A 143,231-nucleotide genomic window follows, 5' to 3' on the forward strand; every position below is an offset into this window, starting at 1 on the left:
TGCTCACCGCTCACTGTGTTATATGTGCAGGGGAAGTCGTCGTCAATGTCCGGGTGCCTCAACTGCTTCTCCACCCCGCTTGGGAAAGAGAGGAGACTCAAAGGGCCCAGGTCACCGAAAAGCCTCCCCCGAGCCAGTAATGTCATATCGACAGCAGAGGGCTCGTCGCGGCGCTCCAGTGTCAACAGCGACTGCAGGGCCAAAGCTCAGACGGACTCTCTCCAAGCCCCAGTTTCAGAAGGGAGTCAAAAAGAGACGGCAAGTCCGAATCAACAACCACAACCAGACACTAAAAACAATGAACGCGAGCCAGTTCCTCCTCTTAAACCTCCCAGAGACCCAGCAGTTGTCGTCCTCGCCGACTGCTCCAAGTCCCCCGTGCAGGAGTCACTTGTCGGCTCCTCGTTCACTTTCAACTCCATCTTCTCAAACACGATCTTCAGCGATTCTGCGACCACCAGCGACCTGGACGCGTGTGACCATCACCAGACGTCCCTCTGTCCACCTCCGGTGCAAAGTGGTCCAGCACAGACGCCGCTCGATGTCGATAATGCTGAGCTGGATGAGAAGGGCAAGTCACTCACACCTGCATGAAGGCAGCGACCACACCACTGAATATTGTTTATTTGCCTAATTTTCCCTCGTCTTCCACGGTGTTTGATAGTATGTCGTCCAAAAAAGTCATACTATACTATGTCGTCTGAAATTTGACAAAAAGTCATAGTATAATATGTTGTCCGAAATTTGACAAAAAAGTCATAGTATAGTATGTCGTCTGAGATTTGACAAAAAAGGGGGGAAAAATTGCCAAAATTTGACAAAAAAGTCATACTATGGTATGTCGTCCAAAATTTTACAAAAAAGTCATAGTATAGTATGTCGTCCAAAATTTCCCAAAAAAGGCATAGTCCTCCAAAATTGTACAAAAAGTCATACTATGGTATGGAAGGGTTCTGTGTACTCGAAGTTCCTGGTATTTTGTGGTGAAATCATTGCTGGAAATGAGCCTTAAAACACAGCAGGAGGTTGGTTGCAATGCCCCAATTTACCACCTGACGGCACACCCTTCAAGTCTCTGTGAATATACTGCGTTCCATTATCCAAGTGTCTATATCCTTATCCTTGTGTTGAATATTCAAACGTTTAATACTGTTTGTTCAGATTTCTGTCACATTGCTGTGACAGTGGTAACTGCTGGTTTCTTAAGATATCTGTGCTGTTGTTGTTTTCTCGTTAAAAAGGGACAAACTTGACAATATGAAGAATTCCAATAACGTCCACATAACTCAAGGTTCCACATATTTGTTCTGGTTGTCAGGTAAAATTTTGTGTAATTATAAAATAAATGACAAACTTTGTATGGGTATATAATATCTATTCACCAGATTTTGCACAGGTGCTGCATGATAAACTGAAATAAGGGATATTCTGTTTTTGTTTACCTTTACTTTATCACACTGACATTCCTGACTCATGTATAATTGTGTTTTTCTTTTCATGTCTGCTGTTTTTATTTATTCCCATCCGTCTGCCAGACAGAGCATTAATGTTAACTTATTATAAGTTGCTGTTTTTGTGTCCCTTAGATTTGAATTCAACCCCCAGGACAAAATGTGTAAAACTAGCAATAAATAGATATGGAATAGGATATGTTGATAAATGTTTGTTTTCCCCTGGAACATTTCACTATTGATTATTTTGTTGTTTGTAATTTTTTTTTTTTTTTTATGTTTAAATTATTTTAAACATTTTTATCCTGTTGTTTCACTCTAAAACTTGTTTTAAGTCATTCTTTATATATTAAATGTTAATTACTTAAATTTTGTCTCACCTTTATTGTGGTAGGTCATCTGTTCAAAAGCAATGCTTTTAATTTTTAAAGGGTAAAAAAAGGGGGAGTTAAAGAGGGATAATTCCTATGTTCTTGCGAGTACAATTTTGTATTTATTTTATTAATTTTATTGTTTGTCTTTTCACCAGCTGATGTTTGGAGTGAATGAAGTTTTAAATAAAGCATTCTGAGCAATCAGTAAAGGAGCCACACCGTTATTCAGCCATGAGATATAGTAAGAGCTTCCCTGTTTAGTTTAAAATAACCATATATATAATGTAAAGGAGCTTTGTTTGTGCTCCTTTTGAACATGGAATAACCAATGTGTTTGATAATGTGCTGGACAAACACTCGTCACGCCCACCTGTTCCTATGGGATGTAAGCAAAATCACGCAAGTAAATGCGGACGTGCTGCATTTTTGGTGGAGAAACATGGATGTCGTTAAAGGTATGTTGTCGAAATTTTGAAAAAAAAAAGTAATAGTTTAGTATGTCTTCCAAATTTTGTGAAAAAAGAGGTACTGTAGTGTGGCTTTTTTGTCAAATTTTGGACGACACAGTTTAGAATGACGTACTACATAGTATAGTGTGACGTTTTTGTCAAGTTTTGGACCAAAAAAACGTTTTTCAAAAAAATTGTCAGATTTTGGACGACATAGTATAGTATGTCGTTTTTGTCAAATTTTGGACCAAATTTTTTTCTCAAAAAATGGCCACATTTTGGAGACATAGTATAGTATGACGTACTACATAGTGTAGTATGATGTTTTTGTCAAGTTTTGGACCAAAAAAACGTTTTTCAAAAAAATTGTCATATTTTGGACGACATAGTATAGTATGTCGTTTTTGTCAAATTTTGGACCAATTTTTTTTTCTCCAAAAATGGCCACATTTTGAAGACATACTATAGTATGACGTACTCCATGGTATAGTATGATGTTTTTGTCAAGTTTTGGACCAAAAAAACGTTTTTCAAAAAAATTGTCAGATTTTGGACAACATAGTATAGTATGTCGTTTTTGTCAAATTTTGGACCAATTTTTTTTTCTCCAAAAATGGCCACATTTTGAAGACATAGTATAGTATGACGTTTTTGTCAAGTTTTGGACCAAAAAAACGTTTTTCAAAATAAATTGTCAGATTTTGAACAACATAGTATAGTATGTCTTTTTTGTCAAATTTTGGACCAACTTTTTTTTTCTCCAAAAATGGCCACATTTTGAAGACATAGTATAGTATGACGTACTACATAGTATAGTATGGCGTTTTTGTCAAGTTTTGGACCAAAAAAACGTTTTTCAAAAAAATTGTCAGATTTTGGACGACATAGTATATATAGTATGTCGTTTTTGTCAAATTTTGGACCAATTTTTTTTTCTCCAAAAATGGCCACATTTTGGAGACATAGTATAGTATGACGTACTACATAGTATAGTATGACGTTTTAGTCAAGTTTTGGACCAAAAAAACGTTTTTCAAAAAAATTGTCAGATTTTGGACGACATAGTATAGTATGTCGTTTTTGTCAAATTTTGGACCAATTCATTTTTTTCTCCAAAAATGGCCACATTTTGAAGACATAGTAAAGTATGACGTACTACATAGTTTAGTATGATGTTTTTGTCAAATTTTGGACCACATTTTTTTCTCCAAAAATGGCCACATTTTGGAGACATAGTATAGTATGACATACTACATAGTATAGTATGACGTTTTTGTCAAGTTTTGGACCAAAAAAAGTTTTTCAAAAAAATTGTCAGATTTTGGACGACATAGTATAGTATGTCGTTTTTGTCAAATTTTGGACCCAATTTTTTTCTCAAAAAATGGCCACATTTTTGGAGACAGTATAGTATGACGTACTACATAGTATAGTATGACTTTTTTGTCAAGTTTTGGACCAAAAAAACGTTTTTCAAAAAAATTGTCAGATTTTGGACGACATAGTATAGTATGTCGTTTTTGTCAAATTTTGGACCAATTTTTTTTTCTCCAAAAATGGCCACATTTTGGAGACATAGTATAGTATGACGTACTACATAGTATAGTATGACTTTTTTGTCAAGTTTTGGACCAAAAAAACGTTTTGCAAAAAAATTGTCAGATTTTGGACAACATAGTATAGTATGTCGTTTTGGTGAAATTTTGGACCAAATGTTTTTTTTCTCCAAAAATGGCCACATTTTGAAGACATACTATAGTATGACGTCCTACATAGTATAGTATGACGTTTTTGTCAAGTTTTGGACCAAAAAAACGTTTTTCAAAAAAACTTGTAAGATTTTGGACGACATAGTATAGTATGTCGTTTTTGTCAAATTTTGGACCAAATGTTTTTTATCCAAAAATGGCCACATTTTGGAGACATAGTATAGTATGACGTACTGCATAGTATAGTATGACGTTTTTGTCAAGTTTTGGACCAAAAAAACGTTTTTCAAAAAAATTGTCAGATTTTGGACGACATAGTATCGTATGTCGTTTTTGTCAAATTTTGGACCACATGTTTTTCTCCAAAAATGGCCATATTTTGGAGACATAGTATAGTATGACGTACTACATAGTATAGTATGACTTTTTTGTCAATTTTTGGACCAAAAAAAGTTTTTCAAAAAAATTGTCATATTTTGGACGACATAGTATAGTATGTCGTTTTTGTCAAATTTTGGACCAATTTTTTTTTCTCCAAAAATGGCCACATTTTCAAGACATAGTATAGTATGACGTACTACATAGTATAGTATGACGTTTTTGTCAAGTTTTGGACCAAAAAAACGTTTTTCAAAAAAATTGTCAGATTTTGGACGACATAGTATATGTCGTTTTGGTCAAATTTTGGACCAAAATATTTTTTTCTCCAAAAATGGCCACATTTTGGAGACATAGTATATTATGACGTACTACATAGTATAGTATGGCGTTTTTGTCAAGTTTTGGACCAAAAAAACGTTTTTCAAAAAAATTGTCAGATTTTGGACGACATAGTATATAGTATGTCGTTTTTGTCAAATTTTGGACCACATGTTTTTCTCCAAAAATGGCCACATTTTGGAGACATAGTATAGTATGACGTACTACATAGTATAGTATGACGTTTTTGTCAAGTTTTGGACCAAAAAAACGTTTTTCAAAAAAATTGTCAGATTTTGGACGACATAGTATGGTATGTCGTTTTTGTCAAATTTTGGACCAATTTTTTTTCTCCAAAAATGGCCACATTTTGAAGACATAGTATAGTATGACGTACTACATAGTATAGTATGGCGTTTTTGTCAAGTTTTGGACCAAAAAAACGTTTTTCAAAAAAATTGTCAGATTTTGGACGACATAGTATAGTATGTCGTTTTTGTCAAATTTTGGACCAAATTTTTTTCTCCAAAAATGGCCACATTTTGGAGACATAGTATAGTATGACGTACTGCATAGTATAGTATGACGTTTTTGTCAAGTTTTGGACCAAAAAAACGTTTTTCAAAAAAATTGTCAGATTTTGGACAACATAGTATAGTATGTCGTTTTTGTCAAATTTTGGACCAATTTTTTTCTCCAAAAATGGCCACATTTTGGAGACATAGTATAGTATGACGTACTGCATAGTATAGTATGACTTTTTTGTCAAGTTTTGGACCAAAAAAACGTTTTTCAAAAAAATTGTCAGATTTTGGACGACATAGTATAGTATGTCGTTTTTGTCAAATTTTGGACCAATTTTTTTTTCTCCAAAAATGGCCACATTTTGAGGACATAGTATAGTATGACGTACTACATAGTATAGTATGACGTTTTTGTCAAGTTTTGGACCAAAAAAACGTTTTTCAAAAAAATTGTCAGATTTTGGACGACATAGTATAGTATGTCGTTTTTGTCAAATTTTGGACCAATTTTTTTTTCTCCAAAAAATGGCCACATTTTGAAGACATAGTATAGTATGACGTACTACATAGTATAGTATGACGTTTTTGTCAAGTTTTGGACCAAAAAAACGTTTTTCAAAAAAATTGTCAGATTTTGGACGACATAGTATATTATGTCGTTTTTGTCAAATTTTGGACCACATGTTTTTCTCCAAAAATGGCCATATTTTGGAGACATAGTATAGTATGACGTACTACATAGTATAGTATGACGTTTTTGTCAAGTTTTGGACCAAAAAAACGTTTTTCAAAAAAATTGTCAGATTTTGGACGACATAGTATAGTATGTCGTTTTTGTCAAATTTTGGACCAATTTTTTTTTCTCCAAAAAATGGCCACATTTTGAAGACATAGTATAGTATGACGTACTACATAGTATAGTATGACGTTTTTGTCAAGTTTTGGACCAAAAAAACGTTTTTCAAAAAAATTGTCAGATTTTGGACGACATAGTATAGTATGTTGTTTTTGTCAAATTTTGGACCAATTTTTTTTTCTCCAAAAATGGCCACATTTTGAAGACATAGTATAGTATGACGTACTACATAGTATAGTATGACGTTTTTGTCAAGTTTTGGACCAAAAAAACGTTTTTCAAAAAAATTGTCAGATTTTGGACGACATAGTATAGTATGTCGTTTTTGTCAAATTTTGGACCAATTTTTTTTTCTCCAAAAATGGCCACATTTTGAAGACATAGTATAGTATGACGTACTACATAGTATAGTATGACGTTTTTGTCAAGTTTTGGACCAAAAAAACGTTTTTCAAAAAAATTGTCAGATTTTGGACGACATAGTATGGTATGTCGTTTTTGTCAAATTTTGGACCAATTCTTTTTTCTCCAAAAATGGCCACATTTTGAAGACATAGTATAGTATGACGTACTACATAGTATAGTATGACTTTTTTGTCAAGTTTTGGACCAAAAAAACGTTTTTCAAAAAAACTGTCAGATTTTGGACGACATAGTATAGTATGTCGTTTTTGTCAAATTTTGGACCAATTTTTTTTTCTCCAAAAATGGCCACATTTTGAAGACATAGTATAGTATGACGTACTACATAGTATAGTATGACGTTTTTGTCAAGTTTTGGACCAAAAAAACGTTTTTCAAAAAAATTGTCAGATTTTGGACGACATAGTATAGTATGTCGTTTTTGTCAAATTTTGGACCAATTCTTTTTTTTCTCCAAAAATGGCCACATTTTGAAGACATAGTATAGTATGACGTACTACATAGTATAGTATGACTTTTTTGTCAAGTTTTGGACCAAAAAAACGTTTTTCAAAAAAATTGTCAGATTTTGGACGACATAGTATAGTATGTCGTTTTTGTCAAATTTTGGACCAATTTGTTTTTCTCCAAAAATGGCCACATTTTGAAGTCATAGTATAGTATGACGTACTACATAGTATAGTATGACGTTTTTGTCAAGTTTTGGACCAAAAAAACGTTTTTCAAAAAAATTGTCAGATTTTGGACGACATAGTATAGTATGTCGTTTTTGTCAAATTTTGGACCACATGTTTTTCTCCAAAAATGGCCATATTTTGGAGACATAGTATAGTATGACGTACTACATAGTATAGTATGACGTTTTTGTCAAGTTTTGGACCAAAAAAACGTTTTTCAAAAAAATTGTCAGATTTTGGACGACATAGTATGGTATGTCGTTTTTGTAAAATTTTGGACCAATTCTTTTTTCTCCAAAAATGGCCACATTTTGAAGACATAGTATAGTATGACGTACTACATAGTATAGTATGACTTTTTTGTCAAGTTTTGGACCAAAAAAACGTTTTTCAAAAAAATTGTCAGATTTTGGACGACATAGTATAGTATGTCGTTTTTGTCAAATTTTGGACCACATTTTTTTTTCTCCAAAAATGGCCACATTTTGAAGATATAGTATAGTATGACGTACTACATAGTATAGTATGACGTTTTTGTCAAGTTTTGGACCAAAAAAACGTTTTTCAAAAAAATTGTCAGATTTTGGACGACATAGTATAGTATGTCGTTTTTGTCAAATTTTGGACCAATTTTTTTTTCTCCAAAAATGGCCATATTTTGAAGACATAGTATAGTATGACGTACTACATAGTATAGTATGGCGTTTTTGTCAAGTTTTGGACCAAAAAAACGTTTTTCAAAAAAATTGTCAGATTTTGGACGACATAGTATGGTATGTCGTTTTTGTCAAATTTTGGACCAATTTTTTTTCTCCAAAAATGGCCACATTTTGAAGTCATAGTATAGTATGACGTACTACATAGTATAGTATGACGTTTTTGTCAAGTTTTGGACCAAAAAAACGTTTTTCAAAAAAATTGTCAGATTTTGGACGACATAGTATAGTATGTTGTTTTTGTCAAATTTTGGACCAATTTTTTTTTCTCCAAAAATGGCCACATTTTGAAGACATAGTATAGTATGACGTACTACATAGTATAGTATGACGTTTTTGTCAAGTTTTGGACCAAAAAAAACGTTTTTCAAAAAAATTGTCAGATTTTGGACGACATAGTATAGTATGTCGTTTTTGTCAAATTTTGGACCATTTTTTTTTTCTCCAAAAATGGCCACATTTTGAAGACATAGTATAGTATGACGTACTACATAGTATAGTATGACTTTTTTGTCAAGTTTTGGACCAAAAAAACGTTTTTCAAAAAAAATTTCAGATTTTGGACGACATAGTATAGTATGTCGTTTTTGTCAAATTTTGGACCACGTTTTTCTCAAAAAATGGCCATATTTTGGAGACATAGTATAGTATGACTTACTACATAGTATAGTATGACGTTTTTGTCAATTTTTGGACCAAAAAAAGTTTTTCAAAAAAATTGTCAGATTTTGGACGACATAGTATAGTATGTCGTTTTTGTCAAATTTTGGACCAAGTTTTTTTTTCTCCAAAAATGGCCACATTTTGAAGACATAGTATAGTATGATGTACTACATAGTATAGTATGACTTTTTTGTCAAGTTTTGGACCAATTTTTTTTTCTCCAAAAATGGCCACATTTTGAAGACATAGTATAGTATGACGTACTACATAGTATAGTATGTCGTTTTTGTCAAATTTTGGACCAATTTTTTTTTCTCCAAAAATGGCCACATTTTGAAGACATAGTATAGTATGACGTACTACATAGTATAGTATGGCGTTTTTGTCAAGTTTTGGACCAAAAAAACGTTTTTCAAAAAAATTGTCAGATTTTGGACGACATAGTATAGTATGTCGTTTTTGTCAAATTTTGGACCAAATTTTTTTCTCCAAAAATGGCCACATTTTGGAGACATAGTATAGTATGACGTACTGCATAGTATAGTATGACGTTTTTGTCAAGTTTTGGACCAAAAAAACGTTTTTCAAAAAAATTGTCAGATTTTGGACAACATAGTATAGTATGTCGTTTTTGTCAAATTTTGGACCAAATTTTTTTCTCCAAAAATGGCCACATTTTGGAGACATAGTATAGTATGACGTACTGCATAGTATAGTATGACTTTTTTGTCAAGTTTTGGACCAAAAAAACGTTTTTCAAAAAAATTGTCAGATTTTGGACGACATAGTATAGTATGTCGTTTTTGTCAAATTTTGGACCAATTTTTTTTTCTCCAAAAATGGCCACATTTTGAGGACATAGTATAGTATGACGTACTACATAGTATAGTATGACGTTTTTGTCAAGTTTTGGACCAAAAAAACGTTTTTCAAAAAAATTGTCAGATTTTGGACGACATAGTATAGTATGTCGTTTTTGTCAAATTTTGGACCAATTTTTTTTTCTCCAAAAAATGGCCACATTTTGAAGACATAGTATAGTATGACGTACTACATAGTATAGTATGACGTTTTTGTCAAGTTTTGGACCAAAAAAACGTTTTTCAAAAAAATTGTCAGATTTTGGACGACATAGTATATTATGTCGTTTTTGTCAAATTTTGGACCACATGTTTTTCTCCAAAAATGGCCATATTTTGGAGACATAGTATAGTATGACGTACTACATAGTATAGTATGACGTTTTTGTCAAGTTTTGGACCAAAAAAACGTTTTTCAAAAAAATTGTCAGATTTTGGACGACATAGTATAGTATGTCGTTTTTGTCAAATTTTGGACCAATTTTTTTTTCTCCAAAAAATGGCCACATTTTGAAGACATAGTATAGTATGACGTACTACATAGTATAGTATGACGTTTTTGTCAAGTTTTGGACCAAAAAAACGTTTTTCAAAAAAATTGTCAGATTTTGGACGACATAGTATAGTATGTTGTTTTTGTCAAATTTTGGACCAATTTTTTTTTCTCCAAAAATGGCCACATTTTGAAGACATAGTATAGTATGACGTACTACATAGTATAGTATGACGTTTTTGTCAAGTTTTGGACCAAAAAAACGTTTTTCAAAAAAATTGTCAGATTTTGGACGACATAGTATAGTATGTCGTTTTTGTCAAATTTTGGACCAATTTTTTTTTCTCCAAAAATGGCCACATTTTGAAGACATAGTATAGTATGACGTACTACATAGTATAGTATGACGTTTTTGTCAAGTTTTGGACCAAAAAAACGTTTTTCAAAAAAATTGTCAGATTTTGGACGACATAGTATGGTATGTCGTTTTTGTCAAATTTTGGACCAATTCTTTTTTCTCCAAAAATGGCCACATTTTGAAGACATAGTATAGTATGACGTACTACATAGTATAGTATGACTTTTTTGTCAAGTTTTGGACCAAAAAAACGTTTTTCAAAAAAACTGTCAGATTTTGGACGACATAGTATAGTATGTCGTTTTTGTCAAATTTTGGACCAATTTTTTTTTCTCCAAAAATGGCCACATTTTGAAGACATAGTATAGTATGACGTACTACATAGTATAGTATGACGTTTTTGTCAAGTTTTGGACCAAAAAAACGTTTTTCAAAAAATTGTCAGATTTTGGACGACATAGTATAGTATGTCGTTTTTGTCAAATTTTGGACCAATTCTTTTTTTTCTCCAAAAATGGCCACATTTTGAAGACATAGTATAGTATGACGTACTACATAGTATAGTATGACTTTTTTGTCAAGTTTTGGACCAAAAAAACGTTTTTCAAAAAAATTGTCAGATTTTGGACGACATAGTATAGTATGTCGTTTTTGTCAAATTTTGGACCAATTTGTTTTTCTCCAAAAATGGCCACATTTTGAAGTCATAGTATAGTATGACGTACTACATAGTATAGTATGACGTTTTTGTCAAGTTTTGGACCAAAAAAACGTTTTTCAAAAAAATTGTCAGATTTTGGACGACATAGTATAGTATGTCGTTTTTGTCAAATTTTGGACCACATGTTTTTCTCCAAAAATGGCCATATTTTGGAGACATAGTATAGTATGACGTACTACATAGTATAGTATGACGTTTTTGTCAAGTTTTGGACCAAAAAAACGTTTTTCAAAAAAATTGTCAGATTTTGGACGACATAGTATGGTATGTCGTTTTTGTAAAATTTTGGACCAATTCTTTTTTCTCCAAAAATGGCCACATTTTGAAGACATAGTATAGTATGACGTACTACATAGTATAGTATGACTTTTTTGTCAAGTTTTGGACCAAAAAAACGTTTTTCAAAAAAATTGTCAGATTTTGGACGACATAGTATAGTATGTCGTTTTTGTCAAATTTTGGACCACATTTTTTTTTCTCCAAAAATGGCCACATTTTGAAGATATAGTATAGTATGACGTACTACATAGTATAGTATGACGTTTTTGTCAAGTTTTGGACCAAAAAAACGTTTTTCAAAAAAATTGTCAGATTTTGGACGACATAGTATAGTATGTCGTTTTTGTCAAATTTTGGACCAATTTTTTTTTCTCCAAAAATGGCCATATTTTGAAGACATAGTATAGTATGACGTACTACATAGTATAGTATGGCGTTTTTGTCAAGTTTTGGACCAAAAAAACGTTTTTCAAAAAAATTGTCAGATTTTGGACGACATAGTATGGTATGTCGTTTTTGTCAAATTTTGGACCAATTTTTTTTCTCCAAAAATGGCCACATTTTGAAGTCATAGTATAGTATGACGTACTACATAGTATAGTATGACGTTTTTGTCAAGTTTTGGACCAAAAAAACGTTTTTCAAAAAAATTGTCAGATTTTGGACGACATAGTATAGTATGTTGTTTTTGTCAAATTTTGGACCAATTTTTTTTTCTCCAAAAATGGCCACATTTTGAAGACATAGTATAGTATGACGTACTACATAGTATAGTATGACGTTTTTGTCAAGTTTTGGACCAAAAAAACGTTTTTCAAAAAAATTGTCAGATTTTGGACGACATAGTATAGTATGTCGTTTTTGTCAAATTTTGGACCATTTTTTTTTCTCCAAAAATGGCCACATTTTGAAGACATAGTATAGTATGACGTACTACATAGTATAGTATGACTTTTTTGTCAAGTTTTGGACCAAAAAAACGTTTTTCAAAAAAATTTCAGATTTTGGACGACATAGTATAGTATGTCGTTTTTGTCAAATTTTGGACCACGTTTTTCTCAAAAAATGGCCATATTTTGGAGACATAGTATAGTATGACTTACTACATAGTATAGTATGACGTTTTTGTCAATTTTTGGACCAAAAAAAGTTTTTCAAAAAAATTGTCAGATTTTGGACGACATAGTATAGTATGTCGTTTTTGTCAAATTTTGGACCAAGTTTTTTTTTCTCCAAAAATGGCCACATTTTGAAGACATAGTATAGTATGATGTACTACATAGTATAGTATGGCGTTGTTGTCAAGTTTTGGACCAAAAAAACGTTTTTCAAAAAAATTGTCATATTTTGGACGACATAGTATAGTATGTCGTTTTTGTCAAATTTTGGACCAATTTTTTTTTCTCCAAAAGTGGCCACATTTTGAAGACATACTATAGTATGACGTCCTACATAGTATAGTATGACGTTTTTGTCAAGTTTTGGACCAAATAAACGTTTTTCAAAAAAATTGTCAGATTTTGGACGACATAGTATGGTATGTCGTTTTTGTCAAATTTTGGACCAATTTTTTTTCTCCAAAAATGGCCACATTTTGAAGTCATAGTATAGTATGACGTACTACATAGTATAGTATGACGTTTTTGTCAAGTTTTGGACCAAAAAAACGTTTTTCAAAAAAATTGTCAGATTTTGGACGACATAGTATAGTATGTTGTTTTTGTCAAATTTTGGACCAATTTTTTTTTCTCCAAAAATGGCCACATTTTGAAGACATAGTATAGTATGACGTACTACATAGTATAGTATGACGTTTTTGTCAAGTTTTGGACCAAAAAAACGTTTTTCAAAAAAATTGTCAGATTTTGGACGACATAGTATAGTATGTCGTTTTTGTCAAATTTTGGACCAATTTTTTTTTCTCCAAAAATGGCCACATTTTGAAGACATAGTATAGTATGACGTACTACATAGTATAGTATGACTTTTTTGTCAAGTTTTGGACCAAAAAAACGTTTTTCAAAAAAAATTTCAGATTTTGGACGACATAGTATAGTATGTCGTTTTTGTCAAATTTTGGACCACGTTTTTCTCAAAAAATGGCCATATTTTGGAGACATAGTATAGTATGACTTACTACATAGTATAGTATGACGTTTTTGTCAATTTTTGGACCAAAAAAAGTTTTTCAAAAAAATTGTCAGATTTTGGACGACATAGTATAGTATGTCGTTTTTGTCAAATTTTGGACCAAGTTTTTTTTTCTCCAAAAATGGCCACATTTTGAAGACATAGTATAGTATGATGTACTACATAGTATAGTATGGCGTTGTTGTCAAGTTTTGGACCAAAAAAACGTTTTTCAAAAAAATTGTCATATTTTGGACGACATAGTATAGTATGTCGTTTTTGTCAAATTTTGGACCAATTTTTTTTTCTCCAAAAGTGGCCACATTTTGAAGACATACTATAGTATGACGTCCTACATAGTATAGTATGACGTTTTTGTCAAGTTTTGGACCAAATAAACGTTTTTCAAAAAAATTGTCAGATTTTGGACGACATAGTATAGTATGTCGTTTTTGTCAAATTTTGGACCACATATTTTTCTCCAAAAATGGCCACATTTTGGAGACATAGTATAGTATGTCGTTTTTGTCAAGTTTTGGACCAAAAAAACGTTTTTCAAAAAAATTGTCATATTTTGGACGACATAGTATAGTATGTCGTTTTTGTCAAATTTTGGACCACATGTTTTTCTCCAAAAATGGCCATATTTTGGAGACATAGTATAGTATGACGTACTACATAGTATAGTATGACGTTTTTGTCAAGTTTTGGACCAAAAAACGTTTTTCAAAAAAATTGTCAGATTTTGGACGACATAGTATAGTATGTCGTTTTTGTCAAATTTTGGACCAATTTTTTTTTCTCCAAAAATGGCCACATTTTGAAGACATACTATAGAATGACGTCCTACATAGTATAGTATGACGTTTTTGTCAAGTTTTGGACCAAAAAAACGTTTTTCAAAAAAAATTTCAGATTTTGGACGACATAGTATAGTATGTCGTTTTTGTCAAATTTTGGACCTAATTTTTTTCTCCAAAAATGGCCACATTTTGGAGACATAGTATAGTATGACGTACTACATAGTATAGTATGACTTTTTTGTCAAGTTTTGGACCAAAAAAACGTTTTTCAAAAAAATTGTCAGATTTTGGACGACATAGTATAGTATGTCGTTTTTGTCAAATTTTGGACCAATTTTTTTCTCCAAAAATGGCCACATTTGAAGAAATAGTATAGTATGACGTACTACATAGTATAGTATGACGTTTTTGTCAAGTTTTGGACCAAAAAAACGTTTTTCAAAAAAATTTGTCATATTTTGGACGACATAGTATAGTATGTCGTTTTTGTCAAATTTTGGACCAATTTTTTTTTCTCCAAAAATGGCCACATTTGGAAGACATAGTATAGTATGACGTACTACATAGTATAGTATGACTTTTTTGTCAAGTTTTGGACCAAAAAAACGTTTTTCAAAAAAATTGTCAGATTTTGGACGACATAGTATAGTATGTCGTTTTTGTCAAATTTTGGACCAATTTTTTTTTCTCCAAAAATGGCCACATTTTGAAGACATACTATAGAATGACGTCCTACATAGTATAGTATGACGTTTTTGTCAAGTTTTGGACCAAAAAAACGTTTTTCAAAAAAAATTTCAGATTTTGGACGACATAGTATAGTATGTCGTTTTTGTCAAATTTTGGACCTAATTTTTTTCTCCAAAAATGGCCACATTTTGGAGACATAGTATAGTATGACGTACTACATAGTATAGTATGACTTTTTTGTCAAGTTTTGGACCAAAAAAACGTTTTTCAAAAAAATTGTCAGATTTTGGACGACATAGTATAGTATGTCGTTTTTGTCAAATTTTGGACCAATTTTTTTTCTCCAAAAATGGCCACATTTTGAAGAAATAGTATAGTATGACGTACTACATAGTATAGTATGACGTTTTTGTCAAGTTTTGGACCAAAAAAACGTTTTTCAAAAAAATTGTCATATTTTGGACGACATAGTATAGTATGTCGTTTTTGTCAAATTTTGGACCAATTTTTTTTTCTCCAAAAATGGCCACATTTGGAAGACATAGTATAGTATGACGTACTACATAGTATAGTATGACTTTTTTGTCAAGTTTTGGACCAAAAAAACGTTTTTCAAAAAAATTGTCAGATTTTGGACGACATAGTATAGTATGTCGTTTTTGTCAAATTTTGGACCAATTTTTTTTTCTCCAAAAATGGCCACATTTTGAAGACATAGTATAGTATGACGTACTACATAGTATAGTATGACGTTTTTGTCAAGTTTTGGACCAAAAAAACGTTTTTCAAAAAAATTGTCAGATTTTGGACGACATAGTATAGTATGTCGTTTTTGTCAAATTTTGGACCAATTTTTTTTTTCTCCAAAAATGGCCACATTTTGAAGACATAGTATAGTATGACGTACTACATAGTATAGTATGACGTTTTTGTCAAGTTTTGGACCAAAAAAACGTTTTTCAAAAAAATTGTCAGATTTTGGACGACATAGTATAGTATGTCGTTTTTGTCAAATTTTGGACCACATGTTTTTCTCCAAAAATGGCCACATTTTGGAGACATAGTATAGTATGACGTACTACATAGTATAGTATGACGTTTTTGTCAAGTTTTGGACCAAAAAAACGTTTTTCAAAAAAAATGTCATATTTTGGACGACATAGTATAGTATGTCGTTTTTGTCAAATTTTGGACCAATTTTTTTTTCTCCAAAAATGGCCACATTTTGAAGACATAGTATAGTATGACGTACTACATAGTATAGTATGGCGTTTTTGTCAAGTTTTGGACCAAAAAAACGTTTTTCAAAAAATTGTCAGATTTTGGACAACATAGTATAGTATGTCGTTTTTGTCAAATTTTGGACCAATTTTTTTTTCTCCAAAAATGGCCACATTTTGAAGACATACTATAGTATGACGTCCTACATAGTATAGTATGACGTTTTTGTCAAGTTTTGGACCAAAAAAACGTTTTTCAAAAAAAATTTCAGATTTTGGACGACATAGTATAGTATGTCGTTTTTTATCAAATTTTGGACCAAATTTTTTTCTCCAAAAATGGCCACATTTTGGAGACATAGTATAGTATGACGTACTACATAGTATAGTATGACTTTTTTGTCAAGTTTTGGACCAAAAAAACGTTTTTCAAAAAAATTGTCAGATTTTGGACGACATAGTATAGTATGTCGTTTTTGTCAAATTTTGGACCAATTTTTTTTTCTCCAAAAGTGGCCACATTTTGAAGACATACTATAGTATGACGTCCTACATAGTATAGTATGACGTTTTTGTCAAGTTTTGGACCAAAAAAACGTTTTTCAAAAAAATTGTCAGATTTTGGACGACATAGTATAGTATGTCGTTTTTGTCAAATTTTGGACCACATGTTTTTCTCCAAAAATGGCCATATTTTGGAGACATAGTATAGTATGACGTACTACATAGTATAGTATGACGTTTTTGTCAAGTTTTGGACCAAAAAAACGTTTTTCAAAAAAAATGTCATATTTTGGACGACATAGTATAGTATGTCGTTTTTGTCAAATTTTGGACCAATTTTTTTTTCTCCAAAAATGGCCACATTTTGAAGACATAGTATAGTATGACGTACTACATAGTATAGTATGGCGTTTTTGTCAAGTTTTGGACCAAAAAAACGTTTTTCAAAAAAATTGTCAGATTTTGGACGACATAGTATAGTATGTCGTTTTTGTCAAATTTTGGACCTAATTTTTTTCTCCAAAAATGGCCACATTTTGGAGACATAGTATAGTATGACGTACTACATAGTATAGTATGACTTTTTTGTCAAGTTTTGGACCAAAAAAACGTTTTTCAAAAAAATTGTCAGATTTTGGACGACATAGTATAGTATGTCGTTTTTGTCAAATTTTGGACCAATTCTTTTTTTTCTCCAAAAATGGCCACATTTTGAAGAAATAGTATAGTATGACGTACTACATAGTATAGTATGACGTTTTTGTCAAGTTTTGGACCAAAAAAACGTTTTTCAAAAAAATTGTCAGATTTTGGACGACATAGTATAGTATGTCGTTTTTGTCAAATTTTGGACCTAATTTTTTTCTCCAAAAATGGCCACATTTTGGAGACATAGTATAGTATGACGTACTACATAGTATAGTATGACTTTTTTGTCAAGTTTTGGACCAAAAAAACGTTTTTCAAAAAAATTGTCAGATTTTGGACGACATAGTATAGTATGTCGTTTTTGTCAAATTTTGGACCAATTTTTTTTCTCCAAAAATGGCCACATTTTGAAGAAATAGTATAGTATGACGTACTACATAGTATAGTATGACGTTTTTGTCAAGTTTTGGACCAAAAAAACGTTTTTCAAAAAAATTGTCAGATTTTGGACGACATAGTATAGTATGTCGTTTTTGTCAAATTTTGGACCAATTTTTTTTTCTCCAAAAATGGCCACATTTTGAAGACATAGTATAGTATGACGTACTACATAGTATAGTATGACGTTTTTGTCAAGTTTTGGACCAAAAAAACGTTTTTCAAAAAAATTGTCAGATTTTGGACGACATAGTATAGTATGTCGTTTTTGTCAAATTTTGGACCAATTCTTTTTTTTCTCCAAAAATGGCCACATTTTGAAGACATAGTATAGTATGACGTACTACATAGTATAGTATGACGTTTTTGTCAAGTTTTGGACCAAAAAAACGTTTTTCAAAAAAATTGTCAGATTTTGGACGACATAGTATAGTATGTCGTTTTTGTCAAATTTTGGACCACATGTTTTTCTCCAAAAATGGCCACATTTTGAAGACATAGTATAGTATGACGTACTACATAGTATAGTATGACTTTTTTGTCAAGTTTTGGACCAAAAAAACGTTTTTCAAAAAAATTGTCAGATTTTGGACGACATAGTATAGTATGTCGTTTTTGTCAAATTTTGGACCAATTTTTTTTCTCCAAAAATGGCCACATTTTGAAGAAATAGTATAGTATGACGTACTACATAGTATAGTATGACGTTTTTGTCAAGTTTTGGACCAAAAAAACGTTTTTCAAAAAAATTGTCATATTTTGGACGACATAGTATAGTATGTCGTTTTTGTCAAATTTTGGACCAATTTTTTTTTCTCCAAAAATGGCCACATTTGGAAGACATAGTATAGTATGAAGTACTACATAGTATAGTATGACTTTTTTGTCAAGTTTTGGACCAAAAAAACGTTTTTCAAAAAAATTGTCAGATTTTGGACGACATAGTATAGTATGTCGTTTTTGTCAAATTTTGGACCAATTTTTTTTTCTCCAAAAATGGCCACATTTTGAAGACATACTATAGAATGACGTCCTACATAGTATAGTATGACGTTTTTGTCAAGTTTTGGACCAAAAAAACGTTTTTCAAAAAAAATTTCAGATTTTGGACGACATAGTATAGTATGTCGTTTTTGTCAAATTTTGGACCTAATTTTTTTCTCCAAAAATGGCCACATTTTGGAGACATAGTATAGTATGACGTACTACATAGTATAGTATGACTTTTTTGTCAAGTTTTGGACCAAAAAAACGTTTTTCAAAAAATTTGTCAGATTTTGGACGACATAGTATAGTATGTCGTTTTTGTCAAATTTTGGACCAATTTTTTTTTTCTCCAAAAATGGCCACATTTTGAAGACATAGTATAGTATGACGTACTACATAGTATAGTATGACGTTTTTGTCAAGTTTTGGACCAAAAAAACGTTTTTCAAAAAAAATGTCATATTTTGGACGACAAAGTATAGTATGTCGTTTTTGTCAAATTTTGGACCAATTTTTTTTTCTCCAAAAATGGCCACATTTTGAAGACATAGTATAGTATGACGTACTACATAGTATAGTATGGCGTTTTTGTCAAGTTTTGGACCAAAAAAACGTTTTTCAAAAAAATTGTCAGATTTTGGACGACATAGTATAGTATGTCGTTTTTGTCAAATTTTGGACCAATTTTTTTTTCTCCAAAAATGGCCACATTTTGAAGACATACTATAGTATGACGTCCTACATAGTATAGTATGACGTTTTTGTCAAGTTTTGGACCAAAAAAACGTTTTTCAAAAAAAATTTCAGATTTTGGACGACATAGTATAGTATGTCGTTTTTTATCAAATTTTGGACCAAAGTTTTTTTCTCCAAAAATGGCCACATTTTGGAGACATAGTATAGTATGACGTACTACATAGTATAGTATGACTTTTTTGTCAAGTTTTGGACCAAAAAAACGTTTTTCAAAAAAATTGTCAGATTTTGGACGACATAGTATAGTATGTCGTTTTTGTCAAATTTTGGACCAAATTTTTTTTTCTCCAAAAATGGCCACATTTTGAAGACATAGTATAGTATGACGTACTACATAATATAGTATGGCGTTTTTGTCAAGTTTTGGACCAAAAAAACGTTTTTAAAAAAAAATGTCATATTTTGGACGACATAGTATAGTATGTCGTTTTTGTCAAATTTTGGACCAAATTTTTTTTTCTCCAAAAATGGCCACATTTTGAAGACATAGTATAGTATGACGTACTACATAATATAGTATGGCGTTTTTGTCAAGTTTTGGACCAAAAAAACGTTTTTCAAAAAAATTGTCAGATTTTGGACGACATAGTATAATATGTCGTTTTTGTCAAATTTTGGACCAAATGGTTTTTTTCTCCAAAAATGGCCACATTTTGGAGACATAGTATAGTATGACGTACTACATAGTATAGTATGACTTTTTTGTCAAGTTTTGGACCAAAAAAACGTTTTTCAAAAAAATTGTCAGATTTTGGACGACATAGTATATGGTATGTCGTTTTTGTCAAATTTTGGACCAATTTTTTTTTCTCCAAAAATGGCCACATTTTGAAAACATACTATAGTATGACGTCCTAAATAGTATATTATGACGTTTTTGTCAAGTTTTGGACCAAAAAAACGTTTTTCAAAAAAGATTTCAGATTTTGGACGACATAGTATGGTATGTCGTTTTTGTCAAATTTTGGACCAAATTTTTTTCTCCAAAAATGGCCACATTTTGGAGACATAGTATAGTATGACGGACTACATAGTATAGTATGACTTTTTTGTCAAGTTTTGGACCAAAAAAACGTTTTTCAAAAAAATTGTCAGATTTTGGACGACATAGTATAGTATGTCGTTTTTGTCAAATTTTGGACCAATTTTTTTTCTCCAAAAATGGCCACATTTTGAAGACATAGTATAGTATGACGTACTACATAGTATAGTATGACTTTTTTGTCAAGTTTTGGACCAAAAAAACGTTTTTCAAAAAAATTGTCAGATTTTGGACGACATAGTATATAGTATGTCGTTTTTGTCAAATTTTGGACCAATTTTTTTTTCTCCAAAAATGGCCACATTTTGAAGACATAGTATAGTATGACGTACTACATAGTATAGTATGACGTTTTTGTCAAGTTTTGGACCAAAAAAACGTTTTTCAAAAAAATTGTCAGATTTTGGACGACATAGTATAGTATGTCGTTTTTGTCAAATTTTGGACCAATTCTTTTTTTTCTCCAAAAATGGCCACATTTTGAAGACATAGTATAGTATGACGTACTACATAGTATAGTATGACGTTTTTGTCAAGTTTTGGACCAAAAAAACGTTTTTCAAAAAAATTGTCAGATTTTGGACGACATAGTATAGTATGTCGTTTTTGTCAAATTTTGGACCACATGTTTTTCTCCAAAAATGGCCACATTTTGGAGACATAGTATAGTATGACGTACTACATAGTATAGTATGACGTACTACATAGTATAGTATGACTTTTTTGTCAAGTTTTGGACCAAAAAAACGTTTTTCAAAAAAATTGTCAGATTTTGGACGACATAGTATAGTATGTCGTTTTTGTCAAATTTTGGACCAATTTTTTTTTCTCCAAAAATGGCCACATTTTGAAGACATAGTATAGTATGACGTACTACATAGTATAGTATGACTTTTTTGTCAAGTTTTGGACCAAAAAAACGTTTTTCAAAAAAATTGTCAGATTTTGGACGACATAGTATATAGTATGTCGTTTTTGTCAAATTTTGGACCAATTTTTTTTTCTCCAAAAATGGCCACATTTTGAAGACATAGTATAGTATGACGTACTACATAGTATAGTATGACGTTTTTGTCAAGTTTTGGACCAAAAAAACGTTTTTCAAAAAAATTGTCAGATTTTGGACGACATAGTATAGTATGTCGTTTTTGTCAAATTTTGGACCAATTCTTTTTTTTCTCCAAAAATGGCCACATTTTGAAGACATAGTATAGTATGACGTACTACATAGTATAGTATGACGTTTTTGTCAAGTTTTGGACCAAAAAAACGTTTTTCAAAAAAATTGTCAGATTTTGGACGACATAGTATAGTATGTCGTTTTTGTCAAATTTTGGACCACATGTTTTTCTCCAAAAATGGCCACATTTTGGAGACATAGTATAGTATGACGTACTACATAGTATAGTATGACGTTTTTGTCAAGTTTTGGACCAAAAAAACGTTTTTCAAAAAAAATGTCATATTTTGGACGACATAGTATAGTATGGCGTTTTTTGTCAAATTTTGGACCAATTTTTTTTTCTCCAAAAATGGCCACATTTTGAAGACATAGTATAGTATGACGTACTACATAGTATAGTATGACTTTTTTGTCAAGTTTTGGACCAAAAAAACGTTTTTCAAAAAAATTGTCAGATTTTGGACGACATAGTATAGTATGTCGTTTTTGTCAAATTTTGGACCAATTTTTTTTTCTCCAAAAATGGCCACATTTTGAAGACATAGTATAGTAGGACGTACCACATAGTATAGTATGACGTTTTTGTCAAGTTTTGGACCAAAAAAACGTTTTTCAAAAAAATTGTCAGATTTTGGACGACATAGTATAGTATGTCGTTTTTGTCAAATTTTGGACCACATGTTTTTCTCCAAAAATGGCCACATTTTGGAGACATAGTATAGTATGACGTTTTTGTCAAGTTTTGGACCAAAAAAACGTTTTTCAAAAAAATTGTCATATTTTGGACGACATAGTATAGTATGTCGTTTTTGTCAAATTTTGGACCAATTTTTTTTTCTCCAAAAATGGCCACATTTTGAAGACATAGTATAGTATGACGTACTACATAGTATAGTATGACTTTTTTGTCAAGTTTTGGACCAAAAAAACGTTTTTCAAAAAAATTGTCATATTTTGGACGACATAGTATAGTATGTCGTTTTTGTCAAATTTTGGACCAATTTTTTTTCTCCAAAAATGGCCACATTTTGAAGACATAGTAAAGTATGACGTACTACATAGTATAGTATGACGTTTTTGTCAAGTTTTGGACCAAAAAAACGTTTTTCAAAAAAATTGTCAGATTTTGGACGACATAGTATAGTATGTCGTTTTTGTCAAATTTTGGACCACACGTTTTTCTCCAAAAATGGCCACATTTTGGAGACATAGTATAGAATGACGTACTCCATAGTATAGTATGACGTTTTTGTCAAGTTTTGGACCAAAAAAACGTTTTTCAAAAAAAATGTCATATTTTGGACGACATAGTATAGTATGTCGTTTTTGTCAAATTTTGGACCAAATTTTTTTTTCTCCAAAAATGGCCACATTTTGAAGACATAGTATAGTATGACGTACTACATAATATAGTATGGCGTTTTTGTCAAGTTTTGGACCAAAAAAACGTTTTTCAAAAAAATTGTCAGATTTTGGACGACATAGTATAATATGTCGTTTTTGTCAAATTTTGGACCAAATGGTTTTTTTCTCCAAAAATGGCCACATTTTGGAGACATAGTATAGTATGACGTACTACATAGTATAGTATGACTTTTTTGTCAAGTTTTGGACCAAAAAAACGTTTTTCAAAAAAATTGTCAGATTTTGGACGACATAGTATATGGTATGTCGTTTTTGTCAAATTTTGGACCAATTTTTTTTTCTCCAAAAATGGCCACATTTTGAAAACATACTATAGTATGACGTCCTAAATAGTATATTATGACGTTTTTGTCAAGTTTTGGACCAAAAAAACGTTTTTCAAAAAAGATTTCAGATTTTGGACGACATAGTATGGTATGTCGTTTTTGTCAAATTTTGGACCAAATTTTTTTCTCCAAAAATGGCCACATTTTGGAGACATAGTATAGTATGACGGACTACATAGTATAGTATGACTTTTTTGTCAAGTTTTGGACCAAAAAAACGTTTTTCAAAAAAATTGTCAGATTTTGGACGACATAGTATAGTATGTCGTTTTTGTCAAATTTTGGACCAATTTTTTTTTCTCCAAAAATGGCCACATTTTGAAGACATAGTATAGTATGACGTACTACATAGTATAGTATGACTTTTTTGTCAAGTTTTGGACCAAAAAAACGTTTTTCAAAAAAATTGTCAGATTTTGGACGACATAGTATATAGTATGTCGTTTTTGTCAAATTTTGGACCAATTTTTTTTTCTCCAAAAATGGCCACATTTTGAAGACATAGTATAGTATGACGTACTACATAGTATAGTATGACGTTTTTGTCAAGTTTTGGACCAAAAAAACGTTTTTCAAAAAAATTGTCAGATTTTGGACGACATAGTATAGTATGTCGTTTTTGTCAAATTTTGGACCAATTCTTTTTTTTCTCCAAAAATGGCCACATTTTGAAGACATAGTATAGTATGACGTACTACATAGTATAGTATGACGTTTTTGTCAAGTTTTGGACCAAAAAAACGTTTTTCAAAAAAATTGTCAGATTTTGGACGACATAGTATAGTATGTCGTTTTTGTCAAATTTTGGACCACATGTTTTTCTCCAAAAATGGCCACATTTTGGAGACATAGTATAGTATGACGTACTACATAGTATAGTATGACGTACTACATAGTATAGTATGACTTTTTTGTCAAGTTTTGGACCAAAAAAACGTTTTTCAAAAAAATTGTCAGATTTTGGACGACATAGTATAGTATGTCGTTTTTGTCAAATTTTGGACCAATTTTTTTTTCTCCAAAAATGGCCACATTTTGAAGACATAGTATAGTATGACGTACTACATAGTATAGTATGACTTTTTTGTCAAGTTTTGGACCAAAAAAACGTTTTTCAAAAAAATTGTCAGATTTTGGACGACATAGTATATAGTATGTCGTTTTTGTCAAATTTTGGACCAATTTTTTTTTCTCCAAAAATGGCCACATTTTGAAGACATAGTATAGTATGACGTACTACATAGTATAGTATGACGTTTTTGTCAAGTTTTGGACCAAAAAAACGTTTTTCAAAAAAATTGTCAGATTTTGGACGACATAGTATAGTATGTCGTTTTTGTCAAATTTTGGACCAATTCTTTTTTTTCTCCAAAAATGGCCACATTTTGAAGACATAGTATAGTATGACGTACTACATAGTATAGTATGACGTTTTTGTCAAGTTTTGGACCAAAAAAACGTTTTTCAAAAAAATTGTCAGATTTTGGACGACATAGTATAGTATGTCGTTTTTGTCAAATTTTGGACCACATGTTTTTCTCCAAAAATGGCCACATTTTGGAGACATAGTATAGTATGACGTACTACATAGTATAGTATGACGTTTTTGTCAAGTTTTGGACCAAAAAAACGTTTTTCAAAAAAAATGTCATATTTTGGACGACATAGTATAGTATGGCGTTTTTTGTCAAATTTTGGACCAATTTTTTTTTCTCCAAAAATGGCCACATTTTGAAGACATAGTATAGTATGACGTACTACATAGTATAGTATGACTTTTTTGTCAAGTTTTGGACCAAAAAAACGTTTTTCAAAAAAATTGTCAGATTTTGGACGACATAGTATAGTATGTCGTTTTTGTCAAATTTTGGACCAATTTTTTTTTCTCCAAAAATGGCCACATTTTGAAGACATAGTATAGTAGGACGTACCACATAGTATAGTATGACGTTTTTGTCAAGTTTTGGACCAAAAAAACGTTTTTCAAAAAAATTGTCAGATTTTGGACGACATAGTATAGTATGTCGTTTTTGTCAAATTTTGGACCACATGTTTTTCTCCAAAAATGGCCACATTTTGGAGACATAGTATAGTATGACGTTTTTGTCAAGTTTTGGACCAAAAAAACGTTTTTCAAAAAAATTGTCATATTTTGGACGACATAGTATAGTATGTCGTTTTTGTCAAATTTTGGACCAATTTTTTTTTCTCCAAAAATGGCCACATTTTGAAGACATAGTATAGTATGACGTACTACATAGTATAGTATGACTTTTTTGTCAAGTTTTGGACCAAAAAAACGTTTTTCAAAAAAATTGTCATATTTTGGACGACATAGTATAGTATGTCGTTTTTGTCAAATTTTGGACCAATTTTTTTTCTCCAAAAATGGCCACATTTTGAAGACATAGTAAAGTATGACGTACTACATAGTATAGTATGACGTTTTTGTCAAGTTTTGGACCAAAAAAACGTTTTTCAAAAAAATTGTCAGATTTTGGACGACATAGTATAGTATGTCGTTTTTGTCAAATTTTGGACCACACGTTTTTCTCCAAAAATGGCCACATTTTGGAGACATAGTATAGAATGACGTACTCCATAGTATAGTATGACGTTTTTGTCAAGTTTTGGACCAAAAAAACGTTTTTCAAAAAAAATGTCATATTTTGGACGACATAGTATAGTATGTCGTTTTTGTCAAATTTTGGACCAAATTTTTTTTTCTCCAAAAATGGCCACATTTTGAAGACATAGTATAGTATGACGTACTACATAATATAGTATGGCGTTTTTGTCAAGTTTTGGACCAAAAAAACGTTTTTCAAAAAAATTGTCAGATTTTGGACGACATAGTATAATATGTCGTTTTTGTCAAATTTTGGACCAAATGTTTTTTTTCTCCAAAAATGGCCACATTTTGGAGACATAGTATAGTATGACGTACTACATAGTATAGTATGACTTTTTTGTCAAGTTTTGGACCAAAAAAACGTTTTTCAAAAAAATTGTCAGATTTTGGACGACATAGTATATGGTATGTCGTTTTTGTCAAATTTTGGACCAATTTTTTTTTCTCCAAAAATGGCCACATTTTGAAAACATACTATAGTATGACGTCCTAAATAGTATATTATGACGTTTTTGTCAAGTTTTGGACCAAAAAAACGTTTTTCAAAAAGATTTCAGATTTTGGACGACATAGTATAGTATGTCGTTTTTGTCAAATTTTGGACCAAATTTTTTTCTCCAAAAATGGCCACATTTTGGAGACATAGTATAGTATGACGTACTACATAGTATAGTATGACTTTTTTGTCAAGTTTTGGACCAAAAAAACGTTTTTCAAAAAAATTGTCAGATTTTGGACGACATAGTATAGTATGTCGTTTTTGTCAAATTTTGGACCAATTTTTTTTTCTCCAAAAATGGCCACATTTTGAAGACATAGTATAGTATGACGTACTACATAGTATAGTATGACGTTTTTGTCAAGTTTTGGACCAAAAAAACGTTTTTCAAAAAAATTGTCAGATTTTGGACGACATAGTATAGTATGTCGTTTTTGTCAAATTTTGGACCACATGTTTTTCTCCAAAAATGGCCACATTTTGGAGACATAGTATAGTATGACGTTTTTGTCAAGTTTTGGACCAAAAAAACGTTTTTCAAAAAAATTGTCATATTTTGGACGACATAGTATAGTATGTCGTTTTTGTCAAATTTTGGACCAATTTTTTTTTCTCCAAAAATGGCCACATTTTGAAGACATAGTATAGTATGACGTACTACATAGTATAGTATGACTTTTTTGTCAAGTTTTGGACCAAAAAAACGTTTTTCAAAAAAATTGTCATATTTTGGACGACATAGTATAGTATGTCGTTTTTGTCAAATTTTGGACCAATTTTTTTTTCTCCAAAAATGGCCACATTTTGAAGACATAGTATAGTATGACGTACTACATAGTATAGTATGACTTTTTTGTCAAGTTTTGGACCAAAAAAACGTTTTTCAAAAAAATTGTCAGATTTTGGACGACATAGTATAGTATGTCGTTTTTGTCAAATTTTGGACCAATTTTTTTTCTCCAAAAGTGGCCACATTTTGAAGACATAGTAAAGTATGACGTACTACATAGTATAGTATGACGTTTTTGTCAAGTTTTGGACCAAAAAAACGTTTTTCAAAAAAATTGTCAGATTTTGGACGACATAGTATAGTATGTCGTTTTTGTCAAATTTTGGACCACATGTTTTTCTCCAAAAATGGCCACATTTTGGAGACATAGTATAGTATGACGTCCTACATAGTATAGTATGACGTTTTTGTCAAGTTTTGGACCAAAAAAACGTTTTTCAAAAAAATTGTCAGATTTTGGACGACATAGTATAGTATGTCGTTTTTGTCAAATTTTGGACCACACGTTTTTCTCCAAAAATGGCCACATTTTGGAGACATAGTATAGAATGACGTACTCCATAGTATAGTATGACGTTTTTGTCAAGTTTTGGACCAAAAAAACGTTTTTAAAAAAAAATGTCATATTTTGGACGACATAGTATAGTATGTCGTTTTTGTCAAATTTTGGACCAAATTTTTTTTTCTCCAAAAATGGCCACATTTTGAAGACATAGTATAGTATGACGTACTACATAATATAGTATGGCGTTTTTGTCAAGTTTTGGACCAAAAAAACGTTTTTCAAAAAAATTGTCAGATTTTGGACGACATAGTATAATATGTCGTTTTTGTCAAATTTTGGACCAAATGGTTTTTTTCTCCAAAAATGGCCACATTTTGGAGACATAGTATAGTATGACGTACTACATAGTATAGTATGACTTTTTTGTCAAGTTTTGGACCAAAAAAACGTTTTTCAAAAAAATTGTCAGATTTTGGACGACATAGTATATGGTATGTCGTTTTTGTCAAATTTTGGACCAATTTTTTTTTCTCCAAAAATGGCCACATTTTGAAAACATACTATAGTATGACGTCCTAAATAGTATATTATGACGTTTTTGTCAAGTTTTGGACCAAAAAAACGTTTTTCAAAAAAGATTTCAGATTTTGGACGACATAGTATGGTATGTCGTTTTTGTCAAATTTTGGACCAAATTTTTTTCTCCAAAAATGGCCACATTTTGGAGACATAGTATAGTATGACGTACTACATAGTATAGTATGACTTTTTTGTCAAGTTTTGGACCAAAAAAACGTTTTTCAAAAAAATTGTCAGATTTTGGACGACATAGTATAGTATGTCGTTTTTGTCAAATTTTGGACCAATTTTTTTTTCTCCAAAAATGGCCACATTTTGAAGACATAGTATAGTATGACGTACTACATAGTATAGTATGACGTTTTTGTCAAGTTTTGGACCAAAAAAACGTTTTTCAAAAAAATTGTCAGATTTTGGACGACATAGTATAGTATGTCGTTTTTGTCAAATTTTGGACCACATGTTTTTCTCCAAAAATGGCCACATTTTGGAGACATAGTATAGTATGACGTTTTTGACAAGTTTTGGACCAAAAAAACGTTTTTCAAAAAAATTGTCATATTTTGGACGACATAGTATAGTATGTCGTTTTTGTCAAATTTTGGACCAATTTTTTTTTCTCCAAAAATGGCCACATTTTGAAGACATAGTATAGTATGACGTACTACATAGTATAGTATGACTTTTTTGTCAAGTTTTGGACCAAAAAAACGTTTTTCAAAAAAATTGTCATATTTTGGACGACATAGTATAGTATGTCGTTTTTGTCAAATTTTGGACCAATTTTTTTTTCTCCAAAAATGGCCACATTTTGAAGACATAGTATAGTATGACGTACTACATAGTATAGTATGACTTTTTTGTCAAGTTTTGGACCAAAAAAACGTTTTTCAAAAAAATTGTCAGATTTTGGACGACATAGTATAGTATGTCGTTTTTGTCAAATTTTGGACCAATTTTTTTTCTCCAAAAATGGCCACATTTTGAAGACATAGTAAAGTATGACGTACTACATAGTATAGTATGACGTTTTTGTCAAGTTTTGGACCAAAAAAACGTTTTTCAAAAAAATTGTCAGATTTTGGACGACATAGTATAGTATGTCGTTTTTGTCAAATTTTGGACCACATGTTTTTCTCCAAAAATGGCCACATTTTGGAGACATAGTATAGTATGACGTCCTACATAGTATAGTATGACGTTTTTGTCAAGTTTTGGACCAAAAAAACGTTTTTCAAAAAAATTGTCAGATTTTGGACGACATAGTATAGTATGTCGTTTTTGTCAAATTTTGGACCACACGTTTTTCTCCAAAAATGGCCACATTTTGGAGACATAGTATAGAATGACGTACTCCATAGTATAGTATGACGTTTTTGTCAAGTTTTGGACCAAAAAAACGTTTTTCAAAAAAAATGTCATATTTTGGACGACATAGTATAGTATGTCGTTTTTGTCAAATTTTGGACCAAATTTTTTTTTCTCCAAAAATGGCCACATTTTGAAGACATAGTATAGTATGACGTACTACATAATATAGTATGGCGTTTTTGTCAAGTTTTGGACCAAAAAAACGTTTTTCAAAAAAATTGTCAGATTTTGGACGACATAGTATAATATGTCGTTTTTGTCAAATTTTGGACCAAATGTTTTTTTTCTCCAAAAATGGCCACATTTTGGAGACATAGTATAGTATGACGTACTACATAGTATAGTATGACTTTTTTGTCAAGTTTTGGACCAAAAAAACGTTTTTCAAAAAAATTGTCAGATTTTGGACGACATAGTATGGTATGTCGTTTTTGTCAAATTTTGGACCAATTTTTTTTTCTCCAAAAATGGCCACATTTTGAAAACATACTATAGTATGACGTCCTAAATAGTATATTATGACGTTTTTGTCAAGTTTTGGACCAAAAAAACGTTTTTCAAAAAAGATTTCAGATTTTGGACGACATAGTATAGTATGTCGTTTTTGTCAAATTTTGGACCAAATTTTTTTCTCCAAAAATGGCCACATTTTGGAGACATAGTATAGTATGACGTACTACATAGTATAGTATGACTTTTTTGTCAAGTTTTGGACCAAAAAAACGTTTTTCAAAAAAATTGTCAGATTTTGGACGACATAGTATAGTATGTCGTTTTTGTCAAATTTTGGACCAATTTTTTTTTTCTCCAAAAATGGCCACATTTTGAAGACATACTATAGTATGACGTCCTACATAGTATAGTATGACGTTTTTGTCAAGTTTTGGACCAAAAAAACGTTTTTCAAAAAAATTGTTAGATTTTGGACGACATAGTATAGTATGTCGTTTTTGTCAAATTTCGGACCAAAATATTTTTTTCTCCAAAAATGGCCACATTTTGAAGCGATGTATAGTATGACGTACTACATAGTATAGTATGACGTTTTTGTCAAGTTTTGGACCAAAAAAACGTTTTTCAAAAAAATTGTCAGATTTTGGACGACATAGTATAGTATGTCGTTTTTGTCAAATTTTGGACCAATTTTTTTTTCTCCAAAAATGGCCACATTTTGAAGACATACTATAGTATGACGTCCTACATAGTATAGTATGATGTTTTTGTCAAGTTTTGGACCAAAAAAACGTTTTTCAAAAAAATTGTCAGATTTTGGACGACATAGTAAAAGTATGTCGTTTTTGTCAAATTTTGGACCAATTTTTTTTCTCCAAAAATGGCCACATTTTGGAGACATAGTATAGTATGACGTACTACATGGTATAGTATGACTTTTTTGTCAAGTTTTGGACCAAAAAAACGTTTTTCAAAAAAATTGTCAGATTTTGGACGACATAGTATAGTATGTCGTTTTTGTCAAATTTTGGACCACATGTTTTTCTCCAAAAATGGCCACATTTTGGAGACATAGTATAGTATGACGTACTACATAGTATAGTATGACGTTTTTGTCAAGTTTTGGACCAAAAAAACGTTTTTCAAAAAAATTGTCATATTTTGGACGACGTAGTATAGTATGTCGTTTTTGTCAAATTTTGGACCAAATGTTTTTTTTCTCCAAAAATGGCCACATTTTGAAGACATAGTATAGTATGACGTACTACATAGTATAGTATGGCGTTGTTGTCAAGTTTTGGACCAAAAAAACGTTTTTCAAAAAAATTGTCAGATTTTGGACGACATAGTATAGTATGTCGTTTTTGTCAAATTTTAGACCAATTTTTTTTCTCCAAAAATGGCCACATTTTGAAGACATAGTATAGTATGACGTACTACATAGTATAGTATGACTTTTTTGTCAAGTTTTGGACCAAAAAAACGTTTTTCAAAAAAATTGTCAGATTTTGGACGACATAGTATAGTATGTCGTTTTTGTCAAATTTTGGACCAATTTTTTTTTCTCCAAAAATGGCCACATTTTGAAGCGATGTATAGTATGACGTACTACATAGTATAGTATGACGTTTTTGTCAAGTTTTGGACCAAAAAAACGTTTTTCAAAAAAATTGTCAGATTTTGGACGACATAGTATAGTATGTCGTTTTTGTCAAATTTTGGACCAATTTTTTTTTCTCCAAAAATGGCCACATTTTGAAGCGATGTATAGTATGACGTACTACATAGTATAGTATGACGTTTTTGTCAAGTTTTGGACCAAAAAAACGTTTTTCAAAAAAATTGTCAGATTTTGGACGACATAGTATAGTATGTCGTTTTTGTCAAATTTTGGACCACATGTTTTTCTCCAAAAATGGCCACATTTTGGAGACATAGTATAGTATGACGTACTACATAGTATAGTATGACGTTTTTGTCAAGTTTTGGACCAAAAAAACGTTTTTCAAAAAAATTGTCATATTTTGGACGACGTAGTATAGTATGTCGTTTTTGTCAAATTTTGGACCAAATGTTTTTTTTCTCCAAAAATGGCCACATTTTGAAGACATAGTATAGTATGACGTACTACATAGTATAGTATGGCGTTGTTGTCAAGTTTTGGACCAAAAAAACGTTTTTCAAAAAAATTGTCAGATTTTGGACGATGTAGTATAGTATGTCGTTTTTGTCAAATTTTGGACCAATTTTTTTTCTCCAAAAATGGCCACATTTTGAAGACATAGTATAGTATGACGTACTACATAGTATAGTATGACTTTTTTGTCAAGTTTTGGACCAAAAAAACGTTTTTCAAAAAAATTGTCATATTTTGGACGACATCGTATAGTATGTCGTTTTTGTCAAATTTTGGACCAATTTTTTTTTCTCCAAAAATGGCCCCATTTTGAAAACCTAGTATAGTTTGACGTACTACATAGTATAGTATGACTTTTTTGTCAAGTTTTGGACCAAAAAAACGTTTTTCAAAAAAATTTTCAGATTTTGGACGACATAGTATAGTATGTCGTTTTTGTCAAATTTTGGACCAATTTTTTTTTCTCCAAAAATGGCCACATTTTGAAGCGATGTATAGTATGACGTACTACATAGTATAGCATGACGTTTTTGTCAAGTTTTGGACCAAAAAAACGTTTTTCAAAAAAATTGTCAGATTTTGGACGACATAGTATAGTATGTCGTTTTTGTCAAATTTTGGACCAATTTTTTTTTCTCCAAAAATGGCCACATTTTGAAGCGATGTATAGTATGACGTACTACATAGTATAGTATGACGTTTTTGTCAAGTTTTGGACCAAAAAAACGTTTTTCAAAAAAATTGTCAGATTTTGGACGACATAGTATAGTATGTCGTTTTTGTCAAATTTTGGACCAATTTTTTTTTCTCCAAAAATGGCCACATTTTGAAGACATACTATAGTATGACGTCCTACATAGTATAGTATGATGTTTTTGTCAAGTTTTGGACCAAAAAAACGTTTTTCAAAAAAATTGTCAGATTTTGGACGACATAGTAAAGTATGTCGTTTTTGTCAAATTTTGGACCAATTTTTTTTCTCCAAAAATGGCCACATTTTGGAGACATAGTATAGTATGACGTACTACATGGTATAGTATGACTTTTTTGTCAAGTTTTGGACCAAAAAAACGTTTTTCAAAAAAATTGACAGATTTTGGACGACATAGTATAGTATGTCGTTTTTGTCAAATTTTGGACCACATGTTTTTCTCCAAAAATGGCCACATTTTGGAGACATAGTATAGTATGACGTACTACATAGTATAGTATGACGTTTTTGTCAAGTTTTGGACCAAAAAAACGTTTTTCAAAAAAATTGTCATATTTTGGACGACGTAGTATAGTATGTCGTTTTTGTCAAATTTTGGACCAAATGTTTTTTTTCTCCAAAAATGGCCACATTTTGAAGACATAGTATAGTATGACGTACTACATAGTATAGTATGGCGTTGTTGTCAAGTTTTGGACCAAAAAAACGTTTTTCAAAAAAATTGTCAGATTTTGGACGATGTAGTATAGTATGTCGTTTTTGTCAAATTTTAGACCAATTTTTTTTCTCCAAAAATGGCCACATTTTGAAGACATAGTATAGTATGACGTACTACATAGTATAGTATGACTTTTTTGTCAAGTTTTGGACCAAAAAAACGTTTTTCAAAAAAATTGTCATATTTTGGACGACATCGTATAGTATGTCGTTTTTGTCAAATTTTGGACCAATTTTTTTTTCTCCAAAAATGGCCCCATTTTGAAAACCTAGTATAGTTTGACGTACTACATAGTATAGTATGACGTTTTTGTCAAGTTTTGGACCAAAAAAAGTTTTTCAAAAAAATTGTCAGATTTTGGACGACATAGTATAGTATGTCGTTTTTGTAAAATTTTTGACCAATTTTTTTTTCTCCAAAAATGGCCACATTTTGAAGACATAGTATAGTATGACGTACTACATAGTATAGTATGACGTTTTTGTCAAGTTTTGGACCAAGAAATCGTTTTTCTAAAAAATTGTCAGATTTTGGACAACATAGTATATAGTATGTCGTTTTTGTCAAATTTTGGACCAATTTTTTTTTCTCCAAAAATGGCCACATTTTGAAGACATAGTATAGTATGACGTACTACATAGTATAGTATGACGTTTTTGTCAAGTTTTGGACCAAAAAAACGTTTTTCAAAAAAATTGTCAGATTTTGGACGACATAGTATAGTATGTCGTTTTTGTCAAATTTTGGACCAAATTTTTTTCTCCAAAAATGGCCACATTTTGAAGACCTAGTATAGTATGACGTACTACATAGTATAGTTTGACGTTTTTGTCAAGTTTTGGACCAAAAAAACGTTTTTCAAAAAAATTGTCAGATTTTGGACGACATAGTATAGTATGTCGTTTTTGTCAAATTTTGGACCACAGTTTTTTTCTCCAAAAATGGCCACATTTTGGAGACATAGTATAGTATGACGTACTACATAGTATAGTATGACGTTTTTGTCAAGTTTTGGACCAAAAAAACGTTTTTCAAGAAAATTGTCAGATTTTGGACGACATAGTATAGTATGTCGTTTTTGTCAAATTTTGGACCAAATGTTTTTTATCCAAAAATGGCCACATTTTGGAGACATAGTATAGTATGACGTACTGCATAGTATAGTATGACGCTTTTGTCAAGTTTTGGACCAAAAAAACGTTTTTCAAAAAAATTGTCATATTTTGGACGACATCGTATAGTATGTCCATCCATCCATCCATTATCTACCGCTTTTTCCTCCACCAGAGGGTCGCGGGGGGTGCTGTGCCCATCTCAGCAGACATTGGGCGATAGGTGGGGTACGCCCTGGACAGTTCGCCAGTCCAGTATAGTATGTCGTTTTGGCAAATTTTGGACCAAACTTTTTTTCTCCAAAAATGGCCACATTTTGGAGACATAGTATAGTATGATGTACTACATAGTATCGTAAGACGTTTTTGTCAAGTTTTGGACCAAAAAAACGTTTTTCAAATAAATTGTTAGATTTTGGACGACATAGTATAAAATTTTGTACCAATTTTTTTTTGCAAAAAATTGTCACATTTTGGAGACATAGTATAGTATGACACACTACATAGTATAGTATGACGTTTTTGTCAAGTTTTGGACCAAAAAAATGCTTTTTCAAAAAAACAGTCCCATTTTGCACAACATAGTATAGTGTGACGTGTTTGTCAAGTTTTGGACCAAAAGTTATTCATCAAAAAATGTTTGACAACATAGTATCATATGTAGTTTTTCTGTCAAATTATGGACTTTGAATTGACACTTTTACATGCGTCTCTTTTACTTTTGTGCTCAATGGCAAAATTGCTCTTTGGCCGCATGAGTATTTTTTCTTGCAGTACCACGACTGGCCACCATGAAACGTGTCGTCAAGGCACTCGCACCGCCCCCCTTGTTACTATTGGATGTAGGAAAAGTCACGTGAGTAAATGCGGAAGTGCGGCATTTTCGGTGGAGAAACAAAACATTCGGTGGCGTCGTCGCTGAATTTTACTCAGTCTCTCTCCGGTGTTCCACGGTGGGCCTGTACAAACTGTACCGTATTTACGCTCGACACTGCTGCAACCGAGGGGTCGGAAAGATGCTGTGCGCCGCCGCCGCAGAGAGGAACAAGGAGCCCCTCCTGGCGGTTCTCCTGGAGAACGTGAACACCGGGAGGTTCCTGCAGGCGCTGGAGATCTCCTCCGGTACCGGGCAGCACGTCACACACTTCGCTCAGGCCCTGCGGAACATAACGTGGCAGCCGTCAGAGTATGACCAACAGTCTGTAGCCAGGTACACACCATATTTATCTAATGTCTGCGTAATAAACTTGACATCATGTACTCAAATGTCACATACAACAGTAGTAGTAGTAACATAAACAGTAGCTTATATTATACTTATTGAATTTAGGGCTATAACTATATCATGATTATTTTCATAAATGTTTATATGAAGCAAAGAGACCAGACAATATTCACTGAAAAATCAGGAAACTTGAATAAAAATCAGACTCAAAACAATTCATTGATGATCAAAATTGTTGATTTATTCAGTAATGAATTAATATAATTAATAATCGGTTAATCGAGTCTTCTTGGTGCGTAACACTGAGTTATTCCATACCTTGTTGTTTGTTTACCATCTGCTCCCACAAGTGACTTGGACTTTGCCCCTTCAGGTATCACAACGTCTGCTTTTACAAGTGATCGACATACTGAGGTTACGATGTCATAAGGAACATTTGATGTGAACGGGAAAGTTACAGCGCGTACAGAGTCATTCGTGTAGAGTTACGGCACAATGAGCGACCAACGGGACATTTAATTATTGATTTTCTTGACCCCAGTGACTCAAAACACTTGCTATGGACGTGGACACAGAACACAACAACAGTGTCCTTTTGTTCCCGTTCTCAGTATAGAAGCGTACAGAGCTCACCACAAGCTGAACAATGTGAAACCCGCCATGCACCTGGATGCTTCTCTGCCCCATCAGTCGTGGGGAGGGATCCAGCCAGAGAGCCTCGACCTGGTCGTCAACATCAACATGATCCACATTTCTCCCATGGCTTGTACAGAGGTAGGAGTTATTTTATTGACATGCTCGTATATCCTGTATATTAATTGTATATAAAAATTACATTTTAATATGTCTCCTTACTACTTTTCTTTTTATCTTTAAACAACACAAAATCATTTGGATGAGTCACTGACTAGTAAATGGCATAAATAGAGCGGTTTTTCATTCCCACTCCCGCACTTGAACTTGTGTCCTTGCACTACGTGGGTTTAAGTACTGAAAATATTGTGTAACTTGATGATAGTCAGTGACTCAATCTGTCAGAATCGGTGCCCAGAAAGTGCAAGAATAATTTTTTCAGTGAGGTCAGTAAAGATTTGGATTTGTGCTTCCGATCTCTTACATATTACCGTCAAATCCTGTCTGAAAACACATATATTTAAACTCCCTTTCTCACAAAATTTGACAGAAAAGTCATACTATAGTATGTCGTCCAAATTTTGACAAAGAAGTCATACTATAGTATGTCGCCCAAAATTTGACTAAAAGGTCATACTATAGTGTCGTCCAATATTTGGCTAAAAAGTCATAGGTTAGTATGTCGTCCAAAATTTAACAAAAAAAAAAGTCATAGTAGTGTATGTCTTCCAAAATTTGACAAGAAAGTCATACTAGTATGTTAGTAGTAGTATGGGAACTGGCTAATTTATGTCATTCAGATATTACATATTATTTTCACCGACTTTGGTAAATACTCACATTTGGTCAGTTTGATGACACTTAAATCCAAATTTTGAATTTCTAACAGGGTTTATTCAAAGGGGCCGGAGCAGTGTTGAAGCCGCAAGGTCTTCTGTTGACATATGGGGTGAGTGAAGAGAATTTTTTTTTTCGATTCCTAAAGATGCACTCGCTGCATCTGGTGATCGAGTAAACAGGGTTGTGTCACTGTGGTTTCAGCCGTACGCAGTGAACGGTCAGATCAGCCCACAGAGCAATGTTGATTTTGACTACAGTCTACGGCGGAGGTAAAAAAAAAAAATAGATCATATCACACACAATAAAAAAAGAAAGAAATATCACCTACGTGATAACTGCTGGTGATAATTAGAAGTTCTATTTTTAAATATTTCAGGAATCCAGAGTGGGGGCTCAGGGACATCTCCCTGCTGAACTCTCTAGCACAGAGAAGCGGTTTGTTCCTGGAGAAAATGGTAATTAAACAGCGAGTTTGTTCCTTGCAAAATAAAACACACAAAAACAATTATTATTATTATTATTTTACTAATATATGTGTTCTCTCACAAGGTGGACATGCCGGCAAACAACAAGTGTCTTCTGTTCAGGAAGGAGAGTTTGGTGTGAAAAGCGCTGCGTGGTTGTCCCCGGATGATCGAAGCGCCTTAACTTTACGCCTGAAGCTCGGATACTTTTCCAGAACTGTGATTCGGTCACGTTCCTCCTACATTTTAATACACAACACATGCGATGATATTAGTTGACGTGAAGTATTCTGTGAACAGTGATAATCTATATATTGCACATATGAATAAAACAAGTAAAGAGTCACGTGGTTGTGTACGGTACTGTATTTAACAACAGCCACCTGTTAAATACTGTCATTTATTTTTGCAGAGAATGTCGGTAAAGCTAATTTAGCAGAAGTGCTTTGTAAGAAAATGAGCTGGACATTAAATCTTAACAAGGGAATCTATATAAAACACGTTATATCAATGAAACACGCTAAATAACAGGAAAAATACAGAAAACATCATAATATTAGTGCTGGGCACGTTAGCGGCGTCGACGTTAGCGCGTGACACGCGTTTCCATCACGACTGACCAGAAAAAGACGCGCGTGGCGTCATGTTTACGTGACTCCGGATTGTTAAAATGAGTCTCTAAAGTAGCGCTAAACTTTAAAAACAGAGCCGCTCCAGTTCGACTGTAGGCACGCTAACGGCGCTAAAGGAGCTAGCGCAGCTAACAGGACTCTGGTGCGTCTTTTTCCAGTCGTCATGGAAACGCTTCATGCGTTGACACCTTTAGCGCGCTAACTTGCCTAGCACTAAATAATATCTATATTTAGACTAATTTTAAAAGAGCATTATTATAAATCTGGACACATCTGGAATGTAGTACAACATGTGCTGCGATGAACAACATACAACACGGATTGTATAGTTCATAAAACGATCTCTTGCTAGGACTAAATGTGAAGCTGACCACAGACGGCACTACAACGTCGCACAGGACTTCTTGCCCAGAACCTCCCGTAGCCTCTTGAGTCTCCGCTCGGTTATCGTTCGTACGTAGCTGTCCGACTGGACGACGGCGATGCCGTCCTGCACCACGCCCATCACCAGCAGAGGGTTCTCCTCCGTGGTGATGTTGGGGCAGGGACAGCTCCAGTCTATCTTGGCGATGGTCACCTCGAGGTGTTTGGTGTTGAAGAAGGTCAGGCCCATCTTTTCATCTCTGAGGACCTCCTCCAGGCTAAAGCGAGCTAACCCAGAGTCCAAGTCCTCCACCAGCTCCGTCAGTCGCCCGACGATGGCAAAGTCGCTGCGGCACAAGCTTGGCACCATTTTCCCCTTCACTCGACAGGTCTTACAGGGTTTCCTTTTGGGCGCCGGGCAGTTTGCTTCACACTCCTTCTTGGTGCGGAAGCTGTTGGCGTTCCCATGGCAGCCACCGTAGGCAAAGGCTTGGCACTCTTTCATGATGGAGTTCCAGGCCCAACGAGCCTCCCAAGATTTGCAGGGTCCCTGAACAGCCGGCAGGAAGCAGACGCCCGTGCCCTCTCTCTGACAGGAGGCTTTGCACTCCTCGTACGTCTCAAATCGGTTGCGACTGTCGTCACATCCTCCGTTGCTGAACGGCACGCAAGAGCCCAGCTTGGTGTCGTAAAACCAATCCACGTGGCGCTCTCCACTGCACGCCCTCAGGTCGACCTCAGCCAGGCAATCTGCCGGCGAGAACGGTCTTCCCATGGGCATCTCGGGATCCTCAAAGAAGTCATCGTCGGCCCGGCGGACGACGGACAGCGGGTAGTCTGCGCGGAGAACGCCCGCCGGGTTCCGTGCGATGCAGGTGTAGATGCCCGTGTCCCACACCTGGGCGTTGTAGATGACCAGCTGCCCGATGTTTGTGATGACCACGTTGCCGTACATCTGGTCGGGCCTCATGACCAGCCTCTCTCGCCGCTCGCTTTGCTTCTCCCACGTCACGTCCGGTTTGGGGAATCCGACGACGTCGCAGTGGACGCTGACCGTGCCGCCGACGTAGACGGACTGATGGTGGGGGTTGGAGTACAGAGCCGGGGGCAGAGGCTCCTCCTGAGACATTGTCGGCGTGGGATTCGCCGTAGTGTCCTGAGGCAGCGGACTGGTGTCCGGCCCGGCGAGGTAGAACCGGCACGGGACCATGGTCAAGGAGACCCCGCGGACGCAGGCCTCTGCGTCCATGTAGCAGCGGTTGAAGTAGGTGAGGCCGTCCGAGGCACAGGTGAAGTTGGGCTCCTTCTCACAGCGGTCCTGACACTTGCAGATGGGCTGCCCGTCCCAGATGTCGCAGGTCGCTCCCTGCTGGCTGCAGATGAAGCCCTCGCATGTGGCCGTGGAGGCGGGGGCGCCGTCGCCGCCTTTGCCTCCGCCCGGCTGCGCGTACGAGCCATCGGAGAAGCGTGCGGCCACGCAGCTGTTGAGGCCGCAGACGTTGGTGCAGCATTTCTCAAAGTCTGCACAGTCCTGCAAAAGAAGAACAACACAATTATAATCAAAGATAATGAAAATATGGACAGAAAATGAGTTCTAAATGGTAAACATCACCTCATCGACGTTGCATTCTCTCTCGCAGGTGCTTTGTGCGTCAACCCAGAGGTTAGAGTTCAGCTTGTTGGGGCAAAGTCCTTCGTGTTCAACACTTGCGCACAAAGAGAAGTCGCAAAGCAGGAGCGTCAACAAATACGCACATATCCGACTCAGTCCGGGTGTTTTTGAGTTGGGGGCGTGACTACAGTGTGTTCCTTTAAGACGCGTATCCTTCAAGAGCTGACGAGAAATCTTATACATTGTTGCCCGTTTGCATTATTCTCCCAAAAGGTAATTCCATTCCTCATGCAGGTCCTCCAATAAAGGCATCCGTGTGGTGCGTAAAAGTCGAGCAGGAAAGGAGAGAAGGATTCACACAGCAGCAGCAGCGTGTTTCCCTACAAAATATATCCCGAGAATAAGTTTTTAAAAAGAAATGTGGCTTTATGAAATGATCAAAACAAAACTCGCGCAACAATAGACAAACTCTCATTCAGGTCGATCCCCTCAAACAGCGAAATAAGCGAACGGAACAGCACAATGAGAGCGCGCAGAGGGACGCAGCATCAGCCTTTCAGAGTGTGAATGGAGGTGGAGAGGGCAGCCCCTCTCTGACCGCCGCCCTCCTCCTCCTCCTCCTCCTCCTCCATCGTCGTCCGGAGTCTGAAACTTTTATGAAGCAGAACCGTGCGCCAAGCAACTGGACAAACATTGTAAAAAAAAAAAAAAAACATCAAAGAAAGCGCGGGCTCGTGGTGTGAGAGGGAAAAGCTGTCCCAACAACCGTGCCAAACATTCCGGTGAGAAATCCAACGTAAAACGCGTCCAGACACATTTTATAGAGGTGTCATTCATAAACAAGGTAATGGAGCCGTTTTCTCCCCGAGACCCTGGTTAAACTCGGGACACGTCCGGCTCATTTTGCGCACACAACACATAATAGTGGATTCTGTGCGTAAAGCAAAGAGCGCTTTGTGGGTCAACTTTACAGCACGAGGCGCATCAGGGGTCTCGCAAAACATGTTGTTTACGCGCCGCCGCCGCCGCCGCTGCTGCTGCGTCTAGACGGACCGCCGGTTTAACCACAGACGCGCATTCACACGCAGCTCAGAGATGCCACGGTCAGGTGGGAAGACGTAAAGCGGCGCATTTTCAATAGTGTGCGACTCGCATCTTTGTCCCGGCGCCGCTCAGAGGCGACGAGAAGCTGCTCCCCCCCCCCCCCAACCGCATCTTTTCATGCCGCGTGACCCCCACCCGCAACCTTTCAGTGACTTTTGACCGCGCCGCATTCATGATTCATGATGTGCTGGTTTATCCCAAAAACGAGAGAGAATCCAATTCATCTGCACACACACACACACACCCAACCCCCACATCGACCCCCAAAAATGGACAAAGGGGACAAAAAATATTCCCACAATTATCACATGTCGTTTTTACCCTTTATTTTTTTCATGGATGGCTGTTTTCAATGAAGTCATTATTAATCCCCACATCCAAACTGTTGCAGCAACAATCTTTTACCACATAATACATACAGTAAATAGTGCTTTTAAATGTCCTCTCCTCACCATACACCACATACAACAGGCACCGGGGTCAGAAAACATGCACCACTTTTCATTGGCCTTGTCGCTTTCTTGCACAGCCAAAGACACTGGGAATGTTGAAGTGGAAAATACATCACATGTCAATCAGAGGTGGGAAGAAGACGGAGGATTTTGCGTTCGAATAAAAAATATATTTTATGTACGATTTAAATATTTCCAAAAATATCAAGTTAGTTCTTGTTTTTAAAAAACATATGGTCCTTACATTGTGTTGAGGACGCGCGGTCACTCCCCACCTCTGATTCTCACAGTCCCACACAGTATTTAACCACAGAAAGGTAGTAGATGAATATCGTTTTTTTTACATTCATAAATACGTAGCATATGCATGAAATATCCCCCCCCCACACAAAAAGCAATCAAATTAAGAATAGTCCTCCCACAAAAATGATGCCCTGGTTCAAACTGAGCATGCTGCGGATACGGTTACAACATTTAAGGCAATGATACGATGATGATTTGCGGGGGGTATAAATTGTTCATGGCAGTCAACAGACGTCAAACAAGGCAACTTGGCTCGACTTTTCTGGACCGATTCAGAGTCGGTGACGCTGCACTGAGAATGTTTTCAGTGGATTAAAGTCTGAATTTTCGTTAGGTCTATTAATTGTGCACCTGGGACACGAGCCCTTCGCGCTCACGGCATTAGAAAACAGACATCTGAGTTTTTAAATAAGCAACTCGGCACCTTGATATAGTATGAAGGGTTTGTTTTCTATGGCGTGGATAAGACACCAAAACTTGTACATCAAAAGCTCAAGAAACACAAGGACAAAAACAAGTGCCGCGGAGCTCCGCCCCCCCGACAACAAACACCAAACACAAGAGTAAAAGAACAGCACATAGAGTATATTTACAAAGTTCAAGTCAACCTTAAATACCAATAAACGCTCGCTCAAATGAGTCCATCCACTCACTTGTAGTGTCGCCAGTCGAGTGACAGTCACTTAAATTCACATCTGTAGGCCACAGCCAGGGGAATCTTGTTCTACGTGATCACAGTGACTCTCTGGAGTAAAGAGTACAAGTAAGCAGACACCCAATACACGGCACCAGCAAGCACAGAGAGAACAGAAAACATCATCCCAGTCAGTTTCCCAGAGACCAGTCACAGCTGCCGTATATCTGTTTCTGATGAAGGACAGTTCGCAAGCTCTCCGTGCTCTTCTCCGGTCTTCTGGCCGCGCAGATTAACACCTTAAACTTTGATCCTATGGAAGGCAGCCGTCGTTTCACCTTCATCACTATGAAATCTTACAGTTTCCCTTTGAGGAGGAGGAGGACGACGAGTTCTTTGGAGGACTGTGCGGCGGCCTGAACGACTTGGAGCGCTTCAGACTGTTGGCCTTGCTCCCGCCGCTGCCTCCGCCCGAGGCCGCGCTGTTGGCCACAGAATAGGAGCGTCCGTGCATCATGACCGCGTTCATGCCGTTGGCCATCGAGAAAGACTTGAGGTGGGACTTGATGGCCACAGGGAGAGGCAGCTTGTCAATGAGGTGCACGGGCGTGCAGGACACGATCGAGCGGCAGCACAGGTCCTGGAGGCTGAAGACTGAAAGACAAAAAAAGGGGGGAAAAAATCAAAATCTGCAGACATCATTTCAGTATGTTAGGCTAGCTAGCTACCATTCAAAAGTTTGGGGTCACTTAGAAATGTCCTTATTTTTGAAGGAAAAGCACCTTTTTTTTCAATGAATATAACATTAAATGAATCAGAAATACACTCTATACATTGTTAATGTGGTAAACGACTATTCTAGCTGCAAACGTCTGGTTTTTAATGGAATATGTACATAGGTGTATAGAGGCCCATTTCCAGCAACCATCTCTCCAGTGTTCTAATGGTACATTGTGTTTGCTAATCGTGTTAGAAGTAGTGCTGTCAAGCGTTAACGTGTTAGCGTTAACACACAACGCATTTCCATGACAACTGACCTGGAAAAGACGCACATCGTGACGTCATGTTTACGCGACTCCCGATTGTTAAAATGAGTCTCTAAACTAAGTAGCGATAAACTTTAAAAACAGAGGCACACATACGCAGTACACAGGTACGCTGGTTATTTGTAGCGCTGCTCTTTTCAGAGCGCTCCAGTTTGAAATGTAGGCGCTAAAAGGAGCTAATGCAGCTAACTGGTAAAAGGTGCCTGGACTACGGTGTCACAGCACGTAAACATGACATGTCATGTGTCTATTTCTGGTCAGTCGTCATGGAAACGTGTCACGTCGTAACCTTTTGCACAGCACTAGTTAGAAGGCTATTGGATGATTAGAAAATCCCTTGAAAACACTAAAAACAGTTTTAAAAACTTGACTATATTTTCTATTAATTTTGCAACTCTTTTGATGAATAAAAGTGCAACTTTTAATGGAAAACACAATAAAATTGTATAGGTGACCCCAAACTTGTATATAAATATATTATTGGACCATGTGCAAAGTGCAGACCTGGGAGTACCTTGGAAATATAACTAAACAATACAAACTTAAATAAATAAAAAAACAGATACATTTCTTTATAATCAGCATGTCTTTCCAGAAACAATCACCAGTTATTCAGTGCAACTTGCAAATACTAGAAAACTGCTGACTTGATTGCGACTGCACAAAACCGTTATAAGATGAATTTCTCCATTCCAAGATTACACTGACCCTCTGTCACATGCTGCCCATTACCTAATGAGGACATGGAGTTTAATTAACCGACTGTATGTGTGTTGACACAGTTGGTCATGTAATTAGCGACTTCATTTTTGTTGTTACGTACACACACACACACACAGTGCAGACCAACAACAGACCAGATAACAATGCATCAACAAAGACCACACCTCATTTTAGGACCAAACACAAGCACTGCCTTAGACTAAATAAACAATGTGTGGGCAAAAAAAAAAAAGATTCATCAGCTCACCTCGGTTGGGTCTCCAAAACTTCTCCATCCCATGCCTCATCAGCACAATGCGGGAAAGCTCCGTGAAGGACTCGATGACGTTGAAGTTGCAGAGCGGGCTGACCTCGAAGAAAGTCATGCTGTTCTTCTCCGCGTAGGCTCTCGCCTGCTCTGTCGGCACCTGCCGCTTGAACGCCAGGTGAAGTCTGTTTCCCACCAGAATCCTGGGAACTCCTGGGGCATGCTGGTGGAAATGAACAATACTGTTGTTACGGCCAAATTCATTTTAATGTAAGTTAAAGCCAATAGAAATAATCAGTCATGGTGGCAACTCTGAGTTAAGCGTTTTTAAACGTGACATAAACCACCAAATGATAGAAAGGCAACAGTAACTCAAATAACCACCAATTTATTAGGTACACGTTATCCCAGCTGGCCTGTGTTTATTTTGAACACTTTTCCCAAACAGGCTCTCCTACAACTGCAACTGTTTAGAGTAACAACAACCGAGCTAGAAACAAGACAATGGCCTTTTCACTGGGCTGGAATAACACAGACACAGGATATGCCCACATTTACATGCGTTTCCTGCACTTATGTTGGTAAAAAAAATAGACTCGGGGGGGGGGGGGGGGGATTACCTCATCAATTTCCCGAATCCATCGGTCAATGCCGTCAAACGACCAACCGTTAGTGATGTCGTACACGAGCAGGATGCCCTGTGGACGAATACATAGATGTGTTATTTCCAGAAGTACGCGCAGAGAGAGCAAAAGCCTCGATGGCAAGTCCTCACCTGTGCCCCACGGGAGTATGACCTGAAGATGGTGCAGAATCGACCTTGTCCTGATGTGTCCCTGTTTAACACACAAACACGTATGAAGACCAATAAGTACATACTTGCTGATAACTTACACTGATACAAGTATATTTATTACAATGACAAATATGTATATGACATATATATATATATATATATATACATAATGTCGTATAACATATTATAATTCAAAAAGTGTAAGTGTTATGTTTAATGAAGAACAATATGTTTAACAAACACATGTACACAATGGGTTTCGTTTACAGCAACTGTCAATAATAAACACTTACCATAACTCTAATTTCACTCTTCTCCCATCCAGCAAAATCGTAGTGGTCTTGTAATCAATCCCTAAAGATCACACACAAAATGCAAAGTTAAGGAGCCCTTATTATACTTATTATAATTTACCCATAGCAAAAGCATCGACTTACCACTGCTGTAAGCATATGGAGACTCCACTGATCCGTCTTGTAGACTTTCCAAGATTTCGCCCTTTCCGACATCGCTGTCACCAACCAAAAGAAATTTCAGGAGATAATCGTAACTCTTCACGGGACTACTCTGTGTTCCCATCACCCCACGCATTTGGATCCGATCCACCGAGAGCTACTCAAGCTCGCCTGGCGTCCTCTGTTCGGGATAACGGGTGAAGGACGAACTAGAGGCTCCGCAGATTTGAAATAGAGAACGCTCCGCGACTGTCGTTTGACGTTAGCTTATCGGCTAGCGCTACTGGAGCGCTATTCACGATTGAAATGAACCAGTTCTATGATGTCGTAGTTTCCGATGAGGCATCGATCCTCTTCAAACTCCATTGGTCTGTGGTCAAACAACTTCCCAGTGTGTGCGTGTGAGCGCTGGCCACCCGAGTCCAGACACCGTCTATGTAGCATTAACGTTTACATCAATAATCAAAACAACCTCAGCTATGGCTTGTTAGCTAGCCAGCTAACACACACGAGTATAAGGCATTTCCTGAGCAAACGTAAGGTGCCAAGGTAAAACAAGTTGGGTTTCTCTATATGAAAAAACACGTCTGTACAATTTCCAAAGAGTATATTGAGCTTTTACATGCGTATGTAAAGAAATAAACCCAGAGAGATGCTTAGCTAGCGAGAACAACGTCGTAGCCAAGTGGACTGTGGTGGTACTTCCCGGTACTGACGTCATAACTACGTAGTATCCGGGTTACGCTTTTTTTCGTTATATAAAAAAAGCAAAACAAACAATTTTATTATTTTATTCCGAGGAAATAAAAGCAACCAACATATAGCCTGCCGCTAATTCAATTATTTTATTTGATTGAAGAATTGTATTGTTTTGGAACACGATAAAGGGACGGGTTTTTTTTTCACCATGTCCCTTACGGGGCTCCGTAATAAAGCGCAAGAAAATTAATGAATTATGTTAAATTAATTAATTATATTTATATTATATATATATATATAAATTATTATTAATAATAATGTATTGTACTATACTGTATTTTGTATTTTTTATCTAGAAAAAATTAAAAAAAAGTTTCATGAGAAAGTGAAGGAATATTGCTTAATATTTAAGTGTTAATAAGAATGAAAACACACTAAAGCACAACGTAAATACGCCATACATTTACAGCTGAAAAGTGGAAAGTACTGGTTAGTGATAAGAAGAGACTTCAGAGACACCCTGATCACCTTTAACATTAAAAAAATAAAAAGTTATCTTTTTGTTTGCCAACATCACATCACAGTGTTCCTAATAAAACTGACAAATGAGTGTGTGTGTGTGTGTGTGGTGTATGACAGACAGACACAAAAAGAGAAGCATATATCTTTATATTAAGGTTGTTTATTGCTTGTGTCCTCTCATTGGTTGTCACTGATTGGCATTTGCAGCAGCTGTGAGCCTTGATTGCAGAGCACAAAAGCCAGATCACAGGAACACCACGTTCAGTGTGAAGCAGCTGCCACGGAAAGAAGATGGGGTCGATGCACGCTGGGCTTCTGTTGCTGCTGTTTTGCTCCGCGTATAGCTACCGGTTCCGAAGTCAAGCTGTTAGAGCCCTGAGAGATCCCGAAGAAGAGTGGAGGAAACTGGACACGGCGATAGACGACGGACTGCGCTCAGAACCCGGCATGAGGAGTAGTTCGTCCAATAAACCCCCGAGCGTCACCCCGGCGTCTTTTCCTATGTATAAACGTGTGCCGAAGTTCAAGTATCCAAAAGAGGCGTTTAAGCCAGAAAAGGGTGTCCGAGCGCTCCCTGATTTTGCAAAAGAGCTTTTGCTTGTTCCTTCCTCCAGCGACTTCAACAACTGGCAACCGGTACCAACAGAAACGCCAATGGGAAAGTCGATCAGACCTCTTCTGGTAGAGATGTTGTGTCATATTGACAGAATATACGTAAGGATTAGGAACGAGGTCTTTAAGACGATAAGTAGTGCTGACGACGTCAAATTCGGTAAATGCTCTTCTAACGCTAATACTACAGTCTATACCTACTTCCTGTACCGTCTGACAGACAACTGTGGCTTTGTTTTGGAGGTTGGTGAAGCTTTCTTGATTTTGACCGTTTTTTAAATGGAATTATCTTGTGATTTTCAAACTACCTTGGTATGTTCCAGAGTAAACCAGATACGCTGATCGTCAAGAACGTGCTCCAATATAAGCCGTCCGGTACCGTTATACGGGAAATTCCTTTTACCATCCCCCTGCAGTGCAATTACCACAGGTATTTTTGTTTTTAACTTCTCATTGAAACCGTGCAAGTAATCGTGTTAACGTTGGCTGAATATTCAATTGTCTGCAGGGTGTTTCTCTCCTACAAAGTTGGCTTCCATCCCAAACTACAAGGAGGCACGGTTTACAGAGCGCTCCAAACGAAACAAAGTGCAACTCTTGTTCCTGTTGATTGTAAGTTATCTTTCTGTTTTGTGGGGGGAGAAAAAGGCTTTTTAGCAAAATGCATTTTCTGAGTTCTGTTGGTATGAAGAAACTATCCTAAACATCCAAAAGCAACCTGACTTCTTTGGCTATATTTGAGCTGAACATGAAGCTACGTTTGGAGGCGTACAATATTACACGTTGTCCTTGGAAATGGTGGGCTATTGTTGGGTATATGCTATGCACCCCTTAACTTCTCCTCTTCCTTCAGCATCAGGGAATGTCCTCACAGGCACCAGAACCTACACTCTGGGTCAGCCGATGTACTTTATGGTGAAGCTGCCAGACCAGACCACGAAGTCTGGAAACCGAAGGCTGTACATCAACAAGTGCTTCATGACTCCGACCCAGAACCCCAGCTCCAGCACTCGACATGTAGTCATCAGCAACCAGGGGTAAGACTTTCTCGACAGTGTTGAAGGTGCATTATGTAATGAATCTAAAGCAACTGGCCATAAAATCCTCCTAATATGTCACAGAGACTCAGGAAAAATTTTCATATAACAAACTGAACTCGCCAACAACAAAAGTACAGCCAAAATATTTGCATTAAAAAAATATTTTGCAGACTGCAAATCATGTTTTGGCATGAGGCGGCACCTACCGCCGTCTACAAATCATTGCAGTCGGTAGAGTCTCAGCTGCCGCGCAACCACGGGTTGCCAGTTACGTCAGAAAACGAAACCTAAAAGACCTCGGTATTTTTGAATTTGGATGTAGTAACTGTTTTTGGCCACATTCTTACATATGGTGCCTTTAACAAGTGTTCTCTGCCATTACAGGTGTATGGTTGACGGCAAGGAGACGGCGCAGTCCAAGTTCCTCACCAGTTCCTCAAAGCTGGTCCAGATATTCAAAGTGGCCTCGTTTGTTTTTTCGGACATGGTTTCCACTTCCTCATCTTCCACAAAGGTGTGTTTTTGGCGATGTGCTAGGAAACGAGCGGACGCTCTGCAACACTGAGTTTTTTTGTTTTTTTTGTAATCCTTCAGAAACTCTACATGCACTGCGAGGTCTCGGTGGGGAAACTCACGGCGACTTCCACGTCCAAGGCGTGTAATTATGACATGGCAAGCAAAGGGTAAGTTCATGAGAAGTTAAAACATTTGGGTGGATGCAGTTTTTATATCTGGATTAACAGAGAAAAATCCATTTGTAAATGCTTTGTGGTATATCCAAGTATTTTTTACCAGCTAATGATTTTTAGGTGGAAGGAGCTCTATGACCACGCCTCGGTGTGCAGCTGTTGTGACACCTCTTGCCCCTCGGCACAGCACAAGGGTAAGTAGCGGTAGCTTTTGGCACATGTTGAGTAGACCATCTAATATTGAGAAACTGTTCTTTTTGACCTCAGCCTCCAGGAAAACCATCTCCAGTCCCTCATGGCGGGTCGACTTGAGCAAGGTTGAATCTGTGGCCGTTGAGCCTGACCAATCGGACTTCTACGCATTGGCGGATCCTGACGTTGCGGGGGACAGTGAATTCGTAAACTACTGGGAGCATGACGACTAGAATGGACATTTTTTGTTGTTTTTTAAATAAAGTGGCATGGTATTGTACTTGTCTTAAGTGGTTATTTCTTGCTCTTATGGTTAAGGAGTACTGACCTTTTCCTTGCATGGATAATGCACACTAACATACTCTTGTATCAGCATGTGTGCATTTCTAACCATTTCCTGGAAATGCTTGACTGCATTTCTGTAAGTGCAGCCGTCCACCACAAGGGGATGGAAGAGATTCACTGGCTTTGCTTGTGTGAACTCATCAGGGAGGCGAATAATCTTCCTCACGAGCGGGTTTCCAATTAAAACGTGTTGCAGGAGCTTTTTCTCCAGACTTCCCTCCATAAAGACCAGCAAGTCTCTCACTCCACGAGCCACATGGTCTGGTTTCCACAGCGACGGGTCTCTGGTGAGAAGCAGATGCATCAGAGCAATTTTGAAGTGAAACGACTCCAGCGCACCGCTTCCTGACAGTGCCGTCTGTCTCTTGTGAAGAAAACATGCGATTTCCAGAGTCTGCATGTGGCAGGGGTTTGGAGGCAGGCGTTTAGAGAGGCTTTCCAAGAGTTGGTCTTCATACGCTGTGAGGGAGAGCGTCCAGGAAGTGTCCGAGTTGTTTTGGGAGTAAGGTGTGACGTAGAAATGAGAGTGGGTGTTGAATTTAACAGCGGGGTTCATGGTGAAGGAAATCTTCTTCCCCGATCTGAATCGAACGAGCAGAGCGCCCGGAGCATCGACGTAGCGAATGCCGAGTTCAAAGTCGTACTTGTGTGAGATTTGCGCCCACGATTCTTTGACTGTGCTCTGAAACCACCTGGTAACCTGAGACTTTGACAGAAAGGGAGTGTTCTTCGAGCAAAGACGGCCGCCGCGCACTTCGGTCGTCTTCGTCTGCGCTTTCTCGTTCTCGCACCGCAGCAGGCAAACCATGTCCTCGTCTTTGTGCGAGGACTGGCACTGGCAGCCATTTTGGACGATCCGGTTCTCCACCAGCTTTATTTGACCACAGACTTGCAAATCTGGCAGCAGGTCACTCGCTCGGTCATCCCAAAGCACGCACCGGTAACCGTACGGCTCGGGCGGGGTGAAAGGAACGATGATATCGCGCGTACCGATCATCCGATAGCCCTCGATTATCATGCCTCCATTTCCATCGCAGATTATCCTCATGGCGTCCACCAGGTCATTCACGAACCCTTCCAGAAATTCCTTCTCCCTCGGCTTGTTTTCTCGAACACACTTGGCGTGAAACCTCTGCAGAGTGTCGCTGTCGGGCAGAGGCGTCTCGCTGGCGACGCAGGTCGCTGGGAACGTCCTCGCGTCGCGCCGCTCACCCGGGGGAATTCTCTTCAGGTACTTCGCGAAGAAGCGGATCAAGGAAATGACGGAGAGCGCATTCCACGCGTACCAGACGTAATCCTCTTCCCAGTCAGCCAAGGAGCTCGACTTTTCCACTTCAGGCTTTTTGAGGTCGATTGAGTCATGAAAAGTGATATCCATCAAATTTTGTGAGGTCTTTGGAGCGACCTCTGGTTCACATCTGGACTTCTGCAGCCGACTTGGATCAGAATCTGATAATGTCTGATCAGCATAGTCGTCCTCTGAGTACCGCATGGCGACAGTCTCATCATCTGAGACCGTATTCTGAAGCCCTTTGTGGTCGCCACTTGTAGTTTTCCCACCGACAGGTGACGTTTCCTGGTCCAGTATCACTTCCTCCTTCAGCAGCCTCTCTTCGTGCTTTTTGATGAGGTGAATCCACTCCTCCTCCTCCACCCCGGGGTCATCCCTCGGACATAAGAGGAGGCCCAAAGCCACGACAAACACTCGCAGTAGAGCGTCCTGCATCGTTCAGCTCTCGTCTGTGAACAAAACATCAAATGGAAGTCAGAGAACGGGCAGGAAATCACACGATGCAACGCCAGACACGAATGAACAATTTTTTTGAAGGCGTGGAACTATTTCATTAAATTCTGCGATGATAACAGTTTGCATGAAACGCAACAAAAAATAACAAGAACGGCAGAAATTAGATGATTACCTCGATATTGCAGCGTTCCGGTAATAAGCGTATAGGTGAAAAAGGAGGAAGCGAGTGAGTGACTGTGCACTGACACACACACACACACACACACACACACACACACACACACACACACACACACACACACACACACACACACACACACACACACACACTCTCTTCCTATTTCAACTGTAGGTTGTGTTGTGTGACTTATTTCCTGCACATGCTGCCTTCCCCATGCACTGGGGGACTGTTTTCAGTTGTGCTAACATCATTGCACAAGGGTTTTCTAATCATCCAATAGCCTTCTAACACTATTAGCAAACACAATGTACCATTAGAACACTGGAAATAGGCCTCTATACACCTATGTACATACACTACTGTTCAAAAGTTTGGGGTCACTTAGAAATGTCCTTATTTTTTGAAGGAAAAGCACCTTTTTCTAATGAATATAACATTAAATGAATCAGAAATACACTCTATACATTGTTAATGTGGTAAACGACTATTCTAGCGTCTGGTTTTTAATGGAATATGTACATAGGTGTATAGAGTCATCCTTATTTCTAATCTCGTCAGTGTCTTGACTATATTTTCTATTCATTTTGCAGCTCTTTTGATGAATAAATGTGTGACTTTTAATGGAAAACACAACAAAAATTGTATAGGTGACCCGGAACTTTTGAGTGTATTCCGTTAAAAACCAGACGTTTGCAGCTAGAATAGTCATTAACCTTTTTAACGGTAGTGTACAGGGCCGTTTCTAGCTGTTTGGGGGCCCTATGCGAGAAACTATTTGGGGGGCCCCTATTTTTTTCAAACTCTAGGTAGATATTCCTAACTTTTTCTGATTACCCGACAAACACTTACATGCTTTGCAAATATATGCATAATGAATGCATCCAATACATGCAAATAAAGACGGGTACTTTTAATTCTCCAAAATATAATAAAATATGAGTCTGAACTTGCAGTTTGGGTGGCCCCCTGGTGGCTGTGGGGCCCTATGCAGCTGCATAGTCCGCATATAGCAAGAAACGGCTCTGGTAGTGTATAAACTTCCTGTAGATCTATCTTCATATTCAGGCCAGGCCCTCGACCACACACTATTGTTAAAATAAAAACTATTTGTAGAAAAACGGCCTGTGCATATGAATAGGGGAGAAAATAAAGCCCCTGCCTTTTATTGTTGGATTTCTAACTGGTTTGTCCGGCTTTGCTTCATTCGTCGTTGCGGCGATTGTTCAAAGTGATGTGAAATAAACAAGGTGAAGAAAGTTTTGCATGTCACTCCGCCTGGACTTACTTTGATTCTGATTAATGGAGTGGAAACAGATTGACCCTCTTCAGCTCTCTGACGGCAACCAAATTTCACAGCCAAAGCCGCAAGAGATATTTGAATGTCCAGAGGCGGCTCTTTGCATGTCGGGAATTGTTATGGTAACAGCAAAGCAGCTGGTGTCCTGCGTTAATATACCAGCGAACAATACGTTTAAGTCTGAAAAATGCTTTTGAAAGGACACAGAAACATGTTTTTTTGTGTAACAATGTAACAGGTTTTCTTCCAAGTAAAAGTGAGGGATGAATTCGGAGTCTTTTTGTTCCACGACAGGTGCCTGTAAAGGGCGGGGCCTGATGACAGGGGGCGTGGTTTGGCTTTGAACATCACCACAGAGAGTCTGAGGGACACAGAGAGAGAGAGAGAGACACGGTCAGAGTTATAATGAGCGATGACGACGGACTGTGATGTTTGCCATGACATGAAATTTTCCTTTTGTTTCGTTCATCCATCCTGACAGAAGCAGGTGAGTGTATATACAGATTAATACAGAATACAGAATACAGAATAATAGTTAGAAGAGTTCATAAGTGAGTGTAATCTGTTTGTTTGAGTAGGGACAGTGATTGACATCAACTTGTAAATATGTCAGATAACATTCCTGTACTTCCTAGTTGGGTTTGACCTAAGAAAACTACAATTAAATACAGAAAATGTAACAAAACAAACAAAAAGATGATTAAAAAAACAGCCGGTCTGCAGCAATGTTGGCCTTTTAAATGGTTAATAAGTGGTTTAAAGGCTGTGCTGTCACATGCCATTAATAGCTATTTATAGATTGCTGAGCTGTGAAAAATCTTTCTCATTATTTGAATTTATTTAATCATAAATTAACACTCTTTATTGATGAGTTAATAGCATGTATCATCACAAATGACGACTTGTAATGTACACTACTGTTCAAAAGTTTGGGGTCACTTAGAAATGTCCTTATTTTTGAAGGAAAATCACTTTTTTTCAATGAATATAACATAAATAAATGAATCAGAAATACACTCTATACATTGTTAATGTGGTAAACGACTATTCTAGCTGCAAACGTCTGGTTTTTAAAGGAATATGTACATAGGTGTATAGAGGCCCATTTCCAGTGTTCTAATGGTACATTGTGTTTGCTAATCGCGTTAGAAGGCTATTGGATGATTAGAAAACCCTTGTGAAATGATGTTAGCACAGCTGAAAACAGTTTTTCTGTCTCTTTTGATGGTTAAAAGTGTGATCTTTTAATGGAAAACACCAAAATATTGTATTGGTGACCGCAAACATCAGCCTTTTTTGGTTTCTTTTACAGATTTAATTCCAGCAATAGCAAAGACCTGCCTCACTTCCCAAGATGGATAAGTTCCGTATGATGTTCCAGTTCCTCCAATCCAACCAGGAGTCCTTCATGAACGGGATCTGTGGCATCATGGCACTGGCCAGTGCACAAATGTACTCCGTCTTTGAGTTCAACTGCCCCTGCATGCCGGAGTACAACTACTCCTACGGCATAGGGTTGCTGGCTATCCCGCCTTTGTGGTTCTTCCTGTTAGGTTTTGTGCTGAACAACAATGTGTCAGTGCTTGCCGAGGAATGGAAAAGACCGACGGGCGACAGGAGGAAGGATTCCTCGATCCTCCGCTACATGTTCTGCTCAGTCACGCAGAGATCCTTGATAGCACCTGCAGTTTGGGTGTCCGTCACCCTCATGGACGGGAAGAGTTTCGTCTGTGCCTACAGCATCGACTTGGACATAGACATGTTTGGGAATTACAGTCTTCTTCGGGGCTTGTCAGAGGCGGAGAGGATGAGAGTGCTGGCAAAGATTCCCTGCAAAGAACTGTTTGAGCATCATGAATTACGAGTCGCAGCATCGAGATACATCAAGTGCATATCACAGGTAGCCAGGGTGGATTTTCTTTGTGTCACGTGGATCAGAGTTGAAAGTGAAACACGTTGAGTGAAAGAATCTGGAGTTAAAAAACTACTTGTTCCTAATAATATGATCATGTTAAAATCTGCAGGTTTTCTGGCCTGACTTTATTTTAATATTATATTAACCATAATAATAATTATAATGATTTAAAGCAAACTAAAATCCAATCATAGCAATGAGACCAAAATATCTATTTCATGGTTAATATTCAATGGAATTATTTTTTTTAATCGTTATAAAATTACTTCATGTTGTAATTATTTTTCTTGGACAATAATATATAAAATCCCTGAGTTGTGACAGCAAAATTTTAAATAAACCATTAAATTGGTAATTTTCACCTTTAATGACGTCATTATACTTACAAGCTTACCATTTATTTGCAAATCCGTGGTTTAAAACCGGAGCTAACGTGTGCCATCGGTATTCATGAAATCGTCTCGCGCACGTCAATAGCGCACTCCCATCATGCATTTCGTTGTTGATGGACAAGCAAGTTGAGAACGTGTGCGGCTCGTTCACGTAGCAGAGAGGCATTATGTACGGTGGCCCTGAAGTGCAAATCACAACGACAAAAGAGAAATGACGTTAGCAAAAGAGAAATGACATTAGCAAAAGAGAAACGACATAGCAAAAGAGAAACGACATTAGTGAAAAAGAAACATTAGCAAAAGAGAAACTACAACAACAAAAGAGAAACAACATTAACATAAGAGAAATGACATTAGCAAAAGAGAAACGACGTTAGCAATAGTGAAACGACGTTAGCAAAAGTGAAACAACGTTAGCAAAAGTGAAACAATGTTAGCAAAAGAGAGACGACATTAGCAAAAAAGAAACAACATTAGCAAAAGGGAAACAACGTTAGCAAAAGTGAAACAATGTTAGCCAAAGAGAAACAACATAGCAAAAGAGAAACGACATTAGCGAAAAAGAAACAACATTAGCAAAAGAGAAACTACAACAACAAAAGAGAAACGACATTAGCAAAAGAGAAACGACGTTAGCAAAAGTGAAACAACGTTAGCAAAAGTGAAACAATGTTAGCAAAAGAGAAACAACGTTAGCAAAAGAGAAACGACGTTAGTAAAAGAGAAACAACAACACCAAAAAACGACATTAGCAAAAGAGAAACAACAACAACAAAAGAGAAACGACATTAACAAAATAATTCTTATCCATTTCCTACTGAGATACTAACACATACATATCTATCTTCCACAGGCATGTGGATGGATATTTTTGCTCATGATGACCTTCGTGGCCTTCCTGATCCGAGCCATACGCCCGTGCTTTACGCAGGCCGCTTTCCTCAAGACCAAGTACTGGTCCCACTACATCGACATCGAGCGCAAGATGTTCGACGAGACGTGCAAGGAGCACGCCAAGAGCTTTGCCAAGATCTGCATCCAGCAGTACTTTGAGGGCATGAGCGGCGAGATGCACAGCTTCCACCGCCACCGCAACAGCGCCGGCGACAGCGACGAGGACGAGGACGACGACAAGAAGAAGAGCGACGAGGAGAAGCTCCTGGGCATCAGGGCCCAGGACGACATGAATAAAGTGTTGTGGAACTGGCACACCTGTAAGCCCGCGCTGGCTCTGAGAAAGGACCAAGCGGATATGGAACGCAGCGGCGCGGTCAACGGAGACGCCAACGGAAACGCCAACGGAACGCTCAACGGGTTTGCAAACGGACACGCTCACGAAGTGAAGAAGAAGGAGTGGGCGGTGTATTACAGCAAGGTTTGAAGAGTTGTGAGAACTCAGTTAATACGTTTGCAGCTAGAATAGTTATATATTACCACATTAACAATGTATAGAGTGTATTTCTGATTCATTTAAAGGCGCCATATGTAAGAATGTGGCCAAAAACGGTTACTACACTCAAATTCAAAATACAGAGGTCTTTTAGGTTTCATGCTCCTCAGACGTAACTGGCAACCCGTGGTTGCTCGGCAGCTGAGACTCTACTGACTGTAATGATTTGTAGACGGCGGTAGGTGGCGCCACATGCCAAAAACATGATTTCAAAACATAAACATGATTTGCTGTCCACAAAAGTTTTTTTAATGCAAATATTTTGTATGTATTGTTGTTGTTGGTGAGTTCAGTTTGTTATATGAACATTATTCCTCAGTCTTTGTGACATATTAAGAGGATTTTATGGCCAGTTGATTTAGATTTATTACATAGTGCACCTTTAAGTTATATTCATTGAAAAATGTTCCTTCAAATATAAGGACATTTCTAAGTGACCCCAAACTTTTGAACGGTGGTGTACATATGAGAGTGTAAACAATAAGTATGTGTGTGTAAATGTACAATAACAGAACTGTATATATCATATAAAGAAAGCACTTGCTCGTTAAATAATAGTCAATAAAAAAATTTAAAAGTTTGAATCTTCTTTGCAAAAAACTGTTGCTTCACTTGTGTTTCCACTAGCTCTCACAAGAGGGCGTGCTCTCTCCAAAAACCTGTGTGAAGACGACGACAACAACAACAACAACAACAACAAAAACAACACACATCACTGAAAACACCCCCACAATGAATGCATGCAGTGTATTAGAGACTTACATGCGTCGGTCAATCCAGCTGTTCCACAGTAATATCATCATTATTAGAGGAGCAGGAAGGAGGGGGAGGGAGGATGGTAGAGCTGAATGAAAATGGCATGAATCCCATTGAAGCCTTCCCCTCCCTCCCCCCCTCCCTCCCTCCCTTCCCCCGGGGGATTAGTGGAGCAGCGCTCCCCCTTGACTGAGTCCCAGTAGCCCAGCAGCTGTTCTCTCTCTCAGCGTATTGGCAGCCATGCAAGGGTCGCTGGTGTGAGTATGGGGGGGTGAACGTGCCTATAATGTCTTTGTCCATAAAACATTAAAAAGCAAAGAAAAGCGACATAAATAACATAAAATTCAGATACTACTACTACTACTACTAATAATAATAATAATAATAATAATAAAATAATAATAATAATGAGAAGAAGATGAAATATATATATATGCAAAACATGATGTAATAGAAGATTAAAATAAATAAATAAATACATAAATAAATAAATAAATACATAAACGAAATAAAATAAATAAAAAATAATTTAATAATAATTTAAAAATGCAGGGCTCGCTGGTGTGTGTATGGGGGGGAGAACGTGCCTACAATGTCTTTGGAAAAAAGCAAAGAAAAGCGACGTTTATAAAAAAAATTCAGATAACACTAATAATAATAATAACAATAAAATAATAATAGTAATAATACAATTATAATAATAATAAGCAGGTGAAACATATATATGCAAAACATGAAGTAATAGAACATTCAAAAATTATAATAAATAAATAAATAGATAAATAATTAAACAAAATAAACAAAAAATTAATAAATTAATTTAATAATAATAATTTAAAAAATGCAGGGGTCGCTGGTGTGTGTATGGGGGGCTGAACGTGCCTACAAAGTCTTTGTCAATAAAACATTAAAAAGCAAAGAAAAGTGACATTTATAAAATAAAATTCAGATAATAATAATAGGCATGTGAAACATATATATGCAAAACATGAAGTAATATATTTTTTAATTCATTTTTTTTAAATCATAAATAAACAAAATAAATAAATAAAAATGTAATTAATTAATTTAATAATTATTATTTTTAAAAAGCCTGTGATTTGTCTCCGTCTCTTGCTTCCTCTTTCTGGTTCACTTCTGCTTCCCTGCAAAAAGAGTGACATGATGTCACTGCACGTCTGCAGAGACCAAACACATATGAAAACAATGCTGCAGCTCTGAAATGACACTCTCTGCGTGCGTGTGTATGTGTGTGTGTGCGTGTGTGTGCGTGTGCGTGCGTGTGCGTGCGTGTGCGTGCGTGTGCGTGTGCGTGCGTGAGGCTGCATCACTGCTTCTGCTGACCTCCACTTCACACAGATGACTCTGTTTTGGTTGTCAGGACATCAGCCCCCTCTGCACATGACACTGACTGGGGCCTCCCTTGACTTTGCTGCAAGTCTCTCTCACACAGAGGTGTGCGCACACAGACACAAAAGAGAGACACACACACACACACACACACACACACACACACACACACACACACACACACACACACACACACACACACACACACACACACACACACACACACACACACACACACACACACACACACACACAGCAGCAGCATGCTTGCAGGAGCCCCATTCGCCAGTGTCTGGGCTCATTCTGCCTCCCTTCTGCCTGCAGATTGGAGGACGGAGGCAGCGGAGGCAGGGCTGAGGCAGAGGAGAGTTGCGAGGCAAAAACGGCGGCTGGTCACATGAGCAGAGATCTGTTTACAAACCCAAGGCGAGAGCAGTGAGGGGAGAGGAAGGAAAGGGAAGGCATAGGAGGCGAACTGCAGGCTTTACCGTTCACCATTGCAGGCTGAGGGAGAAAGAGGGGGAAAGCACTGCCATGACAAGGCCAGCTGGAGGTGGGAAAGACTAGAACACTTGTGCACACACACCGCCTTTTGTCTCTGATTTTTTCCCTTTTTTTTTCAACTGAAGGAGCAGATGGTTAGAAGGAGAGTGGGACCCCCACCATCCATCCACCCACCCCCAAACACACACACACACACACAAACCCAGCTCCAGCAGGACTGTTGTTGTTGACTGCTGCATGGAGCTGCCTTCACTTTGTTTGGGCTTTGAAGGAAGTGCATCTCAGCCTGTCACAGTGAGGAGGAGGAGGAGGACGACGACCCACTGCAAGATCAGAGGACTGGAGGAGGAGACAGCAGACGACAGGAGAGGGGGGAAGAGACTTGTGAAAATCCTCTGAAAAAAAAAAAAAAAAAAAAAGCAGCTTTGGGAGGAAGACAAAGCGCACACTAATGCCAGATAATTACCTTCGCTGGACGAGGATTGCCATTCTGAAACGGGCGGATGTCACTGGTGAGGGGAAGATACTGCAGACACAAAGTGAAGTCAAAGAGGGGCCTCATCATCATCATCATCTTCTTCTTCTTCTTCTTCTTCTAGCTGGAAATGTAAGTATTTCCTGTAATCGAGCAGCCCCGGGTTGTTTACCACACTGTGACTGAATGAGATTCTGCCTCTCGACGACAACAACAACAACAACAGCAACCCTTCAATAACATTGCATGGTTATCAGGCGTCTGAGACACAATAGTTTTTTTTTGTCAACAACATCTCTTTGTCTCCTCTCTCTCTCTCTCTCTCTCTCTCGTGTGATGACATCATTGTCATTGGAATCCAGGAGCACATGAGGTCTCCAGTTCTGATCCAAACACCAGTCCCCAATCTTTACACGGAGTGATTCATCCAGATTTTTTTCGTGGGGGGTAACCTCCTGAGGATTCGTGAAAAATCGGAGCGAATCTGGATGATTTTTTTCCTCCCCCCTCGGTTTGGAGGAGCCCAACAAAAGAGCATTCCAGGTCAGGGTGAATCCAGGCTCCAAACAGATCCAGTGTCTGGAGCTCCAGCCCAGGAGCTTGGCTCTCGTCCAGGGCTACTTCTGACGGGGGCCTGAATTTACTGCTGCTGCTGCTGCTGCTGCTGCTGCTCTGGGGAGTCAAATTTCATGCAACCATTCCAATGGTGTAACGGTAAGTGATTTGGATGTTTGTGCCATCTGCCAAAATATGCAGGACGCGGTTGCACATGTACTTACTTGTGTGCTCGTTCGGATATCACGTAACGTAATGGACGTGCTTCAGAAAATGGCAATGCACTGAGAGAGAGTGGAGGCCCCTCGGTGTGTGTGTGTGTGTGTGTTTTCACTTGTTTTCGGGCACAGTGGCGAAAACCCCCCGCTGTCCAAGAAGCTGCACTCAAGGTCACGTTTGTTTGACAGTTGTGGCGAAGTGAAACTGGAGAGATATCATTCTCTTGACCTTGTGCTACTTTATTGTTTCTGTATGTGTTTGGTACTTATGCTGCCCTTGGTGTTCCCCTGGCCGACCCCCCCCCCCCCAGTCCTGTCAAATCATCCAATCCAATCCAATCCAATCCAATCCCCCCCGACTGTGTGCAAGCTGTAGCCATTCATTGACTCTAAAGAGAGACACATGGACGTTTAGAGGCTGGCAAAGAGCACCAGCGCCGCAAATTAATAGCAGCACATGTGGCCTGTGCAAGTGGGGGCTTCCTCTTCTATTGTTTTACCAAATGGTCCTTCAGTCCCCGGAGTTCATTCTGTTTTAATATACCAACCCCCACCCCAACCCCCCTGCCACCTGCCACCTGCAACCAACACACACACACACACACACAAATCATCACCTCAATACAGTTAGAGTCTGTGGAACAGATGGCGGAAGTGGTGTCTGTGTTTGTCGTCATGTTCACAGCCAATCGGCGTTCAGTGTGACGGCGAGCTCTCGGGGTTGGACGCACCTGCACACAAAAATACAAACAAACTTAATGTCAGAATAATTTTGAGAATAAAGTCAGAGTTTTAAAGTCAGAATTCCGAGTTTAAAGTCAGAATTTCTGACTCTAAAACTCTGACTTTATTCTCAGAATTCTAACTTCAAACTCTGAATTTGAACATTTGAACTGAATCTGAACTCAAGAGAATTTATGAGTTTTTAGTTTTAAAGTCATAAATTCTGAGTTTACAGAGTTTAAAGTCAGAATTCTGAGTTTAAAGTCAGAATTCTGAAACTCAGAATTTTGAGTTTAAAGTCAGAATTCTGAGAATAAAGTCAGAATTCTGAGTTTAAAGTCAGAACTCAAATATATTTTTCCAGTGTGGCCCTAATCCTCTTCAGTGTAAATAACACATTTGAAAAATGGAGAAAACCATAAAAAAATGCAATATTTCAATGTCGTTTCGATTATTTGATAGACTGCATTGTCACATTGTGACTGCGGTTTCGTGTTGTATTTAAACCTCCGACCACTAGGTGGCAGCAGATGTTTGACTCTCTCCACCTAGTGGTGGGGCGCTGTGCCAATCTCAGCTGACATGGGGCCACATATAGACACAAACAGCCATCCACTCTCTCACTCACACCTACGGTCAATTTAGAGCAAGGGTTTCAAACTCATAACATTACATTCTAATCGTAAATTAGCGCTGGGCATGTTAGCGCGATGACGGCGGTTAACGCACATTAACGCACGTTGACGCACAACGCGTTTCCGTGACGACTGACCGGAAAAAATACGTGCGTGACGTCATGTTTTTTGCGCCGCGGCACCGGAGTTAGTTCCGTTAGTTGCGTTAGCTCCTCTAGCGCCGTTAGCGCGCCGACGGTCGAACTGGAGCGGCCCGTTTAATTAAACGGAAAAGAGCAACGCTACAAATAACCAGCGTACCTGCGCATGTGTGCCTCTGTTTTTTAAAGTTTAGCGTTACTTTAGAGACTCATTTTAGCGTAAACATGACTCCCGGACATAACGTGCGCTAACGTTGACAACGTTGACGGCGCTTATGTGTCCGATTCAGATTTGAACTTTCGTTTTCAGACAGAAGAGGTGTTTACTGTGGGTATGTATATAAGGAAGGGTTGGGCAGACAGAGAGAGAGAGAGAGAGAGAGAGAGGTGATTACTTTGAGAAAAGCAAACAATGAACTTGCAAGACAAGCTTTTTTTATGATACACAGCTCTACATGAAAAACATACAGCAGAGGATTAGGGCCACACAGGAAAAACAAGTCAGAATAAATTCAGACTTTGAAGTCAGGATTCTGAGAATAAAGTCAGAGTTTAAAGTCAGGATTCTGAGTTAAAAGTCAGAATAATTTTGAGAATAAAGTCAGTTTAAAGTCAGAATTCGGAAAATAAAGTCAGAGTTTAAAGTCAGGATTCTGAGAATAAAGTCAGAGTTTAAATTCTGAATTCTGACTGTAAACTCAGAATTTCTGACTTTATTCTCAGAATTCTGACTTCAAACTCTGAATTTGAACATTTGAACTGAATCTGAACTCAGAAAATGTATGACTTTATGAATTTTAAAGTCATAAATTCTGAGTTTACAGAGTTTAAAGTTCGGAGAATAAAAATTAATGAGTTTTAAAGTCAGAATTCTGAGTTTAGTCAGAAATCCTGAATTGAAAGTCAGAATTCTGAGTTTAAAGACAGAATTCTGAAACTCAGAACTTTGAGTTCAAAGTCAGAATTCTGAATTTAAAGTCAGAATTCTGAGTTTAAAATCAGAACTCAAATATTACTTTCCTATGTGGCCCTAATCCTCTTCCGTATAAACAACACATTTGGAAAATGGAGAAAACCTGCGTCGATTCAGTGTTTTGAAGTGTTTTGATCGTCCAAACAGAGAACACAAGTTACTTTTTATGGAATAAAAATGTCAAAAGTACGATAAAAATGAAAAATATTTGAGTGAAAGCTGCAGTTGGATGTGTGGTAAAGTGTGTGTAATCTGTGCTGCGCACTCTCTCCACTGGCAGGATGCCTGTGTGGTTTGGGTTCTCAGCACTCTGAACACTACTGCAACATGACGTCCGACATCTATCACCTCCCGCTCAATGTCTATGTCATTGTTCTGGGCATCGGCCTCTTCGTCTTCATGCTGAGCCTCATCTTCTGCTGCTACCTTTTCAGGTAAGTAAACACAGTGTGTTCACTGTGTGAATCTGCAGAGGGAGGAAATGTGTTAAGATACTTCTTATTTCTTCAACGCTGAATCAAATCACTCTCTTTGCAGTGTGGAGAAAAAAAAAAAGAAGCTTGTTTAGATTAACATTCCCACAGAATTACAAAACAACGCCGCTGTTCCCATCACACTCTCACTCCTCTCTCATCGGCGTCATTTCAATTCCCAGAAAGAAGAAGAATCTGCAGATAATGCAACAAACTATAAGATAGGAGGTGTCTGTACAGAAGAGGATTAGAGCCACACAGGAAAAATATATATATTTGAGATCTGAGTTTAAACTCACATTTATGAGAATAAAGTTTTAACGTCAGAATTATGAGTTTTAAAGCCAGAAGTCAGAGTTCTTAGAATAAAGTCAGAATTCTGAGAAAAGTCAGAAGTCTGAGTTTCAAAGTCAGAATTATGAGAATAAAGTCAGAATTATGAGAATTAAGTCAGAATTCTGAGTTTAAAAGTCAGAATTATGAGTTTAAAAGTCAGAATTATGAGAATTAAGTCAGAATTCTGAGTTTAAAAGTCAGAATTATGAGTTTAAAAGCCAGAATTATGAGAATTATGAGAATAAAGTCAGAATTCTGAGTTTTAAAGTCAGAATTATGAGAATAAAGCAAGAATTATAACAATAAAGCCAGAATTATGAGAATAAAGTCAGAATTTGGAAGTTTTAAAGTCAGAATTATGAGAATAAATTCAGAATTCTGAGTTTAAAAGTCCGAATTATGACAATAAAGTCAGAATTCTGAGTTTGAACGTCAGAATTATGAGAATAAAGCAAGAATTATGACAATAAAGCCAGAATTATGAGAATAAAGTCAGAATTCCGAGTTTTAAAGCCAGAATTCCGAGAATAAACTCAGAATTCTGAGAATAAAGTCTGAATTCAGAGTTTTAAAGCCAGAATTATGAGAATAAAGTCAGAATTATGAGAATAAAGTCAGAATTATGAGTTTTAAAGTCAGAATTATGACAATAAAGTCTGAATTATGAGTTTTTAAAGTCAGAATCCGGAGTTTTAAAGTCAGAATTCAGAATTCCAACTTAAACTCAGAATTTCTGATTTTAAAATCAGAGTTCTAACTTTATCAGCAGGATTCTGACTTTAAAAGTCAAAATTCTAATGTTTTTTTTCCTGTGAGGCCCTAATCTGAGGTGATTGAACTGCTGTGGTGCTTCATCCTTAAGGTATTTTGAGCAAAGCGTGTCACAGACATGTTCATTAGGACACCAGGGAACAAGGGTAACTTATAGATATAGGGTATAATAAGTCTACTTAGCCTCAAGAGTGCGGTTGCAAAATGCCAAATAAAATACAACAACACAGGGATTTTAAAATAGCCCTGTGTTGTGATGGTGCAGTGCAGTGGTAGCAAAAGGAAGCATCGATTTAAAAAAAAAAAAACTCAAGTTACAGTTGTTACTACAGTCGTACAGATGTTCACTCTCTCTCTCTTTCTCTCTCTGTTCATCTCAGGCTGAAACAACAAGGAACGAGGGAGCAGTTCAGCTACAATGAGGTACAGTATGATGATGATGCTGTGGTTAAACATGTAACACCAGGTTATAAATACTACCAGAGCATTTCACACCGATATCATCATCCTCCTCCTCCTCCTCCTCTGTGAAACCCAACGCCACTCTTTAATAGATGACCTTGACTCACCCACGTGTCGTCATTACCTCTCTACACGCTGCTGATTCTAAAGCATTAATCCAGCTGCAGTGTGCAAGATAGCAGAGAGAGTCAGAGAGAGAGAGAGTGTGTGTGTGTGTGGTCAGATCAGGACACCGAACCATCTCAAGCGTTCCTTTCTTGCACCACGATGACACAATAGTGCTGACACACGATGATCTCCCCCTTTCTCCCCTGTAGGTGGTGCTGAAGGGAGCGAGCAAGAAGCTGAGCCTGCTCGGAGTAAGTCGTCAACCTCCGTCTGTGTGAGCGCGCGTGTTATGTCAAAGCTCAACTGTGGTTAGCATGCTGCTATCGCTCAGCGGAGATTTTTTTCCCACTTTAAACTCAGAATTCTCACTTTTAAAACACCAAATACTGACTTTAAACTAAGAATTCTGACTTTATACTCATAATTCTGACTTTAAACTCATAATTTCTGACTCTAAAACTCATAATTCTGACTTTAAACTCATAATTCTGACTTTATACTCATAATTCTGACTTTAAACTCATAATTCTGACTTTATACTCATAATTCTGACTTAAAACTCATAATTTCTGACTCTAAAACTCATAATTCTGACTTTAAACTCATAATTCTGACTTTATACTCATAATTCTGACTTTAAACTCATAATTCTGACTTTATACTCATAATTCTGACTTTAAATTCATAATTTCTGACTCTAAAACTCATAATTCTGACTTTATACTCATAATTCTGACTTTTAACTCATAATTCTGACTTTATACTCATAATTCTGACTTTAAACTCATGATTTCTGACTTTAAACTCATAATTTCTGACTCTAAAACTCATAATTCTGACTTTAAACTCATAATTCTGACTTTATACTCATAATTCTGACTTAAAACTCATAATTTCTGACTTTATACTCATAATTTCTGACTTTAAACTCATAATTTCTGACTTTATACTCAGAATTCTGACTTTATTCTTAGAATTCTGACTTTAAACTGCAATTTTTTCCTGTGTGGCCCTAATCTTCTTCCGAAAACATTCAAAATGTATTTGAGAGAGAAAAAAAACTGATTTCTTCTCTTTTTTTCTGGCAGTGGTGGTGGTTGGGGATTTTATTTTTCTTATCTATGCGCTGTTTGCTGAGATCGCCTCGTTACTCAAACAAAAACATGATTACGATCTGAGTCTAGAGCAAATTTTTTCTCACTCATTTTATTAAACTGTGACGAGATGACCTTTTGACCTCGCTGTGTTTTTCCTTCATTCTTGCAGCAAACCTGTGCGGTGTGTCTGGAAGAGTTCCGGACCAGAGATGAACTGGGGGTTTGCCCGTGCTCGCATGCATTTCACAAGAAGTGAGTGTCTCTCAACACTGGAAATGATGCTTGTTTTTGGTCCGTTTTGGCATTTTGTCTACATTTTTCACTCAACGTTAACTACGTCAATTAGAATTCCCAACCACAACTCCATAAAATTGGTCATAACTTCCAACTTTCGCTTTTATTGCCTCTGGAGAAGAAGGTTGTGGTTTTTGGACACATTACGGCTCAAGGAATAAATACAGTTTTTGGGATTTCTTTTTAAGCCGTTATGTACTTTCACTAAACGGCAATTGAAAAACGGCTAAATAATGATTTTATGTACAAAAGTATCATAACCTTATCACTGGTTTTAGTGTTTCTATTCAGTTTTTACGTGTCTTTATTAGTGCTGGGCATGCTAACGGTGGTTAGCGTTAACGCACATTAACGCATGGCGCGTTTCCATGACGACTGACCGGAAAAAGATGCGCGTGACGTCATGTTTACGTGCCGTGGCTACCAGTTAGCTCCGTTTGCCGCGTTAGCTCCTTTAGCGCGACTACAGTCGAACTGGAGTGGTGTGTTTGTTAAACGAAAAGAGCAGCGCTGAAAATAACCAGCGTATCTTAGCGTTACTTTGGAGACTAATTTTAACAATTCGTTAATGTGCGTTAGCGCCGTTAATGTGCGCTAGCGGCGTTAATGCGCGTTAGCGGCGTTAATGCGCGCTAGCGGTGTTACTGTGCGCTAGCGGGGTTAGCGGCGTTAATGCACATTACTGCGCGTTAGCGGCGTTACTGCGCATTAGTGGCGTTAATGCACGTTAATGCCGTCAAGGACTCACTCTCTATTCCTGCTTTTCTCAATTCTGTTTTGAATAATTTTTTCCCGAAAATTTGTGCTCCCAATTTTGTGATTTTTGCCACCGTTTTGTTGTTTTTGCTTCATCTATCAAAGCACTTATGAAACTTTAAATAAAAACATTTTATTATTTATTAGAAATAATGTGGGGTGAAATATCATCTACCTGTGTCACATAGTACGCCTTTAAAGCCCGTTCTGTGTGTACTTCCTGTCAGGTGCCTGCTCAAGTGGCTGGAGATCCGCAGCGTGTGCCCCATGTGCAACAAACCCATCCTCCGGCTGCACACAGACGCTCCCCAGGGCGCCGAGGGTCCCATGGATCCAGAGGAGGTGTGAGGCCACTGTGGGGGAAAGACGCCAGACTCCCCTCCACTCCCTCACAACAAAAGAAAACATACATATTAAAAACACAGTAGGGATGACGATCATCTTTTAAAGACATCTCACAGGAAACGTTGATAAAGATCCCGGGCCGGGAATTTGGATATTGACAGCACCTGGGGGGACTGGAAGAAGATTGTGGATTTTCATAAAAATGCTCCTCGTCCTACTTCCATATTGCACTGCTCACCTAAAAACACGAGAAAAAAAAAAAAAAAGGAGCCACTTTAGAGCACAGGTTATCATTGCAACTGTCACTGGACAACTAGTGCAGCACTGCCAGAGACAACAACAACAACAACAACAACAACACCACAGGCATTCAGCAGGACATGACAGAACAGGATCAGTATGGATACCTCTAATATCTCAGGGGTGTTACCAATACAAGCCAGCACAAACCATGTCCGTCACCCTGTAACACACCTGTGACCACTCATGCATTTTCAGTACTGCCAGCGTAGGTGAAATGCTCCAGTCGTCAGGAGGCGACCGTGAAACTCCGGCTGAAACCAAGACCAGCGGGTAATTCGGTTACACTTTATAATACGTACGCACTATTAGCGTTAGTTAAGCATTAATAAATGTTGAGACGGAAGTCCCTTGTAAGGCGATCAAAGAGCTGGTTTATAAACTACATACGAATGAGTATTCGTGAGTTATAAAGGATGAATTCAATATGCATTAATGCGCAACTAATGCTTATAAAGTGTACTTATTATGAAGTGTTAGCGGTAATTCAAACGACGACGATACGTAGACAATATAGTGACCCAGGCCCTTTCCTTTCAACACAGACTGATAGAAAAGATAGTCTTGCCTGTATGTATTGTATGTAAACGTGTCTCTATATATATATATATATATATACATATATATATATACGTATAAATATATATATGTATATATAAATATTGTTATTTTGTATTTGTTGCTTTTAAATAAAACATCATGTTATGTATTGTAACTGTGCCCAGTTTATTGAAAGGTCAAGTTGATAGAAAATAAATGCGTCACAAGGAACATTTTAAAAAGAAAACACATACATGGGGGGGGAAAAGTAATAATGTCATTTTTTTTACCGTTAGCTCATGTTCATTTACATACAAAAGTGATTAAAATGTAAGATGGTGAAATGCTGCAAAGTAGTTTGTTTTTAGACATGATTTGATGATTTATACAGATGACATTAAGGTTTTTATTATTTAAAAAGAAAAAAAAAATCTATCTGCTATCGCGAGAAAACCATTTTAGTTCGCGGCGTCGGTGCCTTTAGCTTCCACAAACTCCATGGCCTTCTCTTTGACCGCCTGGATGCTCTGCGGGGTGCCGTGCTTCTTCTCGTACTCCAGGTAGCGCTTGAAAAAGAACTTGATCTTTTTCACGGAAACGCTCAGGTGGATGACGCGATCGAAGAGCGCCCTGCGGGAGACAGGAAGTGGAGGGAAAACACCGTTAGAAACTTCCTGTTGCCTCCATAGCGATCGTGTTCTACCACAAAGAGTCTCATTGGCTCACCTGACGTCCTTCTGCGACCCGTGTTTGATCGTGAGGTCGATGAAGACGGACCAGAGATCCGTGCGTTTGGGATAACTCGTCAGGACTTTGTCCAACATGGCGATGCCTTTTTCCGCGTCGCCGTAGCGGAACTCGAGCTGAGCAAACTTAGCGATGACATCCACACCTGAGAGGGAGGATGACGACAAAGGAAAGTTTAATATAAGCGTTGGGCACGTTAATGCGTTAGCTGCGTCTTCAATTGCGCACGGCGCGTTTCCATGACGACTGACCGGAATAAGATGCTTGTGACGTCATGTTTACCCGACTCCCGATTGTTAAAATGAGTCTCTAAAGTAATGCTACACTTTAAAAACAGAGGCACACATACGCAGTACACAGGTACGCTGGGTATTTGTAGCCCTAACCCACTCCAGTTTGACTGTAGGTGCGCTAACCGCGCTAAAGGAGCTAGCGCAGCTAACGGAGCTAACTGGTAAACGGTGCCTGGACTCGCACGTAAACATGACGTCACATGCGTCTTTTTCCAGTCAGTCGTCATGGAAGCGCATCACGCCGTTAACGTCGACGCCGTTAGCATGCCCAGCACTAGCTAAAATAAACCTGTGGGGAAGAAACAGAGAAAAGAAAGCAACTGGACTTTGCTCAGCCATCTTACTTTCTTTGGTGGGCAGACTCTTCAGTGCCCTCTGCAGGAGAGAACTGGCAGCGTCGCTCTGACCCTGCTGGAGCAGGAAGGACCCGTAGCTCAGCCACACCTCTTTATTCTGACGGAAACGCTTCACCATCGTCTTGTACAGGCCCTCTGCCTCCTGCACGCGGCCACAAAACAAAACAGTTCAGTCAGAGAAATTTGACGAGCATAAAAACACAGAATGCAGCGTTAAAGACCATACCTTGATCTTGCTGGACTTGGCGTAGATGTCGGCCAGCTGCTGGTAGACGGGCATGGGCTCGCAGAACTGCACTGCCCGCTCAAACACTTTCTTCAGAGTCTCCTCGGTGCCGTACATGTTCTCCAGGTTGAGCAGGGCCACCCACACATTCAGCTTCTCCTGCTCCTCCCTGCACCCACACAGTAACAAAAAAGTGTTAAACAACAAAAGCAGGAAGTGCTGTTAACACACATTAATACTAAAAGAGATTCTGCCATAGAGTAGACTAGGGCCTGTGCGATAACAATGGACGTTTGCTGGTGATCATGTGAGGAGTGACCACAACAACGCTAGTAATTATGACTCAATGTTTGTCTTCCTACTGCACATCAATCAATACAGGACGCAGGAAACAGTAGGTTTAAGTTGATATTTACTCGTGCTTGGCACGTTCAACGTTAATGCATGTTAGCATGGCGCGTTTCCATGACGACTGACCCGGACAAAAACGTCATGTTTACGTGACAATTGTTAAAATTAGTATCTAAAGTAACACTAAACTTTGAGGACAGAGGTACACATATGCAGTACACAGGCGCTAAAGGAGCTAACGGAGCTAACTGGTAAACGGTGTCTGGAGTCCGGTGCCGTGGCACGCAAACATGGTGACACGCAAGTCTTTTTCTGGTCAGACGCCATGGAAACGTGGCATGCGCTAACGTACGCTGGTTATTTGTAGCTCTGCTCTTTTCATTTTCAACTGCAGGTGCGCTAAAGAAGCTAACGGAGCTAACTGGTAAACAGTGCCCAGACTCCGGTGCCGCGGCACGCCAACATGACATCACAGGCATCTTTTTCCAGTCATTCGCCATGGAAACGCGCCATGCATTAATGTGCGTTAACGTTGACACCGTTAACGCCGCAAACCACCGATAACGTGCCCAGCACTAATATTTACCTAAATATAATATTATTTGGCGATTTTCAAAAATGTTCAGGTTTTTTTTCTTCAAATTCACAAACTTTCAAGGATTTCAAGGACCGTGGGAACCGTGTCAACCAGTAACAACACCAAAGAAGAAGAAGGTCATACAAATGTGAAAACTCCTGAGAGTTGAGAAATAGCCACTACTAAAATGTAATGATTGAACCCTCCTTTTAGTAGCTAAAGTCTTTAAGAAGTGATAAATAGGGCTGAACAATCACATAAGCATAAACTAAAGATAATTTCATCAATGAGCCGACCTGAAGGAGATTGTTTTGAGAGCCCTCTCGGCCACAGCTCGGGCCTGTTCGATCTGCGTGGCCTGAAGGTGGTGAGCCATGAACTGGAGCCAAAGCAGAGAGCTGTTGGGGGAGGCGAGGAGCAGGCGCTCGAAGGCGGCGGCGTCTTCCGGCCGAAGGCTCGGGTCCATGAGCTCCGTTTCCTGTCGCACCAGCGCCTTCTCTGCCGCCTTTTTCTCCTGCTCCAGCGCATGACGGGACTTCTTCTGGGGCTGTGGAGAGCAGTCGTAAAGAGGAGAAGAAATCATGAATGCTTCTGCAAGACTATTGTTGAGCAGGACATGCGTTTTACTTCGACGTTCGCCTCACCTTACTGCTTCCTTCTTGTTCCTCTCCATCGCTGGAGTCTGCATCTTGTGGTGCAGACGCAGGTTTGAGGGAGTTTAGACCCACATCCCACGAGAAACCTGCTGCCACCTGTAGTCTGGATGGAGCTGCCGAGCTGCTCGTCACCTGCTGAGCAAACGGAAGGATATATATATATAGATATATATTTTTAGTCAGGGTGTTGAATAACACTTTTTTTCATGTCCAATTGATATCGATATCACAAGCTTGAGTATCTGATACTGTGTTTTTTTTATGCTGGGCATGCCTACGCTAATGCGCTAACGTGCGTTAAAGCTAACGCCGTTAATGCACGTGTTTAAACGACCAATCGGAAAAAGACGCGCAAGATGTCATGTTTATGTGCCGCAGCACCGGAGTCCAGGCACCGTAAACCTGACGTCACACACGTATTTTTCCGGTCAGTCGTCATGGAAACGCGTCATGTGTTAATGTGCATAAACGCGCCCAGTACTACCAAAAACACGACTGATTATGATTACGACCGATCTTACTTTCGGAGGCTCAGGTTTGGCCTCTTCCTCCTCCTCCTCCCTGAAGTACACCTCGACTCCACTGTCGCTATCGTCGGTCTTGGATTTCTTTGTTTTCTTCTTTTTCTTCGGAACTTGGGCCTCTGCTTGGTTCTGGCAATTTAGAGAACATAAGAACAACATGAAGGCAACAACAGTGGGTGTAATTAAAGCGTAAAGAGTATGCAGACAGACAGGAATGAGGCCCAGAATCAATGCAAGCAATTATTAACCGTCAGAACAGAGGATAATGAATGAATGCTGGATGAAGATGGATTGACCTGCCTGAGGAAGTGCTTCCACATATTGGTCGATTGCTCACCTTAAAACGTCCTCTTGTAAATTACAATGCAGAGCAGCGAGTCACGTAACACGTGTTTACGATTTAATGGACGGGGGAGAAGGAAAGACAGTCTGACGCGTGAGCAGAGGGGAAACTGAAGGCTGAGGCTTCGTTACCTGTTCGCTCTCAGACAGTGTGCGTTTCCTCTCCTTCTTAGTGTCGCGTTTCTTCTTCTCCTCTCCGACCAGACGCAGCGGCAGACCGAGAGACTCTGGGAGGACGTCCGGCTTGCCGGTGTCCGCGGGGAGAAGCGAGAGGTTGACGTACTCCTCCTCTTTGTCAATACTGAGGACGAGAATAGAAAGAGCCGCAGACTTAAAATGACACGACGACAAGTATTGATTTTAAAAACAACTGTAACCTGAAGCAGCGCCGGACAAAGACACAGCGTCAGCATTACACTTCTGGATTCTCTCCATTTGTCTGGATCAGTTTCTAATGTCTGGAACAATGACTTCTTTTCTTTTTTTGTCCTTTTACACATTTATGCGCCGCAAGGCATTTTAGCCCTAAAACTGAACACGTGTATATACGTATATATAGATATACATACATATATATCTATATATATATACATATATATCTATATATATACATAAACATATATGTATATATACATAAACATATATATACATATACACATATACATATATACACATATACATGCATACATACATATATGTATATATATACACACATATATACACACATGTATGTATGTATGTATGTGTATATATATATATATATATATATACACACACACGTATGTATGTATATATATATATATATATATATATATATATATATATACATACATATATATACACATACATACATATATATATACATACATACATACATATATACATACATACATATATATATACATACATACATACATATATACATATATACATACATACATACATATATACATATATACATACATACATACATACACATACATACAAACATATACATACATACATACACATATATATATACATTTACCTGAGGATCTTAGTGGTGAGCAGAGTGTTGGGAGGCACGTGTGTAGACAGGACTTTGTGATTGTTCACAAAGTACTTGGTGGACTGCTGAAGCTGCGCTCTGCCTGTGATTTGCCGAGACAACCTGGAAGACAGACGTGTGTGTGAGTGTGAGGAAAGCATGAGCTGGAGTTCATGTCACAAGAGTCACGCCATAGATGCAAAATCTCTCCGCTCACCTGATGAAGACGCCCTGCTCTCCCACAGACTTGACGTAGCCTCTGAGGACCTCACCCTCGTTCAGTTTGTCAAAAGATAAAACCTCGGGGTCTTTCACAGACTTGTCCTGCTGCACGTTCAGTCTAAAAGAGAAGAGCTTCATTTAAGTGACCCATAACAATCTGACCTCCCATTTTAAAGGATCCTGTATCACAATCTGGCCAGAGTCGCCCCCTGGTGGCTATTTAATAAATTATTCCTCCCTGATTGACATGATCAAATTTTGATCATGATATTTGTTATACCTTGATTGGCGTAAAGAGAGCTGCCACTTTCCATTTTCACTCTCCAGGAGGAAACACCTGTAGCAAAAGAGGAGGAAATAAAATGTGTCCAACAGTAAAACAAAATAAATTAATATTGCTTCTAAACATATTGATATTCAGTCCTGTCCTCAGGTTTTCAGACAGGCTGTAGGACGATGAGTTTCTCTTCTTTTGGATAATTAAAAGGCTGTAATCAGAAGACCTGAGAACTCTAGAGGGTTCATAGTAAATCAGACCTGAGAAGCTGATCCTTGCTGTAGCCGGCGAGGGGGTTTGGCCTGTAGGCGTCGGCCAGGTCAGTGACGGACACAGTGCCCATGCCTCCGAAGGGAAGCTTGACCAGGAGGCCGACCTGTGGCTGAACGTTCGTCACGACGCCCAAAGTAACGGTGCCTTCCTCCAGTTTATGGCCACCTGGAAAACACAGGAATCCCAGGAGTGAAGGTCTGTTTTTTGATTACTACTTGTGATTTAATAACTGCTGACAACAACAAATGATGATAACCTGTGAGTGACAGCACAAAGGGATGATTTTTGGAGCTAATTTCCACCACCGTGGCACGGACTGCTTGGCCCAGCTTGTAGAGTTTCTCTGGATGAGCGGCATTCTGAAAAATCAACAAACCCTCAATTTAAACGTGTTATTCCAGTACATATATAAAAAGACTCCGATGTGGCTTTAAACTTACTTTTGGATCAGTGATCATGGCTAAAAGTTCAACCGTGCCGGTGACACCGGGGTTGATCGTGACCTCCAAAGACTTCCTCTCTGGATTAAACTGAGGGCAAAGGTAACAAGCACAGGGAAACATTTGATTGTCGTTCTTTTGTCCTTTGTCAATTTGTGATAAAAAAAAAAGAGTACATTTTGGCGTAAATTACAATCTTTAAAACTTACCTTTGATACAAAGCATGTAATTTCGTCCCCGACCTTATAGCTGCTGAGTTTGTCTTTCGCTGTATCTTGCTTGAAATCGACACTTTTGTCCAGTTTGCTGCAGCGAGAGAGAAAAAATAGACGTAAAACTAAGAATTTAATATGTTAAATTCATACAAACAGTTCTGAACAGAAGAGGTTTATGATACAGTAGCTGTCATATATCGGTGTAATGTTATATTATTATAAAAAAGTACCCACAATTCAGCAAATTCAGTGAACTATCATGATGTTATATCACTTTTAAGACACCAAGTATCAAATATATGTGAAGTGATGTGACAAATTAACATTAAACTTTTTGTGGTTTAGCATAAAAAAAAAACTCTCCACTAGATGGCGCCAAGTTATCACTCTACCTAGAGCGATTATTAATGATTACCGAATAAATCGACAACTATTTTGATAATCGATTAAGCTTTTTTCAGGATTAAAACAAGATTTCTGACCGTTTCAGCCTCTTGGACAAAACAAGACATTCAAGAACATCTTCATTTCCAGATTTGACAAACACTGATCAACGTTTTTTTTAGCATTTTCTGACATTTTCTGGACCAAACGATGAAGCAATTATTCGGGAAAATAATCATTAGTTGCAGCTCTAATATCGTGATAATATTGTATCGTCATTTCAGTAATCATAATTTCCCACCCCTAAATATCAAATTGCTTACATTCGGATTACACAGCGACATTCGTGGTATCAAGCATTAGGTTATGCAACACTTCCATGTGGTACAACTCAAAAACAAAACACGTACCTTGGTATAAGTGTGAGCTCAGGAATGGTGTATGTGAATTTGGGATGAGAAAACGGCAAGAATCTATGGAGGGGGGGAAGAGATTTGAAAGTACAGAAAAAAAATTCATTATCAAGACTATAATTACAACACAGTCCTAATACTGTAGGCGTTTAACAACATCATATCAGGGGAAAGTAGATGAAGTTACAGCAGTGTTTACCTGTGACTTGAGGCTTCTCGTCCTCCGATGACCCTCACAGTGACGTCGCTGCCCACTTTGACCGAGGACGTCGGGAAAGAACCCAGACTCACTTTGTCGGCCTCCTTCACCTCCGACACGTGCACGCTGCCCGTGCTTCCGTCCTCCAGTGTCACCTGAATGCAGGTGGGCTTCACCGTCTTCACTTTCCCCTGCAGGATTTCGCCGAAGCAGTGACCTCTGGAGCTCACCTGGTTTTCCGAGCTCGTGCGCAGCCGTTTCGGCGCGGTGCGTTTCCACGACACCAGAGGGAGCCCTTGCATTTCCTGAAAGCTGGGTTCGATGACCTCAACCTCCAGAATCATGCCTCCCTTCAGCTTCTCCGACTCAGAGAGGAAGACCTCGTTCAGGTGATTGCTGGTCTGGATCACAGTGAGCTGCGCCGTGTCGTCCAGTGAGATGACGGCGAACTCTTTGTCTACGTGCTGCACCATCACGGTGTATTTGGATCCTTCACTTAACTGTAAACACAAACAGACACAAGGAATTATGGAGGATTAGGACACCAGGGAACTAGGTTCTGGGAAAAATAAGGGATAATATGTCTACTTTAAAATGACTTCCTCCTCAAACTATCCGAGTAAAAGCCCCTACAGCGTATGAAAGTGTGAAATGGCATCGAGGAGAGCAACACTCACAGATTTCTTCTTCATCAACAGTTTGGTCCGGACAGACACGTGGACGGTGTTGGACAGGACGTCAACATAAAGGACGACCGCGGTGACTTTCTGTCCTACAGTCAAGTTGACACCTGAAAAGAGCGATGCATGCAGTTGACAGTATATTATTGACTAGAACATACTAATGCATTTTTAAAATTGGCATAGGACAATTTTAGCCTTAAACGTGCCATATGTAAGAATGTGGCCAAAAACGGTTACTACATTCAAATTACCGAGGTCTTTTAGGTTTCGTTTTCTGATGGTACTGGCAACCCGTGGTTGCTCGGCAGCTGAGACTCTAATGACTGCAATGATTGGTAGACGGCGGTAGGTGGCACCACATGCCAGAACATAAACATGATTTGCAGTCTACAAATGATTTTTTTATGCAAATATTTTGTTTGTACTGTTGTTGTTGGTGAGTTCAGTTTGTCATATGAACATTATTCCTGAGTCTCTGTGACATATTAGGAGGATTGTATGGCCAGTTGCTTTAGATTTATTCCATAATGCACCTTTAAGCGATTTGCTTCAACATTATTGTTCAGTCCTACACGTATTCCAAAGTCTTGTAAATGGCATTCATCACAACTTAGCATTCACTTCTAAATGTGTCTACGTTTAATACACACCCATGACGTGGTACTTGCTGGCCAGTATGGTAGCACCGCCCAAATCATCAGATTTAAACGTTGCACCGTTGCCGTCCACAGCGTCTACTGTCATCTTCAGCTTCTGACCAACGGTGAGAGCAGCCAGCTGCTGGCGAAGTTCCCCGTTACCTGACGTGACGGCAGACGTTAACAAGAGGTTAGATCCTCCAAGGTCTGATTTTTTACGTGGAAATTAAGAACGCAAACATACCTCTCATCGCTAACATGTCACCCACAGCTCTTCTCTCCTGCAGACCGTTGATAAGTCTGGTCTGGGCGTCCGTCTCTGGCGCGATGACCTCGGAAATCTTCAACGTGACCAGGAAGCGGCGCTTTTCCTCGTCGAGGTTCGTCACCTTGGCGACGACGGTCTGGCCCAGCTGGAAGGCAGCCGCCGTGTCGCTGATGAACTTGTTGGTCATGGCCTGGGAAAAGAGAGCAAAAGAAAAATTTAGTATAGTATGATTTGATCAGGCAAAATGTCATCATTACATAATAACTAAATTAAATGGTTGATTAATAAACTTAATATTGTATATAGCGCTGGCCAACCCAGCACTAATCGTATAATCTTACATTCACCTCATTGGATTTTTACCCACACACTATGAATTGTGGGTACTTCGCCTTAGCAAAGTCTGTACATATGGTAAAGTCAGGAAAATGGCGCTCAAAGTGACAACATGACGACCTTCACACACTTGATGATTTCAAGGTCGTGAGGATAAAGAAACCCGTAACCCAAAGCCTTTTACTCACCGACTTGGGCGCGAGACCAACGAGGCCGTACGGGAACTCGACAAACACGCCGTAGGACATGATGTTCTTGACCCAGCCGATCAGCTGCATCCCGACTGTGATCTCTGAGAAATCCTTGGCGACCTCGCCCTCCTCCAGGGACCACCTCACCGTTGGCTTCTTAGTGAGAGACTTTAAAAGGAAGCAGTAGCTGAGGAAAACATCAGCGTTTGAGGTGTTTCCATATAGTATAGACTTCAGCAAGGCAAAAAAAACTAACTATAGACAATTAAGAAAACAGGATACGATGTGTCCTTTGTTCTTGTTGAAACAAACGACGTTAGAGACCACGTCTCCCTCCTGCAGGCTCTCCCACAACAGCTGGCAGTTGGACACGTGATCAGAGAGGTGCATGGTGGGTAAAACGGCGTGTATGTCGTCAGGGAGGATGGCGACCTCCACTCCGGTGTTTGACTTTTTCAGCACCTTGGCCTCCAGCCGCTGCATTAAAAAACACATTGCAGAGATCAGATAAGTAAAAATGTGGACGTCACGATTTAACTGAATACAATGAAAGAAGAAGAAAAAAAGAAACTTACTTTCCCAACCTCGCAGTCAACCTGGGGCTCGACAGCTGCCTCAGTGTCTCCCTCTGCTGCAGCTTTGAATGACAGCAGGAGCTTTTCCTTCTCCAGGTCACACTTGAGAACTCTAGTCTTTAACACCTGGACACAAACAACTATCAATAATACATCAATTTTCTCCATGAATTTTTTAGGTCCATAAAATGTCAGAAAACGCAAAAAAACATTGAAAGACAATGTTCTCGAATGCCTTGTTTTGTCCACAAACCAAAATGATTCAGTTTTAAGGATTTCTTTGTTATGTGGAGCAAAGAAACAAAGAAAATATTCACATTTAAGAAGCTAAAACGATCAGAAATTGTCAATTGTCGCTCAGTGTCCTCACCTGTCCGACATAGAAGATCTCCTCCGGATTGACGATGGCCACGGTGCTGAGCTCGCTCATCGGCACCAGGCCCTTGACGTTGTTGTAGAAGCGAACGATGCAGCCAAAGTCTTTGATGCAGACGATGAAGCCGTGGGACACGCGGCCCGGACGAGCGTCGGCGTAGGTGAGGAACAGCGGCAGGGAGCTTTCCACCAGGGCCTTCTTCCTGGTCAGATACAGCTTCCTGGTCTCCACGTCTACCGACAGCACCTGAGGAAGAATTAAGCACAAACACGGGTCAATAAGACACAGATTTGATTTTGTTTTTTGTTGGATTAAGAGGGGGGAAAAGGTAGAGAAATGCACTGACCCGACATTTGACCTTCATGTCCGCCACATACTTCTTCTCTGGGTTTTTGAGGATAATGTCAGACAGGTGGTTCTTCGGCACCAGGCCTTTAATGTGGTCAGAAAGATGCACAATCATCCCGTGCTCCAGCAGGGCCGACACTTTCCCCTAGGAGAGGCAGACACAAGGGAAAAAGGATGTGAGATGACAGATATATATACAAGACGAAATGTCTTTATTTTGTTGCTGTATCATATTTTTACCACTGGGTGTCACTATGATTTGTGATGTTATGAATAAATGAGAATCATTCCTTACCTCTACAACCTGACCGACCTGAAGATCATGATATCTGAAGAAAGGCCTCATAATCACACTCCTGGGAGAAAAAAAGAGACAATTTTTCTTTAAAAAAATGGAATTCAGAGATCGACACTCACTATGGGATGGGAGAAAAAATGTGAAGCCACAAACTTACATGCGCAGACTGGCAAAGTGGATTTGGTCAATGACACTGAAGTCCAGGATCCTGCAGGTGTGCTCAGGCTTTGCCAACACTCTGTTCTCATTTGTGGTTTCATTCGACTCCTTCAGGTGGTTCCTCTGTCAAGACAGACAATAAAATAATATCAAAAACAAGCTGCCTGAATAATAACAACGATCAGGTTTTATTCTTCACTACAGTCAAAACGGGTACCCGGGACTCACGTGTACAAACGCCAACGTTTGGTTCGGCAGTTCCAACAAGGCTCCGGACATGTGGTGAACGACGGTCATTTTACAGTCTTTCACCACCTCGCCAATGCGTTCGCCTCCAGCAGGGGCGGGCTCGACTTTTTGCTCAGGCTGAACGAGGTAGCTGCGCAGGCTCAAGCCCACCAGACGCGTGGAGGGATCCAGGTAGAGCACACAGGCTCGCACCTGGGTGGAATAATAGAAAACGTAAGATCAGTCACCAATTTCACCCAAGACAAATCCAGTGACACATATATATACATACATGTGTGTGTATACACATACACATATATATACATACATACACACACATATACATACAAATATACATATACACACATACATATATATACATATATATACATATATATATACATATATATATATATACACATACATATATACACATACATATATACATACACACATATACATACATACATACATACATACATATACACACACAATGCTGAGTCAGTTTTACCTCCTTCCCCTCCGTGTACTTGTCTGCCTGCTCTGGCTCCATATGGAGAAAGTCCACCTGGCCGGTGAAGGAGGACAGGAAGTCCAAAAGCAGACCATGTTTCGTCACCTGCAATAAACAGTAGAAGTTGTTACATTGTCATAAATAAATCGTGACTAAAACGAAATAAACTGATCAACAGCTACACATTCACTAAACAAAAAGTTTCATCCAGGTTAGACAGAATAAACATTGTTGTTAGTTTTTCATGTGTACACACACACATTGACTAGTAACACTGATTTGTTGGTTGGATCAACAGAGAAAATCCTGACCATTTTGTCGTGCTTATATATGTTTTATCTACCTTCTTAATGGTAGCTTTGACCAGAAGACCAGGCAGCAGGTTGGTGAGGTTCCAGCCATGCTCGGACTCAGCACAGGCTTGGGCGAAGGTCGAGGGACTGGAAGAAAGTCGGACGACTCGTCCTTCATTCTTGACTTCTTCCACTTTGCAAGTCAAAAACTGACCCACTTTCAGGTCTGCGGTCAAGAAAACGCAGAATAAAACATTAACACCATTGGAATGATTTCCCTCAGTGAATGAAAACTAAGCTAATCTACTTTCTCATACCGTCCAGGTTGTTGTGTTTGTCTTTTAATGCTTTCGTAGACAGGAAGGCTTTGGACCCGCTGATGCCAATGTCAATGATGCAGCCGTGATCCTCCACACTCTCCACACATCCGCTCAAGATCTAAAATCAAAAAAGACGTGTCAGTGCATTTTAGGTTTGAAAGAAAACAAAAGACGACTGAATATTTTCTTTGACAGATTATGTCCTTTAATGGCTCACCATGCCAGCTTTCAGAGAGCTTGAATTTAGAGCCTTGTTGACCAATTTTGGACTGGCCGACAGCTGGATGCTGGCAGACCCACTCTTGGCTATGTCCACCTTGGCAACTATACATCTTAACACCATGCCAGGGTAGAACAGGTGAGGGAGGGAGCAGATCTCCTAAGAAGCAGATATTATTAAGTACATTATGAAATATCCACACAGCATTTTCAAACCATCACTCCAGAAGGCCTACCTCTGTGTCCGTGGAGTCCAGCTGTTCACTGAGCAGCTTGGTGTACGAGTCGCTGACGTTCTTGATGCTCAGGAAGCCTTGGAGGCAGCAAGGCAGACTGACGATCACCTCAAAGTCTGTGACCTCCTTCACGCAGCCCAGCATCAGCATACCCTCCTTCACATTCTGTCAATAAAGAAATAGAAAGACCCAATATCAAGTCAGATACTGTGCTGAATGACTCTTTATTCAGTTTCCCCCACTACAAATAATTTCACAGAATTCACAGGATTGTTGAATTACCTTCGTGTGCAGGATTTCCACACACTTGGCTGCAGCGTTGAGAGTGAGGCCGTCTTTTTCTTTGTCCGTCTTCTGCTTCTTGACTTTCTTGCCGTCGTCTTTGACCGTCGCCCGTCTTTTCTTTGTTTCTGCTTGTTCATTTGACTGCAAGGAAAAAGCTACCGTTACCCATATAACAAGGAATCCACTGATAAATTCTTATGTGAGATTAAGTGAAGAGTGCACAATCCAGGGGAAAGGAAGGATACCCTGCCCACTGTATGAAGGAAGAGCATAGGTGTGTGTAGGAAAGAATACACAGCATGATATTGTTAGTAGGGCTGTAAGTAATGATTATTTACTAATCATCACAATACAGTTTATGAAATCAGCCTCTTTCTGTAGACATAACACCTTTACAAAGTCATCTGAATAGGAAAAGAGAGAAAGGCAAATAAACGAAGTCTACCTGGAATAGATTGTCCACTTCAGCCCTCTGCACCACTATTTTACTTTTCGTGGGGTCCTTTGCTGGCCCTCCTCGGGGGAAATCCTCATCCAATGATGCCATGATCGATGTTGTATTCAGTTCTGTAAAATATATATGTAGTGACTGCGATTAATCCGATTTAAAACCATTTATCAACACACGTCAACACTGAAAAGGTACATGAGGTAATCGCTAACTAGCACTAACATGTTTTAGCCGTTACGCTGGCAGAGTTAAGAAGTTTTAACCGTTCAAACAAATGTTCCAAACACAAACCTGATAACGACTTTTAGATATATATTAAATGTATTTTCATTAATAACAACGAAACGCGTCCTTACATTATTAAATGTCCGGTTTACAGTCTCTCCAAACACACATGTTATTCAGGAGCACGCCATGATGTTGACCCGGAAGCATAACTCTAAAGGCGTTTAATTATTTGTCCAATCACAGAGCACAAACATGATTGACACCTGTCGTCAGCCATTCAGCAATCGCGTTGGGGCCATACGTGTGAGTGACATCAATGTGGACCAATAGAAACGCAGGCTTGCGTCACTGAATGTGGGCGGGATTTCCTTGCGGATTTAGCGTTGCGGCCTCTGCTGAAGGGCACTTGTTTCATTCTATCTGCTCAGGGTCGTGTGTCATTAAAGGTAGGACAACACACACTTTAAACAAATACGTCAGTTCATGTTGGCTTTAGCAATACTTTGCAGCACACGTGTTGTATTTAAAACTCCTTCGTGACGATAAACTCATTGACAAACGGTTCAAATAGTTGGTTAGCTTATGGCTAACCTAGCAAGCTACGTTAGTGTGCTAACTAACGAGTTAGACAGTTGCCTGATGAAAGTTAGTCTAATTTAAATGACCGCTGTAATTCTGTTTAACAACCACAATGTGAATGAAAGCAAGGAAGTAAGATATGTGTCGTAAATAAATATTGTAACGCATTACTGCTCAAACTGGGTGTCCGACATGAGATTTAGAAGCAGCATGCTAAGGTTACCACCACTGAAGTCACAGATGTCATTATGTGCTCTAACTACAGTAACCAGTTCATAAATGCTAGTCAATGTGTGTTGACATTCAAACCGTGATCGTCACATTTAGTTATAAAAAGTGTCAAATAACATTGTGGCAATCTGTCAAACCTCAAGGTCTTATCTCCAATAAGCACGACATAACTCTATTTTCCTTTCAATTCACACTCAACGGCCACATTATTTGGTATACAGTAAATCTTCATAAGTGGCAGAAATGGCACATGGTGTTGTACTCTGCTGCCATAGACAATCTGCTTCGATAATTTATTTTTCTTTGATTGAAACCGGTAACGATTTGAGTTACTGTGTCCTCTGTATAATGTCAAACAAGTCTTGTCATTCGTCTTACCTCTGGCGTCAAGACAGGACCTCTTATTAAAACCATCAAGATGTTCTTTTTATATATAAAATACTCGGACCAGCCCATTTGGCACTAACAATCAAAGAAGACCTTCTTCATGGTCTTCTTGACCATGTCTACATGCCTAAATGCACTTGAGTTGCTGCATGTGATGTGATTGACTGGTACAATATAAAATAAACCTGCCAGAGAGTGTATACTGTAACTGCATTGTTATAAAATGTAAGGTTCAATGGGGGGAAAAAGTGCAATATTATTCATTCAAATGTTCTTTTTCCTCACGGTAGGACCATTAATTATCCATCATGGGAGGACATGACGCTGGAACACACCAGTTTACTGGATTTGCCAAGTACTTCAATTCGTACACAATCATCGGAAGGAGGAATGTAAGTTATTTGCAACTCTCCCTGTAACGATCGTTTACCGGACAGCCTTAAACCGTTCTAAAATATGAATTTGCTTGTGTCTTTAATTTTAGTGTGTCTTGGCCACATATGCCAGCATAGCAGCCATAGTCCTTTTCTTCAAATTGAAGCCCAAGAAACAAGCCGCCGTCACAGAAAAGTGATCATGTAAGTACGTTTTCAGCATTTTACGAAACAACTCCATCATTACTGTTCAATGTAATGATCTATTTATTTAATTTGTTCCACAGGTTTCCATTTTGACCATGTTTTCCAGCAGCTGGGAGTGGAGCGAGCAGCTAGATGTGCATGTAATAAAATATTACTGTTTGGTTTCTCAATGTTAACAATAAAGAACACTTATACCCATGACATAAAAAAACACTTTGTTTTATTTACAGTATACACCAGTATAAAAGACTATGATACAGAAATGTTAGCCATGTGTCGAGTAAAGTTGTACACACGGCAGTGATTTATGCATGGTCCTCAAACAGCGATGGCACTTCTCTCAGGCAAACGAGTATCTACAAAAGACAAAGTTAGATTTGGAGCCAAAATCTCTCAGACTTTTGATCAGTACACGAGTGGGCTAACCTTATTTTAAAACTCAATCACAGCTAAACGTCCATCAGGTGTGCAGATTCTAACAGTTTCCTACTGCCCCACGAATCACCCGACTTTTCTGGAGCACTCTGAGACCAACCTTTAGCTTAATTTCAAGCCTCCATTGATTTTCTTTTCTTCTCATAATTTAGTAATGTCTTATGGATTGTAGGCCCCAGCAGACAACAGCAGGTTCCTCCGCGTGAAGTGAAGGTGTATGACCGGTGTTGATTTAGTCATATAGGTGCCCAGCAGCAGCTCCTGTGAGTTATCTTGTAGATGAATGTGTCCTGTAGCTGCTGTGAAGTCGTCCGTCTCTAAATCGTCAAACGCTTTCGTTGCGTTCCACAGACGAACGGTGTTGTCCATGGAACCTACAGAGGAGAGCAGGAGACAGTTTTGCCGTATGAAGACACGTTGCAAACATAATCTGTTCCACAGTTGAAAGAGAAGTTGTGGAACACTCACCAGAGGCGAGGATCTCGCCGTCCCTGCTGAACTTCAGGGAGTAGATGGTATCGGTATGGCCTTTGAGCTCCGTAATCATCAGCCCGTGACCGATGTCCCACAGAAGAACTCTTCCATCTGTGGCTCCAGACGCCAAGAACTTCCCATTTGGAGAGAAAGCTAGCGTATGGATAGGACCCTGGAAGATGAAGTTAAAAGCTTGGCTCATCTGTGAATCTTCAAATCACATCAAGCCCAAACACACAATTCCAGTGACATTCTGTAAAGCATGGTAACTGGCGATGTATCTGACCTTATGACCTGTGAAGATACGGACACAGTTTCCATTCAGGACGTCCCAGAGGCGGATCGTCCGGTCGGACGACCCCGTCACTAAATAATTGGAGTTGGGGTGGAAACGGGTGCAGGTGACGTCCGCTAGATGACCAGAAAAGATCCGTAGAGGCTGGTAGTGATCCGTCGCCCACAGACTGTTGAAGTGATGACGCAGACGTGTAAAGAGAGCAGTATATTTACATATCACATATCAGTGATGCACATTCTTACCGGGCAACTCTGTCATGTCCTCCAGAGACAAAATAGTAGCCATGGGGAGAAAAGTCGGTGTCCCACACTGGGTAATTGTGGCCCTTGTAGCCCACTAGACAAGTAAATGTTAAAAGACTCCACAGCCTGACCGTACCATCTTCAGAACTTGACAGTAGGTAGTTTCTGAAAGATGAAACAGACAAAAATAATGTTATACGTTCACTTTTGACAAACACTTGCAACACCAGAGCTGTATTTACCTGTCCGGGCTGAAACTGATGCCATATACTGGACCGCTGTGTCCGTAGAGGACCTTTGACTCACTGGCCGTCTTCTCGTCCATGATCCTCTCCAGCACATCATCGGACTCTTTGTCAATATTGTTCAAGTCTTGAGAGACGACAGGAAATATGAGAATTTTGTGAATGCAAACATTTTCTAACAACAAAGGGAGTAAAAAAAATACTCTACCTGCTGCAGATTTGACCTTGCGGAGCTTCTTTGGTGTGATGCTCCACACCCGCACTGTGGAATCAGCGAAGCCTCCTGCAATCAGGCTGGAGTCGTCTGTGAAGTCCACTGCAGTCAAACCCTGCAGCGCAAACAGTGTTATGTAATCAGAACCGATTTGCACTGACAAAAACAGTTTCATATGGATATGAACACATAGTGCATCATTGTTTTCATGAGGGTTTTACCTGGTATGCATTTAGGAAAGTGTAGAAGCAGATGGACGGGAGGTTATCCGGTCCTAGGCGGATCTTCTTGGTGGCTTCCTTCATGTACATGATCTTATCGAGTTTGTCTGAATCCTTTAATTCTGGCAAAGGTATCCTAAGCAACAGCAAACAAACAAAAGAATAAGTTTCAGGCAAGTCAGTCTGGAATATTTCTAACAATGAGCTCACAAATTATCTGAAATAAAATCTACAGTATCTTTCAAACATTGTCAGTTTTGACAGGTGAAATGCTAGAAACGATTGACCTGGCATTTACCTGATAGGCAATGTCATTCAAATTAAAGTTTCATAAATGGTATATCTGAATAAAAGACAGTTCCCTAAAAGAGGATTTTCAATTTTTCAACTGACAAAAGTTGCTCATGTTCTGGAATTTTCAAATTAACTCTACTCTAATGCAGCACAGACAAGCTCGATAAAATCCCAGTGGTGAGTTGCAGAACGAAGCAGAATATTACAGTGTTAAAAAAATAGTCCCTACCTAGTTTGAGAGGGTGCATTCGGATCCTGTTTTTTGCTTTTGGAGCCCATATTGTCCTTTTTCGGCTTCTTCTTCTTGGGCTTCCCCTCCTCGTTCTCTGCCTCCTCATCCTCGTCATCGAGGGGAAGCTCAATCTCAGGCTCCTTCAGTAATCCATAGTAAACCTAAAAGCAAGTCCAATAGAAAATGAAAAGTGAACATGTTGTAAATTGAGCAACACTACCGTTCAAAAGTTTGGGGTCACGTAGAAATTTCCTTTTTTTTGAAGGAAAAGCACTTTTTTCCAGTGAATATAACATTAAATGAATCAGAAATACACTCTATACATTGTTAATGTGGTAAACGACTATTCTAGCTGCAAACATCTGGTTTTTAATGGAATATGTACATAGGTGTATAGAGGCTCATTTCCAGCAACCATCTCTCCAGTGTTCTAATGGTACATTGTGTTTGCTAATCATGTTAGAAGGCTATTGGATGATTAGAAAACCCTTGTGCAATGATGTTAGCACAGCTGAAAACAGTTTTGCTGGTTCTATTTTTGAATAAATATCATTATTTCTAATCTTTTCAATGTCTTGACTACATTTTGCAACTCTTTTGATGAATAAAAGTGTGACTTATAATAGAAAGTGTATAGGTGACCCCAAACTTTTGAACAGTAGTGTACATTATTAAAATAAAAAAAAAAGTAGTGAGACAAAGACGGCACACATCTTGTATAATATGTATGTTGGTGTATAAAACTAACCTTGGTCTTATTGGCTTCTCGTCTTCCCTCTCCAGCCAAGCTGCCGGACATGGCATCGATCTGGCTCTTGCTGCGTGGAATGCCATCAAAAATGTCAATGTACAGGTGTTCTTGGATTATATTCCAGATCTGGTTGTTCTGCCGCTCCTGCAGGTGTCTCTTCAGAAGCTGGTAAGAATCGCGGGAGATGCGCAGGACAAATTTGCTCGTGCGGAAGTCCAGGAGCGTTTCGTTGCCTCTCATGTGCTCCTTCTTTGAAAGGCTGGACAAAATACGCAAGTCGTCTTCATAGTAGCACTCCTGGTCCCCACTAAACCTGAGATAGACGACAAAAGTAAAGAGTTTTACATGACTGAATATTTAGGGGGGGGGGGGGATCAAATACATTTTGAAGAAAGGGAAACTCACTTTGCGAAAAAAGCCTTGGCCACGTTTTCATGATTGTTGTACACCAACTCCAGATACATGTGCACAAACAGCGGGTAGAAGACCTGCGACAGCTCCGCCCTGTGACAGTCCAACACGTTTTCGATGAACTTCTTCAGGCCGCTGTAGTAGACGTCGTACAGAGCCGGGTCTCCCTGCTGGCTGTAAGCCGACAGCACCACATTCACATCGGGCTGATCCTCACCAGCTGTGGCTGAAAAACAACAAGAAAAGGACAAGTGAGACACAGCTGCATAACCCTGCAGAAAAACATCCTTCTTTACATTCATTTGACAGAGGGATTGTTTGAATCAAAGCAGGTGATGTTGATAATTGCTGTGTTTGTGGAGTGTATAAAAAATCTTATTGATATGTTTTTAACTTGTTTTATATCCCAACTGAATTCAGTATCTTCAATGCACCCCCATTAACTATTCATTATTCTACACTGTAATACTTTCTGGTGTCTATAATGCACCTTTGCCATTTGTTGCTATATGTGCTGCTGCAACATTAGAAAGCCCGATTATTGTAATTAAATTACTTATTTTGAATTTATTGATTATTCTCCAGCTCTAATTCAGCTGTCAGATAATCCACACAACAAGACACTTGAAGGCTGTAAATCTGATTAAAGGTTCCGGTGCGAACCTTTAATTTGAAGGCAAACGTATATACAATACATCATGAAACACCAAAGAAAGTTCTGGACCAAGTGAAGAAACTGCGCATGAAGACCTTCTACTGTGTAATGTTATAAATGCAGCATTACTGTTAATAATAATATAGTGGAGTTCTACTTTAAGTTTTTCCTCTCCATTATATATCGACTTTATTTTTATAACTGTTTTGTTACCATAGAAAGTCGCATGTGATGTTACATTACCCGGAAACGTTTAAATGTTAATCGGTGTTTCACGAGCCAATGACTGTGTCGGACCTTTTTTCGGCGACGGTGCTCTGGCTGAGGATGAGACGGTCACCCGGCTGAGAAGAGAGTTTGAATCCACGGCTTCCGTGTCCGCACCTCCGGTCCCAGACGAGTCTCCCGCCTTCGCTTCTAGTGAATTCTCCGGTAGACCCGCTTCACGGCGTAATATTTCGACGGACTCGCTCAGGTTGTTCTTTCGGAGGAACTGCAGGACCGCCAACAGCGTCTGCTGGTCCTCCGGGGTTCCCGCCGGCGTTGCCGTCGTCGCCGTCGTCGCCGCCGCCGCCGTTTTGTTGCCCCCAGCCGTAGCGCTGGGGCCGGGCGACGCGGAAAGCACTTTGCCGTCGTTCGCATTGTTATTTACCCAGCCGTCGCTCGGTGGTTCCGTTTTTATGTCTTTCTCATTATCCGCGTCGACCAGACCACCTTGTACGGCCGCCATTTTAAAAATGAAGTACGCATGCGCGAGCTTGAAAAAATGAGAAGTCTGACTGCACAAGATGGAGTCACCTGATTGGTGCTCGGAACGATCAAAGGCACGCCCCCTTCCCTCCACTCCAGCGTCCTATTGGTCGCTTGACTTTGATGACGATCAGTATGGAGGACGAGACCTGACATGTCAATAAATAATTAAATAAATGCAGGCATAAATAGATACAGAAACGAATACATGCTTTACATTTATTTATTCCTGTATACATTTATTTATTGATGTCAGGTCTCATCCTCCATAGATCAGACCTGCAGTTACACAATCCACTACCAATGATGAAAATGCACTTTTTATAATAAAATATTCCCTTATAACTATACATGTACTCATAAATGCTTCAGGAAAGTAACTTATAAAAAAAAAAATTAGACCATGAAGGTCAAGAATGTTTAGAGTAATTAAAGTATATGAATTTATTGAATATTCCCAAATAGATTCAAAACAAGATGGCACGTTACCACAAGATGCCATTATAATATTAACTGCTTTACTAAGGTTGAGAACCTACGTACTGCATCTTTAAAATTGGCATAGGACAATCACATTTTAATTTGTTTAAATTAATAATCGAGTAATTGTCTCAGCTCTATATATTATGTTATAGATTCAAAACAAGATGGCACATTACCATAAGATGCCATTATAATATTAACTACTTTACTAAGGTTGAGAACATACGTACTGTATCTTTAAAATTGGCATAGGACAATCAAAACATTGAAATGTTTTAATTTATAATATTAGTAATATATTATTACCAGTGAGTGGACTGCTTGGTTTTGACTGCAAACAGTCGTCATCATTATATAATGTACCGTTTTGTACCAGGAGGTGGCTCTTTCCTCCCGCACAACCCCTGCACATGATTCAAAACCTTGCTCTTGGTCCCGGTGGACAATGTGGTTTCAGTGTTGTGGAGAAACTGGAGCAGGAGCAATCATCTCTACTATCAACTGATCGTTTGGCGTTTCCTGGTCAATCGATAATGAGTTGTTGTTTTTATTTTTTCATACCGAGATTGTTTGATTCATTGATATGATTATACAATTCCCCTTCAATTCTCTTAAGATAAGTCGCAGGAAATGTATTATTTCCTGACAACACTCAACAATATGTCAACGCTTCATTAATCAAATGTTTAATGATATTTTTTTGTCAGCAGAGAAGGTGAAAAACAGCAACTGCGTCGACGAATCATCAGCAGTTCACTTCACTTTCTGCTGAGGCTGGATTTCACACACTTCCCCAAACAATGAGGGGCTTCCTTTGAGAGGCACTCGCATATCTGCTGAGTGTGCATCTGTCACTCAAACGTCACATCTAAGCAGTAATCCATTTTTATTTACTTTTTCTTTCTTTTTGAACATTGCAAAAGCAAGTATTTCTTATGCACACCTCATGTGCAAATCATTTCTGGTTTATTTTGACAGTTCGCCCCATATCCAGCAGGTTTTTATCGTGCGTCCACGACGTGGCCTGGAACAAAAGGAAGAAGCAGGTTCCCAGCTGAGGCGAGCAGGGGCGTTGTATAACATTGCAGCTCAGGAGCTACACACCCATGGAGGAGGAGGTGGGAAAAGGGGGTTGGGTTAGGGGCTGGTGGATGTCGGAGGCAGACGCACGTTAGCATCAGCAGCTCAGGGTGTGGTCATCTCCCTCTAACGAGGGAGCAAAGTCATCGTGGAGCTCTGCTAAAGGACAATGTGGTGAATTCTTTCAAAGGTCTTTTTCTTATAATAAGAATAAGACAATCAACATCACAACTTTAGATTTTTTTTGAACAACATCCACCCATGACACACACATTCCCCCACCCAGACAAAGACAGACACATACAATCACTGAGAATATTTTTTAAATTAAAATAATTTAAAAATAATAATAATAATAATAATAATAATTTAAAATGATTGCATGCTGCTGCAGGACTTGCGTCACCACCATTATTCCATTGTGTCGAAGGGGGCTTTTATTTTGAAAATTGACACATCCCCATTTGCTGACGTTCCCAGTTCCCCTCGTGTTCTGTTGACACTGATTCGAAACGAAACGCAGTGGCAATCACCTGCAGCATTCAGCTGGTGCACTGGAGAACAACGAAGAACGACAATAAATTTCACGACTATTTGAAAATGAAGACGCCCTTTAAGATCACATGTTGGTTTAATCCAAATTGAATCTAACACGTTCTCCCCTCTTCCTGCCCCACCCACTTATCACACTGTATATTTTAGTAGTGCTTCCTATAATCCTCTGCTGCTTACATGACGGCAGCCATTGTTCTAGATGTTTGTTGGATCTAAAGATGAGCACCAAGGCCGTCGCACAAACCTTTCTAACCTTTTGCACCGTGGCAATAACAGTAATTAAGAAGCAGCAGTTCTATCCTCTTGTCACACTTCAGTGATGACTCTCTCCATGTGTGTGTGTGTGTGTGTGTGTGTCAGGAGACGTCAGGGTGTGGCTTCCCCAGCAGAGACAGCTTTGTAGGAGCTCACACACACACACACACACACACATGAGAGACACCTCAAAGAAGAGGCAGTGTTAATGGAATTGCTTGCCTTTAATTCTGCCGTGGAGCCTTAAAGCTGCAGAATGGACAGAGAAACACTCACGATAGCCAGCTGAGCACTGATGCCACTCACAAGCACCACTGGGTTTTAAATTAAAGGGCCATTACAGTGTGTGTTCATGGTTAATAAATATTGGGTAAAGGACGGATGGATGGCCCCACTTTCAAGCTGCTCGTTCATGTGTGCCAGTAAACATGTCCTCTGATGGGACTGCGTGGTTTTTATAGCATATGTTGTAATTATAATCAGAGATGGTGGAAAATGAGAGTGAAATATTGGGATTATCACTGGTTACGCACACAATGGAAACAGCTAAAAGTAGAACTTTCCAAATAACATCAAAAAAGTTACGAAAGTTCTGCTTATGTGTTTTTTTTAAAAAGAGATGTTTCCAAGTAATTTGTAGTTTAGTTTAATTTGGAATTTCACGTCTGTATTGTGTCCTGTTTTGAAAGGCTCTACTAGTTTTGGCAACGCATTGTGTTTTTATTTTCTTACAGCACTAGCTGTAGCTAAGTGAACTAATTAAAATCAAATTCATATTAATTTAATTTTTTATAGCACAAATTCAGATTAGATTACACTTTATACATGCCACGCTCGAGAAATTCACGTGTCAATTACAAAATATGACAAATAAGACAAATATCCCAACTCAAAGCTAGCATAAACCTATCTTAAAGTTATAGGCACACTACAGCGACCATAAACCTAGATTAAAGCTAGCATAAACCTAGCTTAAACGCCATCATAACAATACACTTGGGAGTTTCAACGTAAAGACTATGTAGAAAATATAGAAAAGTTTATTATTATTTTTTTTTCCGCCGTAGTGTGCCTATAAATTTAAGATAGGTTTATGCTAGCTTTAAGATAGGTTTATGGTCGCCTTAGTGTGCCTATAACTTTAAGCTAGGTTTATGCTAGCTTCAAGCTAGGTTTATGGTCGCCGTGGTGTGCCTATAACTTTAAGGTATGTTTATGCTAGCTTTAAGCTAGGTTTATGTTTGCTTTACTCGCCTCCATCCTAAGCTGCCAGTCTGCCAGAGAGAGAGACACTAACAGAGTATTGTCACACTAACAGAGTATTGTATCGCCTTACAGAGAAATATCGCTACGTTTTTTTGCTGTAAACGGTAAAGGGAACTCAGCAGAATCCTCCTGCACTGAGACGCACGTGTGAATAATGCATGAGGTGTGACTCGTCTTGGAAGAGGTGGAACATGCCTTTAGAGGAGGAAAGAGTGGGGTAAGGAGGTAGGGAAGGATGGGTAAAGATGGGTGGGGCACAAGACAGAGCGGATGGTAACGCGCTAAATGAAAGCGAGGGGGAATGAGATTGAGAGAGTAAGAGGTGACATTATATAGCTGTGTCTGATTGCATGGAAGAGCAAACGAGAGGAGATAACAGTAACTCTGAGAGCAGCGAAGAACCACATCTTCATCTGGTTTAACACACCGAGGTGAAGCAATAATAGTAATAATAATTTAAAAAAAATAAGAGAGCGCAGCACAGCTGCAGATGAAAGGCTAATAACTGCCTCCTGAATGTAGTGAAGCTGCTGCTTCTCGCACAATAACAAGCACTCCTCACCTCACACGTTGAGCTCTCATTTGCATCAAAGCCACAAGCAACATGGGCTTTAAAATGTGTAAGTGAAAACCTCCTTTTTGCAACACATAACTCTCATTTCTTTACACCTTAAATCACAAGATCGGGTTATTTCTGGTCCCTGTCGAGCAACGGAGCCTCTTGTTTTTCTGTGTGCTCTTGAGTGTGTGCGTGCATGAATGCATCTTGGAACCCTTTTTGCCATCCAAGTGGAATAATGGCTACGAAGGCTCCAGAGATCTCCATTTCGGGGCGGATGAAGTGTGAGGAGTGTGGGGGGGGGGGAGACCTGCATTATTCAGTGCTGACCCAACTGGAGAGCTGGATTCGCATGCGAGTCATCTGTCCTTGTTCTGTTCTGTTGGGCTGTGATGTGTGGGAGGCTGAGGGCCTCACGCAGGCGTTCACAAACTCACAGTGGTTGTGTAAAATCTGCGGTTTATGTTTGAGGATGTTTAAATTAAACAAACTAAATCTTGTTCATCTTTAATCTATGATATAATAAATGAATAATAAAGATCGAGCATGTAAGTATAAAAGCATGCTTTATACACATTATTATATGCAATGACTTTCTGTTGTGTGTGTGGCAGAGTTGGAAAGAGTACTGAAATATTCTACTCAAGTAAAAGTACCACTGTTATGTTCAAATTTTACTTAAGTACAAGTAAAAGTACTGGTCTAAAAATGTACTCAAGGTACTTAAATAAAAAATAAAACATGTAAACACATAATGTGTCAGTCAACCCGGGTCAAAGGTCACAAATGTCACTCACTCACTCGGCGGCCTAAACTGAGATAAGAGAGTCGGCGCCAATACACTCGTCCTCGTCATTCGTCATGCGAAAGTTCGTCAAACATACTTTACTTAAGTAAAAGTAAAATAACTTTTAAAAAGTACAAGTACACAAAAAACCTACTTAATTACAGTAACGCGAGTAAATGCAATTAATCACTTTCCACCTGTGTTGTGTGGGCGGTATATGTATACCTTCCCATCCTATTATGTGCATATATATATATATATATATATATATATATATACGTATACATATATACATACATATATACATACATAATATATATGTATATATGTACATATATGTGTGTGTGTATGTATATACACACATATATGTGTGTATATATATATACACATTTACACACATATACATATGTATATATGCATATATATACACATACATATATACATATATGTATCTATATATACATACATACATACATACATACATACACACACACATATATGTACATATATACACATATACAGATACATACATATATACACATATACACATATATATAAATATATATATACATATATACACATATATATATGTGTTTACATCTGTCACCAAACATGTGTGTAGTTACTTTCAAACTGTCGAATCATATTTTGTTGTTTTCACGCATATCTCCCCCTCTCCTCCCCCTCCGCTCACCGTTTCTCTTTGTTCCCTCCCACGCTTTTTTGTCTGTCAGCTGCAGTCTAACCAGGCACTTAAGCAGCCCGCCCTACTGCAGGTCCTTAACTCACACACACACACACACACACACACACACACACACACACACACACACACACACACACACACACACACACAAACATTTTCTTTATCACTCTAAATAATGCACGCTCCGTCTAAGACTAACGAGGCTGCGTGGCACTGTGGTGCACCTTAACAAAATCCAACCAAGAAACATGTGGAGTCTATTGAAGCATTTGGATTCAAACACAATATCAAAGCTGCTCCATATTGTGCCATTATTAAAACAATTTTTTTTACATATAATTCACTGTTGCTTCTTGTCGTTGTTGAACCACATGGCGTCAAACACTTCACCGCCGTTGTTTACTGTGATACAAACCTCTTCAGACAGCTTCCATTCAAAATTAGCACCTCTGTGCAGCCCAGTGAGCATCTGGAATGATTGTCACACACACACGCGCACACACACACACACACACACACACACACACACACACACACACAGACATGCTGTGAGGGTAAGATAAAGGAGTGGCCTCCAATTTACCAAAGGTCAGAACATCGGTACTTAAACCCTGGAAATTCAGAATCAATAATTATAATGTGTCGCCATTGGCAACACAGACATTTCAGGCTGTAATCATTAACATCGTTAACACGTTGTATGATCTATATAGTATTTTGAAGATGTCTTTTATTATAATTTGACTTATCTGTTATTCTATATACAAGTACAGCGATACTGCTCCACCTGTTTCCATCTAAGGCACTTATTTAAGATCACATTGGGAAAAAAAAGTTTAAAAAAAACAGCCCAAAATTACCGTAATAACCACAAAAAGTGCAACTTCTTAGCTTTCGGAAACCAAATTTTTCTGCTAGCATAAACCATTGCGTAGTTTACGGCGCTTGTGCAAACGTGTCGATGTAGACAATTGTAATTATGACACAAGACAAGCTTATATATAATTAAATGTTGAATTTAATCATTTCAAAATAAGTGTAGGGCCGCAGGATATCAACTGGCGGGCCGCATGTGGCCCACGGGCCCCGAGTTTGAGAGCCCTGGTTTACAAGAACAAAACAGCAAGGCTATCACATACAGTATATCGCACTCAATCATCACTTCCAACTCCTACCGAGGAATGTTTTTGCTACCATTTCACCCTCTTTTTTTTTACAGGAAGACGCACTGCGCTCTGTCATAAATTAGAATAATTTATCAGGGGAAATCACAGCTCTCCCACCTACAGTGTAGCGTGCGCCGTGTCACATTGACAGTAAATCTCCGAGGACGTTCAGGACAATAGACCGACTGATAAGTATCTCCCTCTCTCACCTTTGCACACGGTGAGCTTCACTGAGTTCCTTGGATCAGTCAATTCACCGTCCTATTTAAGGCAAATCCTAATCTGCTGGTGTTCAGGAGGACCTTTTTTTTGTCGTGACATGTCTGTTAGAGAGGATGCATTGATGATGATAATAATAATTCAGCTGTCTTTATCATCATAGAGGAAGGAGCGAATCAGGAGCTCGGCAAGGTCAAAATGTGACTGAGAAATGACAACGAGGCAAAACAAACAAACCTGCACATGCTCTTTGTTCTCCTGTGTGAGTGTGTGTGTGTGTGTGTGTGTGTGTGTGTGTGTGTGTGTGTGTGTGTGTGTGTGTGTGTGTGTGTGTGTGTGTGTGTGTGTGTGTGTGTGTGTGTGTGTGTGTGTGTGTGTGTGTGTTTGAGTGTGTTCTAGGCTCAAAATAGAGGATGGGGGTGGACCAGTGTTTTCTTTGCTGCCACCATTTGATGTCACCAGCAGGGGAGGGTGGACAGGATGATGGGGATGTCCTTGGGGACGGCAGACAGACAGACAGACAGACAGACAGACAGACAGACAGACAGACGTGTGGTGGCATAGACAGGAGAGGATTGTTATGGACACACAGCGTGACCACATAAAAAAAAACATATATATATATACACACACCGCACACACATATATATACATATATATACATACACACATACATACATAAAAACCTACATACAGTATATGTCCATATACATATATACATACATACATATATGTTCATATACATATATACATACATATATGTTCATATACATATATACATACATATTATGTTCATATACATATACATACATACATATATGTTCATATACATATATATATATATACACATATATATGCATACATACATATATACATATATACATACATATATACATATACATACATATATAATGTATACACATATATATATATACACATATACATATATATACATACACATACATATACATATATACACACATAAAAACCTACATATATACATACATATATGTTCATATACATATATATACATATATATACATACACATACATATGCATATATACACACATAAAAACCTACATATATACATAAATATATGTTCATATACATATATACACACATATATACATACATAAAAACAACATAAACATATATATACACATATATACAAACATAAATATATGTCCATATACATATATATGACATTTTACTCAATGAGATATTGACACAAAACAAAGTACAATATATTAGACAAATAACTCAATTAGTTTTCATATAAAAATACAAAAATAATGTATTTTTATGCAGTTTATGCATTTAAATCCCAGTCAAACAAAGGAACCTGTCCATGATGACATCTGCTCCATCGCAGTCTCATGTCCATTTATATTACACAAGGGGAAGTGATACAAATTATTCCGTATAATTAGCATGACACTTCCTCCCCCCCATTAGCAATTATGGGGTCTCTTCACCCTCAGAGAGCCTTTAATTATGCTATTTCATAATAAAAAAAAGAAGACGTGAAGACTCCATTATGTCTCGTACAGATGTTGAGATTGAACACTTATAGCTTTAACTAAAAACAAAAGATGTCAAAGGGTGATTCAGTGCAGTCGTGAACACGTTGCCAGGACACAAAAGCCCACACACTGTGGCCTAAAGGGACTGCACTGCACTACAAGTACAGACGAGTAATATACGACCTCTCACTCTGCTCCAAAAGCTGACAGTACACACCTCTAAACGGCTTTTTAATTAATAGCTCAAACCTGCTCCATCGATCTGTTCTCTAATTATAGACGCGTTCGCGCTCGCTATGTATAGATCGGGCCTCGCGCTCTACATTATGCATGCGCACACAAAAACCACATCCGCAGACACACAGGGATGTTTGACTTCATTGTGGAAAAGGCAAATATGTTGACGTGGAGAGTCGTGGCCTTGAAGAGTCTTTGGGTTCAGCTCCCACGCGGCCCACAACGACGACGGGTTGATAGGTTTAACTTTGGCCTCGTCGGGGCTAATGGAACGCTCTTGGCACTTCCTAGCCGATCAATAGCTGTTTATGTGTGTATAGTGACACAGTATATCAGCCTCTGGGCACACGGCCAGCAGGTGGGGAATGACTCCAGTCAGCACTTTGGGAGATGTGTGGGGGGTTAAACACACACAGATTCATGAGTGGAGAAGATGTGATGTGTTGGGGGTTAAAAATAGACGTAGTTAAGTACGATGGAAGTAACAGTCAACCACCAAAAAAACCTGGTTTGAATGGAAGTCAATGGAAAAATTCTAAATTTTCTCACCCGAGTTAATGGTCTCAGTCTGTAGTTAAACCCTTAAACACACCTAGACATATTTGTGTTTTTGTCTTTTAATTTCTAGGATATTTTGTATTCTATTTTTTATATTTTTAGTCCGTTCTAAACAACGTGAACTAAAATACTCACACTAACACACCTACGGACGAAAATGTGCTCATTGAAACCCGTTCACGTCACTGTTTTTGATGCATCATGACAAAAACATGCCAGTTTAAGGGTAAAAAAAAAACTTAAATTAATTCATGTTTGGTATGTATGGAAAGGACTGATGTTTTAAATGTGTTAAAAAGTAAAATTAAGTTTAACTTTTATGGGTCTGTGGTCATCCCTAACCAAAGAGAGTGACAGGAAAAGACCTTCATGAACCAAAGTCATGAAAATAAATTATATTTTAAAATGTTTGCCTTCAAAACAAACCAGATCTTAACCCTGAAAAAGGCCTTTAAAGTTGTGGGGGCCCAGACAAAATGTCCCCACGAAGATAGCTTTGTACATTTTATTTGGACTTTGGTCTATTTTTCCAAGATATATATATATATTTTTTTTTTTTTTTTTTACGTGATTTACTGACTTTTTACGAGAATCTCCCAATGTCCTCAAACCTCAAACTGAACAACTGGGGACATCTTTGCTTGCATTTCGGTGATCAAGACAGGAAGCTTCTCCGCTATCTCATCTTGTTAAAAAAGAGCCATTTTTAAAGCTCAGTAAAAAATGAGCAAACCAGCCAGGAGTTGGTTCATCCATATAATGCGTTGATAAATGATTTAAACACTTTTGAATACCTAATGTTGTGTGCACTCCCTCCCCATGGTTTTCTCAGAACCTCGGTTCAGACCCCACTGTTTGCAGACAGTGTTTCATTATTCAGATTCATCTTCTCCTTTTCTGTTTGCAGGCCCGGACACGAATGACCTTATCACTTTTAAAGCAGAGCTGGTGCTTTTGCGTCTGTGACAGGCCGCAATAAAGGATGTTCTTATTCCCTATAACAGTCAGGGGCTGATACAGGTGTTCTTCATTAGGCAAGGCAATGGATGTAGGGATGACGTTTCTTCTCCATATTACCTCTTAAATCTGTGAACGTTGTAAGTGTTTGGTCAGTCGGAGGCCGGCCTCCACCTTTATATCCCATTATGTGTCACCATTGTTCCACCTTGTAGAAAACAGATAGGTGAAAGACATATGGACAACAGCACCTCCCCCCCTTCTCTCACAGGAGCCTCCAATCTCCGAACCCTTCCCACTGCCCTGTGCACGTCTGGCTCTTTGAAGACTGTATTCCGTGCGGAGCCTGGGAGATTTGTCAATAAGCTGGGTCTCTGGAGGCAGGTCATCTTTATTCATGCACCCTGACAGGCTGCAGTGCGTTGTGGTGTCCTTTTTTTTTTTTTTTTTTTTTTACATCCTCTGCTGCACAGCCACGAGAAACTGCTGAGGCGGTGAAATGATTAATATGCGTGGCACACATCGCAGTGTAAAACCGGGCTGATTTAAAGTTGATAGTGTTTTATAATGTGAGCTGTTGCTGTTCTATGGACAAGAAAGCGAGATATAAAAAAAATACAACTTATTAATCCAATCAAGGTCGTGACACAAGTGTGTGTTTTTTCTGTGGGAAAACTCCAATTACATCGCGAAGATTAACTCTCTCAGAATAAACGTGATTTAATCAAGATTAGGCGTCAATCCTCTCAAAGATAAAGATAAAGAAGAGGACTTAAGATAAACAACCTGAGCCAACAAGACAACCTGAAAGATGTCGCTAAAGCTGCTGTAATCAATATTTTTATATTCACAATTATAATATAATACATGCTCGTGACAAACCTGCATGAATTCTCCATGAGCTTTTACAGCCTCCTGGTCAGAAATATGATAATTTAGTAAGTAACTAGGTACCTGCTCAAGGTTCTAAATCCACACTTAAACTTTTAAGTCATTTACTTACTTTTTAAGTTTTAACTTTTATCGCTGAAAATGAACGGAGACGAACACCGCTCTCGTCTACCTTTGATCTGCTGACGCGTTGCCATGGCGAAGTAGAACAGCGCGGGTACTCACTAGCATTCCCAGATGGTGATTTTTTTGTCCTATATCAATAAAGTTATCATAATATCAATAATAATAATTAGGAATGGCACAATACCACTTTTTTCATCACAAAGTCGAGCATGTACCAATACCGATATCAAAAAAAAATTTTAAACGATGAAGCTAGCTAGCTAGTTAGCGTCACATTTCAAGCTATTTCAAAACTAGCTAGTGAGCGACACGTTTGTGCTGAGTCATTTCAAGCTAACTTCTCACATACAGTAACAATGAAATAAACATGCCCACAACACGACTCGGTTAAAATGCTGTTGCTGACTTTTATTTATATTTTTACAGTATTTGGGACTTTAGGAGTGTACTGGTTTTAACATTTTTAACTGTTCGTTATCCGCGCTAAAGATTTTGACCAGTGTCAGCTCATCCCTAATAATAATAATAACTAGGAATGGCACAATACCACTTTTTTTTTATCACAAAGTTATGTACCAATATCAACATCTTTTTAAACGATGAAGCTAGCTAGCTAGTTAGCAGCACATTTGTGCCGAGTCATTTCAAGCTAACTTCTCACATACACTAACAATGAAATAAACATGCCCACAACATGGCTCCTAAAACGCTAAAATGCTGCTGCTGACTTTTATTTACATTTTTACAGTATTTGGGACTTGTACTGGATTTTAACATTTTTATCTGTCCGTTATCTGCTCCAATGATTTTTTACCATCGTCAGCTCATCCCTGATAATAATATGTTATGTGTCTCTACATTTGCTATTTATCGTCAGATTCTACGTCAGCCGCTGCCATTTGCGTCTTCAGTTCCTGCAGCGTCTCCAGTCTCACTTGGGTTACATCATGGACCATCCTGTCCATCAAGCGTCTCGCTCTGAATTTTCTGTCCAGGATGCTGTTCACCTCAGCCATTAGCCAAGGGAAGAAACCACTCTCAATGTCTCTCTCCACGTGGTCGTAAAAGTAGCCGTCGCTCGTGAGCGAGACGAAGACCAAAGGGAAGAGATTGGACAAGAACTGTCTCGTAAAAGCGCGGGCAGCTATTTTTTCCGCCGTCTCTTTCTCATTCTTGAGCGCCTCCCTCAACTCGACGCGTCGGCGCTGTCTTTCCTCCCTGCGGCGCCTCTCCTGCTCGTGGAGCCGCTGCACTTCGGCCAGCTCGCTGTTCCGCAGAGCGTGGAAGGCCCTGAGCTGCGTCTTCACGCAGGCCAGCTCCTCCTCCTCCATCACCTCCTGGAACGACTGCTCCACCGTCTTGCCCACCAGGTAATCGATCATGGGCTTTACCTCCCTGCCAAAGTCAAACAGCTCTCCGTCCTGCAGCTGTGTCGCGACATCGTTGCCACTCTTGGCGGGAGGGTCGAGTTGAGACGCCGGTATGTCCATGATGGCATCCGTCTGGCACACGATGTCCGACGCCAGGGGGACATCTCTCAGCGTTTCGATGTAAGGATCTGTTTGTACGCTCATGTGTTTCCTTCCCGCCAACGCTTCGGGAGTCAACGCTCTCCTCTCCAACTCCAGTCTTTGTAGGTCAGCAGAGGTTGGTTGAGAGGCCTGAGCAGTACCGATGACCACGCGGCGGTCGGACCTATTGCTTCCATTTCTAGAGTTGGCCAAGGGCCTGGGACAACTGTGGAAGTTGTAAACTGTGAATGGATTTCTGTTGTCGTACATGGAAAAATCCATGTTTCGGCGAAGGTCAGTCACCACCAGACAGGAAAATGTGAAACTTGGTAGTCGATGTATCGTGTAAAAGTGCCTTCTTCTCTATCCTCATATAGCAGTGAGCGAGTTAGTAGCGGGGTTTACCAGCATCAAAGGCGCACCTAATATTTCACAGTTTTGCAAGTGTAATGTCATTCAAAAGATCGACTTTCAAGTTTCCCAGTTCTGCGTCGTCACAAGTTACCGTGGCAACGACGGTACAGGGAAGCGGACATCTTTGGAAATGTGGTTAAATTATAGAAAACAAACTCCTGCTGCTAATTGACCGCAACCATGACGGTTTTTGAAACCGGAACTTCACAAACAGGAACATTAGAACTGAGCTGACCATTATAAATCAGGTGAGAAGTAGTTAAACCAAAGCCAAACCTTTAGCAAAGCTCACTCTGCAAGCAACGGAGTCGCCAAATGGTGACCTCACTTGGTTTGAATGGTAAGTGTGTTGATCAGTGAGCTTTAGTGGTGGTGGTGGTTTTAGGCTGATTTAAACAGATAATCTGGCCAAATTATCCCGTAGTGTGAGGGGTTAACAGAACATCTGTCTGTCCATTGGGGGGGGGCATGAGCAGAACCCTGGAATATACCAATGAGAGCGAGTTGACCGGGAAAGCGGATGTTAGGCGCACTTTTTGTTGGGAACCAAAACTTGTACAAGTCAAGTTGATGACAACTTTGCGTCCTCCATACGTTTTCTTTGCGTTTTTCAGTATAAAACATACTGTATGGGCAGACTTTACTCTCTGTTGCCTTTATACGAAAATAAAGTGTCTTTTTCTGGTTCTCGTGAATGAAAACATCTTCAAACTTGTACGTGATGATGATAGAATAACCATCAGTGCAGTCACATCCTCAGGCCTAAAGATTAATGACAGAGGAAATTGTTCCGTCTGACCTCTCCCACTCACACCTGCTGAACATTAATACTCCGCAGAGTGAGCTAATTACGCCGAACAAAAAGGTATTTATAAAATTAATGAATGCATCGCCAGATATCGTAAAAGTGAACGCATACCGATGTTCTGTTTTAAGTACAGTATTTTTAATATTTCATCACTGATCGTGGAATATCTCGTTAAAGCGTGTGACATAAGAAGGATGTGAAAGTGATCAGAGGCTTCTTCACCTCCACTCTTTCAACTATTCCATTTGACACACTCCCTTCCCTGCTCTCAGGAACACTTCTTTTCAACATCTCTCCTTTAAGAAGCCGCCGTGTCACCGCGCGCAGACGAGATGCTCAATTCAAACCTCTGGATGGGCTCAGCTGCTCCATTATGGATTAGGCCGTGGCAGCAGATGCCTCTTGCCTCAGTAAAGAGCTGAGGGAACATGTTTAAATGTGACAGAACACCGTGTGATCTTCAGATAACTCCCTATTTGTTGAGATAATAATAATAATAATCGTGTGAATCTGAGCGAATGCACAAAATTGTGTTTTATTTACTTTTTGTAAGACAAATTATTCATATTCTGTCACATTATAAAGGATCCAGTGTTGTTTCTTTTAAATTGGCTGACACATAAAGCAGAATGTCACATCCAAATATGTATTTTAAAGGCGCCATATGTAAGAATGTGGTCAAAAATGGTTACTACAATCAAATTCAAAATACCGAAAATGTGTCATTTAGGTTTCGTTTTCTCCGCCATTGTAGCTCAGACGTAACTGGCAACCCGTGGTTGCTCGGCAGCTGAGACTCTACTGACTGCAATGATTGGTCGACGGCGGTAGGTGGCGCCACATGCCAAAAAATGTGATTTCAAAACATAAACATGATTTGCGGTCTGCAAAATATATTTTTTTAATGCAAACATTTTGGCTGTACTGTTGTTGTTGTTGAGTTCAGTTTGTTATATGAACATTATTCCTGAGTCTCTGTGACATATTAGGAGGATTTTATGGCCAGTTGATATACATAATGCACCTTTAAAGTACACATATTTTACCATATTACCATATTAAGTTAACCTAGTTCCTTGGTGTCCTAATGAACATGTCTGTGACATGCTTTGGTCAAAATCCCTTAAGGATGAAGCACCATAGCAGTTCATCAACCTGCCAAAAACGCTCGCTTTTGAGTGCCTGTCTCTTTAAATGCAAATGAGACACTACGTCAGCGTCGCTGAGGCTCCGGCAGCTAACACCAGTTAGCATTTGGAAAAGCCATCATTTGCCGACTCTAGCCGGCACATTGTCGTCATATATGAAATGTATCCACTGGACACGTAAATCCTCTGAGGCTGGAATTTTGTGTAGAACTCTGTGCTGCACTGTGCAGCCAAGAATAAAACACTTCGCCGACTTCCGCTCTTCCGGATACTATAGCCCTCGTCTGCACTCTCGCGTTTTTTAGGGACAAAGCTGAGCTCCGCGAGACAACATTTCCAGGAATGTCTCATTGTGACGTAGCGATGAGCGCGGAAGTCAACATCGCGTGTTTCATCTCCTGTACTTAGACTGAGGCGGACCACAAAAACATCTTTTTTCACACTTTTCCTACTCATGGGGCCTCCAGAGTCCCAAATATAAGTATTAAAATGATTAAAAAAACGTTGATTTTGCATAATATGTCTCCTTTAAAGTCAGTTTTATTCCATCTAATAATGTCTCTGCAGCGCAGGAGCACTTTAAGGACACATCCCTCCCTGTTGGTTGAACTTGTTTTGCTGCACTCTTCCCAGTGCTCTCCATGGTCTCTTCCAAAAAAAAAAAAAATAATGAGTCCCATCTGAATAGAGCCCAAAACAGACATACAGATAATGTGTAGCTGGTAACGACCAACATTATCAACTAATGTCAATTAAACAGTTCTGTACTCAACAGAGTCAGTGCAGTCGTATCTGATCTGGAGACAGTGACAGTGCACAGCTTCTCTGCTGCAGATTATAATGTAGAATTTTGGTTTCTCGTTGTACCCCCATCCCCCTATGCCACTTCCTGACTGAGCCATCTGAATTCTAAAAATATAAACCTTTCCATCGACAGAAAGTGAGGAATCCCTGATCAGTTGTCACCTCACAATGAGTTGTCATCCTGGATATGTGCAAAAAAAGCTGTCAAACTCAATATGAATATTAATCAAGTGTCCCATCTGTTTCCCTGCAATTCGGGAAACATCCTCGATCCAATATTAGACAAGTGTGCAATCATCATTCAGCATAATCATGTTTCAATACCACTTCAAAATAGAGGTTTGGATGAGGTCAAGGAGGAGGGGATGTTTGAAGAAGACCACGTCCCTTCAGTCTGACTCTGCTGCCTCTGTCTCTGCTATTATTAGCAGCGAGACGGAGGCAGCAGGGCATGGCTCGGTTATCGCTGAGCAGAAAATGCCACGTCACATACTGGGGTGAGGGGGGTGGGTGCCTTTCCGCAGAGTGATTCAGCACTTTTCTGCCTCAAAAGGGAGCAGTTTTGAAAGCAGTGATGTCATCCTAAATGCTTCCATTTAATGCTAAATGTCTCGCACACTTATTTTTAAGGTGTTGCTGCAGCAGGTTTTTATTTTTACGTCTCATCCATCTCATCATTTGAGCAGCCTTTGTCATCAGTCTACTATGGATTTAGTGCTTCTCTGTGTGTGTGTCTGGACGAGAGCAAACGCGTCCCTCTTGTCTCTCTGAGAGCGGTCATTCCCCCAAGGCCATCACAACACAGCTGGATGTTAGCAACGGACTCCACGGCAACAGCAGCAGCTCACAGTTTAACAGTTTGTTTGCTGGCACATAAACTGAGATACAGTATAACTTTATATAAGTATTTTCTCTAGTGCATTAATTAACCCTTTTTTCCATTACAAAACGTACAGTATTCACAGAGGCTTTAAGAACGTGAGTGTCTATAGTGACTATAGAGGCAATCTGATGGAAAATAATAATATTTTTCTCCATCTATATAAACACGCCTGAGCAAAAAGTGCTCAAAATGTTTAAAACCAGATTGAATTTGTGAAATTTGGAAAGAAAAATGCTCTATTTTGTGCCTTGTGCACAATTATTGCCACTTTATATCATCATAACTTTGGCTCAACAACACATAGGAAGATGTGACATTAACCCACACACCCCCAGGATGTCCATATAAGTACGTATATGTATTATTCCCATGGCAATTTACAGTGGGTTAAAGAATAATATTCTTATAGTTAACGAAAACTAACGAAATAACAAAAACTTGGAGTTTTTTGGAAGGTTTTTTTGGAACCAGAAGACTGCGTCCACTTTTATACACTCTTAGAAATATGGGTTGAGGTTCTACCTGTAACCCTTTGCTTCTGAAAACCCTTTTTCAAGGGTTCTTGGTAGCACTAATGGTTCCAGTAAGAACCATTTTGATCCAGAGAACCCTTTAACCCCCTTTCCTGAATAAAGGGTTTTAAAAGGGTTCTTGGTTACACTAAGCGTTGGAAACAAAAAGGGTTCTCCTATGAGGTCAAGCCAAAGAACCTAATATGGTTCTACTTAGCACTTTTATTTCTAAGAGTGTATGACATGATCTGATCAGGGTTACACAGAGAATGTTCTGCCTCTGTCTCGTGGACATGAAATCCGGTGTTTTTCCTTTTGACTTAACAAGTGAATTCCTCGTGTTGTCTTGGGCGCTTTTCAGGATGCAAAGAGTCTTTGATGAAGATTAAAAAGATATATGACTACGTGTCTTCAGAGAATGAAATTTTCTCTGCCTCTCTGTGGTTGGTTGGGTGATAAAGAACGTCTTTGATCCACAGACGGTGACAAACGGGCAGAATTGATAGCTCGCTCCGCTGCTGTTTTCTCATTTCCAGCCCCATCGTAGCCTCACACCAGACACTTATCACCAGAGGGAACATAAAACCTTCAACGCGGACGTGTTTCAACTCTCTCAAATGCAGTAATAATTACATGCTAACGCTTTGAGAAGAGAGCATGGTGAAAACATGATGTATTATTGTATTTCAGTGAAGCTTTAAAAAGTTACCCATTACGTTTTTTTAAGACAGGAGTGTGTGCAGTAATTATAGGGAGAGAACACTCTAGAGTAGTTAACCAAATGCAGTGTTTGCTGAATTCATTTTGGACTGACTGCTCTGATGGCTTTCAAGTCAGCTATGAATTTTAAATTGCTCCCAGTTTGGACATCATTTCCTTATAGGAGGCAACATATCAAACATGAAACGTTCCATGCGTTCTCTGCCGTTATGAACCAGGGGCTCTGGGACTATTTCAGGACCGTTTCATAACAAGCGCCCGTTTCAGGACCATCTCACTGGACAGCTCCCGCCACACCTTCAGCTTGCAGGGCTATAAATCTTTGAAGAGCTGCAACCACCGCAGTCGCCCGGATAGACGCCGAGGTGGTCGCACCCAGAGAAGAGAGCCCAGTCAAGGTCTGGGGGACTGTGTGTGTGTGTTTATGTGGAGCAGCGTCAGTGCATGGGACAAAGGTCGACATAAGATACAGCAGCGGGTGATCCATCATATCTTTTTGATCATCTGCACGGTGTGACCCTGAGGGAGGGGGGAAAAAAATCTATCTCCAACAAACAGGTCAAGGTGACATTGCCTTTTCACCAGGTTCAAAGCACTGTTTGCTTACAATCTCATGTCTGAAAATACACGTATTGAACCTCAATTGATAAAGGGTCTTTTCTTTATTTATTTTTAATTTATTAAAATAAAAATAAAATATTTATTATTTTTATAATTTATAATTATATATATATAAAAAAAAATTATATATATATATATATTTTTTTTTTTGCTGCATCATAAGAAACCCATAAGTGAAGGAAAACTCCGCCTTTTTTGTTATATTATTTTACCATTTTCATGGTTCAAGGAGTCCAAAGTAAGAAAGATTACTCATTAAAAAGCCATAAAACACAATGTTACACCAGTGTAACTAAGTTAAAGTATAACTTTTTCATTTAATAACTTAAATGTTTTGGGTTATAAGCAAACACAAACACATTAACAATGAATAGAGTGTATTTCTGATTCATTTAATGTTATGGTCATTGGAAAAAAGTGCCTTTCCTTCAAAAATAAGGACATTTCTAAGTGACCCCAAACATTTGAACTGTAGTGTATCTCTTAAAAGATACTTTTTATTTCATTTTGTTATTTTATCATGTTCAGAGGATCATTAACGTGCGACAATACGCACAAATGTGTCATATAATGTAGCAAAAACTGAAGATAATTCAGTGTAAATACTCCAAAAATAAATAAATGAACACACACACAGTGAACTCATGTGCACCTCAGTTAAGTCAAGTCTTTATTGAAGTGGTGTCATAACAGCATCACATCATGAACAACAGCAAAGAGAATAAATAGCATGTCATCTACATTCACTCCCTCTACGTTTCCCTCACCAGAGTAGCTCTAATCAACACTAACGAAGAAGAGATATTAACGATTAAACACTCACTAAACACAGTCGTAAACATGGCCAGGAGGAGGAAGGGGGAGGAGAAAAAAGCTGCTGGTGTTTTAAGGCAATTTTTTTTTTTACATCCTACAGTATTTTGTTCTATGGCTAAAAGTCTCAGGTTTGGTGTTTTTCGGTGACATGTATACTGTAACTGTATTTTCAGGAAATGCTTGCGTTTTGCATGACGTGGGTGTCGCAACGTGCAGTGCACTTTGAAGAAGGTTTGGCAGTGTGATATTCGTCACGGTTTGGTTTTGCTGCGGAACGAGGAAAAAAAAGGCGTGACCCTGCATCCACTGTCAGATTTGCTGTCCTGATATACGAAAGGCCACGGATACAAACACGCCTACTACAGTACTAAGATAACAGTATGTTCACAAGCCTCGAGGAAAACAGCAGGAAACTTATAGTCTGGGATACAATCGGTGCTGTTTTTTGGTTTTTTTCAACCCGCAGGAGAATAAACATTAAGTGTTGGGGAGTGCAAAAACAAGTCATTATTTTTCCTACTGGTGAGGTCAAACTAACTAAAAACAGACGTTTTTATCCAGTCATGGCCGCAGCTCAAAGGTCGAGCTGTTTTCGAAAACACGGCGTATCGTTGTGAGCCTTGTTTCTTTCGGGGTTGAAAAAAATGGTATAAAATGATATCATATATATATAGAATCTCATGCATTTTGTGCGACAAGCACAACTTCCATCTTGGCCTGAAATTGACTAGACTGCATCAAGAGAAATCCTCCTTCTTACTGATATCATATTACGCAGCAGTTTTTTTTTTTTTGGGCCCCCCGCACTATATATTGACTGACGGATTCCATGCAAACGACGACGATCTACATACACCATGCATTTACCCTCAAGCCATTGTGTCGTTTAAAAAGCGCTTAAATAGGAAATTGAAGAGATTGAAATCTGTGCTCATTGCTCTTTTGCACCAGTCGGACACGTTTTTTACGTCGAGAAACTACATTCTTACTGAGGAGAACTGGAACATTGGCTCAGGTCGAAAGCTATGGATACATTATTATTATTATTATTATTATTATTATTATATGGTTTACTTCCCATGTGCTCACTCACAGTCTTGCTTTAAGTGGATGACGGGGGTGTGGTCAATATGACCAGCTGATGTGTTCTGAAGCTCTTGTGCACACACACACACACACACACACACACACACACACAGTAACACTATTGGAATGTGTTCATCTCACAGTTTGTGCTAACAGTATATATATATATATCTGTTGTGTGTTGGTATTATGTTACTTCTACCTATAAGTGCAACTTGCTATTGTTTGGTGTTGAGTCCGTGGTCAAGAAGAATAGATGTAGACAGATGTAAGTGTGTTGGTTTTGTATAGAGTGACGGATTAGAATGGTTTTTTCCCATTGGGGAACACGCGTGAAGAGACAAAAAAACGGGGTATGAGGAACGAACAAACCAGCGTGAAAAAACAAACCTATGAACCCGACACTCTGCGCAGTAATTTTCTCAGAAATCTTACGGCAAAGCAAGGCCGTCTGTCGTCTACTGCCACAGGTGTCCAAGCTAAAGGTTTGTTTTTAAGCTGGTGAGACTTTGGGGGGTTTGGAGAACAACAGCTTACACAGTATAGGCGTGTTAGTTTTTCTGGCTGGCGTTGACATCGCTGGGCTCCGGCTGCTTCTCAATCTTCTTGGTGGTGACCACCGTCTCCTCGTAGACCTCGTGCTGGGAGACCTTGGCCCCAGATTTGCCCTGCAGCTTCTGCTGGTCGTCGTCCTTGCCCTCCTTCTTGGAGCTCTTGGCGGAGCTGCTGTAAATGCGGGATTGGTAGCTGTAGCCTTGCCCGATACTAGCAGTCATGGAGGGGCTGGAATAGGAAATGCCTGACCCGATGCGGGTCTCCTCGCCTTCGAGGAGTTTCCTGTGGAGAGGAGGACATAAGGTGAGGGGTTTAGGTACAACAAAGAACGCGGTGATCGTAAAATCACTGCGCGTTACACTTGAAAGATGGACCTACCTATAGGCTGCGATTTCAATATCCAGCGCCATCTTGACATTCAGCAGATCCTGGTACTCCCTCAGGTGACGAGCCATCTCACCCTTAGTGGTCCTCAGTTCATTCTCCAGCTCTACCATGCTTTCCTATAAGGACAATAGACCAAACGTAAATGCCTCATATAGTAATTTTTTTGTTGATTTACAGGCGTAACAAAAGCATAAGAATGTTTGCAGGTCTAAATTGTTGAAATGGTTGCAAAAGAAACTCAACTATACTCCTGAATGTGTGTTTAAAGTGTGTTAAATGTGTATTTATTTAAATGGCTGCATCTAACGAGCAGGTTTTTATATATAAAAACGACTCATTAATACATATGCCCTCGGTGGGCGTTGTCACATGCAGATGCTCAGCAGGCTGTCCCGGGGGAGAGAGAGTTTCAGCACCTCGGACAGAGCCTGAGCAACAACAGCTGCTCCCGTTTTCTCTGCCATCCATTGTCTCCTTCATCACTAAATACATACATGAAGCACTATGCACCATATACATTCAAATAAATGTCTCAACATCCACATTCGAATCATTCTGAGCAGGTTAATAATATGAAAAAAATGACCTGGTAGTTTCCAATCTCCCCATTGTGCCTGTCCTCCATCTCCCGGAGCTGCTTTTCCAAAGACTCGTTGGTTCCTCTCAGACTCTCGATCTCGATGGTCCTGGACTGCAGCTGCCTCCTGAACTCGTTCACTTCCTCCCTGCCGGCGCGGATGGCGTCGTTGCTCCGGGTGGCCTGATCGGACAGGTCCGCAAACTTGGTCTTGTACCACTCCTCGGCGGACTGCAGGTTCTTGGACGCCATGGACTCGTACTGGCCGCGGATCTCCTTGAGGGCGGAGGTGAGGTCCGGCTTGGCCACCTCCATCTCCACGGTCACCTGCGCGGCCTGGATCATGTCCATGAGCTCGGCCACCTCCTCCTCGTGCACCTTCCTGAGGAAGTTGATCTCATCCAGGAGGGATTCCACCTTCTTTTCCAGGTCCAGGCGCACCATGGTGGCATCATCCACATCTTTCTTGAAAGCCTTGAGGGCGGCCTCCGCGTCCTCGCGCGCACGGTACTCGTCTTCGTACTTGCCCCTGACTTTCTGCAGGTCATCATCGATGTTGTCCCTCTCGATCAGGAGCTGGGACTTCTCTCCGTTCAGCTCTTCCAGCTGGGAGCGCAGCTCGCGTATTTCTTGCTGGTAGAGCTCAGCCAGGCGGGACGGCTCGCTCTGCTTCTGGCGCAGCGCAACCAGCTCCGTCTCCAGCACTTTGTTGTGCTGCTCCAAGTTGCGCACTTTATCGATGAACATCGCAAAGCGGTCGTTAAGACCCTGCATTTGCTCCTTCTCGTTGGTGCGGACGATTTTGAACTCATTGTTGAGGACGCTGCTCTGGGTCAGGTCGAAGGTTTCCAGTGGCATGGACGAGAAGGTGCGGCCGGACTTTCTGTTGTACGAGCCCACGGATGATGAGATGTTGCTCCGGGACACAGAGGAGGAGGACCGGTAGCCTCCTCCTCCTCGTGAGGACGCGCTCGTCGCTGAGCGCGATGGAGAGGACGCATAGCGGGGAGACTCCCCGAAAATCCTCCGGTAAGAGGAGGAAGAAAAGGCGTCAGATCCGTAGCTCATCTTGACTTGTGCTGAGACAGAGCAGAGCAGTGGGCGCGACCCCTTTTTATAGCGGGGGCCAACCCAATCACTAATTAATGCCCCGTGATGATATCCGGACTGGTCCGCTCCATATGCGCCAGGTAGTCCCTTATTATAAGTAGTATTTTTTTATAGATTAATTTCTGTTTTTGACAATTAGTCTATATAGGCGACATTAATCATATATAACTCCAGATGTGCGCATGTGGCGCTGGTCTTTGTGTGGAGCAGATGGATATGTCCTGTTTGGCGCAGTCGTGATGCGTCAGTGTCTGGTCCCTTGTTGCGCATTTACACGCAAACTAATAAATAGCTTATGGCCTTGAGCGTAGTGTAAGTGTAAAAAGCCGAGGAAGCAACCGATAATGAGATGCAACAAGAGACATCCTGTATTCACGCGCACACACAGCTCATGGATGAAGATTATACTTGTTTTTCCCCCCCACAAACATATTTTCATTATTCCTGCATATTTGCAATTTGCCATTAACTTTATACATGTTAATACTGCATTTTATGTGCAGATTTCACACATAAGGGTTTGGATTTAAATATACCCAAATATGTAAGATCTTTAATTATACATATATATTTTATTATTATTTATCAAATAAATAAGTGAAAAATAGGTGATAAATATATGTTGTACTTGTATACAAGATAATCTGGAGAAACCTCATCCCACTGACTGGAGTCTGCTGCCCTCTGTTGGCAGATCACAACACACACAGGCACACAAAAATAATAATTAAAAAAAGGGCTAAACTGGTGCTATAATGGGTGTAAATAAACTAAATAAGGTGTTTGATGAATGTATGACACATAGTTTGATGTATAGATGCATGGGTTGATTTCCCTTCTGCTCTCATGTCTGCTATTTTTGGCCTTCGCGAACATTATATTAACTTCAGTGTTAAGTTTGACCTGAAAATCAAGTCATTTTGACCTTCTCTCACATATCAAATTGACGCCCTGCAGCCAAAAGTCAACAAAGTGCAGAGCCTGAGGCATTAATACATGAGGCCACTGTCAATAGAAAACACAGCATACTCAGGATGCTATGAATTTAAAGTTGTTGAGGAGTTTTTTGGCGTAATGACATTGACAGGTTGTCTGAAATGATAACAAAAGGAAAGAAAACAAGATAGCATACGCACTGATTAAGGATTGCAGTGACGTGTGTCACATGATTAAAATCCTCCCCCAGTAGTGATGATAACAATGAAGATGTGGGGCTGCTGCGTGTGAATGACATCACATGCTACCTCTGCATCAGCTGATGCACGGCTGATTGTGTGTGTGTGTGTGTGTGTGTGTGTGTGTGTGTGTGTGTGTGTGTGTGTGTGTGTGTGTGTGTGTGTGTGTGTGTGTGTGTGTGTGTGTGTGTGTGTGTGTGTGTGTGTGTGTGTGTGTGTGTGGTAACACAGGTTATTCCTCCCTGCTGCTGTAAGACTGCACAACAAGCACTGCACTGTAAAGGTCAAGGTAATAGTTGAGGTCAAATGTATTTTTTAGCACATTTAAAAACAACCCGTTTTCCCCAAACAGCTTTACATGCTGAAATTAAGTTAAAGGAAGCCATTTTTTAAAAAACTACAATAAGGTAAAAGTCACCAAATAAAGCATAGCGAGGGAACAATAAGAATTAAAATAAAATAAGCGGGCCTAAAATGGAGCCTTGTGGGACCCCACAGCCTAGAGGGGCTTTTGTGAAATGTCATTCAAATCCAAGCAAGATTGAAGTTGCCCATAAAACATTGTCTCTAAATCTAGAGTTGTGTAACCCAATTTCGCCCTATGTCAGCTGAGATTACCACAGCGACCCCCGCGAGACCCTCATGTGGAGGATAAAGCCATAGAAAATGGATGGATGGATGGAAAAGATGCTGTTAAAGGGATAATGCAAAGGCTTTAGTTTGTCAATAAACTTTGATGGCTTAGAAAGTGACACTGTCTCAGACTGCAGAGTAAACAGAGTGAGTGAATCAGCTGGATCCAGGGGTGGATGGGGAAGCTAAAGCCCTGTTAGTGGAGCTGAAATTACCCTGGGAGTATTACTGGACACCAGGTGTTTCCACAGCTCTCTGGTATTCAGTCACTTTCTGAATACACCCAAGGAAACCTGAAGATTGTCCCTTTTTCCACTTTCTCCAAGCACACCTACGTAAGTGTCCGACAGCTTAGTTTACCCAACATGTTACCCATACCATTTGCAATACCTCAAGTGCAATCCTTTGTTTACACTGTAAATATGTTAATATGATCATACATGTTTTTCCCAGAGTTTTTCCAACAATGAATGTGACATTTTGACATTATGATTAAAATATTAATCAAATAAATAGAGCTGTTTTTTTGTGCACATTCTTTCAAAATTCTTATTATGGATAAAATCACACAGCTTCAGGGTAAACAAACACCAGTGAATGGCAATTACATTTCTGTGACGTATGAGTCACGTGGGCGTGAGTCCCGCCTACTCGTGACAAACGGAGGTTAAGCCCCGCCCACTGAATGTCCCACAACAAGAACAGCTGGCAGCAGAAAGAGAAGGAGAGAGAGAGAGAGCAGAGTAAAGACAGAAGATAGGGAAGGGACATTCATCTGCTGCCTCACTCCACAGAGTAAACACACCAGGGCTTTTGGCTGCAGCAAAAAACACACACACAAGATTCATTTTATTTTTCTGCCCAGGGCGCATGCTCAAAACCAACGGACGGTGCAGCTGTTTTAACCAGGAGCCCGTAGAGGTGAGTACAGTAATGCGCCTCACAGCTAACCGCAGTGATACTTGCCCTCCCTCCTCCTCCTCCTCCTCCAGCTCTCCTCCACCACACACTGTTTATGGAGCTCTTGTTTTCGCATATAAAACACCAGCAGCTAACCCTTCGCTAGCTTCCTCAGTGACATAGCAGGACAGTGCTCGCTCTTAGCTAGCGGTTACAGTTCAGCAAAGATGACCAAAACGACTGTTTGTTTGCTAACACTGCGAACAGGGGTTTTGCTATGCTGTTAAAAAACAATACTTTTCCCCCTGTAGCTTTAGCTTAGCCGGGAGCCCTCACCGTTAGGGTATTGTTTTAGTTTAAGATACTAGTGTTAACGATGTTTTGACACAAACGGTATCCTGCTGTGTGTCGGTACGTCAAACGTCAACCCCCACGCATCGCGATAAAAGCACTCGCAATAAGTTCATCAACAAAAAATAATCGAAATAAGCAGGAATAGCACAGGGTTCCAATCACGAGACACTTGCAGTTAAGTTGGAAAAGATTCACTTCATCTGGTAACAACAATGGTACAGATAGTCTATACACAGTTTGTCGTTTACAACCTGTAGATTCTGTTTATGTTATAACAAAAAAGGGTATAAGTGTTGATGTTTTGAGAGAGATTGGTTCCTCAAACTATCTGGCAACCTCTAATCTCTGGGGAGGAGAAGGGGGGATGCGCTTCAAAGTGTAGTTTCAAGTGTAGTACCCGTTTTAAACGCTAGTTGGATATCTTATTTTATAAAGAATTGTGTGTATTTCAGTTATCATGGTCAGGATAGTCTTGACAGGAGATTTGCCTAATGTGCAGTTGAGTTTTCAGATCACAGGTTGTCTCCATGTTAAAGCGGTGAATCTTTCAGGTGTTACAAAGTCATGAGCTGAAACCCTTACATGCATAGTCTGAACACAGCTGGTAGTGTTATATCTGGCTGAAATGCTCATACTCATTGGTTACATTGATGTACAAGAGGTACAAATCAAAATTATTGTGGTAATGTGACTAAAACCAGGCGTTGTAAACACTTTAGTCCGACTGAAGTTTGACTTAATCGTATTTCTTTAAGTTGGACTAACACACTGAGCGGTTGGAAGGATGGGTATTATTATTTAATATATACATTCAGTCAGACCCACACTGGCCTAGACACTGTTATATGTGCTGCAGTTGCAACCACAGGGATTTGTAACACATAATATGTCACACAGACGAAGAAGAAAACGGCAAGAAAAGTGTGGTGAAATCCAGATGTGGTATGGTACCCTATTTACACTCCACGCGCTACTAACTTAAGCTGCTAGCTTTTTCGGGGCCAGTAATAACAACTTGAAACAGTAGTTTGTCACCACCTAGTGTGGCAGAGGCGGACATACATTGGTTCATTCACTCAGTCGAATCACAAAGACATTTCGTCCAGTCAAGCGTAGTCAAGCTGTAACCGTAGCTCGACTCAACTGCACGGAAACATACCGCGTGTGTGTGTGGCCTTGTTGACCGAGCTCCTCCGCTTCAGCGTGTCGAGTCTCATTTGCATTGGTGCTGGCACTAAACGGACAAGGTAGCTGACCTCTGCCTTTCCTTCCTGCAGCTTGGCCTCTCCAGTGACACTGAGAAGAGTCACAGCATTAGAGGAAAGAATAACATAAAAGGGGCCATTAATATATTATTCTCGGTCGTTCTCGGTGTGTTTGCGTATGACTTAGTCCAACATGGGATTCTGACGTCACATTATTTCTGTAAATACAGCCTTCTTCTGTGCCTCGTCAAGGTGGATTTGTTGTCTGAGCGTGAGAACTGTACTGGTACAATAAATCCTGTTCATAAGACACAGACTAGGGCAGATCACGACGTGAAATTAAATGACTCCACTGATCTGACCGGTTTTGCTCCATTCTCTACTGCACAAACGCGCCCTTATCTGACTAATGATGATCAAACAGCTGTGAGAGGTAATATCTCTGCCAATGTTTGGCACCGTAGATGTGTTTGAATTGTAAGTGATTAAATAATGACCTGACTTAATCTTCAAACTCAGACTTTATTAGCTCCCTTTTTAAACTGTGTGTTCTTTCTCCCCAGACACAGAAGCGTTTTTTTAAAGATGACCACTTCATGGAGCGACCGACTGCAGAACTTTGCAGACTTGCCAGCCAACATGGACAGACTGACGATGAAAAAATACAGGAGAGAGCCCTACCACAGGTAAGAGAACAGAGGTCACATGGTGCACCACAAACTGTACAACCAGGCCACGGCAGAACATAGAGATGCTGAACCTGCAGTCACAGCACATGATAATGAATCCTTTGCGAATGCAAATCATGAAGGCCACTCTTTGATCCTAGCAAACAGCTAAACACAAACTGCTGTCAATATTGTCTTTGTTTTAACATAATGGTTGCTTGCTTTAGCAGCAGCGTAGACTGGGACTATTTATCTGCATATTTAAAGTAAAAAAAAGTGGTGGATCATAAAATCACAATGTGTAATCGTGTTGCACAGCCCCGTAATTATTAATTCCATTGTGAGTAGTCAAGGAGATGTCTCTGGAATAATAACAGTGTTCAGACTGGTTACTGATCACTTGTCTTGACACTATAATGGCAGTAGTTTCCCAGGGAAATATCGATTTATGGTTACAAAGGTTGTTTGTCTGTCTACAATTGTAAAACCTAAACAACAAGAGGCCAATCCTCCGCCTCACTCCGGTCATAAAATTGCTGACAGCGGAAAAGTGAGTGGAAACTGGTGAAACTCTATCCGGAAAAAGAATAAGAGCCTTGCCACTGGAGATGACAGTGGTCATGTAAACGGAGAATGATGGACACTGAGGTTGAACAAGAGATAACCTCTGGGGTTTGAAAGAGAGAGAGTTCCAAGCTAACATTCAGCTAGCGTTGCAGTATTTGTACTAGACAAATTATTAAAAAACGAATTACTTTCACCACACTGCAGCCATATTAGCATAGCAATGCAGTGCAATTCTGTCTGGTCTTTGCAAAAGACTTCCACTTCTGTAGATGGTGAAATGTCCGATTATACACATGATGCCTCTTGGGTGTGGTTTTCTGGTTGCTAGGTTTAAAAAAAACCTCACTGAGATGTTAAAACATCATCCGACTGTTAAGTGAAAGAAGCCTGTAGAAATGTAACACGTTGCGCTGAAAGCAAAATTTATATCGATCACGGCGTTTTGACTGCAAGTTGTTTTGTCAACTCGTAATATGGGAGCGCCTTGTCACAATAAGACGCCCTTGTTTCTAAATATGCTGACGAGTCAAACATGTTGCTGTAAGAGGGAATGTGTTACTCGTGTCTAATGTTTAACTCACTTATGCCCACTTGATACTCTTGTTCTTTACGTCCACACTGTCACATATTGGGGTGTCCTCACAAGGCCTACGGCATGATCAATCATCAGTTTACCCCCCCATGTGTGTGTTTGCGCGTCTGACACACGAGCAAACAATCACACACTGCATGACCCCCTTTTTCGCTAATCTCGCTGACAAACTGTTCCTTCAAAGCAAATCCTCATCTCCAAACAACATGTCCTGATAACGAGATCTTGTTATCGCATAGCAGAGGGTTGACAACTTTACTGAGCCCGAGCAGATAAACATTCTACCGCAGCGTCGAATCGCTGTCGATATGAGATTACGGCACACAGTGGGAGCAATCTGTCAGATTGCTGCACAGCTGTGCTCGGGACTAAAAGTCGTGCGGGGATTCTCTTGAAGGTGTGGCCTGGCTCATGTGTGCTATTTGAGGCAGTACTGTTATCAGAGGGACCAAAGTCAAAGCTGACTACATGTCACCCCCACCACCGCCCTATTGTCAGTGCTTAGGAGAGACTTTTACATATGTCACATTATGATTGTCCTGAATCACTCCTCCCACAGGAATCATGTCTATAAAGGTCACATGGTGAAATGACCACACACAACAACACATCATAAGAGATTGGAATCCCTCACTGGGAAAGTGAACTCGGTCCTGAGAGACGTTGACAGTAAAGAAGCACATCTGTTTTGGTTGTTCTGGAACAGGTCATCGTTCTTCAGAGGCAAAACAAGGGCAGAATAATATGTTTTTCCACATGGGAGTGATTTTTATAGGATATTTTTTTAATTTCCTGAAATGACAGCATAGACGTGATTTAATATTCTAGTTTCGCTTGTAAAGAGAAATGGCACTTTTTTCCTTCTGAAATTCAGTTTTATTTTTAAATGACTTAACCTTAAAAAATGTAGCTTCATTCATTGCAATTTAAATACCTAATCATATATTGAATTGTCTTTTATTGCGTCCATAAATTATAATAACATTACAGGGTATAGGTATTGGCTTCTCCAAACGTGTGACCAGGAAGTATGTCATTCATCATTCATTGTCAGCAAAATGCTTAAAAAAGGCTTGAAAATATACATTTTAAAGTGATTATATACTCTTTGGCAGTATATTCAGTGTCTGCCAATAAATCCTGCTAATTGTTACTCACTTGACTCTTGATTTAAGTGGAACAGTTTGGCTGCAGCCTCACTGACAGTGATTGGTGATGCGAACATGCAGCTGTTGTTCAGAGCGAGGGAGGGTTGGTGGTTGGGGGGGGCTGGCTTGGTGACGCCTGACTTGTGCGATTGTTCTGGATGTCTTTGGAGGGGCCTGCAAACGCCACGCTGCACAGCAACAACAACAACAACAACAACAACCACAGCCACCCTGACTGACGGCACGCGTGCACAACAGCAGAGAATGACGTGGAACGGCCACAATCGTTTTTGCAACAAATCAGAAAATTTCAGAATGGAAAGAAAGCAAAAAGAGAGAGGGAGGGGAAGGGGGGGGGGGGGGGGCAAATGGGACAGCATTGTTCGTAGGCTAAAGCTGCCCTGTGCTGCTCGAGCAGGTCAGACCAGCGGAGAGTCGAGCTGAGGTTTAATTTCACGCAGAATGCATCGCCAGTCGACTGATGGACAAAGATCTAAATGGGAACTTTATCACTATGGATCTGCTGCCAGGTATTTCACTTGACTGCTTGATTTCAGGAAGACGACCAGATCATTGTCTCGGGTTAGGAAGAAGCTGTGTCAAATATTACCTCCAACATAGAGGTTCTGTTTTTACCCGTGTCTGTCTCATTAGCATCGCATTGACTACATTTTCTAGAGATTATGGCTCCAGATATTGGTCGTCTAAACTGGAAACTGAGCCGTCTGAGTGCTTACCCCAGTTTTAGCTGCTTGGTTTTAGTTGGTATTTGTAGCATGAGTTAATATTGACTTGTGTAGAAATATTTAGGGTCACAGCCACACATTCAGCTCAGTCAGATGTTGAAAATAAGTTGTGTAAGAGTGTGTGCGTCAGCAGTCAATCTTGACAATCCAGAATTTATATATTTTCTGTGGAAGCCGTGTCAGCCTGTGTATGTAAACACCACCACTGTGGACCCTTGACTGATTTATGAGTCAGGACAACGGAGCCGTTTCCTGGAAGACTGGCATGCTCTGGTTAAGTTTGTGGGCTTTTAGCTTCCTGTCGCGTTACCAAAACACCAGGTCGAAGGCCTCTGCTGAAACCACTGAACAAGTATAGACTCATCGTAGTGCTGCACAAAATTCCCCCCGACATTGTTGACGGTAACCAGCAAAGTACACTTGTAATTAAGCTGTTTGTACGTTGTTTGTACGTTTACAAGCTAACTTTACTACTAGCTGCACTTGTGTCAACATTGACTGAAATTAGGCTTCACATTTAACCTCAGGTTCTGCTTGAAGCTTCATTCTTTATTCCTCATTGTAGGAGCCAGTGTGGGGTTAGGTTTAGTTTGGGGTTGGTTGGGGTGGTTGGTGCTGGATTACTTGTTACAGTGTGATGTATGAACAGCTAATGTAGTCAAAGTCAACTGTTGTACTCAAGCCTTTGATTAAATATTCTTGCAAGGAAAGGAACGCGACTTTGTGGCCATTTTGTTGTTATTTTTGTTCTTAGATAAAAGGTACCATGGACACTTTGATATCTTTGACAGCTATCATAGAAAGAGGGATCAGGAGAATATCTAGAAGTTTGGGGTATGTGTGTCAGTTTTAGCTCTACTAAGTTTGGCGTAAAAAGGTTTTTTGACCGTCTACGTAACATTGGGTTCTTTGTGTTTGAACCTGTTGATCGTCATTCACAACCCCGGAAAACATCAAGGAGATATTTCTATACATTGTCAATCCTAGATAAGCTTGGATACATATGGACAGGAATGTATCTTGGATGTACGGCAAGTGGAAATAAATGTGCAAACCCTTCACACAACTTTCTCTTGCCTTCGTGATTGATGAATTAAAACAGCACCTACGAGTCAAGCCCATTAGAGCCTTACTACAAGTGTATGCTCGCCCCACAACACTCATTTCTTAAATATGTTTGATTGACTAACTAGAACGCTAAGGTGGTGCAATTCCCATGCTCCTTCGGTGCGTTAGTTAAGATGTCTTAACCACTGAACCCCAACATTGAGTGAATGGGTTATTAAGACGAGAAAAGAGCTTCATAAATACAGTTTAGTTTTACTATAACAATATGGATAAAAGACATTTTCCAACACAAACTCCAGAGTGTGGACATACTGCAGTTTGCCAATCACATAATTATGTCAAGCAGTGTTGAAATATTTGTCTTGATGAGACACGTTCACCACAACAACAACAGTCACAACGGTCTCTGGAGATTCCCTCACCCGTTCACTCACTGTGGATCAGAGTGACTTCTATGGGCGTTTTTGTTCTCATATCCAGCCTCTCCGGGGGAAACTCCAGAGAATTGTCAGTGAATGTCCAAAAGCAGCTCAGGTCAGCTGTCGCTTTCAAAGTTTTGAAATCATTTCTTAAAATCATCACCTTAGTTAGGATAATTCTTCTGAATCCTACAAAAATAAATGCCCACCCACTTGTTGAAATGTATGTCGCAACTAAAACAGTGTCCTTGTTCTTTTTGTCCAGAGTGTTTGTCAACAGAAGTTTGGCCATGGAGAAGATTAAGTGCTTTGGTTTTGACATGGATTACACTTTAGCAGGTAAGTTCATCTACATTAACTAACATATCGAGCAGTTTCTTCATCTATGAACGTCTTTTGAGGTTTTTGACCATCCATATTAAGACATCACTTTGGGTTCTGCCATGGTTTGATTGTAGATAGTAGATACATCTGCTTGGTTTTATATTAAAAGCCTCTTGAAAATTCAATCAAGTCTAGTCTGAAGATACTCTGGACTGAGAACCAGCACAGTCACTTGTTGTTATTGTCGCCATTAAAAAGGAAAATCAACTGTTTTTCTAATTCAGAAGACATTCAGTTGATTAATAAATGTAAAATGGTATCATTTCCATACACTATTAGGTCCACCTGGAACCCTTTTGGAGGGTTCCACCAAGAACCCTTTTAAAACCCTTTATTCAGGAAAGGGGTTTTAAAGGGATCTCTGGATCAAAATGGTTCTTACTGGAACTAGTATTAAGTGTGGGTTAGTGTTACCAAGAACCCTTGAAAAGGGTTCCAGGTAGAACCTCAGCCCTTGTAGAAGGACACTTATTTCTAAGAGTGTCAAAAATGTCTCTTTTATTATTGACAAAGCAGACCTATTAAAATTAGCATGTTCCATCAGTTTATTGCCAGAATCAAGGTCTCAATAATTAAAAGCTGCATAAATGTGCCATTAGATAAATCCAGCCTGGCTGAGATATTCGAGGAAGTGCATCGATTTGGTTAATTCGATGCATTTGTGGAGTGAATGTGGAAATCAGGATAAATTAAAAGTGTGAAGGGGATTTAATTTCTCATATGTCGCCACCTTCAGAGTTCATTAAATTCAGCAACAAGATAGCGAGCCCTGTATCTCACTATCTTCCCAGAACTGCGGCTTGATGAGCACAAAATGTTATTTAGGTCAGCGTCTGTGACACATTGAAAACATCACATCACTTGGATAACAAATGTTAAGCATAGCTCTCCAGTACATGAAGCTAGAACAACAGAGATCTTTTTCCTACTGACCAGTAACTAGGCCAAAAATATCCAGATTTGTTTTTTTTAATGCCACTGTGTTCTGTGACTCAGTTCCATTTTATTGTTCTCTCCCAATTCCTAAAAATAATCCTCCCTTTGAACAGCAGGGGTTACGTTTGTTTATTGAGTTCACAGCGATGGCTCCCCCCCGTATCGGGGATCACTCGTAGTCCCTGCCTGGCTCCCGAGATTTTGCAGAGGCTCAGCTGTTGACAAGGTTCTCTTTATGGCTGTTCATAACCAAGTGTTAATGTTTGCTCGAAGTGTGGCTATCGTGTGTCATTGGAGGGTGTTCATCTTCTGACTGCAGCAGCGCTTAATCAACTCAGAGGGGCTGGAAAGATTCACAGAACAACGGCTACTTAACCAAGGCAACCTGTCTGACTGCAGTATGTGTTTTTTAAGAGGGTGTTAAAGACGGTGCGTAATGTACAGTGCAGTACAGAGGTTTTTGATTGGGAATCACCATTAAACATTTTACAGCATTTCCTGACATTTTATGGACCAAACAACTTGGTTATTTAGTTTAGCAACCTACTTTCTGCCAAAGTCACGTGTGTATGTGCGGCTTCTTTGTCGAAGCAGGGCGCTCAGAGGCACGTGAGCTTTGTCCAGCTAGGCCACGCCCCTTGTCAAACTGCCGAGTTATCTAATCTGTTCGAACTTTGACATACTGTATTTGCAGAGCTGTAAACACGTAAGTGTCTTTGATCATTTCGGTCCGTGTGTGCCGACTTATCAGAGTTGATTTGTGTCCGATTTATCTGCTGCGTTACCAGAGTATGATCTGGCTGGTTTGTGCATTTGAAACGTCGCACTGCAAGATGGCGGCCACTGTAAAGCAAGGCCTAATCTACATTAAAAACACTTTTTTCAGCAATCTGGTTGTTCTTCTTCAAATATCTAACTTGGTATCTGTTAATGACGGAGGCGGCAACTGTTGGTGCTTTTCCATGATACAGTTCTAGCACTACTTGGCTTGACAATCGGCTTGTTTTTATTTGCTTTTCCATTAGGGATAGTAGCTGATACCTGGTGATTTTTCTGGTCCCTACTCTGGCAAAAACTACACTCTTAGAAATAAGGGTTCCAAAAGGGTCTTTCTACAAGGGCTGAGGTTCTACCTGGAACCATTTGCTTCTGAAAAACCCTTTCCCGAAGAAAGGGTTGTTCAAGGGTTCTTGGTGACTATCCAACTATCCAATCTAACCATTTTGATCCAGAGAACCTTTAAAACCCCCTTTCCTGAATAAAGGGTTTGAAAGGGGTACTTGGTGGAACCCTCCAAAAGGGTTCTCCTATGAGGACAAGAGTGTATGACGACCCCGCCCACGCCGGGAAGGCGCTATTAATTAATGGAAAACGATGTGCCTGATACCAAACAAGTACAGTCCAGTTGAATAGAACTGAGTCATGCTAGAACCTGTTGTCTTACACTGATGTGACCCATATCCTATGAAATAATTGATCCCAAATCAATATCCCAAATGTGCAAAAAAAGATAAGTTACGATTCGGTATTTGTCCTACCACGTGAGTCGGTAAGAAATATTACTCAAAACACACACATGCAGGACCCAGATTGCATTGGGAGCTTTGTGAGAGCTGCACACAGACTTGTCCTAGTTTTCCTGCAGACTTTTGGCTGGAATGTAGGTCCTCAGGGCTGTGCTGAATTGTTCACATTCCTCCACAATATGTTTGATAGTTAAAAATGTGCGACCGGGCCCTATATTTGGAGCCACAGATGATTAAAGACAGACAAGGCGTTACCCTCTTTTTTTTTCTGCTATGTGACATGGTTCAGATAAATTCTCTGCCCACAATTTCTGTGATCTGGATTTAACGGTGTATTCGTAGAAGGGTGGGGGTTGTTTACTTTGTGTGTGTGTGTGTGGGGTGTTTGTTAGGTGTAAACCAAAGGTGATCTGACCTGCAAACCAAAGAGACACCTCACACCTCGGCAATCGGAGCAGAGGGAGTATAATTATCTGGCAATAATCTCATCAGGGATACAAGGTAACGGATCCTTGAAACTGTGGCTGTTTTTCGATGGCCGCGTGTGGGTCTGCATGTACACAAGTGTACTGACAGCGTGAAAGTGGTCACAGTTGGGGAGCAATGACCCCTCCATAAAACACAAATGTGAGGGTCCAAGGACTCGGCAAGCAGTCCTAATCACACAAATTCCAGGCATGAGTTGGGCTCACAGGCTTGAGTCTCAAGTTCTGTTGGTGATGTTGTTTTTGTTGTTGCCTAATACATGGCACCAGTGCTGAGTGGTGGCTTACGTGGCGAAACACGAAATAGTGAGGGGTTGTCTAGGGTTACGTTTGAAAAGGATCCACTCTAGGCCGTGGTTTTGTTGCTTGCGGTTATTTAAGTCACTCCCTCTGTCAAGTAAACAGTAAACTAGTCAGTTTATGTGCAGCATGCATGACAACACCATTCAATTAGACTACTGTCTAATGAGCACCAGCGTGACATTGATTTATTGTTTGAAGTATCGCGCACTTCAAAGCGTCCATTGACTTCAAAATGTTTATTTCTTTAAGCTGGCAGAGCATTCATTTTGTCTCCTCCTCAGTCCAAAAATACACTGGTTTGGATTTCTACATGTTTTTCTTGCCGTTTCTGTGAAACGGCTTCTTCTTTTTAAGGCCTGGAGGCAAGAACTGTGGTCTGTGTCTAGGTCAGTTTGGTGTCTGGGTGAACATGTACATGCAATAACTATTTCATTTTGTTCCTGACGAGTTTCTTTCCGAGTTAAAGCTCCCATAGAGTTGTCCTATTGCACATATATGTGAGTTATGGAGGTCTACTTACATATATTAACTTGTTTTTATGTTTAAAAAACTCTGATCAAAAACCTCTCCTCACTGAAGCTCTAGTCAGTTGCGCTGTTTCAGGCGAGAGTAAGACAGAACTGTGTTGTGATTGGCCAGGTACCTGGAAGTGACGGAATTAGCAACGTCACCTCTCAGAAGCGCAGCTCCCCCTGTGGAACGGTGGATGCACTGCTACTCATTATCAAAACATTGTTTTAACAATGTTTAAAAAGGGCTTCGTCACGACTCCCTGCCGCAGTCCCTTTGACCCAGAGTCAGAAGACACTGTCGCAAGTGAAACACCTCTACAACGGACGTGCTTCTTCTTCTGCGGTTCAATGTACGCAACCGGATATGCCCGGACTAGTGCAGGAGGATCCTCTTTTCAGGAGACGGGATCCTTACCTCATGGTTCAAGGCTTTTTCAGAGCGCTTGCAGAGCCCGAGAATACAATAAAACCCAGCGTTCTCAGCAGTGGCTGAACTGTTTGTTTGGAAACTTTATGGCTTCATAAACGAGGTAATGGCGCAGATACACACCAAAAAAACAGCGTAAATTGGAACTTCCGGTCTGTGGGAGCTTCAAGTATTAAATAAACATTAAAAAAAAGATTTTAAGGGCTTTTAGTTTATTCAGTAGCTGCTCACTACTGTCCCAAGGTCGTGATGTGAAAACAGGCTTAAAGAGAGAGTGATGATAGCGAAGGTGACAGAGAGGGGAACCGGTTCCAAAAATAGGTTCCTTTTGTAGTGCCTCAGAGCCTCAAGAGGAATATGACAATTGAGTGAGAAGCAGTAGCAGGCGAAGGAGATAATGTAAGTTGGTGAATACGACTGATCCGGGCCAAATGTGTGCAGGGGGTTGTGATGGACAATCTCTAGCTTGCAGAGGAGTGACGACAAAGGGACAAGATTTTCCTGTAACTCAGTGACCACTATAACATCTGTGTATAACCCAGCAAGTGCGCGCTCGCATAGTTTGCAGATGAGGACACTGATGTTTTGTAACCCCCAGGACTCGCTGTCCTCTATCCAAACTTCATCAGCCAATTTTTCTTCCCCTCCCGAGGCCTCCTGTCACCCCGCAGGGACTGTCAAAAGCAGGCAACGACACAAGTGCATTCTTTGTTTTGTATTTATAACATCTGACTTGTTCTTTTCCCAGTGTCAGATAGCATTTTAATCCTCTCGCGGCCTTTTCTTAGCCCAGCGTTGGCCTATGTTTGGATTTTCACACTCCCCTGTTAAAGGGTGGAGGGCGTGGGGGGGGTTTACAGATGAGTGAGAACATGTTATCAACATATTGACAACCCCGCACGCTCTGAAGTAGATAGACGTGGTTATAAAAGTCACATGTACATGTGTAACATGAGTGCAGTTCACTGACTGACTGTTTGTTGGTTATGTAACCACCCGCAGGTCATGCTTGTTGTGTTTATTTAAGCGTCACATTGACATTCTGAATGAAAATGTCCTGACTTCCTGTCCTGAACAGTGAGAAAACCTCGCAAACATGTCCAGTTCCCAGAACTTAAGATGTGGTTATTAACACCTTTTTTTGTGTGACCGACATTTTGAACCTCGCAGAAAAACTGGCTTTTCATGGCTGAGATCAATTGATTTATGTTGTGTAGAAGCTCCAACTACTACTGTAGTACTTTTTTCAATGAATATAACATTAAATGAATCAGAAATACACTCTATACATTGTTAATGTGGTAAACAACTATTCTAGCTGCAAATGTCTGGTTTTTAATGCAATATGTACGTAGGTGTATAGAGGCCCATTTCCAGTGTTCTAATGGTACTTTGTGTTTGCTAATCTTGTTAGAAGGCTATTGGATGATTTGAAATCCCTTGTGCAATTATGTTAGCACAGCTGGTTCTTTGACAAAAGCAAAAGCAAAGTATGTGTTTGTGTATAAAACTTAATGTGCATGTGCCTGTGTTTTGCTTCTAGTGTACAAGTCACCAGAGTACGAGTCGCTGGGCTTCGAGCTGACCGTGGAGCGCATGGTTTCCATCGGTTACCCCCAGGAGCTGCTCAGCTTTGTGTATGACCCGTCCTTCCCCACCAGGTTAGTTCGACCCCATCGCGCTCAACAACGCAAACGTCGTGACGGCCGTCAGGTCAGTGACAGAACGCTGCGTCTGTTGCCTCACTTCACTCTCTGACCTCGAAAGATACATCAAAGCTTTTTTCCACCACGCGGTATAGCGCAGTTCAGCCTGCCACGGTACAGGTTGGAACGGTAGACCCTAGTTGTGTTTTCAATGGCACAATTTTTAAATATACTCTGTATTATGACAGAGAGATTTAAGGCCTTTTCTATTTCATTCCTGTGCAGCGTGACTAGCTCCACCCTTTAGATATCGGAATACTGTGCTAGTTACCCCAATAAAAGGGTGCCCAAAACAAGTTTTGGCAATTAAAACACAAATAATTGTCTATGTATTGATCTGAACTGAATTATACAGCCTGGTGAAAACGGGTCTTTTACAAATAACATAACCATAACAGCCTGGATCAACAAGAATCCATCACCTGGTCCAAGTTAAGTTCCTTAATCTTATGACAAATACGTTTTTCTTTAGTTTTACAGAAGTAAAACATATCATGTCTTCTTTTTCTTGCTTTCAGGGGCCTTGTGTTCGATACCATGTATGGAAACCTGTTAAAGGTCGATGCCTACGGTAATATCCTGGTCTGTGTCCACGGATTCAACTTCCTGCGAGGGTGAGCGATCGCAAATTGCAAAAAAATCGAACAAAATCTCTCCCCGAAATTGTCATTAAGATGTCGCTCGTGTGCTTATTTTTGTGTCTTTTCTCAGGCCCGAGACTCGCGAACGTTACCCAAACAAGTTCATCCAGAGAGATGATACGGAGCGCTTTTATATCCTCAACACGCTCTTTAACCTGCCAGGTGAGGTCTCTGAACACAGATAAGAATACCACAGGACTGTTAAAGAGAAATACAATATGCAATTAACGTCTTTATAGGATGTTGCTTAAGCCTTTATTTATAAAGGGAGGACGACTTGGATCAAACTCCCTTTTACAAGGGCACTTAAACAATAAAACAATAAAAGGCACAGTACATTTCCTCATGGTGCGACTAATGAAAATACTTTGACACACATGAGCTCAGATATCTCAATATTTCTGATTAAAAGTGTACTGAAGTTTCTCAAAAACTGTACAAGTAAAAATGTATGATTTAGTTTTTTATTCTGAATAATATATACACATATATACACATAAACATACATATATACTGTATATAGTTTGCCAAGAAGTGCTTTGTTGTTCTTCCTCATACTAGTAAACAATGACGCTACAATGAGTCATCTGTACCTTCTGACAACAGCGTATTTGTTTATTTGTCTTCGCAGAGACCTACCTCTTTGCCTGCCTGGTGGACTTTTTCTCCAACTGTGACAGATACGCAAGGTAAATAACTCTCGGTATCTGTCAAGCAACACATTTCTTGGCATTTGCATGGTGACACAAAAGGCAGGTGAAAGCCAAACTGGTTCAAGATCAAGCCCTGCAGCATGGGAGGGTGCAGGGGCTAATCAGAGCTAATCATTGTAAAAAAAAAAATTAAAAAAAATTAAATGGCACTTATGTCATAGAACCTGTCTAATTTTCATTTTCTATAACCACGATTCATTTATCCCTGCCACTAATCGAAGGACAGCATGGTGACTTATCATAATGACATCAAGGAATAAATAAATATTTCCACTAACTATTTACTTGAAATCCTGATAATAACTCGGAGATAATCGTAAAAATGTCACATTAAAGGCGTTGTAATAATGGCCTGTAAATTTGTTGACAATGTAATCTGGAATGGCTGCATGTCCTTTGTCCTCTGAAACCTGGTTGTTGGTCTTTTAGGGGGAGAATGCTTTCCTGTTTGGCTGGGGACCCCTCCAACAAGGGAAGGCTATCCCATTTAAAAGCAAACAAAAAGAACAAAAAAACAAATGTCATGTTTTGAAAGCCTTCTGTAAAGATGTGGCCTGTGCGACGGCTGTGTCCGTGTGTGTCTCTCCTCCTCTCCCCCAGCTGTGAAACCGGCTTCAAAGACGGCGATCTCTTCATGTCCTATAAGAGCATGTTCCAGGACGTCCGCGATGCCGTTGACTGGGTCCACTTCAAGGTAGGACGCCTCTGGTGACTGGGATTTGTTTTTGGGGACATCATAGATGTCTTAAAGATACAGTAGGCAGGTTTTTTTGGTATTATTGATCATTCATTCCACTGTATTATTTCATCATAATATACTCAAGTAATCCGAGACAGGCAGTGGTGACAGCTTACCTGCGTTGCACAAACTTCACAGTAATATGACACAGATTATAGGCTAATTATAGGCTATTGCATTGCTTATAGTCATGTGATCAGAGAGGGATTTGCACCCGTTTACGCTCTTTCTTTATCTACTACCACATAGTGCTGTAAAACGAGCGAACACAACTTTCATATAAACTTAAAAACTATGAGCAAACGGCACCAAACCAACCAGAGAAAAACACAGAGATGGAGGCAATGGCAACATTGCGTGAGTAAAGCTGGATGTCAGATCAGGTTTAGAGAAGAAGTGCTGACAAAAAGTGAATTCTGCTGCTCAGAAAACCATGGTCGTTCAAGCATTTGGACGTCACGAATGCTTCTTGTCCCCGCCCACACCTGCGCTACCGCTGTATACATACAAATGCTCCCTCAGTCAGGGCACAATATATAAGTAATGTTACATCATTTATTAGAAGTGACACACTGCAATAATTCAACAAATGTATATCAATTTGTTTCAATCTGAACATCATAAAAGTTCAATACATATCGAAATGTTTATGCACAACTCCTCGCTTTCACATTGCAGGGCACTCTGAAGGAAAAGACTGTGGAGAACCTGGAGAAATATGTAGTCAGAGATGTAAGTAGTTAGTATTCACAGAGGACGTTGCACACTTACACACACACACACACACACACACACTGAATCACACACATTATTGTTGAGCTCTGTGAAGGAGCTGGTTTTTGTAAAGATGCCTGTAGCTTCAGTCTTTTCTGTCTCTTTGTTCCCACCAGGGGAAGCTGCCTCTTCTGCTCAGCAGAATGAACGAAGTAGCCAAGGTTTTCTTGGCGACCAACAGTGACTACAAATACACTGATGTGAGTATGTGTGCCATGGATTTCAATGTTTCAGTGGTAGCAGGACGGATAATAATGAAAGAATCCATGTGATGTTAGTTGCTGTCGGTTTGTTTTGCATGACGATGCTGCACCTGAACTGACTGTGTGTTACGTTCTCACAGAAAATCATGACCTACCTGTTTGACTTCCCACATGGCCCCAAGGTAAAGAACCTTCCCTTTGATCACATTTTGACATGTGTTGAATGTAACACATCTAACTTTCTCTTTGCGTGTTTGTTTTTCGCCACAGCCTGGTACCTCCCACCGGCCCTGGCAGTCCTACTTTGACCTGATCCTGGTCGATGCGAGGAAGCCGCTCTTCTTCGGGGAGGGTACGGTGCTCAGACAAGTCGACACGGTGAGAAGTCGCGGATCTGCTTTTTCACCCGATGACAACCTCCTCATATACACACATTTCTGTGTAGACGAATCTGTTGTAGAACGAGATGAGTGACGGAACTGGTAACGGTGACACATTAGCCATATGACTGTTGAGTTGCATGGTCTGTAGCCTTAATTTGCTGCAGCCCCATAACATTTAAAAGATACTGTTTGTTAGCATCATCATCTATTTCAAGTCGATACGATGATCACGCTGATAGTCTACATTTCTATGGCCCTGAAGGTCAATGTGATGCAGCATTTCAGAAAAAAACACCCTCAAAATCCCCTCAATGTCACTTCCTGTTTACACCTCAGCATGCTAGGCTAACAGATGCAATAACTCTGTGTAACGTGCGGTTTGTTGTCCTGGTTTCAGACAACAGGGCGTCTAAAGATTGGAACCTACACTGGACCTCTGCAGCATGGCATAGTCTACTCTGGAGGTAAGTCCACGTTTCCTCCCGCTCATTATGTCTTCGGTGCGCGAGCGATCGGTTTTGTCTGTAGCAGTTGCGATTGTCGTTTAGGTTCGTCAGACATCGTGTGCGACCTGCTGGGAGCCAAGGGCAAGGACATAGTTTACATCGGGGACCACATCTTTGGAGACATCCTCAAGTCCAAGAAGCGTCAAGGCTGGAGGACGTTCCTGGTCATACCCGAGTTGGCCCAGGAGCTGCACGTGTGGACGGACAAGAGCTGTGAGTTGGCTGAGAAACACACAAACGCAATCGGATTCATGGATCAAGTAGCAAAGAAGCCGCTAATTAGGCTAACGCAGTGCTGATCATGCATTGTCTGGTGTTTGTTTTGATCCGATTCCTCATTCATTCATTCATTCACTGTTGCTGCTGTACTTTCATAGTGATCTTAGGTTTTTGGTGCAACCCCCCCGTTGAAATGACGACGTTCTCGAATGTCTTGTTTTATCCACAAATCAAAATCATTCACTTTTAATGATTTCTTTGTTATGTGGAGCAAAGAAACCAAGAAAATATTCACATTTAAGAAGCTGAAACAATCAGGAATCTTGTTTTAATCATGGAATCAAACCGATTAATCGATTATCGAAATAGTCGACGATTCATGTAATTGTTTCAGCTCTAAATGGGACGATCGTTTCCAAAATCGACACCGTGTTCTCCTTAACTCTGGAGGACAATGTTGACCGACGCTCTTAACCGACAGCAGAGTCGCTCTCCGGTGGCAAACCTATTATTACCTTAACTTACTTCCCAGAACTTGGATCACATTGTCACTCACTACCACACACACACACATTCACAGAATCATAGTTATTTATACCTCTCTTCTCCTCCTTCTTTTGTTTTCTAGCATTATTTGAAGAGCTGCAGGGCCTGGACATTTTCTTGGCTGAACTTTACAAGTAAGAAATGTGACCTTTAATCTTCTTCGCCATATTCTACCCCCTTTTTTTTTACTCACTGCAGCAGCTTTTATTTATTTATGCGAACCTGGCGATAGGGTTTAAAGTCTGCCTGATTACCAACGTTTGCTGAAGTTATTTATGGTCGCTGTTACACCACATCCTTGACACGTTACCTTTCACCAGACAAGACCGTTTCCCCTTTCCCCTCCCCCCCTGCTCCTGACTGACTGACTGCATGGTCTTTTCTCCTCTGTCCGTCCTCAGACACCTGGACAGCAGCAGTAACGAGAGACCAGACATCAGCACTCTTCAGAGAAGAGTCAAGGTACGGCCGTAATCATCACCCGCGTTCCTATGACGACGGGGAGACACCGTGCTGCCAAGTTCTCAGTGCACCCTGCATTTGCGTTGTGTCCACGAGTGTTTAATCATTTACAGCTCTTTTCGAGTTGCACTGAAACTGTCCTGTGAACCCTACAGGAAGGCCGCCATTTTGGCTTGAACGCGAAAACAGAGGCATTTTTGGCGGATTTGCACCAATGGTATTTGAACGAACTAGAGTCCGAACTTGTCAAGTTTGACAACAGCGCCTCCTGGTGGTGACAGAAAATATACAAAAGAAAAGTTTCTTTCAGATTTTGGGAATAACTTTTACGGATATCATCCTATACAACTCAAAATGAGCAAAAACGCTCAAAACACAAAGTGGCGCGCTTCAAGCTCAAGCCAGTTCAGAGCAGCTTGTGAGGGCCAAGCAGTGAGAGGAACCTATTGTTCCTGTTGAGATTATTATTTTTCTCCGAAATTGCGCTTTTGAGGGGGTTAACGTGCGAAAAACTCTTGATCCAAAGTTTCTCGAGGAATGTTGTGGAATTTTTGACGCAAGAGAAAGTGGCCAAAATTGTGTTAAATGCTAAATTTTGGATTTTATTCTATCGTGTCTAAGTAGCACATCGTTGTTCCGATTTTAACCAAACTTGGTACATTTGTTGCTCTCATGATTCTAAACAAATTTCCAATGTACTTCCATTAGGTTCGCCCACCCAGAAGGCAGCCATTTTGGCTAGTCTACGCATTTGAGCACTTGTCCTCGCACATTTGAGCTAGCCGCGTCAAACTCGGTCCATATGTTCTGGACAAGTTAATGATTAAAAGCTGTCAAAGGACTTTCTCTACATTGAAAGGTGTGGCCTCAGCGCTTCGACAAATATTCCAAAAAAAAGCCCACTTTTTTTGAAAGCTTTAACGTAAACCTTAGGTCCTACGAGCGGTCTTAGTTATTCATATTATTCCGCCAAATTAACCGTATCTTTGAGGGCCCAAACATATCCCCCAAAATTGGTGAAAATTTACATCTGAAAAAGGTTTGGTGAAAAAGCGTGGAAAATTGGAAGTGGGAGGGGCTATAAAGTGACGCAAAAAAAAGTGCTAGTAGGTCATCTGCTGCCGGTTTTAACGTACAAACTTGGTACACCAAAAAATCAAAAAGTGCGTAATTTTGGTGTCCTCTCCCTCTTGCCTCGTAGAAAGTGACCCACGACATGGACATGTGCTACGGCATGATGGGAAGCCTCTTCCGCAGCGGATCCAGACAAACGCTGTTTGCCTCGCAGGTGATGCGCTACGCCGACCTGTACGCCGCCTCCTTCATCAACCTGCTGTACTACCCCTTCAGCTACCTCTTCCGAGCGGCTCACGTCCTGGTGAGTGTACGTGAAATGTGAAAAAAAACTACGACATTTAGAGCCGGCACATTTTACGGCTCGTTCAATGGAGCTCCGGGCGTCACGTGACTTTGACGTTTGTTTACACTTCCATTGTTTACACTTGGACCTTCCAAAAAAGGTCCAACTTTTTTCCAAAGTTGGACCTTTGGAAAAAAAAGGTCCAACTTTTTGAGGAAAAAGACATTGAAATATTCATATTTAGGATGATATTTCAAAATAAAAGTGTTTGTGTGGATATGGGACCATAAATAGTTCACAAAATAAATATATATAATGCAAAAACCATATAGAAATAACTCCTTATAACTTCTTTTGATTTGGCGGGCCGCATGAAATTGATTGGGGCGGGCCGCATGTGGCCCGTGGGCCGCACGTTTGAGACCTATGGCGAGGATGAATCGTTTAATCAGGACATGAGCCAAAGCTTGTGAACCCCACACTGCTGCTCCCACAGCAAACAAATGAGGTGTTTAGTTATTGTTTATGTGAGACAGTGACCCCTAGTGGCACTAATGACATATTGCACATTTAAAGGGCTGTTTTACCCACTGCTGTGTGACTATTTCAGAGCTTCTCGTTTCTTCCCCCCCCCGCACAGATGCCCCACGAGTCGACCGTGGAACACGCCCACGTGGACATCGACGCCGAGTCGCCGCTGGCCACGCGCAACCGCACCCACTGCAGCGACTGCAAGGACCTGGACTGCAAGCGCAACCAGCTGACGCGCTCGTTCAGCGAGATCAAACCGCCCAACCTGTTCCCGCAGACTCCGCAAGAGATCACCCACTGCCACGACGAGGATGACGACGAAGAGGAAGAGGAAGAGGAAGAGGAAGAGGAGGAGTAATACGGCGGACACGGAGAGGAGAGCCACGTTCCTGCTCCTGCCTTCATTTCGGTTTTCCCACTAGAGTCAGGTAGTGACGTCTCTCTCTCTAACATCTCCAGTGTGTGTGTGTGTGTTTACTGTAACAGTACTGTACGCACACACACACACACACACATACACTGGAGGGAAAGTATAACAAGGACCAGTAGTGAGGTGCATTCTGGGTCCTCAGAAATCAAACTTTCCTCCCCCCCCCCCCCTTTCAGCTTCATTGTGATAATTGATTTGATTCCTGTATGATTTCCTCGGTCAGTCCGACCATGAAGAGTGGGAGTACGTACATGTTCACTTTAGCTCCGCCCCCCTCCGGACTCTGCCGTATGCACAGTCATGAAACAAACACTTTTAACAGTTGTCGGTGTCGGAGGAGGGTAAAAAAAAAAAAGAATATATATGCACATACTGTATTAAAGTAGATTGTTTTTTATGCAATATGGGAACAGTTTTTCATGTTTTCTTTCAATTTCCTTGTCATGATGTCGATGGAGTAGACTCAGACTGTAGCATCCTGAGCGATCGGCTGGATTATAACAAATCCATTCAAGAATCAGATGCAATTTTTCTGTGTTTTTTTTGTTTTTCATGTGGTACACAAATTCTGTTACCTAGCAACAATGAGGGGCAGATGCAACGGTGTTAAATGCCACGAGTCTCTACGGCAACCGCGGCAACTACAGTAGTGTTCGTGTAAGCGACCGTCAGGTGGTCACCGAGTATTTTATCTGACGACACGAGAGGCCTTTTATTTTGGTGACAGGATGTGCGCATATATACATGTTTGACCATTTTTTAAGCAGCTTCATGACGTGGCGCACGCGTGTGAGTGGCATCTGAAGTGATTGTTTAAATCCGGCATATTCCTTTTATCGGAACAAGTATTCACGAACGAGGACGACCGGTCCATCTCGGGTTTTGTGTGTGTGTGGTTTGATTTCAGCGACCGTACGTGGGTTTTATGCACATGATCAATCCGTTAAAAATGCACCTAAACAGATTTTTATGTCATCATAGTAGCTGTATAACAAAAAAAAATGTCATATTTGTGTCATCACATGTCATTTTTCTTGTGGAACTTGGTCGAAATTAACGCTAAATATGATTTCCTGTCGGTTTAGCGTCACATCCTGTCGAAGTCGATTCGAGCCACTAAAAGGGAATGGGAAAAAAAAAATGCTGTTCTGGTTCCTCCATCTTTTCCTTTTCCTCTTTCTTAACTGTTTTAAATACTGTAATATTTTTATTTTCTCTCGGTTGTGGGTTTTTTTTTTTGTTTTACTTCCTGAACGTGGGAATAACTGGATTATATTATGCCAAATGAGGCGGCTGCATTTCAGCGGCACAAAATGCATGTGATAAACGATGCAGAACAAAATGTGTTCCGTCACGCAGAGTAGAAAAGCATTTTTTTGTGTCATTTTCACAGCAAAAAAAAAAAAGTTAAACTGTAAAAAAATAAGTATAAAAAAAGACAATTTTAAATGAAGGGAAATAGCATGTTAAGAAGCGTAACTATAATGTTACTTGTAATCAATAACTTTTATTTTAAGTGGTCTTGGTTTACAGATTTTGTACGTGAGCCGTTTCCATTTCCTTTTCATATCATTTTTGTAGTTTTTTTGTTTTCTATTTTTCTTTTTATACCGAACCACCAGCCGCTCTGATTTTGACCTAACGACAGATTTGCGAACACTTTGCGTTGCTTTAGAGGAAAACATTGCAGCCGTTGTCGCTAACTATGCTAACCCTCTTTTTTTTTGGTTTTTATGCATTCACTTGATCACGTTTTGTTCTCCTCTACAGTGTTTTTTTTTCTTTTCTTTGTTTCCAGACATTACCTACTGTACATTTGAGGGAAAAAATACATAAAAATGTAGAATAAAAAAATAGTTTTTCATAATTGTGTTTTGACGTTTCTTTTCCTGAGTATTTCATCGAAACTGATGTTTACTTTGTTACACTTATAGAAAGTGAAATATGATTATTTTTGTTGTTTTGGATTTGGTTTAAAGTTCCAGTGTGTGACATTCAGCGGAAATGATCGTCAATAGTTTATAAATGTGTTTCAAAAACAAACTTGGTTTTAATAGCCTTTCACATCATACACTGAAAATATATTTTCTTTTTTTAAATGGACATAGTCGTCCGGTTAACTGGCTGAAGACAACTCGGAAGTAAGAATATGGTGAACAGCCAACAGGGGGCGACGCTGATGAACGGAATGAGCTAGCTTTTTAAAAAAAACATAAAAATGTAAAATAAAACTACATCAAAACTGATGCGTACGTTGTCCAATGTGGGATTTTACACTTATATAAAGTGAAATATGATTATTTTACATTCAATTTCTAGCAAATTTAAATAATTTCACCTAAACTGGACCTTTTAAATCACTTTTGAATGAAAAAAGACACAGAAACTTTCCATAAATGAGTTAATCGAGTCATAATCGACTGAAACCAATGACTGTTGGATTAAGGGGATTTTTATGACGACTTTAATGTGACATTTGAAGGACATTTCAGTCGTATTTGTGTTGCAAAAAGCAGCAGCAGCAGCAGCAGACGAACAAACACACACACACACACACAGAGAGAGAGACATCACCTGACTGTTGTCTGTTAATCATTCACTTGTTTTTATTAAAGCACCAGCTGGACGAGGCACTGGGTTTGTTCTCGGGTAGAAGAAGCGTTATGGACAGGACACATGGGTACAGCAGCATTAGCAGCATTAGCAGCATTAGCAGCATTAGCAGCATTAGCGACGGACAGAGAGTGTAAGTGTGTGTGTGAGAGACACAGGAAACAAAGGGGACAGATGTGTGTGTGTTGAGCCTCACAGCATATTTAAAAAATAATTAATTTTCTGTTTGTGCATTTATTTGGACGTTTGAATAGCGGTCATCGTCTCCACCGTCCTGCAGTGTGATCATCATCATCATCATCATCAACAGCATCATTTGCTGGAGTGACAGTGAGGTCTGCTGCATAGGAGCTTGTTCAAGTCAATAATAAAACCACAGCAAGGCAGACAAACACTGCACTCTACTGTACAACAAGGACATGTCTCCCCCTGGTGGACAAACAGGTACAGAGGCTGTGCTATACACGCTCAGTCACTCATACCCTCGCCATAAACATCACAACTTCACCCAATTATTAAGTCGTAAGACCCTCGAAAAGCCCTTAAAAGGTTGTGAGGACATGTCCTCACAGACCACAAAGGAAGGTTTCAATCAAAATTGGTCCCTTGTCGTGATGGTTAAAGTCAGACATAATGACCTTAACCATCACGACAAAACCCTAAAACCACGTCCTAACTCCCTAAAAGCCCTTTAAAGATGAGAGGAACAGCCAAACTGTCCTCACTCCATATGAATTTGGTCCTCACAAAACCACACATACACACAGAGGTTTGCACATCTATTCTTCTGAGGACATTTGACTTATCTTAACCTTAACCAGTTCGTCAGAAATGAGGTTCTGCCTCCTTATTAGAACCAGGTTTTTGTTCTCCACGAGGACGACTGGTCCAGACATGCCGGGAAAAAGGTATTTTTACGAGGTAGGACAGACACACACGGACATATGAGGAAACAGTGGCCACTAGTGGTTACTGTAGTTACTGCAACTGCGTGTCGAAGGAAAGCTTTAGCTTGTTTTTAAGTACACGTTAGCGTCGCCTGTGACGCAACACATGAAACAATCGTGTTAATAAAGAGGCCTGGAGGTGAAAAAGAACATAAAACATTAAAGAAATATAAGAAATCGGGGAATAATTCAGAATTTTTCAGAGGCTAAGCTTCAGCTAAAGTTCGGAAACCTGGCTCTGTCCAAAGATACACGAGAAAATAAACCTCACCAATTTTTGGAGGGAAGTTTCTTCAATTTGTCAAGAAAAAGGTCAAACAAAACCTCAGTTGATTTGTTAGGAGCTAAACGAGACGCAGCATGCTAATGAATGTTTGTGCGAAAATAAATTAAATCAAATGAAAAGATGGATATTTTGTGATCTGCAGTCGTTTTGGATTTGAATGTGATTTAAAGTTCCAGTGTGTGACATTCAGCAGAAACAAGAGTTTATATAACAGCCAACAGGGGGCGACTCTGATGAACTGTTTTATGAAATTGAACTTAAGTGAATGGTCAGTTGGTTAGTTTTCAGCTTTCAGTTTAAACAGAAAATGATGTTAATTTTGTAAATTATGAAAGAAAATTGACAATAATGTGCGGCTAATACGAGGACATGCTAGCGTGACGGACAGCTAGCGTCGGGGCTGGCTGCAGGAGACAGATCTGTGAACGTCCAGTTGCGCACAAACTCGGAGCTGTACGACACTATACGTCTTGCGGAAATGGTTTCACGACACCATACGGACACAAAATGGCGAGATTCAGCGTTAAATTGCTACTTGGCCACCATTTTGGCTCTGCCATGTTTTTAATAACAGCCAAAAATGGACAAAGCAGAGTGGGAATTTTGAGTTTTTTCGGAATAGAACGACAACTTTCCCAGTAAGCGACGGCCACCGTCGTTTCACTGACTCACCAATAGATGTCACTAAATCTTACACACTGGACCTTTAACTCGTCACTCGTTATATATCCGCAATACAGATGGTGAAAAAACAACGACACACACACATAAACAGTGGGAAAGCATCGCTGTGTATCATCATTCATGGACACGTTTAATGTCGAGGTTGCTTTTTGTGACGTTGATGATGCTCAACATGTTAGATGAGGTCATTAATACTGTGCAATTATCAAGTTTGATTATGAAGAAAAAAAAAAACACACAAAAGACATAACCTCCACATGTATCGGTGCAGTGTCACAACTGTTACACATCGCCCCCTGGTGGCGAAAGACCCCTTCGGCTGTGACAGTAGACATGTTTGTTTGAGGTCATCGGATGCAAAAACACACGAGAGACAAAAACAGACGAGCTAAAGACACTTGTGGATGGCTGCAGTTTAGCATTCTTCAAAAAAACAAATATACATATACATACAGTACATACATACAAATATATCTGTCAATTTCTTATAATACAGTGATTCTCCTCTTATTCATAATCATCTCTTTTAAATAAATTGCGGCTTCATTGCACTTTGTTAAGATAATTAATTATATGATTTCTCTTTAAAAGGCAATAGTGTGATTTTTTTTTTTTTCGTTTTTTTTTTTCTTAAAGGTGAAAAAGATAGTTGACCGTATAAGCCTGATTTAGGATAATAGTAAAAATAACAAGATCTGTAATATACATAGTGTATCTGTAAAAGACCCTCACCTCCTCATATACATGAATGGATGTTCATCTCCACATATATATACTCGTGTATGTAGCATGTCCTTGTTTTTTTTTTGTTTTGTTTTTGATACGACACGCGCAGACGAGCGCGAGCATGCTCGTGCGCCACTTTTCCAACGCCGTATCAACGTCTCCACGCGTACATATATATACAGACAATATTATAAAATAAATAAATACAGGAAAACATTCTTGGTTCGTGGTTCTTCTTCTTCTTTTTTTTTTTCATCTTAAACGGTTTCTTTTGGTGCAGTCTTTGACGGGAAAAAAAACCGTTTGCTCTCTGCGCTGTTTGGGTTTCTTCTTTTTTTTTTGAGTCCTCGCTGATGGGATCAAAAAGTCGACTGAGCCTCCCTGAAAGATGCACGGATGGTGGAGCTGCATTTGTGTGTCTGAAATGTAATAAGTGTGTTCAAATACGTGCAAAAAGAACAGTTTGTGTCCAGTGTAAAGAAGTGGGACCAAAGTCTTTGGCCTGAGGAGAAAGTAGAGTGAAAGTTGTGTGTGTGTGTGTGTGTGTGTGTGTGTGTGTGTGTGCATTAGGACTGTACTTTTTCCAAAACCGAATTTGAGGGAGGGCCACGCGGTCAGTGAAGTGGTTTGCACTTGTGCTTTTTGCAGCAAGAAAACCTGGTTTTGAGCCCCGCTTAGAACAAGGGCCTTTCTGCATGGAGTTAGCATGTTCTCCCCGTGTGGGGGGGGGGGTTTTCTCCGGGTTCTCCGGGTTCCCACAGTCCAAAAACTTGGGGATTGGGTAAATTGGACGCTCTAAATTGACCATGAGTGTGAAACTCTATGTGTGGCCCTGTGTACTGAGATTGGCGCCAAACGTGCACTAACTTTATCGCTGCATGAGCTTTGAACA

General features: G+C 39.5%; 13 protein-coding genes across 16 annotated transcripts in view; 6 read left to right on the forward strand and 7 right to left on the reverse strand.

Annotated features, from left to right (window-relative positions):
- The window catches only part of LOC310940656 (girdin-like), a gene marked incomplete at both ends in the record, with an annotated part of 18,618 nt that extends 18,024 nt beyond the window's left edge, over positions 1 to 594 (forward strand). The window contains one exon of the mRNA XM_083905645.1: positions 1 to 594. This exon is cut by the window's left edge and continues 374 nt beyond it. Within this exon, the coding sequence (XP_083761771.1) occupies positions 1 to 594 (594 nt within the window).
- Positions 595 to 35,815: 35,221 nt separating this feature from the next.
- On the forward strand, positions 35,816 to 38,366 carry mettl26 (methyltransferase like 26). The gene is made up of 6 exons (XM_083905997.1): positions 35,816 to 36,122; positions 36,749 to 36,911; positions 37,660 to 37,719; positions 37,812 to 37,879; positions 37,987 to 38,065; positions 38,160 to 38,366. Exons 1-6 carry the CDS (start codon positions 35,929 to 35,931, stop codon positions 38,214 to 38,216), a joined length of 621 nt encoding a protein of 206 aa, XP_083762123.1. The 5' UTR covers positions 35,816 to 35,928; the 3' UTR covers positions 38,217 to 38,366.
- A 722-nt stretch (positions 38,367 to 39,088) lies between these two features.
- wfikkn1 (WAP, follistatin/kazal, immunoglobulin, kunitz and netrin domain containing 1) lies at positions 39,089 to 40,924 on the reverse strand (the record flags this gene model as incomplete). The annotated part of the gene is made up of 2 exons (XM_083905646.1): positions 39,089 to 40,600; positions 40,682 to 40,924. The coding sequence occupies 2 exons, from the start codon at positions 40,922 to 40,924 to the stop codon at positions 39,089 to 39,091; spliced, it is 1,755 nt and encodes a 584-aa protein (XP_083761772.1).
- A 1,311-nt stretch (positions 40,925 to 42,235) lies between these two features.
- On the reverse strand, positions 42,236 to 47,093 carry LOC310940935 (ras-related protein Rab-40C-like). Of its 2 annotated transcripts, none has more exons than XM_083905996.1 (6): positions 46,427 to 47,093; positions 46,280 to 46,340; positions 45,966 to 46,026; positions 45,811 to 45,888; positions 45,191 to 45,413; positions 42,236 to 43,828 (listed from the first exon to the last, which is right to left on the reverse strand). In XM_083905996.1, exons 1-6 carry the CDS (start codon positions 46,575 to 46,577, stop codon positions 43,521 to 43,523), a joined length of 882 nt encoding a protein of 293 aa, XP_083762122.1. In that variant the 5' UTR covers positions 46,578 to 47,093; the 3' UTR covers positions 42,236 to 43,520. The 2 variants fall into 2 exon arrangements, with proteins under 2 accessions (XP_083762122.1, XP_083762121.1); XM_083905995.1 differs by having other exon boundaries at positions 46,424 to 47,093.
- A 3,415-nt stretch (positions 47,094 to 50,508) lies between these two features.
- Positions 50,509 to 60,473, reverse strand: LOC310940660 (inositol 1,4,5-trisphosphate receptor-interacting protein; the record flags this gene model as incomplete). Its single annotated transcript, XM_083905649.1, has 3 exons — positions 60,335 to 60,473; positions 53,754 to 54,126; positions 50,509 to 52,280 (listed from the first exon to the last, which is right to left on the reverse strand). Exon 3 carries the CDS (start codon positions 52,264 to 52,266, stop codon positions 50,509 to 50,511), a length of 1,758 nt encoding a protein of 585 aa, XP_083761775.1. The 5' UTR covers positions 52,267 to 52,280; positions 53,754 to 54,126; positions 60,335 to 60,473.
- Positions 54,956 to 57,453, forward strand: calhm1b (calcium homeostasis modulator 1b; the record flags this gene model as incomplete). Its single annotated transcript, XM_083905993.1, has 2 exons — positions 54,956 to 55,665; positions 56,926 to 57,453. Exons 1-2 carry the CDS (start codon positions 55,120 to 55,122, stop codon positions 57,451 to 57,453), a joined length of 1,074 nt encoding a protein of 357 aa, XP_083762119.1. The 5' UTR covers positions 54,956 to 55,119.
- On the forward strand, positions 59,943 to 69,502 carry LOC310940937 (RING finger protein 122). Its single transcript, XM_083905998.1, has 7 exons — positions 59,943 to 60,739; positions 60,970 to 61,321; positions 64,132 to 64,285; positions 65,812 to 65,854; positions 66,211 to 66,252; positions 67,268 to 67,350; positions 68,376 to 69,502. Exons 2-7 carry the CDS (start codon positions 61,297 to 61,299, stop codon positions 68,494 to 68,496), a joined length of 468 nt encoding a protein of 155 aa, XP_083762124.1. The 5' UTR covers positions 59,943 to 60,739; positions 60,970 to 61,296; the 3' UTR covers positions 68,497 to 69,502.
- Positions 69,503 to 69,572: 70 nt separating this feature from the next.
- pdcd11 (programmed cell death 11) lies at positions 69,573 to 83,693 on the reverse strand. The gene is made up of 36 exons (XM_083905989.1): positions 83,630 to 83,693; positions 83,268 to 83,389; positions 82,820 to 82,963; positions 82,538 to 82,702; positions 82,300 to 82,461; positions 82,080 to 82,200; positions 81,813 to 81,988; positions 81,467 to 81,574; positions 80,956 to 81,168; positions 80,726 to 80,850; positions 80,566 to 80,626; positions 80,269 to 80,415; positions 79,917 to 80,168; positions 79,547 to 79,672; positions 79,254 to 79,448; positions 78,969 to 79,139; positions 78,421 to 78,634; positions 78,189 to 78,338; positions 77,533 to 77,645; positions 76,856 to 77,355; positions 76,654 to 76,716; positions 75,854 to 75,950; positions 75,645 to 75,734; positions 75,461 to 75,563; positions 75,192 to 75,369; positions 74,935 to 74,991; positions 74,650 to 74,772; positions 74,433 to 74,555; positions 73,538 to 73,706; positions 73,061 to 73,192; positions 72,528 to 72,671; positions 72,180 to 72,430; positions 70,956 to 71,124; positions 70,718 to 70,871; positions 70,060 to 70,225; positions 69,573 to 69,963 (listed from the first exon to the last, which is right to left on the reverse strand). The coding sequence occupies exons 2-36, from the start codon at positions 83,367 to 83,369 to the stop codon at positions 69,792 to 69,794; spliced, it is 5,436 nt and encodes a 1,811-aa protein (XP_083762115.1). The 5' UTR covers positions 83,370 to 83,389; positions 83,630 to 83,693; the 3' UTR covers positions 69,573 to 69,791.
- Positions 83,694 to 83,863: 170 nt separating this feature from the next.
- Positions 83,864 to 85,489, forward strand: atp5md (ATP synthase membrane subunit k). Its single transcript, XM_083905999.1, has 4 exons — positions 83,864 to 83,947; positions 84,989 to 85,090; positions 85,183 to 85,276; positions 85,360 to 85,489. The coding sequence occupies exons 2-3, from the start codon at positions 85,007 to 85,009 to the stop codon at positions 85,270 to 85,272; spliced, it is 174 nt and encodes a 57-aa protein (XP_083762125.1). The 5' UTR covers positions 83,864 to 83,947; positions 84,989 to 85,006; the 3' UTR covers positions 85,273 to 85,276; positions 85,360 to 85,489.
- Positions 85,490 to 85,873: 384 nt separating this feature from the next.
- Positions 85,874 to 90,481, reverse strand: taf5 (TAF5 RNA polymerase II, TATA box binding protein (TBP)-associated factor; the record flags this gene model as incomplete). Its single annotated transcript, XM_083905991.1, has 11 exons — positions 85,874 to 86,088; positions 86,183 to 86,360; positions 86,475 to 86,652; positions 86,729 to 86,893; positions 86,971 to 87,100; positions 87,182 to 87,302; positions 87,409 to 87,544; positions 87,932 to 88,095; positions 88,683 to 88,998; positions 89,091 to 89,322; positions 90,049 to 90,481. The coding sequence occupies 11 exons, from the start codon at positions 90,479 to 90,481 to the stop codon at positions 85,874 to 85,876; spliced, it is 2,268 nt and encodes a 755-aa protein (XP_083762117.1).
- A 12,252-nt stretch (positions 90,482 to 102,733) lies between these two features.
- LOC310940661 (radial spoke head protein 3 homolog B-like) lies at positions 102,734 to 103,663 on the reverse strand (the record flags this gene model as incomplete). The annotated part of the gene is made up of 1 exon (XM_083905650.1): positions 102,734 to 103,663. The coding sequence occupies one exon, from the start codon at positions 103,661 to 103,663 to the stop codon at positions 102,734 to 102,736; it is 930 nt and encodes a 309-aa protein (XP_083761776.1).
- An 8,081-nt stretch (positions 103,664 to 111,744) lies between these two features.
- Positions 111,745 to 113,780, reverse strand: inab (internexin neuronal intermediate filament protein, alpha b; the record flags this gene model as incomplete). The annotated part of the gene is made up of 3 exons (XM_083905652.1): positions 111,745 to 112,030; positions 112,127 to 112,251; positions 112,722 to 113,780. The coding sequence occupies 3 exons, from the start codon at positions 113,778 to 113,780 to the stop codon at positions 111,745 to 111,747; spliced, it is 1,470 nt and encodes a 489-aa protein (XP_083761778.1).
- Positions 113,781 to 116,356: 2,576 nt separating this feature from the next.
- nt5c2b (5'-nucleotidase, cytosolic IIb) lies at positions 116,357 to 138,944 on the forward strand. 3 transcript variants are annotated; one of them, XM_083906126.1, is made up of 18 exons: positions 116,357 to 116,551; positions 118,653 to 118,775; positions 123,563 to 123,636; positions 129,414 to 129,531; positions 130,095 to 130,190; positions 130,288 to 130,379; positions 130,849 to 130,906; positions 131,531 to 131,624; positions 132,348 to 132,401; positions 132,560 to 132,643; positions 132,787 to 132,828; positions 132,917 to 133,024; positions 133,427 to 133,493; positions 133,578 to 133,748; positions 134,383 to 134,434; positions 134,702 to 134,762; positions 135,964 to 136,140; positions 136,763 to 138,944. In XM_083906126.1, exons 2-18 carry the CDS (start codon positions 118,675 to 118,677, stop codon positions 137,009 to 137,011), a joined length of 1,698 nt encoding a protein of 565 aa, XP_083762252.1. In that variant the 5' UTR covers positions 116,357 to 116,551; positions 118,653 to 118,674; the 3' UTR covers positions 137,012 to 138,944. The 3 variants fall into 3 exon arrangements, with proteins under 3 accessions (XP_083762252.1, XP_083762253.1, XP_083762254.1); XM_083906127.1 differs by lacking the exons at positions 116,357 to 116,551; positions 118,653 to 118,775; positions 123,563 to 123,636 and adding an exon at positions 126,624 to 126,644; XM_083906128.1 differs by lacking the exons at positions 116,357 to 116,551; positions 118,653 to 118,775; positions 123,563 to 123,636; ... (1 more) ...; positions 130,095 to 130,190; positions 130,288 to 130,379 and having other exon boundaries at positions 130,854 to 130,906; positions 131,360 to 131,624.
- The last annotated feature ends 4,287 nt before the right edge of the window (positions 138,945 to 143,231 follow it).

The sequence above is a fragment of the Microchirus variegatus genome (assembly GCF_963457635.1).
Source record: "Microchirus variegatus genome assembly, chromosome: 19".
NCBI classification, from domain to species: Eukaryota; Metazoa; Chordata; class Actinopteri; order Pleuronectiformes; family Soleidae; genus Microchirus; species Microchirus variegatus.

What these genes read in the sequence shown, in the direction of transcription:
- pdcd11 (XM_083905989.1), bottom strand. Translation starts at nt 83,369, where the DNA reads ATGGCATCATTGGATGAGGATTTCCCCCGAGGAGGGCCAGCAAAGGAC. An exon ending in GCTCTCTGAAAGCTGGCATG is followed by an intron (nt 82,201 to 82,299) that starts GTGAGCCATTAA and finishes TTTTGATTTTAG; the next exon opens with ATCTTGAGCGGATGTGTGGA. An exon ending in TTACATGCTTTGTATCAAAG is followed by an intron (nt 75,735 to 75,853) that starts GTAAGTTTTAAA and finishes CTTTGCCCTCAG; the next exon opens with TTTAATCCAGAGAGGAAGTC.
- mettl26 (XM_083905997.1), top strand. Translation starts at nt 35,929, where the DNA reads ATGCTGTGCGCCGCCGCCGCAGAGAGGAACAAGGAGCCCCTCCTGGCG. An exon ending in GACTACAGTCTACGGCGGAG is followed by an intron (nt 37,880 to 37,986) that starts GTAAAAAAAAAA and finishes TAAATATTTCAG; the next exon opens with GAATCCAGAGTGGGGGCTCA. An exon ending in GTTTGTTCCTGGAGAAAATG is followed by an intron (nt 38,066 to 38,159) that starts GTAATTAAACAG and finishes TTCTCTCACAAG; the next exon opens with GTGGACATGCCGGCAAACAA.
- nt5c2b (XM_083906126.1), top strand. Translation starts at nt 118,675, where the DNA reads ATGACCACTTCATGGAGCGACCGACTGCAGAACTTTGCAGACTTGCCA. An exon ending in TTGACTGGGTCCACTTCAAG is followed by an intron (nt 131,625 to 132,347) that starts GTAGGACGCCTC and finishes TTCACATTGCAG; the next exon opens with GGCACTCTGAAGGAAAAGAC. An exon ending in CGTGTGGACGGACAAGAGCT is followed by an intron (nt 133,749 to 134,382) that starts GTGAGTTGGCTG and finishes TTTGTTTTCTAG; the next exon opens with CATTATTTGAAGAGCTGCAG.
- LOC310940937 (XM_083905998.1), top strand. Translation starts at nt 61,297, where the DNA reads ATGCAACCATTCCAATGGTGTAACG. An exon ending in ACCATTCCAATGGTGTAACG is followed by an intron (nt 61,322 to 64,131) that starts GTAAGTGATTTG and finishes CTCCACTGGCAG; the next exon opens with GATGCCTGTGTGGTTTGGGT. An exon ending in TCGCATGCATTTCACAAGAA is followed by an intron (nt 67,351 to 68,375) that starts GTGAGTGTCTCT and finishes ACTTCCTGTCAG; the next exon opens with GTGCCTGCTCAAGTGGCTGG.
- atp5md (XM_083905999.1), top strand. Translation starts at nt 85,007, where the DNA reads ATGGGAGGACATGACGCTGGAACACACCAGTTTACTGGATTTGCCAAG. An exon ending in CAATCATCGGAAGGAGGAAT is followed by an intron (nt 85,091 to 85,182) that starts GTAAGTTATTTG and finishes CTTTAATTTTAG; the next exon opens with TGTGTCTTGGCCACATATGC.
- LOC310940935 (XM_083905995.1), bottom strand. Translation starts at nt 46,577, where the DNA reads ATGCGTGGGGTGATGGGAACACAGAGTAGTCCCGTGAAGAGTTACGAT. An exon ending in CATACTCCCGTGGGGCACAG is followed by an intron (nt 45,889 to 45,965) that starts GTGAGGACTTGC and finishes ATTCGTCCACAG; the next exon opens with GGCATCCTGCTCGTGTACGA. An exon ending in GGATTCGGGAAATTGATGAG is followed by an intron (nt 45,414 to 45,810) that starts GTAATCCCCCCC and finishes CATTTCCACCAG; the next exon opens with CATGCCCCAGGAGTTCCCAG.